The 144,179-nt window shown below is 32.1% G+C and overlaps 7 protein-coding genes, 2 long non-coding RNA genes and 1 pseudogene across 24 annotated transcripts; 6 read left to right on the forward strand and 4 right to left on the reverse strand.

Annotated features, from left to right (window-relative positions):
* Positions 1–18,283: 18,283 nt before the first annotated feature.
* LOC131600538 (uncharacterized) lies at positions 18,284–21,538 on the reverse strand. 5 transcript variants are annotated; one of them, XR_009283181.1, is made up of 7 exons: positions 21,188–21,538; positions 21,026–21,102; positions 20,816–20,885; positions 20,187–20,268; positions 20,034–20,100; positions 19,394–19,569; positions 18,284–18,996 (listed from the first exon to the last, which is right to left on the reverse strand). It is a non-coding gene; the product is annotated as an uncharacterized LOC131600538 (long non-coding RNA). The 5 variants fall into 5 exon arrangements; XR_009283180.1 differs by having other exon boundaries at positions 18,287–18,970; positions 19,331–19,569; XR_009283179.1 differs by having other exon boundaries at positions 18,288–18,990; positions 19,331–19,569.
* A 437-nt stretch (positions 21,539–21,975) lies between these two features.
* LOC131600539 (copper transporter 5.1-like) lies at positions 21,976–22,750 on the forward strand. The gene has a single exon (XM_058872684.1). It carries the CDS (start codon positions 22,178–22,180, stop codon positions 22,604–22,606), a length of 429 nt encoding a protein of 142 aa, XP_058728667.1. The 5' UTR covers positions 21,976–22,177; the 3' UTR covers positions 22,607–22,750.
* Positions 22,751–23,693: 943 nt separating this feature from the next.
* LOC131596365 (G-protein coupled receptor 1-like) lies at positions 23,694–29,993 on the reverse strand. 2 transcript variants are annotated; one of them, XR_009282296.1, is made up of 10 exons: positions 29,656–29,993; positions 28,407–28,438; positions 28,141–28,310; positions 27,764–27,865; positions 26,879–26,976; positions 26,732–26,788; positions 26,027–26,170; positions 25,110–25,180; positions 24,081–24,274; positions 23,694–23,974 (listed from the first exon to the last, which is right to left on the reverse strand). XR_009282296.1 is itself a non-coding variant. In XM_058868993.1 (9 exons), exons 1-9 carry the CDS (start codon positions 29,836–29,838, stop codon positions 24,169–24,171), a joined length of 963 nt encoding a protein of 320 aa, XP_058724976.1. In that variant the 5' UTR covers positions 29,839–29,993; the 3' UTR covers positions 23,694–24,168. The 2 variants fall into 2 exon arrangements, 1 of the variants encoding a protein (XP_058724976.1); XM_058868993.1 differs by having other exon boundaries at positions 23,694–24,274.
* A 1,508-nt stretch (positions 29,994–31,501) lies between these two features.
* Positions 31,502–37,301, reverse strand: LOC131596364 (serine/threonine-protein kinase RIPK-like). 4 transcript variants are annotated; one of them, XR_009282294.1, is made up of 7 exons: positions 37,189–37,301; positions 36,654–37,073; positions 36,235–36,370; positions 35,961–36,097; positions 35,736–35,859; positions 34,981–35,456; positions 31,502–31,757 (listed from the first exon to the last, which is right to left on the reverse strand). XR_009282294.1 is itself a non-coding variant. In XM_058868992.1 (6 exons), the coding sequence occupies exons 2-6, from the start codon at positions 37,041–37,043 to the stop codon at positions 35,077–35,079; spliced, it is 1,167 nt and encodes a 388-aa protein (XP_058724975.1). In that variant the 5' UTR covers positions 37,044–37,073; positions 37,189–37,301; the 3' UTR covers positions 34,923–35,076. The 4 variants fall into 4 exon arrangements, 1 of the variants encoding a protein (XP_058724975.1); XR_009282295.1 differs by having other exon boundaries at positions 31,502–31,728; positions 34,952–35,456; positions 36,654–37,051; positions 37,189–37,253; XR_009282293.1 differs by having other exon boundaries at positions 31,503–31,728; positions 34,952–35,456.
* Positions 37,302–39,954: 2,653 nt separating this feature from the next.
* On the forward strand, positions 39,955–44,972 carry LOC131598520 (glycine-rich RNA-binding protein 8-like). Its single transcript, XM_058871112.1, has 2 exons — positions 39,955–40,029; positions 44,616–44,972. The coding sequence occupies exons 1-2, from the start codon at positions 39,955–39,957 to the stop codon at positions 44,970–44,972; spliced, it is 432 nt and encodes a 143-aa protein (XP_058727095.1).
* Positions 44,973–51,636: 6,664 nt separating this feature from the next.
* LOC131596366 (U-box domain-containing protein 35-like) lies at positions 51,637–55,570 on the forward strand. Of its 4 annotated transcripts, none has more exons than XM_058868997.1 (9): positions 51,637–52,071; positions 52,188–52,205; positions 52,312–52,394; positions 52,484–52,641; positions 52,778–52,927; positions 53,006–53,273; positions 53,561–53,662; positions 53,757–54,182; positions 54,491–55,570. In XM_058868997.1, the coding sequence occupies exons 1-9, from the start codon at positions 51,987–51,989 to the stop codon at positions 55,253–55,255; spliced, it is 2,055 nt and encodes a 684-aa protein (XP_058724980.1). In that variant the 5' UTR covers positions 51,637–51,986; the 3' UTR covers positions 55,256–55,570. The 4 variants fall into 4 exon arrangements, with proteins under 4 accessions (XP_058724980.1, XP_058724978.1, XP_058724979.1 ...); XM_058868995.1 differs by having other exon boundaries at positions 51,637–52,067; XM_058868996.1 differs by having other exon boundaries at positions 51,637–52,067; positions 52,191–52,205.
* A 12,814-nt stretch (positions 55,571–68,384) lies between these two features.
* Positions 68,385–69,011, forward strand: LOC131600540 (uncharacterized). Its single transcript, XR_009283182.1, has 3 exons — positions 68,385–68,493; positions 68,587–68,653; positions 68,837–69,011. It is a non-coding gene; the product is annotated as an uncharacterized LOC131600540 (long non-coding RNA).
* A 24,194-nt stretch (positions 69,012–93,205) lies between these two features.
* On the forward strand, positions 93,206–95,255 carry LOC131600541 (protein ALP1-like). Its single transcript, XM_058872685.1, has one exon. The coding sequence runs from the start codon at positions 93,379–93,381 to the stop codon at positions 94,987–94,989; it is 1,611 nt and encodes a 536-aa protein (XP_058728668.1). The 5' UTR covers positions 93,206–93,378; the 3' UTR covers positions 94,990–95,255.
* Positions 95,256–100,597: 5,342 nt separating this feature from the next.
* LOC131598521 (uncharacterized) lies at positions 100,598–101,443 on the forward strand (annotated as a pseudogene).
* A 34,705-nt stretch (positions 101,444–136,148) lies between these two features.
* LOC131596367 (protein phosphatase 2C 53-like) lies at positions 136,149–139,984 on the reverse strand. 5 transcript variants are annotated; one of them, XM_058868999.1, is made up of 6 exons: positions 139,803–139,984; positions 139,518–139,608; positions 137,860–139,099; positions 137,461–137,778; positions 137,258–137,363; positions 136,149–136,874 (listed from the first exon to the last, which is right to left on the reverse strand). In XM_058868999.1, exons 3-6 carry the CDS (start codon positions 138,748–138,750, stop codon positions 136,540–136,542), a joined length of 1,650 nt encoding a protein of 549 aa, XP_058724982.1. In that variant the 5' UTR covers positions 138,751–139,099; positions 139,518–139,608; positions 139,803–139,984; the 3' UTR covers positions 136,149–136,539. The 5 variants fall into 5 exon arrangements, with proteins under 5 accessions (XP_058724982.1, XP_058724983.1, XP_058724985.1 ...); XM_058869000.1 differs by lacking the exon at positions 139,803–139,984 and adding an exon at positions 139,702–139,758; XM_058869002.1 differs by lacking the exons at positions 139,518–139,608; positions 139,803–139,984 and adding an exon at positions 139,319–139,496.
* Between the last annotated feature and the right edge of the window lie 4,195 nt (positions 139,985–144,179).

Genomic DNA, 144,179 nt, shown 5'->3' on the forward strand with positions numbered 1-144,179 from the left:
GCTTTTAAATGTTCCGCCCAAATAACTTTGTGTATAGGGCTTTGTTTTTAAAAGTTTCCCTCTTTGTCCTGCCCAAGACAAATGAGTTTGTGTTTAGGGCTTTGTTTCAAAAATGAATCATAAATAAAGCGTCATTTTGAATTCCCTACATTATGTGTTTTATTTTTTGCTTTTTTCTGGAAATGGTAATCCTAAAAAAAAAAAAAAAAATAATAAAAAAAAAAACTTTTCAAAAAAAAAATCTGCATACACTCTTGCATTCATAAATTTTCTAAAATAGATATAAATCACATGTGCAGATTAACTATTGATAAACCCATTGAATGCAATAACCCTATGCCCTCTCCCAACTTTGAGTTTCCTGTGTTCGAAGCCGAAGAAGAGGAAGAAGAGGAGATTCCGGACGAGATCTCTCGGTTACTTAAGCACGAGGAAAGAGCCATTCTGCCTCACAAAGAGCCTTTAGAAAAAATCAACTTGGGTTCTGAAGAAGACAAAAAAGAAGTGACCATTGGATCGCTGCTTGATGCTGATATCAAGAGTAAGTTGACAGACCTTCTCAAAGAATATGTTGACGTGTTTGCCTGGTCCTACCAAGACATGCCTGGGTTGGATACCAATATTGTTCAGCATTACTTGCCATTGAAGCCAGAATGTCCGCCGGTTAAGCAGAAATTGCGAAGGACTCACCCTGATATGGCTAACAAGATCAAAGTGGAAGTTCAGAAACAGCTCGACGCAGGTTTTCTTGTCACCTCCGAGTATCCTCAATGGTTGGCCAACATAGTGCCAGTTCCGAAGAAAGATGGCAAAGTCAGAATGTGTGTTGACTACCGTGACTTGAACAAGGCCAGTCCAAAAGATGACTTTCCATTACCACATATCGACATGCTGGTTGATAACACCGCTAAGTTCAACGTCTTTTCCTTCATGGACGGGTTCTCCGGTTATAATCAGATCAAGATGGCTCCTGAAGACATGGAGAAGACATCTTTCATCACCCCATGGGGTACCTTTTGCTACAAAGTGATGCCGTTTGGATTAAAGAATGCAGGCGCAACTTACCAAAGGGCAATGACTACTCTCTTTCATGACATGATGCATAAAGAAATTGAAGTTTATGTGGACGACATGATAGCCAAGTCCAGCACAGAAGAAGAACATATTGAATACCTTTTGAAGTTGTTTCAACGACTAAGGAAATATCAGCTTCGCTTGAATCCTAACAAATGTACTTTTGGGGTTAGATCTGGAAAACTCTTGGGTTTCATTGTCAGCCAAAGAGGAATTGAAGTAGATCCCGACAAAGTCAGAGCTATTCAAGAGATGCCTGCACCAAAAACTGAAAAACAAGTAAGAGGATTTCTCGGACGATTGAACTATATCTCCAGATTTATCTCTCAAATGACTGCTACATGTGGGCCAATTTTCAAGCTTCTCCGCAAAGATCAAGGGGTTGTATGGACTGAAGATTGCCAGAAAGCGTTCGACAGTATCAAGGAATACCTGTTAGAACCACCAATATTGATTCCTCCAGTTGAAGGAAGACCGTTAATCATGTACCTTACTGTGTTAGAAGAATCCATGGGTTGTATGCTTGGACAACAAGATGAAACCGGTAAGAAGGAGCATGCCATCTATTACTTGAGTAAGAAATTCACAGATTGTGAGTCTCGTTACTCCATGCTCGAAAAAACATGTTGTGCTTTGGCTTGGGCTTCAAAACGTCTCCGCCAATACATGATCAACAATACTACTTGGTTAATCTCCAAAATGGATCCGATCAAGTATGTCTTTGAAAAGCCTGCCTTAACAGGAAGGATTGCCCGATGGCAAATGCTGTTATCCGAATATGACATTGAATACCGTGCTCAAAAAGCGGTCAAAGGAAGCATTCTCGCCGATCACTTGGCGCATCAACCAATTAATGAATATCAATCTCTCAAGTTTGACTTTCCTGATGAAGATGTCTTGTACTTGAAGATGAAAGATTGTGACGAACCGTTACCTGAAGAAGGTCCTGAGCCTGGATCAAGATGGGGCCTAATTTTTGATGGAGCAGTAAACGCTTTTGGCAATGGAATTGGGGCAATCATCATCACTCCCAAGGGTACTCATATCCCGTTCTCCGCCAGATTGCTATTTGATTGCACCAACAACATCGCAGAATATGAAGCTTGTATCATGGGTCTCGAAGAAGCCATTGACTTAAGGATCAAGATCCTTGACATATATGGAGATTCCGCTCTCGTGATCAACCAAATCAAAGACAAGTGGGAAACTTACCACCCTGGCTTGATTCCTTACAGAGATTATGCAAGACGTCTGTTGACTTTCTTCAACAAGGTTGAATTGCATCATATACCTCGAGATCAGAATCGAATGGCAGACGCCTTGGCTACTCTATCTTCCATGTTCAAAGTCAATCACTGGAATGATGTGCCTAAAGTCAGAATTACGCGCCTTGAAAGGCCCGCCTATGTGTTTGCAACTGAAGCAGTCATCGATGATAAACCGTGGTTCCACGACATCAAACGCTTCCTTCAAACTCAAGAGTACCCGCTTGGGGCATCAAACAAAGATAAGAAAACTCTAAGGAGACTTTCTGGCAGTTTCTTCCTGAACGGAGATGTGCTATACAAAAGAAATTTCGACATGGTTTTGCTCAGATGCGTGGACAGACACGAAGCAGACATGTTAATGCATGAAGTGCATGAAGGGTCCTTTGGAACTCATTCAAATGGGCATGCAATGTCCAAAAAGATCTTAAGAGCAGGATACTATTGGTTGACAATGGAATCTGATTGTTACAAACACGTGAAGAGATGTCACAAGTGCCAGATCTATGCAGATAAGATCCATGTACCACCAACTCTACTCAACGTTCTCTCATCTCCGTGGCCTTTCTCCATGTGGGGTATCGACATGATTGGAATGATCGAACCGAAAGCTTCAAACGGTCATCGTTTCATCTTAGTAGCAATTGATTACTTCACCAAATGGGTCGAAGCAGCATCTTACGCCAATGTTACAAGACAAGTGGTTGTGAGGTTTATCAAGAATAACATCATTTGCCGATATGGTATTCCCAGCAAGATCATTACTGACAATGGTTCAAACCTGAATAACAAGATGATGAAAGAATTGTGTGAGGAATTCAAGATTGAGCATCATAACTCTTCTCCTTACAGACCAAAAATGAACGGCGCCGTTGAAGCTGCTAACAAGAACATTAAGAAGATCGTCCAGAAAATGGTCGTCACTTACAAAGACTGGCACGAAATGCTGCCATTTGCTTTACATGGGTACCGTACTTCAGTGCGTACTTCAACAGGGGCAACTCCCTTTTCTCTAGTATACGGCATGGAAGCTGTGCTCCCCGTAGAAGTCGAAATCCCATCAATGAGAGTCCTCATGGAGACTAAGTTATCAGAGGCTGAATGGTGTCAAAGCAGATACGATCAGTTGAACTTAATCGAAGAAAAACGTATGACTGCTCTATGCCATGGACAGTTATACCAAGCAAGGATGAAACAAGCTTTCAACAAAAAGGTTCGACCTCGTGAATTTCAAGAAGGCGACCTCGTGCTTAAAAAGATCTTGTCTTTTCAACCAGATTCTAGGGGCAAATGGTCTCCTAATTATGAAGGCCCGTATGTTGTCAAAAGAACATTTTCTGGCGGTGCCATGATTCTTACTACCATGGATGGTGATGAACTCCCACATCCTGTGAATGCAGATGCAGTCAAGAAATACTTTGTCTAAAAAATACAAAAGAACAGCTCGGTAAGTCGAAAACCCGCAAAGGGCGACTTAGGCAAAAATGAGCGTCTCGGTGGACTGAAAACCCGAAAGGGCGGTCCAGGCAAAAATTAGAGACAATAAACAGAAAAAATTCATCCTGGTAGATTGAAAACCTGAAAGGGCAATCTAGGCAAAAATTAGGGATTTATGACAAAGTAACTGCATTAGTCTATACTTCGTCACCTGAAAAGTCTGTACTTCATCAAAGGATCTTCAATCAAATCATTATCAATCTGAAGCGACAAGCACAGTTGGAACTCAAAGTTATTAGAGGGGATAGTGGTTATTGCTTTCAATGTAGCCTTTTCCGCATAATTACCATTTCCAACTTTTGTAAATACTCCATGGAATCACGCCTTTAGCTGATTACCATCCTATTAAATAAATTTGAGCCTTGTGCCCATTTGTTTGCAATCTTTAATTTCTTTCAGCTTGCAAAATGACGCTTTAATTGTGTTATTCGTTTTTGAAAAAAAGAAAAAAATAAGTTTTAAATGAATTTACTTCACTTTTCTTTTTCAAAATAAAAGCGAAACTTTCCTTTGAGTTGTGAACAACAGAAGGAACATCAACAGCTATCTCCATAGGATGAATCAAAGATTATGATAAGAAAAGCTCTTCTATCCCCAGTGAAGAAGGTCTTTTATCCCCAGTGACGAAGATTTTCCATCTCCAGTGAAGAGGTTCTTCCATCTCAATGAGAAAAGATGCTCATCTTCCCCAGAGAAGTTTAAAGCACGCAACACCATTCATCACCGTGTTGAAAAACATTTGCCAAGTATCTGGTTGTATTGCGACGTTGGTCCTTCTCCAGTATATACTTCTTTGTCTGTCAGTATTGTCAGCATGCATGCGACATTCATGACATTCATCATTCATACATATTTGCATCATTTATGCATTCTTGCATTTTTCATGTTTGCTTAAAAAATCACTTGTTCAGGATATATCTATCCTCGAAAAAAAAAGAAAAAAAAGAAAAAAAAAAAGAAGAAAAAGAAACAAATATGGGCGTGTCATCTCTCCAAGTAGGTCGCCACCCATAAGCAGAAAAGAACATATTCTTTCTCCAGTTCCCCACTGAGATCATTCCTCGTGGAAGAAGGTTGCTTTAGTTTCTCCTCTCAAAACAAAGGAGAAAATCCCCAGTTGAGTTCATTCCTCATGGGTACAAAGTCTTGATTGACTGTTTCTTTCCAATTCATTCATGGTTAGAACCTTGTCTTTACCAGAGATTCAAATTCCGATTCCCCAAACAGAGTCGTGAAAAACAGACAATAAGCAATAGCCTTATCATCTGAGCAGCTTATGTCTCTTTCAAAAGTTTTTTTCCTCTCAAGGAAATCAATCATGAAGACCATTTGACAATCAGGGCCTTATTACTGTTCACAAGGCTGAATAACCAGTAATTTCCCTAGCAAAGTCTCCAGAAATCATTTTATCACTTGGCTGATAATTGATCATGTCTTCAAAACCGCTGTCACAAGGCTGGTAGTCGGTAACCTTTTGTTCTGGTTATATTATTTAACATGTCTATCACAAGGCTGATAGTCGGTAATATTAACCAAACCTTTGAAACTTTTTTACCTTGTCAAGTCTATCACCATGCTGATAGTCGGTAATACAGTTTCATACCTTTCACCTTCGCATTATTAAACAAGTCTATCCCCATGCATGATAGTCGATAATGTCGATAGGTAAGCTTTTCTTACAAAGCTATCATTCCCCGGTGAAGCATACACTTGCTTTCCCGAAAAGACAAAACGGATTCTCTTCCTAAAACGGATTGAGACATCCTTCCCAATCTCTTTTCCCCAGCGGAGTCAGTTCTTGATATCCCTCGGTAAAGATATCCTTGCATCATTCGCAATTTTGGTATCTTAGGTCCAAAATTTGCGTCTTCTGATATTTAAGTCTCTTCCACCCTATCAAAACGAAGATTTTCAATCTTCATGTCTCAGGTTGAAGAAACTTAAATAGGGGCATCTGTCATACCCCAATTTTTGACCTAAGATACCACCTCATATCATCTGCATATGCATCATTTGCATCTCTAACAAACTGCATAGCTTGTGTTTGCTACTTGTGACTCAGCAGGATTTAATCAGGAAATCACTCATCAGTACAAGTAACAATCAATTAGGGTTTTGTTCTCCCTTCATCTCAAAAGAACTATCTTCATCAACAATCAACATTTGGTCCTCAGAGATTCATTTCAACAAACTCAAGAGCTTTGAATCGACTGAATTAGGGTTTTGCCTGAAGATAGCATACCCCTGACTTTTGCTCAGAATTTGACCTAATGGCTTGGGACATGACCTCAAGGCCCCAAGTACATCACTTTGACCTAATCCATTGGCTCAGAACATCTCCTACACAAAGATTGATCAGACAAATCCTCAGATCAGGGTTTTGAACTATCAGGGACTGAAATCAGGGATCACATTTGGGAAACCATAAAAACCCCCAGGAAGTCAATCAAAGGTTTCAATCATCCTCAAATAATCCCTATGACAATATCCCATGGAAATTGCATCTCAATTCAAGACCTACAGTCATCAATTTCATCAGGTCGACAATTAGGGTTTTTTGACCTAATTCACTGAACAACTGACTTTTTAATCAGGACATGGTGTCACAACTCAAACCATGGCTCAATATCCTCTAATGCTTCAATGTGATCCATTCATACTATTCATTTGATGAGGATAGCCTGTTTCATTTGAAATCTCCAGAAACGCGATTCGTCTGAAAAAGTCAACTGTACAAGATCACCATTGACTTTTGGGGAATTTTGGTCAACCATGACTTTTGAAGTTTTAAATCATCAATATATGATATGAGAAGTCATTTGATCAAGAAAAATCAAGAAAATCAATCAAGAATCAAAAAGTCAAAAGTTTGACTTTCCATACTTAGAAAAATTTCTAAGTGTTTTTTCATGGTTTTTTCCAAACTTTGAAAGGGAATTTCTCAAAATTTCACCTACAAACTGAAAAAAACTTCCAACATGAAAGTTGTAGATTTTGATCCAATGAACAACTTTGTCACATATAATTTTTTCCATAAGATCAACCATTTAAGAGATATGGAGCTTCAAAGTTGGCATCTTTTGAAAAATTCACTTGAAACTTCATTTTTCTTAAAGTTCATGGATCTTTTTCACCCACTTCCTTAAAGATCTTGAAGAAACTTTCAACTAGAGTTTTGAAGTATGTAACATGAGCTTTCCAAAATGTCCAAGAGCATGAAAAAATATGGAGTGTAGCTATGGTTTTGAATTTTGACATTAGTGACCATTTCACTTGAAATTTCAAGCCATTTTTGCAAAGTTATGAACCAAATTGCCAAATAATGCAAGTAATGATGCATCAAGACAATAATTGAAGATATTTTCTGATTAGAAGATCAGAATGGAAGAGGATAAGAAGCTTGAAGTTTAACCATGGTTTGGTCACTTTAACCATTTTGCATTAAATGTAAAAGATTCCTTTTTATCTCTTAAGCCAAATCATCAAACTTTGATCAAGTTGCAAAGCTCTGAGTTCAGACTCTTTGGCCTATAAATAGAGGTCCAAACTCCATTCAAAATCACACCAAAGTCACACAAATTATAGGCTTTCTCTTTCTTTCTTAGAATGCAAGTTTCTTAAGTTTCAAAGAGGTAAAATGCTCAACCTCTAAACCTTTGAATTTCTGACCAAAGTGATGCTTCCCACAAACCACAAACATCATATGGGATGTGTTTGATCCACTCACACACTCCAAAAACATCTCAAACTCAAAATCACTACCTCACTTCTCAAATATGCATAATCTAAGCCTTATCATGCCAAAATCCATTCAAGATCATTTCTGTCCAAAATAACACTTCTAACACCTTCCATATACTTCATATGAATGATCCAAACACTCACATATGACCTGTAACATCTCCATCTTCAAATTCGATTCATACTTGAAGCAACTGCAGTTCAGGTTCCATAGCTTAGCTCAGGTGAATTCAAACTGTTCCAAGCATTCAAACATGTTCCATAAGGTCCATTGATGCTGTCCAGATCAAGAAACAACATCTGTAACACCTCCAGGCACGATTTCAATTTCCAGTTTGGCCGTTTTTGAAGGTAAGCTACTTGAACTTCAAACTCATACATACATGCATCATAAATGAAAAATTGAGTTGCTATCTTGTTTCTGCACTATCACTGATCATTAACCCTCAATCAATTTCACAATTCATCAATCATACACGATTTCATGATCAATCTCAGAATTAGGGTTCTTCGTGTTCATCAGAAAATTGATCACCTTAGAGCAAAAATAAATGAATTATGAGGGCACCATCATGATCCTTATGAAAAAACGAGTGAGTTAGACCCTTCACTTGATCAATTTGGTTCAGTTTTCAGAAAATTCAAATTCAAAATGGGATTGTGTTCTTGGCGCGTTTTTTGGTTCATGAGTTTTAAAATTCAGTTTGAAAATATATTGTACCCAGCGCGTATTACTAACAAGCCACGAGCGTGGCTCAGTTGGCTTTTGTTTTGGTTGGTGACCTTAGGGTCACGAGTTCAAGTCCCTATGGGACCAAACCCTTCTTTTTATCACCTATTTTCTTTGATTTTTTACACAACTTCAACCATTAATTTAACCATTCAATTTAACTTATTTTTTCTTCATTTTTTACACACTTATTATTTTATATATGTATTTTATGAATATCAAAAAAAATCACAAAAATATATTTGTTTAATACATTTTTAATTAAGTTTAAAATAACATATTTTTAAGTGTTTTCTAATACTTTTAAATATTGTTTTTCACTTAATCTTTAAACTTAAATCACTTGTAAATATTTTTTTGAACAAACCCTAATCATCTAAGTGTTAATTGAGGATGATCTTTTGATTAAATTGACTTCTTTCAAAATTCAAATCGTTTTAAAACGAGCGATCGCGGTTCTTTTCAAAAACAATGAACCATTTCTTTTTGAAACTTTTGATTAAATCTTTTAATTAATCAATTGATTTTCAAAACGATGTGGGGCCTCTCGAATATTAGAGAGTATAAGACCCACTCTTTTTTTCCTTTTACAGTTTTTCTTTGTACAGAAAACTTTTTCAAAACAATACTTTTCAAACTGTTTTTAAAACAATAAATCTCACATCTTTTTTTCAAAACCATCCACCCTGTTTTATGAAAATAAAACAGGGGCCTCTCGAATATTAGAGAGTATAAGACCCACTCCTTTTTCTTTTTACACAGTCTTTTTATTCAAAATAAATAAACTTTCTTTCAGAACAAACTTTCAAACCGTTTTTTCAAACAACGCGACTGTAAAACGATCAACCATGTTTTGTAAATAAAACACGGGCCTCCACGTAGGTATAAGTCCCAAGCCCCTTTTGTACATACCCATTCCAGTACATGAAATTAGGTATTTCATTGTACGCCTTTTGTACATAGCTCGATCTATTCTTTTTAACTTTGAATAACAAACCAAAAACGAAGGTTTCTTTAAATCTTCCCAAAAAAATATACCATGGGCCTCCATGTAGGTATAAGTCCCAAGCCCTTTTGTAAATACCTGTTTACATAGCTTTGAATAAACTCAAATGGACCTCTCCCCGAGTGTGAGTCCCGAGCCCTGTGTATACAAATGGATCATGCTTACAGGTATATTTCCTTCATAAACTCCATTATATACACACACTTTGTCATATATGTATAACTGTTCATAGTTGTTCATGTACTTGTTAATGTTTGTTCATACTTGTTCATACTTGTGATTGTGTTATATGATTATTCAACTTAGTACAACACTAGGTTCCCCATAGCCTCCTATTGGGCTTCGTGCAAAGAATCTCCCTAGTTTAGGTTAGGACATAGAGTATGGTTTCCCGGTGAAATCGCTCTAAGAGCTCAAACCAACTATACCATGCCTCCCCTTGGGCTTTGTACAAACGAGTGACCCTCCCATAGCCTCCTCTTGGGCTTACAATGCAAGGACCCTGGATTGTCCCTCCCATAGCCTCCTCTTGGGCTTACAATGCAAGGACCCTCGGATAGCCTCCTCTTGGGCTTCGTACAAGGACCCACGGGCTTCTTATAAGCATCCCCAATATCCAAAACAAATACCCTAGGAGATTAGACATTTTTCATCTCTATGCTAGGAGTATCTCTTATATATCATCACAAACAATCAATCAATCAAAATCAAACCTTTTTGCCACAAGGCTGGCTAATTAATCAAACTGTTTTACCATCGTACTGGATGATTAATCAAAGTTTTTGTCACAAGGCTGACTTCATTGAAACTTTTGCCACAAGGCTGGCTGATTAATCAAAGTTTTTGTCACAAGGCTGACTTCATTGAAACTTTTGCCACAAGGCTGGTTAAACAAACAAAAACATCTTTATCATTCTAAGCACCCTAAGTGGCATGGCCCCGGGCTTATAATGAAAAGATTTTCAAACAAAATTAAATAGATGTATGTGATGATATAGATTAGATACATCTAGCATTTAGACGACATTTGTCTATTTTCCTTTGCTTCCACTAGCATAAGTGGGAACTACGATTGCTCTGACTTTCTCAACATCCCTTTGAGAATACGTAGGCACAAGGTCGATCCTTGGCGAGCAAAACAAAACAAAAAAAACTATTCAAACCTTAGCACCCGTAGACCCCGAGCTACAGATGCTCTGATTCCCTCTAAGGGATATGTATGTAGAGGATCGCGATGATCTTTGCGAGCATAATCAAACAAACACCTTAGGTCCCACCTCTTTCTCACAAGAACCTCCACCACAACAAGAATGGAATAAACATAACAAAGAAACCTATAGAGTACTATAGATACGTTGGGTGCTAATACCTTCCCTTCGTATAACCAACCCTCTTACCCGGAATCTCTCCCCCACTTTTTAGGTTATTGCAGCTTTTTTCCTTTTCCTACTTTGGAAACAATAAAAAGTTTGGTCGAAACAAAGAAAAATCATTTTTTTTGAGCACTCGAGCCCAAAGAAGGCATCAGGTGTCTCATCCACAAAAAAGAGGAAACAAAACGATTTTTCGCCCGTGACAGTTCTTTACCTCGGAAGGGAGTCTGTATCCTATCTTCACGGACCTGGTTGAATTATCATCTAGCTAGACAACTTAAGAGTCATCATCCAGAATCAATCTAACTTCTACTTTACACTAGTAAAATCCGAACATATTAACTCTCCTAGACCTCTTTCCGGCATCGCCGTAGTGGTGATGAGGTTTTTAAGAGTGGCTTCTCTAATAAGACTTGCTTCTTTCAAGTTAGTGTTAGTTATGAGTGGCTTTCCATCATTACTATGATACAATACATTAAGTTGGATTGGAGAAGCCACAACATCTAGATTTTCCATAAAGGATATGCCAAGGATGCCACTGAAGACACTCTTACACGAAACTACTCGGAAGCAAAGGGTCACCTTTCTCCTACTTTCTCCTTCCTCAAGCGATAATGTCAGATCTATAATTTAGCATGGGGGAATTATAGAATCATTGAAAGCCAAAAGATCTCCTCCACTACGTGGACTAAGATCTGGCTGATGGAGCCCTAGTTGCTCGAGTGTGTCGGCGTAAATGACACTGCACGATCTTTCACCGTCTACCAGAAATCTTGCTATTGAGCGATCATCGACGGCGGCAGTTATAACTAACGGTAACTCAGTGTTTGAGATTCCATTCATCTCATCACAATCTATAAATCCTAACATTGATCGATCCTTAGTTTGCGATATGGTGTAGGTTGTCTCTTGGATGTGGTACTCCGGTAACGAATCTTCGTCAGAAATTGCTTTCGAGCGAATCTCAACGATGATAGAGAATAAAAGTAGTGCAAGATCAGAGAATTCGGTAGAGTTCTTCGATGTGACGTAGGAAGTTATCCCTTCCATCTTACGGTGGCTACGACAAAGATTTGGCTATGGATCTAGAATGATTTGTACGTGGAGTTTGACCGTGGAATTTCATAGGAATTTGATGTCGCTTCACACAGACGGTGCCACTATTCCATTTTGAAACTAGAATTGGTGTTGATTGATGATGTAGGACTCTAGAATCGGTGATATTGATCTCCAATACGGTGAGGCGCGATGGACTTGTAAAGTTAACACTCCAATATCCTAATTAATTTATATAATCTCATATGAGTACAATGAAGAGTAAAGATAAAAAATGTACTTAAAATATTATAAGATATTGTGTATAATGATTATATAATACATGGAATCATCTTTATTAAACTTATGCATAATTAGGCATTCATACTAGGCCTTTTGGCCAAAGCGAGAACACTTCATATATTTTTGTTACCATAATTTTTTTAACAAAAATATATAACATTATAAAAAAAGCCTTACTAACCAGTGCCCTCAAGGTAATGGTCAAGTATTTTTAAAATTTTTTTTTTTTATAAAAAGTTCAATATTTTAATTTTCAAGACATTAAATATAAAGATTATCGAAATAAATTTACTATTTTAGAATGTTTAATCATTGTCCTGAAGACACTGATTAGAATTTTCCTATAAAAAATCATTTAAAAAAAAACTAAAACAAACCTAACTTTTATAAAACATACTCTTAAGTAGAAAACATGTTTTTCCCTTTCATTAAGTTTACATTCCATCGTCATTAAGATTCTTTAATTTTTTTTACTTTTAACATCAAATTTAGTTTTAAGTCTTTTACGATCTTTGTTTCAATTTATTTGTATTCCAACCATTTAAGTTTCACATCATAGTTTTTAATTGGGAAATGCTAACCAGTGTTCTTACGGCAATCGTTAATACTTTAAAATAGTAAATTTATCTTAGAGCTCGTTTGACCCGACTTTTTTAAGTCTTAAAAGTTACTTTAAAGTTAAAGTTAAAAATAAGAGCTTTTAAAATTAAGTTAAAGTCGTTTGGTTATGATTATTTTTTAAACTTTAGAGTTATTTTTAATTTTATTTTTTTCACTAAAGTTATATATATATATATATATATATATATATATATATATATATATATATATATATATATATATATATATATATATATATATATATATATATATATATAAATAATGCGTATTGATTAATTGTTGTATTAACATTTATAATATAGTGTATAGTTTAATAATATTATTATTGAAAATCATTATACAATAAAATAAGATATAATATACAAAACGAATAAAAAGTTGGACAAAACTAGTATCTACAAAAATGATGATGTAAACCGAAGAAGAAAAAAATAAAATAAAACATAACTCTAGATATTATGAACCGTAGAAAAAATTGAAAAATTGCCGTTTACTGCACTAGCGCAATTTTTTTAAAGAAAATGCTTTCGTTGGGATTCGAACCGCAAAATTGCCGTTTACTGCACTAGCGCAATTTTTTAAAAGAAAATGCTTTCGTTGGGATTCGAACCGCGGCCACATGTTTTAAGCTCTGAAAAAGTTGGTTTCAACGCCTTTTTTACAAGCTCATTTTATTTAATTTTTTGCCTTGAAAAAAAAGTTACTTTTTTTCATAAGAGCTTTATAAAAAATGTGTTTGGCCCTCCATCTCCTTATAAGGAGAAGAAAAGTAGATTAAAAGTTGGGCCAAACGAACTCTTAGTAATCTGCATATTTATTGTCTTAGAAATTGAAATATTAAATTTCTTATAAAATATTTTACTTTTTTAGAATGCTTAACCATTACTGTGAGAGCACTGGTTAGTAAGACCTTTTTAGGGCAAGTTTGTTTTAGCTTTAAAAAAATGGATTTTTTCTTTGTATTTTTGAAAATAGATTTTCTAAAACTGTTTTTCAAAATATTACAAATTTTTTTATATTTGTTTTTTCTAAAATGAAACACTTAATTTGACATCCTATAACATAAACATACATAATTGAAGACCAAAACTTAGTCAAAATCATAATTTTTTCAAAAAGTTGTATTTCAAAAATGATTTTTATGAAAATCTATTTGAAATAGCTTCAAAATTAAGTGATTTTTTGAAATTTTGATATTCAAATATTTTTGCCATAAATAGATGAAATACCTAAACTCACATTTTAAGAATAACTATTCAAACAAAATTTTCATTTGAAGTTTTTATAAAAAGTTTCTTTGTAAAAATTTTTTTTACAAAATTTGATAACACTATAAAAATCATTTTTAAAAAAAACCAAAACAAACAAGCCCTTAATTTGACCGTCTTGTCATATTCAATTTGTTTAGTTTAAGTCAGATGGTCATTAAAACCTTTCATTTAATTCCATCCTTAAAAATTAAAATTAAAATTTACTTCGAAGTTATTTTCAAAATTACACCTTCCCAAAAGATAGTCTACCGATTTACTTGTTCAAACTTTTGCAGACACGTAGATAAAATATTTATATGTGATTTAGATCTAATTGATTTTTTTATATTATAAGTCATAATAAATAACACTGTAATAAAAATATTCAAGGAAACCAATCTAATTATCTAAATATGATACCTTTACCTATTTTTTACTTTAACTTCTTTAAATAGTGTTCTCACCGTTCTATATTATTTGTCGCAATTAACTATTTTATATATATATATTAAAAAACATTAATAAAAAATAGAAAGAATAGTGATTTTATCAAATTATCTTAATTAATTATTGATGTATTCAAATTAACATTAATGTTAAATGAAAAATATAATAAATTAAGAGTCTTTATTAAATGATACAATTAGAAGATTAAATAAAAATTTGGATTGATAATCTAAAATGACAAGTATTTTAGGACAATTTTTTTTAGATGTAACAATTATTTTGGAAAAAAAAATAGTAATAAGAAAAATTATGTAACTGCTCACATTTACTCACATTTAGGTAAAAGTGGCGACATTATCTTTTGACTGCATTTTTAGAAAATATATATATTTACATTGACTATGTTCTTCACAAAATTTGCTGAAGAATCTATTTGCTACTCCACCTTGTTTCCACACTCCCACAAACCATGCAAAATTCGAAAATACAAAAAATCCCTTAAGTAAATTAATAAAAATAAATAAATAAATAAATAAAAATCCCTTAAGTAAATTAAAAACTTCTAAAATTATTTGAGTTTTCAATTTCTCAAAAATAAATAAATTAATAAAAATTAGAAAATACAAATTTTAAATAAAAAATGAAAAATATTTAGCTACAGATAAACATAATGGCTTAACCACCGGTCTAATCGTACATGGTTTAACCACCGGTCTAAAAGTACATGGTTTAATAAGCGAGAATAAAATTCATGTTATACTCTTAACTTTAAAATTTTTAATTTTTTGATGAAAAATCTTAAATATATTTTTAGAAACATATATGACAAAAGTGAGATTTAGAGAAAATTTATGGATGTGAGAATTAGCTGGAGAATTCCATTTATATTCTTCAAATATGTTATATGGATTATGTTTGGCCCACTCAGTTTGATAATACCTAGTTGCATTGGTTCAAACTTGTTTCTAAGTGAAATGTATCTAAACTGTTTTTTGTCCAAACACATTTTGTTCTTGTAAAATAAATTTATCCGGACTCTTATTTGTCCAAATTAACTAGTACATTCATTTTCCATATTTTCCATATTTGCATATTTTTCTCCAATTAATAATATGATTCTTCCTAATGTATGAATATATTATTTTATGAAGTTATGTATCTAAAGAATCTTTGTTTTGGTACAATAAAATAAAATAAATGTCGGTATAGCTTTTAGATACAACTAATTTTTCTTATTATGAACAAAATCAAAATAAATAAATAAAGAAAAATTTAAAACCAGTTTTAAAACATAGAACCCACCTCAGTAGTAACATGGTGTTTGATCTAATTTTGAAATCTTGTATGTAAAAATCATTAGGATAAGTGGGACAAAAACACCTCTAAATAGAAATTACACTAAGAAACCGCGGTGTTACCGTACATTTTGTAACTTCTAGAAATCACGGTAAGAAACCAATGTACTTACCAAGATTAGCAATTTTTTTTTACCAGACAACATCAAAAAACCAATGTACTTACCAAGATTAGAAGTATGGTTGAATTGAAGAAAATACTCAAGTTTATGCCTATTAGACCGATACACATTCAAAGATGCCATAAACTTATATTGTGAATGTTAATCTTCATTCTTGAGGGAAAAGAAGTTTTGCAGCACATCGTGAACCAATTTAACTTGAGAACTCTTTGCTTCAGCAAAGAGAAGAAAATTATCAGCAAATAGGAGGTGGGAGAAAGTAGGACCTTCACGAAAAATTTTAATCAGCTTCCAAATATTGTTATTCTTCTGATGTTGTATAATAAGAGATTTTTTTTTAATAAAAAGAACAAATATATAATATGAAAGATGATCATCTTGTCTTAAATCTCTTGTAGGTTTGAAACTATAAAGCTTTTCACTAAAAATGAAGGAATAAGTAATTCAACTCAAACTTCAAAAGGTTGGTTCAGTTGACAAATGAGCTTTCTCCAAATAGGGACGGAACCGGCTAGTACCCGGGTTCGATCCCGGCAAAAAGAAAAAGTAATGCAACTCATAACCAAATTGATAGTTAAAGAAGGAAACCCAAGTTCACTAAGTATTAATACCATAAAGTCCCAATCTACTCTTTCATATGCTTTTTCAAAATCAACCTTAAACAACTAAAGACCTTTCTTACCTTTTTTTTCTTACATATGCGGTGAACAATCTCTTGTGCAATGATGATGTTGTTAGAAGTGTTTCTATTAGGAGTGAAAGAGCTTTGAAGAGGGTCAATAAAGTCATCCAAGAAAGTTTTAATATATCAAACTAGCACTTTGGAAATAGTCTTCATAAGCACATTATGGGATGAAAATCTTCAAGACTCTGAGGGATATCAACTTAAGGAATAGGAGCAATCATGGTATCAATAAGATTATGGTAAATAATTCCGGATGTAAAAGCATTAGACACCATTTTCCTAAGATCATGACCAACAATATGCCAATAAGTTTTGATGAAAATTGATTAAAAACCATCAGATCCTGGAACTTTGTAAGAGTACATAAATTTATTAAAGATAGCACATTAATATTTTTCACTATATATTTAACTTTTATTATAGGTGTATTCCACAGCCTCTTACACCAAACTTTTAACCCACACTTAGTTTGCAACCTTTATACAAATTACGTCAAGAGAACAATTTCTCTCTTGACTTCACAATGTAGATCAGAATGATAACACTAAATTACATAACTCTCTATATAACGGTTTGCAGGTCAATACTAAAATATATTTGAAGTTAGAGAAAACATGAAAATGAGTGAGAGAAGTGATGGTTTATTTAGAATGTGTAATAAATTTGTCATTAAGTAATAATACTTCTAATAAGTTCATTTCCACGTGAATTGTTTAATTACAACATGACAATATTATTATACTAAAATTACTAGTTGGGAGATAAATCACACGGCAATTTCATTGTATCGCGTCCCGATTTGCTACTAAAAAGACGACATCAATCTTCATTAATATTTCGAGTAATTTTCAAATTCATGACTACTTTTATTTATCAAAGTGATCAACTATATAAAATCTATAAAATAAATAATCTCACATTTAATCCTATGATAAACTTGATAAAAGTGGCCGAGCAAAAAACCACATAGTTACAATTTCAGAGATTTTTGTAGTGAGTTTTTTAAGACATTATTTTAGACTAATCTGTGAAAAAAAATCAATTAAATTTTTTAATAAAAACTAGTCAGAGACCCGTGCTGTCGCCCGGGTGCATTATTTGTGGTGTAGTATTTTTTTGAACGATATGAAAAATATGAAGTAAAGTAGTTTGACCAAATTGCATATATAAAATAGAAATTAACCATTTAAAAAAATATTTTACTAATAATATATTAGTAGTATGAAAGTAGGCTGCAAGTTAAAATAATGATTCACAAAAAAGATTTAAGATAGATCAACACAAGTAAGTTAATTTATATCTTAGATCATTTGATAAAGTTTGATTGTTAGTGATATATAATTGTTATTATAAAATTACTAATAACTAAAAATATTTAAGAATAAATATTAATAAATCATCAACCGCCAATAATTATAAATATTTATAAATATTTTGTTGATTAAAATATATTGTAGTGATAGTCTCTCGTGAAAATAATGAATTTCAATGATAAAATTCACATAAGATGGTAAAATTTACAAATATGACGCATTGCTTTCTTAGAATACACTAATAAATTTATTAATAGTTTTAGAGATAAAATTCACATGAATTTTATCCGAAGTGTTTCCTAATATTGCAGTCAAATGTATATGTTCTAAATATAATTTATGCATTTTTTTTTCTGGTTGTGTCCCGTGTAACCTAATGCAATATTCTAATCACAATTTTAACACAAATGAGTGATAGTTCAACACGTACCAAATAACAATAAAAATTAATATTACACCAAATAAAATAGTATTACGCTAATAATGACATGAGTTTATAAAATATTAAATGAAATAAAATACAAAATATTATATATTTTATAAATTATATTAAATAATAATAATATCACAATGTTATGTTTACAGTTTATAATAAAATGGTTAAAATAATTTGTCTTTTGAATGAAATGAAATATTTCAAAAAATATAATTGTAACCCAACAGTATAATCAACTGTATCTATCAACCTCTTTTAATATATTTATAATCAATAAAAATCTTGCACAAAATTAAAAAATATATTTAAATCATGCATATACTGAGTCAATAAACAACTTTTTAATATATTTAATTTATTTAAAATATATTTATAAATAATCCAAAAACAACTTTTTAATATATTATATAGATACTGAGTCAACATTTAAAATTATACAGGTTATAAACAAAAGAGCCTTGAGCATATCATTAGGTCGTAACACTACTTCTATATGGCATCAAATGAGAAATATGTAGCACAAAGGTGAGCCCATCAATTATAAAATTCAAAGGCTTTAAAATTATCTTGAAGACACACTTAAAACACAAACTTTTACATTTCAGAAGTAAATAAAATGGTAAAACAGAAGTAAACATAAGTTTTCTGCAATCTAAGTCAGGTTTGCAGACCAAAAATTTTCTGCAATCAACGTCCATGTTGCAGATTAAGGAAGCCCTGAAAATGTCATCTTCACTCTGTCACTTGAACACCAAAATAGAAAAATAATTAAGTGACAATAAAAATTGTATCAAACCATTTAAAATCTTAGATTCCCATGTCAAGAACTAACAAAAATACATGCTATAGTTCTCTTTATATGACAGAAAACGCATCAAACGGTGATTGACTCTTCCAACCTATTTTGATGAAAACACGGTAATACAAAAGCTAAAGATTCTCTTTCAAATGTAAATCAAATCATATTACAATATAAAGACAATGGAAAAGATGAAAACAGATAGCGGATGAAAAGCAAAATGAGGATTAAAAGCATACATTTTCTGCACATAAATGTATTTGAGCGAAAGGACTTACACACGAGGTGCAGGCTCGTTTGTGAATTCTTGGTGTGAACTTTATAGACAGCGAGCAACTTACAATCTGTTGCCGAAATGATTATCTTGAAGAGATAGATATTTGGCCAAGCAAATTTTAACTTCTCTAAAGAGTCCGAGACCTCATCCAAATGTTTGAAGTCACTGATCATTGAGAATGTGATACACAATCACCAAAAATAGATAGAGGACCTTAAATAAGCCTTAGTTCATACTCTCCTGCCATTTGAACAAAAAGAAGATATCAGTAAACAGAGGCATTTTCATTAGACATATGTGATTCATTAAGATAAGAAGTTGGACTTAAAAACAACTGAAAAGACAAACCCATAGCTTTGTATATAATTCAAACTATTCTGCAGGGAACATGTACCCGTTGTTTTATTCATTTGCTGATGAGGAATAAATTACCTCAATGTAAGGGGAAAAAGCCCAATCAACATCATCAAAATACAAACCTTATGGAGAGTTTAGAAACCATGAAGCAATCACTAATTAATATATTACATATTTTAGATGCACTACAGACATTTAGCAGAAAGGTTAAATAAAAAACCAACAGCATAATTTATCGTCTCATAGAACTATCAAGCAAACCTATTAAAGGAGCAGAAAAAAATAAAAGATAAAACTTCATAAGAAGTCAACATTATAATTTCATAAGCACAAAAGTAAATCCTCACTTGATTGAATATTGGGGGACTGATTTCAACAATCCGATCATGAGTCATGATGAGGAGAGCAAGAACTCTGCAAGTTATGCGAGACAATAATATGTTTTGGAGTATCCAGAAGATGTGTAACATTATGAAAGAAATGAGATATATTATATATACCTGATCAATTGCAGCAACTACATCTGCAACAAATCCTCCAAATAGCATATAGAGTGATTTGTACACAGCAATCCGGAAAAAACTGCATCAAAAGTTTCCAATCAAACAATAATCAATTAGAGTATTATTCAAACTATAAACAATAAACTGATTATGTGCTGGTTGACTGGACTGATAAACAATGAACTGAACTTGATCATTCCTTGAACCTGGTTTGAAAAACATGTATCATAGTATCCTAAATCCCCTTTAACATGAACATGGGAAAAGTAAAAAAACACGGTTGAACAAACCCGACAATGTCTACTAACAAACCCTAAAAAAATTATAACATTACAGGGTTTAAAATGGCGATGAATCATAATATAATAACATCAGAGAAACCCGTGTGATCTTCAACTAAGCATGTGATCTTCAACTAAGCATGTGCCTTCTCACCAAAAGATTCCACAAAATCTTCATATTTCTCATAAAGCACATGTACAATATGGAGCAAAATAAAAGTTGTTTTCACAAAGTCATAAGCCAACACATTACATCTTACAAGAATAATGCATATACGACATTACATTAGACAAAACCCATTATCCATAAAGTAAAGTTGAATGAAAAAAGAGGGATTCCATTACCTATATAGAACAGTTTCAAGAAGTTGGCCCAACTCCCAAAAATAGACAAAACCAACAATCCAGCAATAACCTAATCAATTTAAAACAAAAGAAAGTTGAAATCAGAAGAAAAACAGACAATAAAGATATCAAATTGCAGTGCTAAACATCATGGGATGGAGTAAATGCAACCAATGGCGAAAAAACAATAATAAGAGGAACCCAACATACCGAGAGAAACTTTTTTAAATTCCTTCCAGAAGGAAATCCATCATGGAATATGCACATGTGGGATCTTTGGTGGAGCCCTAACCAAAATCAAAACACAAACTCAATCAACTAACAAAAAATGTAATCCATCAAAACTCCAAAGTAAAATGGGATCTATGATACCTGATCAACACATACAATCTGCAAAACCCGAAGAAATGTTAAAATCTGTTGCAATATATTAAAATCAGAAAAGAACCATAGAAACATGAAACCATTTGGAAGAGTAATACACACTACACAGAGAAAGCAAAACACCAGTCATTAACATCAATATTGAACATGAACATTGAAGAAAGAAAAACAAAAAAGCAAAAAAGAGGAGAAAGGGGCGGCGGCGTGCTAGGGTTTGACGGAAATGAGAAAGAAGAACCGAAAAACTTGGAGAGAGAAGTGTGAAGATGTGAAAAGAATGACAGAGAATGAAAAAAACGGGGTCGGACAGTAAACTGTTGGACAATGTTTAAAAATTGGAAACAAAGTGTTAGTACGATAGGGGGGTCAGACAAGTTGGATGGAAATTGAAATAAAAAAGTTGGACCAATCAGATAGGAACACTTGCACAAAGAATGGAAAAAGTAGTAGAAAAAGGTGATAACTTTTTGTTGTATTTAGTTGATTACAAAAATGCCCTTTTTCCTTTGTAAATGTAAAATGTGCAAAGGACAAATTGGTAAGTTTGGTCAATTGATTAGTAAATGTTAGATAGTAGATAGTAGATAGTAGATAGATAGTAGATAGTAGATAGAATAGTAGATATTATTTTTACCTAGAAAAAAAGCCACAGAATTCTACGGAGAAATCGAAGTATTTTCTGCACCGGTTTTAACAATTGGAATTCCTAATATAGCCCTGGAAGCATTGAATTAATTGAACCGTAACAAAGGCAAGGTGCATTGAGTAAAGAAAGGCAAAACCGTAATAAATGACAGATCGAACATCGATCGTAACAACGTATCGATTCAACTAAACGTCATAACAACGAAAGACACTTCATCGAACACCCTACAAAAACACCCACAAAAGAAAATTCTAAACCCTGAAATTTTCAAAACATACCTTGCGTTGTTTTTCCGACACTGATCGGAAATTTCTGAAGAACTTTATTCGAAGATGATGCACATGACTCTGTACTGGGGGAAAAACGTGACACTTCTATTCGATTCGTGGAAGACCGATTCATGGACGAGTTATCTAGTGAGTTTGTTCGCGTGTTTTTTGATTGCTTCTTTCTATCAGTATCTGGAGAATATTCGGATTCGGTTGAAGTTTTTCTCCGGTGGGAAGGGGGAATCTCCGGTGCCGGAGAATCAGGCTCCTCTTCTGGGGTTGAATAAGGTTTCTAGAAATAAGGTTGCGGAATCGGTTTTGTTTGGTGTGAATTCTGCGATTGGGTATTTGTTGATGTTGGCTATAATGTCGTTTAATGGAGGGGTTTTTGTGGCTATTGTTGTTGGTTTAACGATTGGTTACTTCTTGTTTAGGATTCAGGGTGAAGAAGATGCTTCTCTTGTAGTTGATAATTCTTGTGCATGTGCTTAGTTTGTGGATTTTGGTGGTGCGAATTTATTTCATGTAATAGTGTTTGTGAATCGATAAATTTTTCTTCTATTTTTTGTGATTTCACTGTTGTATTTTACTCTGTATCATCAAAATTAAATACTAGTAATAATTGTTGGAACTTCATGTTCTTGGTTCTTATCAAAGTAGCAATTGTCTTTTCTTTTCAATTATCAATGTAGTGGCGTTGCTAGAATCGTAAGCAGAAAATGAGTGTCAAAAATCTGTGCTTAATTAGGGTGCCAGTGTGGTTTTCCTTTAATCTGTGTACAGATGATTTGAAGAAGATTCTTCAAATGTTTGCTCCTCCAAGGAAAAAGTGTAATTATCATAAAAAACAAATGGCCAAGACAATTTTATTTTAGGACAGATTTGGCCAGCCGAAGCCAGGAACAGACAGGCAGGGGAAGGACACAATGCTTCCGGTTGTATCAAGCATGTCTTTTGTTTTGGTCGCCAAATGGATATGGATATAACCACAAAGTAACCCTCAAATCATATGATAGCTGTGGGAGAACAGAGAAGGAGAATGAATGACGGAAAAACGCTACAGGCGCAACTAATTTCAGGGATTTAACATGCCACCCCTTGAATTGATTGTATCCGACACCCCCAATTTTAACTTAATTATCAAATTTGCTTATGGGAATGCGAAAACGAAATTTCAGATAAATTTTCAAAATTTCTGGTATGAATTTTTTTAAAAATAAAAATAAATATTTTTTATACAACTGGAAATTTCAAAATTTCCAATAATTTTAAAAAAGTACTGTAATTTACCGAAAATTTCTGATAGTGTAAAAAAAAAAAAATTAATTTTGTCGAAAATGAACTACTAGATTTTTCAAAAAATCCCATAATTTTTTCCAGTACTTTTTTGAAATATATGGCAAAAATAAATGTCAAATTTTTTTTATAAGGACATAAAGTAATAGGAGGGTGCCAAATATAATTTTGAGGGTAGCATGTTAAATCCTATCTATTTTCACACTGATGTATGTTTCTATCGTTGGCAGTTAACCAAATAAACGACCCATCAAATTTAGTTGTTTAGCAGTTCATAACAATCTGAAATTAAACCAAACCTCTATAAACACGAATACAATCAAGGAAATGTTCTATGGTAGAAATTATAAGATACAAGAACATATACACTAAAGCATGAGGTTAATAGTTGTTAAAAGATGAATCATGACATGAGAAGTTGTTGAGCATGAGGTTAATAGTTGTTAAAAGATGAATCATGACATGAGAAGTTGTTGAGCCTTTCCGGAAAATATAAAAGCGCTGCAGTCACAATGGTCTTCAGTTTGAGGATATTAAAAGCATCCACACGAACAGGTCCATACTCTGATTAGTTCGATAAAAATCATCATCAGTATAAATTCATAGTGTGAAAGTCATTTTTCATGTAATTGAAGCATCTGAGCAACAAATAACCCAGAACTGATATTGCCTGCAGATCCAGTGATGTCTAAAAACAGCCAGCAACTCTGAAAACATGAAAACTGCCAAAATAAGATATGGAATATCATGTTAACACACTATGGTTGATCTTCAGTTTTGAACATGGTGAGTTCACTTTCTTGTGATAAGCTCTTGTACTTAAAACTGTTAGGGAGCCATCTGTGCAGTCTCTCGGGCCATAACCTGACACCCAAGACAGAGAGAAGCAAATTTGGTCATTTATTTTAATTAAATGTGTAAGGAAAAAGCAAAAACAACAACTGCAAGTAAGCCTTATCCAATTAAATAGAGTTGCCAAAATCAATAATAACAAAGCCTTATCCACCCCTTCAAACTCAACACAATGAAGGTGTTGGAGGCTGCAATTAAGGCAAGCCAAATGCCGCAATTAAGGCGACTAGGGGCGGAACCAGAGCGTGGACGATGCAAGAAGCCCAACAGGTGATCTAGGATAGGCTCTAATATCATCTTAGAATTCGGGTTGGGTCTAACTCATCCCAACAAAACCGGCTTGTACGATGGGGATTACCTCCACTTATAAGCACAACACAGGTCATATCTCTAAGCAATGTGGGACTAAATCCACCCTTCAAACCCAACACAATGAAGATGTTGGAGGCTGCAATTAAGGCAAGCCAAATGGCGCAATGAAGGCGGCTTGGGGCGGATCGCAATGAAGGCGGAAATTCCAACAGAGATGAAAAAGAAGGCGTATCTGAGTGTTTTACATCACAATCAATATCCGACACTAGTATAACACATGTAGAACACAAGTCGGACAATGATCCAATGGTCGAAATACAATTATTTCTTGGCTCTGACACATTTGAAGTCAAGACTTTGACATCTAGTCGACAATTTCATTCAGCTAGACATGAAAAGGAACAAAAATGACATCTATAGTTTGGAACATGTAATTAATGAGGATGTTGACTGACCCAGAGAACTACAGGCACAAAGAAGAGATGATAGATTCACTTGGAAATTTCTTTGAAAATAGAATAAAATCAGGACTCACTTATCCAGTCTTTCACAAATTGCCCGACGAACAGAAGAATTGAGGCCATAAGCAATTGAGTTAAAGAGGCCCTGCAATAAATAGACAAAAATGAGAAAGTTTATCAAGATGCCACAATAGTATTTTTCACAAGGTAGCAATTGATGTTCACTCTTGGCACAAATTTGAACCAAAGGGATACCAAGTACATTAACTGAAAAACCATTGAACAATTCCGTAAAATGGAAAGCAATTATCTGCAGCTATGCCATGGAATTACCTTGTGTATAAGTTTAAAAAGTTTTCAAGTGCTAGTGCAACTGGAGAAGTTTCTATAATAATTACGAACTCAAAATCATGCTATGGATGACGCGGGGTTGAAAACTAAAATTTCTTAACTTGCCATATCCTCTAAAACCATTGTGATTTTATCCTGGTCTACTAGTGTTTAAATTGCAAGAATTAAGCTCCTTAAGTTCAAATGCAACGAAAAAACAATGACCCATGATAAGATGCTGTAAGCTTTTTACATTGAATTATATAAAACCACTACAAAACTAAGACACACTTTAACTTTTTTCACTTACACAAACACTGGGAAATGCCCCTTATGAGTCAGTAGAATGCCAGCAAGGCACACATTGTTTAAATTTTTATCTTTTTTTTAAAGGGAAATGCTAAGCACTCTTTAAGTGCTTAAAATGGTAAGGTTTTTTGGAAATGTGTGTAAATATATCAAATATCAACTATTTCAAATGCACCTGGATAACAAATCAATGCATTTGAATATATTATTAAGATATTGCTAAGGAAGATCTGATATTCCTGATTATTGGAGAAAGTAAAATGTTAATAAATGCGCTTTAAAAGATGAGCAGAACTGACAATAGATTAGTAAGGAAGATAAAGCTGAAAACAAAATGGATATTTGTAGTTACCATAAGGGCGGCCGTTCCAACATCAAGAAATGAGAGCCAAAATATCTTGTGGTTAGGTTCAAGAAAATCATGAATTCGGTTAATAGTGCCAAAAGCCCATGATCCTATTAGAATTAGTGGATAGTACCCCCATCGGTTCAAAGCCTGCAAAGCAAAATCCAAACTCAAGTATTGATCAATTACAACAGAGATGCTACAGGCAAACAACACATATTGGTTCAAGCATGGATGTAAATATACTCATGAAAATCCAAACAAATAAATGTAAGAGTTGGGCCTCTCTAAACAGCATTAGAAACCATAGAAAAGTGTTAAATGTTAATTTTTTTTCAGTGAAATAATGTGAGGAATACATTATGACAGAAACATTTGTGAAAATATCCTTTCATTCCCAAAGTAGTCAAATAAGGCATTTGAACAAAATACACATATTACAATGGGCACGCCACAAGATAAAATGTAACAGGTCAAATATGAAGTAGCTAGATATAACAGAAAACTTATCTAGTGATTTTCTTTTATTTTTGGTTGTACTAGACTCACAATTTAAAATTAAATCCAGAAAAAAATATGAAATATTGGGAAAGAAGAAAAGCAATCCCAAGAGATCTTCTAATATACTCTAAAAATGTTTATATGATATTATTTCACGAGGTATTTTATATAGTCTAACAAAAACATTAAAAAAAAAAAAAGTATATATACCCTCATGTTGTCTCTTGAATCTGAGACATAAGATTGGCCTGACATGCCAACTGCCATCTGAAATTTTACAAGAAACAGTCTCAGAAAGTGACTGAACAAGCTATTTGTTCTTAGTTTGAAAATAAAACAGCAAAATCAGCTACATACACGGGTTGCATTATTCAGCATGCGTATAACTTGCATGTATGTAAGCCCATTATATAGAATTGCACCCCAAAGTGGCAAGTAAAATGTAATAAAATGAACTGCCTGCATAGATAAAGGAACTTATTTTTAGATGACACAGGTAAAGGAAAAATTACTAGAGTATTTTGATTAGCAAAATACACATACAAATGCAGTAGATATGCAATCCAAATTTTCAGAAACATTGGCAGTGTCTGTTGTTAGTCTGCTATCTTTAATATTCATCAACATTGCAACCTTTTCTTGGATATTGACATAATGGGGACCATCCTAAGCACTTCACAAAAATGCCGATTGAATGTTGATAGAACTTTTAAATAACAGAAAAATTTGCTCGAGTGAATTTTTAGCAGTTGTTAATTTTAGCTGCTTTGCATGTTAATCAACATAATTTTTTTTTTTAAATTTGAAGGTTAAAGTAAAGAATTGCAACATGGAAACCATTCCTATCATGGTTAAACAGGAACTTACTTTAATTTCCATCAGTGAAAGGAAATTCCTGACTTGTTGTTTATTTTGATTTTCCTCAAAAGTTTAATGTTTTATTTTCTCCATGACAGCATAGCTTAATACGGAGGTCAAATTGTTGTTACAAATCAATCAGAGGCCAATAACACTTAAACCCCACTAAAGTTATGCAACAAAAGTTTCATTTTTCAGAGAAGTCAATTTACATTTAATTTTCAGATTTTAAAGAATGAAAACTGCCCCATTGCAGGAGGCCAAGCCTCTCTTAATGAATTAACTGCTTCAAATATCATGAGTAAAACCATATTAATGAGGCAAAAAATGAATTTATAAAAATAATGGGGCGGGAAATGAATTTTAAAAAATTCCTATTACAACTTGCCTTCCCTGTGCGACCTGTTTGAGTCCAACACACTGTACCAAAATGATGTCTGTGGTCATTACCGAAGGAGCGCATGACTGTCATAACCAGCGAAGTACCTGTCAAAAGTTATGAATAAGAACGTCAAACGTGCTCTCTTCAATGCATGTTGTGAATGGAATTGTACAAAATCAAGACTGTAGTTGAAGGTCGTCCTACTATTTATCTATAGCCATAGGCCAAAGCTATTCCATCAGCATCAATTCGTACAAGAAATTCATTTTCAAATTAAATGTCATGAGATTGGGATGTAACATGACATGGAGATTATCGTAAAAAGGGGCCATTTCTCCAAGCTACACTATTAAAGGCTGATTCATTGATAGATGCATACCCCAGACATATAAATGGAACATGCCCTCCAAATCTTCAACATCTGTTTTGTGTTTTACAACAGTGCGGTGCAAGGTAAAAGCAATTGTTGTTGTCCAAAGGAAAGATGCCACGCAAAAGAAATGTGAACTGTATCCTTGAGCATAACAAAAGAAACTTTTGGATGGGTCCCTGTATAAAAATGAAACTTCTATCAATCACATGACGAACAGCTTCAGTTGATACATACATTTGAAGAATGTTGCACTTTTGATCTAGCAAGTATACCCTATTATGCTGAAGAAACTGCAAAGCATATCCTGCAACAGGCGAAAGTGTCATCAAAGAGCATTATCGCATAGAATAAGAGGACATGACAAGACCAATGCAATAGCTGATCATCTAATGCAAATGAACATACATATATGATTCCTAAAGAAACTACTTCTCAATTGTAAAACAACATATAAATTCAAATTAAAGTAGCTAAAGGGAGCAAATAACAAGAAACAACAAGTCAACAACCAAGCCTTATCCCACTAAGTGGGGTCGGTTACATGGATCAACTTGAGTCATACTGTTCTATTCAGGACCATGCTTCTATCCAAATTGTTAAACTCGAGATCTTTCTTAATAACTTCTCTTATGGTCTTTCTAGGTCTTCCTCTCCCTCTACTTATTTGACTTCTCTCCATCTGATCCACCCTCCTTACAACAGAATCTACAGGAAAGATTACAAAAATTGGTATCTCCTTGACTCAAAAATGTTTACTTAAAACCTAATAGTTTTCATCAACCATATGTAGGTTTTATAAGTTACCATCGCCATTGAAATCAATAACAAGGTAACAGCTGATAAGTTTTACGACATATTGAATATAGAATCTTACTCTAATCACTGGCATCTGGCAGTTGACATAACTAATATGCCTAAAAATATGAAAAAAATATTTTCGGGCTTCTAATTATTGCAATAACAAAGTAAAACCCGGTACAACGGAAACTAGGCTAAAATGGAGGTAAAACAGTCTACCCGAGATCCAATCTTAGGATTAAGCAGTTCTTAAATAAACTCAGTGTAAGTAAAGCTAATATTCTTGACCATTAGAAACCTAAATAGTTCTAAATTGCAGTCTGCAACCGCAAAAAAAAAAAGTATTAGAGATTTCTGCAACGAAAAATGCACTTGCATCGGTCGCATTCCTAGCATATTGCTACAATTTAGAACCATACTCCTAACCGAATTCGAGCTCTAGTTAGAATTACATTTGAAGTTTAGTGAATTTACTTAAACCTATCTTCAGTGCAGTGAAAACCTAACTGATAAATCTCCAAATACTCGTTTCTGTTGTCATTCGTTCCAAAATCTAACTGATTCATTGCGTCAATAAGAAGCAACAACTAGTTTCTAAGTACAAAATTAAGTAACTAGATTGAAAATAACATAACCTAACAAAACATTAATTCAAAGCAAAATTTGAATATATAAAGAGGAAACACAGTGTTATAGATCTGAGAGGAGGAAAAGGATGCATACTGCGAGTGCGAGATAGAAAACAAGCTTGAAGGAAAACTTGCGGAGCTCCTTGAAGAGAAGGTAGCATAGTACAATGAAGGTGGAACCAGCCAAAGAGAGGCTCGACGCGCCGACGTTCACTGCTGTAAGAATCTCGCGATTGTACGCCGTTAGAGTGCTGCCGACGGCGACGGAGGTCGCCATTGAGCGGGAGGAGTTCGCGATCGCCGATCAACTTGTTCGTTCTCAGTTCCAGTTGAGTGATTCACTCTGATTATTGGAAATGAAAAACAAAGGTGAAATTGAAATTTCTGTTTTCTCTTTCTTTTTTGGTTTTGTGAAAATAGAATAATCAGAAGAATCAAATTTGTATTGGTGATTACTTATTATTTAGCATTATGTTACGGTTTCCGGTAGAAGAATCATAAAAAATCATACAAGGTATTCAAAAATTATTATTTTTAATTATTTATTAATTTTAAAGATTATTAATTACCACTGCGTCTCTAAATATATAAATTTTGTGAGAGTTTTTTTGGTTTATTTAAAAAATATTTTTAAATTTTAAACAAAATAAATTTTTTCAAACGTATTTTTATTCATTATGTATATCTTGCAATAAATAATAAATACATTTAAGAGAAAATTAATTAGTTTTCCTCTATGAAGAATAAATTTATAGAAAAAATATCACTTACAATTTAGTCAAAAGATTATTATATTTAAGAAAAGTATGAGTCACAAATAATTCTTTCATTCAAAAGACAGTTAATTAATAATAGAGAGGGATTGGTCCCTCTTGAATTAGTCGGTCGTAAAGTTGGATACTAAGATTTAAAAAAAATAGAGAAAAAAGGGTGATGCAACAATTAAAAAAGTTAAATTTTTTAAACCGTCAGTGCACTACCTTTTAACTCTTAATAATATGTGTGATACCTACCTTGGTTTTTTTTTCAAGAGGCCATGGATAAGTGAGTTGTGGTGTGGTTGCCATTGCATGTTTCGAAATTTCCTTAGTATTTTTATAAGATTGTAAACGGTTGACTTGTAGTGTGGTTGTCATTCCGTGTTTTAGAATTTTCTTAATATTTTTTGAGAGTTTGTGAAAGGTGACTTATGGTGTGGTCGTCATTGTGGATTCCAAAATTTCCTCAATATTTTAGTGAAATCTTATAGGAGTGACTTTTGGTGTGGTCGCCATTGTGAATTTCATAATTTCTTAAATATTTTTGAGAGATTATGGAAGAGTGACTTTTGGTGTGGTCGCCATTGCGAATTTCAGAATTTCCTCAATATTTTCTAGAGGATATAGAAGAGTGACTTTTGGTGTGGTCGTCATTGCGAATTTTAGAATTTCCTCAATACTTTCGAGAGGTTATGGAAGAGTGACTTGTGGTGTAGTCGCCATTGTGGGCTCAAATTTTTTTTCAATATTTTCAAAAGGTTATGGAAAAGTAACTTGTTATGGGGTTGTCATTCTTGGTTCTGAAATTTCCTCATTACTTTCGAGAGATTATGGAAGAGTGACTTGTGGTGTGGTCTCTATTATGAGCTCTAAAATTTTCTTAATATTTTTGAGAGATTGTGGAAGAGTGACTTATGATGTGATTATGAAGTTTTCTCATTCATTATGACATATTAACAAAATAAGCTTTAAGAATATTTTTCATTCATTACTTTTTTTTGTTTTTTTATTTTAAGAAATCACTTCTTTTTTTTAATCTAGAGTCTAATGGATAAAAATCATCCTTTTCAACTTTTAAAATAAATAAATGAAATAAAGTGAATTCAAATTCATGAATGTATCCGGCTTTTACAGCAAATATTATTGAGCAAACAACATATACCAAAAAGAAACTCATAATCTTAAACTATCCTACTAATATGCCTAATGAGAAAAAGAAAAATAACTATTCACATTTATCAAACTGATTTGAAATCCCAAATCACCAACACAATCCAACAATAATTTTGTCAAATATATCACTTGTGAATAAAACTGATAAGTTTGTATATTCTGTACTAGAGCTTCAAGTCTCCAAACTATAACAATCCAAACATGTGTAATAACAATTATAACATCCATACAAAAACCTGTTTCAAGCCCTTGTACATCATCAAACCTTTATCACTTGTATACCCACTTCACATCAATTGCCTTCTTGCCTTGAGGCAATTCGACAAGTGACCAAGTATTGTTGTCTTCGATGGACTTCAATTCTTCATTCATAGCTTTCACCCACTTCGAATCCTTCAATGCCTCAGTTGCATTGACAGGTTCGACATCTGCATAGAAAGCGTAATGTACCAGCTCACCTTCATCATTGACTACATCATCTGATGTAATTACACATTCTTGCAACCTTGCAGGCATGTGTCTTGTTCTCTGAGGTCTGCCTGGGCCTGCATCACCTCTGACTTCTTCTTGCCGAACTTCTTCTCTTTCGACTTCAATAGCTGGTTCTTCATAAAGAATTCTCACTGAATCCTTCTTGACATTTTCAGTCCAATCCCATTCTTTAAGCTCATCTATGATCACGTCCCTGCTGATCACTACTTGCTTGTTCACTGGGTCGAACAACTTGTATCCTCCAGTCGAATGATATCCTATAAGTATCATTTGACTCGACTTGTCATCAAGTTTTCTTCTCAACTGATCTGGTACATGTCTATGTGCTATAGATCCAAATACCTTCAGATGACTCAAGCTAGGCTTCACACCAGACCAACATTCTTCTGGAGTAATTCCTTCTAGCTTCTTTGTCGGACATCTGTTTAGAATGTATGTTGCAGTCGACACTGCTTCTCCCCAAAATTCTTTAGGTAAATGCTTGCCTTTTAACATACTTCTTACCATATTCATGATGGTTCGATTCTTCCTTTCTGCAGTTCCATTCTGCTGTGGAGTGTAGGGTGGCACCACCTCATGCACAATCCCTTCTTTCTCACATAACATGTCGAAGTCTTTCGACACATATTCTCCACCACCGTCAGTTCTCAAAACCTTGAGCTTTCGACCACTTTGTCTTTCGACCATAGATTTGAACTTGACAAATACCTCGATCACTTCACTTTTCTTCTTGATCAGGTAAGTCCATAGTTTTCGACTGAAATCATCTATGAATGTAACAAAGTATTTGTTACCTCCATTCGAATCCACCTGGATTGGTCCACATACATCAGAGTATATGACATCAAGGATTGCCTTCGACTTGCTTCCTGCATCCTTGCTGAAGCTATTCTTGTGCTGCTTAGCCTGCACACATTCCTCACATACCTCGTTTGGAATGTCGATTTCTGGCAGTCCTGAAACCATATTCTTTCTTTTCAAGTCTCTGATGTCATTGAAGTTGAGATGGCCTAGTCGATAGTGCCATATCCATTCATCTCTGCTAGCTGCAGTTGCAAGGCACTCGTGCTCCATCACATTGAGTTCGATCTTGAAGGTTCTATTCTGTGACATAGGAGCCTTCAAGATTAACCTCCCACTTGCATCGACAACTCTCATCATCTTGTCTTCGATCGAAACTTTGTAATTCTTTTCGACCAACTGCCCAATGCTGAGTAAGTTGCTCTTCATGCCTGGTATGTACAACACATTGGAAATTACTGACCTCTTTCCATCTTTCCTCGTAATCATTACATCACCAATACCTTCAGCTGCTAAAGTATTGTCATTTGCAAATTTCACCATGTTCTTCATTGAGGGTTTTATGTTGACAAACCAATCTTTTCTTCCAGACATATGTGATGAGCATCCTGAATCCAAGTACCACTGGTCCTTGAATTTATCTTCATCTTTTGTTGTGACCATCAGCAACATCTCTTCTTCTTCTTCTTGTTTTGCAAGCTTTGCATCACTTTCTTGACTTTTATTCTTTTCTGGACAAGCTGTCGAATAGTGACCATACTTCTGACAGTTGAAACATTGAATGTGACTCTTGTCAGGCTTTCGACCACCACCTCTTCCTCTACCTGCAGCACCACCTCTCTGGTTGCCTTGATATGAGGGTTTTCTCCGATTCGACCAATTTCCTTCTTGCTGATTTCGACTAGTCGAATTGTTGTAGCCACCTCTACCTTTATTTCCAGTCCAACTTCCTTTACCTTTCTTTTCGTTTGCTGACTGAGCCTGCAAGGCCACATCGCTCTTCGACTTGCCCGCAGCTCTTTCAGCCATTCTTTGTTCATGAGATTCAAGCGTCCCTTGAAGCTCTTCTTTTGTCAACTTCGACAAGTCCTTCGACTCTTCTATGGCTACCACGATGTGGTCGAACTTAGGGGCCAAAGATCTCAAAATCTTTGAGACAACAGCTCTTGTTGTTAATACTTCTCCACATATCTTGATTTGATTCACTAGTTTCGTAATCCTAGTGAAGAAATCAGTTATGCTTTCGCTATCTTCCATCTGAAGCAATTCATATGTTCTCTTGTGAGTTTGTAACCTCACCTCTTTCACTTTTTCTGCACCTCCAAAAGATTTTTCAAGAATCTCCCAAGCTTCTTTTGAAGATTCTATATCACTAACCTTTTCAAAATTATCTGGACTCAGACATTGATGGATTATAAAGAGAGCTTTATAATCTTTCTTCTTCAATTCTTTATAAGCAGCCTTTTCTTCCTCCTTCGCACCTTCTGCAAGCGGTTCTACTCCTTCTTTTACAAGATCCCAAAGATCTTGACAACAGAATACAACCTTCATCTGCTTGCACCAATTCTCATAGTTATCTCCTTTCAGAATTGGTAGTGTTGCTGGAAAATGCCCATTCGGATGATTCATTGCCATCGCCATTCTTCTTGCCTTGAATCGATTAACCGGAGCTCTAGATACCAGATGTTGGAATTAGACTCTCAAACCTTTGAGTAATTCCTTATCGTTAAAGATGACAATGAAGAAAATAGGAACAAAACTAGGATTAGGGTTTGCGGAAATTAAAAGAGAAGAAGGAAGTATTTTCTGCAGAGTTTCTCTCTGCCCACAAACTGTGGAAATTCTGTTATTCACTTGCAACTGCAACTTCTGTGAATACAAGATTAATGACTTGATTACAAATAATGAGGGTTACTCCCTATTTATAGATTTAGGTTAGCCTTCTCCCTAAGCCAAAGCCCAAAACTATAAAAGCCCAAAATACCTATTTTGGAGCTAAATCAAATCTAATCTATTTTAAATCTAAAACAAACTATCTAAATTTAAAACAAACTTATGTGTAACAAACTGTTACACACTTCGACACACCTTGTGTTCGAGTAACAAACTGCCTCGACACAAGGAATTACAAATTAACAATAACAATTATAACATCCATACAAAAACTTGTTTCAAGCCCTTGTACATCATCAAACCTTTACCACTTGAGTTTCATTTCATCTACTAGTACTTATTCCATCTCAAACATCTTAGCTAACCTCTAATTCGATCTCAACCATTGATCAAAATGATCAAATGGCTGAGACTTTGTCACCATTTTCATTTACAGCAACATATACAAATGGACCTACAAAAACATCATCAAAATCTTGAAGTGGTTCCAAGACCTTAACAACATCACTCATACAAGGTCTTGGATTTGGGTGATGACTCAAACATTTAAAAGCCAACATAGCAACTTTCAAAGCTCCTTTCATAGGAAACTGTCCTTCAAGTCTACGGTCTATGATTCTGTCAAGTTTCTTTTGATCTCTCAACATAGGTCTTGCCCATTCTACCAAGCTCTTACCTCTTTTTGATTCTAAGGACTTGTCCACTACCCTTCTTCCGGTAAGCAATTCCAATAGAACGACGCCATAGCTATACACATCACTCTTTGTTGTAAGGTGACCTATATATAATCAATCATGCAATAGTCACTCTTCCGATAACCTTGAATTCGGCCAGAAGATTAGTATAAGTTTTAGGCGCATTTTGTTATAAAAATTCTACGACGGTAATTTTGGCCTATACATCATCGTTTTGATATCTTTAGTTCATGGTTGCGACTATATCAACCACATTTGATTTGGTCGCTTCCTGATTTTTAATATTGCAGAGAATCGAACCAGTCAAATGTGGCTGATGTACGAGGAACTAGGTTAGCATTTTGTATATGTGGTATAAATACCTGTCATGATGTACTCAGGAGCAGCATAACCATGTGTTCCCATTACACGCGTCGTGACATGTGTTTCTTCTCCTTCAGGGCCATCCTTCGCTAGTCCAAAATCCGAGAGTTTAGCTGTATAATCCTGAATTTTAAGGGAGATATAAAAAAATTAATTTCCTAATATGATCATTCATCTGAAAAGAAAATATGAAGAAAACATAAAGGGAAAATAGAAGAACATACAGAGTCTAGTAAGATATTTGAAGCTTTGAAATCTCTATATATCACAGGCTTATCTGCTTCATGAAGGAAAGCCAAACCCTTAGCAGCTCCTAATGCAATCTTCATCCTTGTTGACCATGGCATAGCAGCAGCATATCCTGCTTGTAACATGTTAGAACATCAACCTCAGACTCAAAAAAACATATACTAAGAATCAAACATAAAACACACAAAATTCGTCGCAGCTACAATACTTTTCTATTATTCAAACTCAAGATTTAGAAAAACAACGTACTTCTGAATAGTTGACTCTCCAAGCTACCTCTTGGCATGTATTCATACACCAAAAGCCGGTGTTCATCTTCGCAACAATATCCAATTAGCTTCACAAGATGGTGATGCCTTAGTTGTCCAAGAAATATAATCTCTGCCTAGAAAATAAAAATATGTTCAAAATTGATTCCACGACTAAACAATTTTGATTTTTTTTTTTTTAAATCTTAGCATATGTTTGATTTAACTAAGAAATTCATGAAATTACTATGAACCACTGTGATTCTAATAGAAGTTGTACTTCATAGCTTCAACAAAGCTTCTATCAGAATCACAGTGTCTGTGATTGCGTATGTGATTCTGTCAAATTCACTGTCAATTCAAACATACACTTAATAACATACACTTAATAAGCTAACACGGTATTTTGAGAAAACTAACCAGCCACTCTCTATGACCTTGCAAACCATCCAAATCCAAACATTTAACAGCAACAGTTTGAGCCTTTAAACCTTGTCTAACTTTATCATCAACAAAACCTTTATAAACCGGTCCAAAACCGCCTTCACCCAACATACTACTCCAAGAAAAACCATGTGTTGCTTCTTTAAGCTCCTCAAGTGTGAATGCATGAAGCTTAGAGCCAGCAAAAGAAACTGAAATATCTTCAATAGCTTGAGTTGAACTTGAATTGCTTATATCTGATAAACATAGTCTTTGAAAAGAACCTTGTTTCAAAACATGTTCCTTTGATTCCTCCAAAGGGTTTTCACTCTTGTAACAATTTAAGATCAAGATCATAGATTTCCATGTTATCTTTTTTGTAGTCATCTATCTATCTAGAATTTGTATAAAATGTACCTAAGAAGTGAGAAAAATGACATAAAAAAATGTTAATGATTGATGCTATAGGGAAAAAAACAAGTGAAAGATGAGAAATTTTATAGTATGTGGAGTTTCTTTCTTCACCTACTACCTTATTAGAGAACTTGTTTGAGATTCCTTGACTTCTTGATCACTTGAATGTAGATGGTAGTGTAGAGTTATATGAAATATGTATGAATATTGATTTTTTATTTTATAGTGAATACTCAAATTCTTTGTAAGCCACCATAAAGTTAATCTATAGAATTAATTAAGAAACTTAAGTTTTTTTTTTTTTGACAAAAATGTCTCTAAAATTGTTAGTTGTTGATTATTTAACACATGTTTTTTTAGCCAATACTAGTATTTTAATTTAACCTTTAAAATGGAGTACCTCAAATGAATTTATCTCTAATATTACTTATGAATGTCAAATTAGTCTCCATATTATCATTTAATCTACATACTTAAATATTACTTAAAAAACATTATTAATATTATTATTTTAAATAAGAAGACTATTGAATCATAAAGATATTATTGTAGAGAGAAAAGACATATCAACTATATTGGTACCACTTGCCTAAAAGAAACTATATTGGTACCCTAATATGTAATAATGATTTGAGTACCACCACAAAATATATTAAAATAGAAATAAAAAATGACTAATGATAATTTAAATAAAAAATGACTAATAATTTCTTATAATTAAGTTAGTGAACATAAAAAATGTGTCATCCACTCAAGAGTACTTAGTTGAAATGGTAAGAGTCTTTTTCAATTTTTAGTTTAATCAGAGATCTTGAATTTAAATTCAATTTTAATCGTTTAAAGTTTTTATTCAACTCATAAAAAATGATGGACTAAACGATTAATTCTAACATGTCTCATTTGTAACTTCCGACAAACATATGAAATCTTGAATTAACCTAAAAAAATTGAAGTTATATTATATGTTTTCGTCCCGTTTTGCTACTCCTAAATTCTAGAAGCAAATCAACTCTTCCCTCTTTTATTTGTAGTGATTTGTTATATTTTAAAAAAGCTTTGATCATTGTCGTATATGTTTTCATTTAATTATAGCTCAAGTAACTTGCCTACCTATTGACTTTCAATTTCAATCCTAAACAAAACATTCTCTCCCTAACCAACCTCTTCAAACATGTATGCATCTCCATCCTCCACCTTGCTGTCTATTGCCATCCACATATTCTCCGGAATGATCGCAAAATGGAAACCTCTAACATAATTCCATTACTACCAAACAACAATTCCATCATATACTCTAATGGGGGTGTATTTAGCACATACTACTATGTCTAATATTAACAATAGAAATGACATGATTTGATATTTCCCATTATTCGGTAGGTAAAGATATTAGGATTATTGTTTGTTAGAATGTCATGATCACACGTTAGCAAATAGACAACTACACGTTTCTTTTATATTCTTACATGACTACAGTTTCTAGAACTTTGAACTTCAAGCTTCAAGCAAGGCATGTTCATTTATAATACTAATAGGTTTTCATGTTGGAATATTTAGTTTTATTAGATGATATTTGTTTGTAGAGTCGTATGTATAAAAGCAACCCAATGTGCCTACCTCAATACAACCAAGGACTTTAGAAAAGTTTTTGGATATTACTATTTTATTTTGAATCTATCGTAAAAAAAATAATTTTGAATTAGTAACACGATTGGAAGGTCAAAGAAAAAGTTTAAAGGGTTGAACAAATTAAACTAACTCACAACCACTTTCATCCCTCATGGAAAATGGATTATGCAAATTACTTATAAGGGGAATCACTTTATTAATTTGTGTTTCACAATTGCATGCACTACCCTTTCAAGTTTCAAAATGATTAATTGCTACAAATAATCGGTTTAAGAGATGAAATTTTAAGGGGTATATTATAAGACTAAAAGCTTTTGGATGAGATGATTTAGATTTTTATTTTTATAATCAACTGTCTCTATTTGAAAACAAAGAAAGTAACATTGTCAAAAAAAAAAAAATTAGGCAGAGTTTTGTCGTGATCATTTGGAGTTTAAATAAAATTAATTAGTTTGTAGTTGAAGATGGAACTATACGATTTGTATAGTCATGTTTATGCAATTTTAATGGGGACTATTGCATTGATTATGAGGTCAACGATTTATATATTTTACAATTTGTCTTTATTAAATTAGTGTAATTTTTACATAATTGAATATATAGATTTCTTTTAAGTGGATGAAGTAACTCAACCGGTAGTTTGGTATCTATTAGTTGAGTTAAATGACTTAAAACTTTTTATAGATAAATCTTTTGAAAATAATTGATATCTATTTAAAATATTAACATTTTTTAAAGGTATAATTAGTTTATAGATCTCTTAATTTTATTCGAAGTTTCATTTTGGTCCTCTAACTAAAAAAATATTATGTAGTGGTTCCTTAACTTCACTTCCGTTAAACTATTTGGTCCATTCCGTTAGTTTGGGTGAAAAAATGTTAACTATGGTTGAGATGGCATGACAGGAATGCAAATAGTATAGTGAACACTCAGTTGCTGTGTTATAAGCTGTTCTAGGGTTCGTGGCTTCCTATTCTTCATCTTCCTTATTTGTTTTTCACTATTCATCCATCTTTTATTAGTTCATGGATTCCTATTCTCCCATCTTCCATCGTGTTCCATCTTCTTCCCCAAGTTACGCTTAAATCACCATTTTCCATCTCCCATCAGTGCTTCAATGTCAAAAAATGCAAGCAGTGCTTCAATGTCAAACAATCAAAGCTTTGGTACATCTGGATATGTACTTCGTAGAAACAAGAGAATGAAGTGTTTTAGCCAAGATGAAGTATTATTAGTGATGTGAACAGTGTCAACTATGGGAGAAAATTTTGGGGTTGTAGAAATTACAGAAACCACATGGATAAGGGATGCAATTTCTTCAAGTGGTAAGGTGATGAATTTGTTGGTGAAAGTGACTTAAAGATTAAAAGGCAGAAGAAGAAAATTTAGAAATTGAATATGAGGTTGTCTACACAAGAGGATGGTTGAAAATATCCACTAAGGTTGGGATGTTGAGCTTAAGGTTGAATCTTATGTTTGTAACAATGTATTTCAATTAGAATTAGGATAATTAGTATCCTGTTATCACATTATGAATGTACTCTTCTGTTGGTTTAATGAAGAATATTATTGTCTGTTTTAACATGGTAGCAATGTTTGTTCATTATTGTCTATTTTAACACTGATACATTACTGATATAAATGTTGGAACAGAATGTAACCTGTAAAACATGCAGTTAAATGAACCTTATTGTGACGAATCAAAATAGTTAATAGACCAATGTGCAACAAATTATAAAGTTAAGGGACTTAATGGAAATCTTATAGAAAGATAAGAGACAAAATTGTAGTGTATCAGAACAGAACAAAGTATACTATCAGTAGAGAATTTCACATAACTTGGCATTATGAGCCATTTCAACATTCATTAATAGATCAAATGATAATTAAATAGGAATGGGCATTAGAAGCCTAAACAATATTCAATAACAAAAGGTCATTATAAGGCATATCTATAATATTCTAAAAATTGATACAAAAAGACATTATAATCAATTGTCAGTAAGTCATTATAAGGCATATCAATAACATTACAACAAGACACTATAAGCCATGTTAGTAAGCCATTATAAGGCATAACAATAACATTATAAAAATGCATTATAAGCTATGTCAGTAACCCATTATAAGGAATATCAAAATGATATTACAAAATGTGACCAACACCAAAACAAACATCATAACAAACATCAGGGTTGACACGCTTCCCACCATTTTGAGGTTTTTTTTTCTTTTTGGGTGATGGCTGACTTAAAACAGTTGGTTGTGGTGGTTGACTTGAAACTGTTGGTTGGAGTGGATGACTTGAAACTGTTGGTTCCTTCTGGTACCTGAATTGGAGGTACTTGTGGTTGTGGTAGTTTAGAGGTGGCATTGTTATGACCATCCTTTATGGCAAAGACTGCACTTAATTCCATGTTTTTCCTTTTTCAAGTGTATCTCATCCCTCACCATTTCTCCAGCTTCTTTATTCCTCTTTTTCTTAGGCCTTCTAGGTTGTCTCTTTATTGGTGGTGGTTGGAGATCAACAACATCATATTTTATCCACAAAGCTCCCACATTAACTGAGTAAATAACTGGTGCATGGCAAGCTTGATAGAGCTCCTTCTTATAACAGTCAGTATAAAATCATCAATTTGTAAATGTTGATCCTTCATGTATGACATTTCATGATAGCATGGCAGCCTTGTCAACATCCACATTATACATGATCATTCTTTCTTGGAAAGATTGACAGCATATTTTTCTCCATCGAGTGATATATGCCTAACCTCATAGTCATATATACCTGCACGCCTGTAAAACCCGATGAATATTCAACATAAGCCAATTTAATGTTAGACATATAATAGAGTAAAAGGACAACAAATTAATCATATTACCTCACAATCCAATGTTTTGTTTTCTGTGACTCCCTTGCCATCCTCTTTTTGATGTTTTGTAGTATTGTGCCTTCACATTTTCCAACAATCAAGACATAATAAAAGTAATATCAGATTTAATACATTTCTCCATGGTTGTAATTATGAACCGTGGTGAAAAGTTATCCTAAACATCTATCAACCCGGTTACTATTTCAACCATGGTGAAAAGCACGTATTATAAATTCCAAAATGCTGTTGCCAAGATTCAAACTCAGGACCAAGCACTTTTTGTTAGAACATAGTTTGGTTCTACATCCTTTTAATAGTTTTGATGATAACAAATACATAATTTTCAATAAGAACAAATATGCACTCTAATCATTTGATTCAATATACAGAAGTTCTGAAGCACTCTATGAAGAAAACAAAGTTATAAAAGTGATCTCTCAAAAGTAGAAGGCTGCATTATGAGAAGTTTACAAGAATAAGAAGTTCTAATGATTGAGAGAAGCTTACAAGAACAAGAAGATTCTAAAGCCTAAATGAGAAGTGTACAAGGACAAGAAGTTCTAATACTTTGAAAGGGAAGTTTACAAGAACAAGAAGTTCTGATACTGAAACGCTTCAAGCACCAACAAAGTTGCAACGAATACTCTGATGATCAAAAGATTGAATTACGTTAATCTATTTAATGCAAGATCAATTAGTAACGGTTGGAACTTAATTATGATAGACAGAATCTTTATTTTTGGAAATAGCTTTAATTAACATTTTTTCAACCTTCCAAAACAAGAGAACGTGTCTCTCAACGGATCAAAGCTCCACCCTATATAAAGAACATCATTGAAGAATTGGAGTAGAACTCTCACGCACGCACGAATTCAAAGAGTGCTCATAATTTTCATAATCATTCTCTTATTTTTATATTGTGCTAAATATCGTGTACACATCACAGTTGTGATATAGCTTTTTAGAAGCAATTAGTTAACACACCCAAGATATAAATTTGTAATTGTAATACCTTGAGAAAACCGGATTGTGGTTGTTTTTTAGAAGACTTAGACAGTTGTTTAAATTTAATTATAATCAAATTTGATTAGTGGATCAAGATCTCGTAAGAGAGAGGCGAAATCACCTTAACAAGGTGGACTGGAGTAGTTTGAGTTCAAACAAACCAAGATAACCGAACGTGTCTTTATTTGTTTTATTTTTTAAGAATCCAATCCAACTCCCCTTATTGTGTTTTTTCGTTTCTTCAATTTTCACCTCGGTCAATATTCAAACCATGGTGAAAAGTGACACATTTTCTATGACATCATTCATTTTAATAAATTCCCAACTGTGGTGAAACCCTTATAACAATCATGGTGATAGATATTATTTGTAGTAGCTTAGAAATTATACAACTTTATCTGGTTCATCCCATACATTGGCTATGGTTAAAATAAAAGGGATAAAACAACAATTGTAAATGAGAAAGATATATGTGGTATTTGAAAAAAATTGGAAGTTTGGGCGGAAGAATACATTGAAAGTTTGCTTTGGAGATGCGATGAACCAAGAGTGCGCAAAATCCAAAGAAAGAAAGGAACATATAAGATAGGATTTGTTGAGACTCTGAGAAGAAGAATTGGAATTTGAAAAGAGAAGAGAGAAGTCATAATTTGCACGAAGAATGGAAACGTCCACTGAAAGGTGAAATAACCTTTATATAGTGAAGTGGAACAGGTAGATCAATGATACAAAATGAAAAAAAACATGAAGATGAAAAACAATGGGTAGATTTGTCTCGAAAGTACCACAATACTCTAGTACACTTGAGTACCATATAGAGGAGAGCCACAACCTACCTAAGGAACCTAAGGTCACGCGTAAGGGAAATCATGCGTAGCATCACGATGATGAGACTAGCATTTGATGCGCCTATTTCCATGGTCATTCAATCTGTTTATTTGAATCTTTTCCACTTCTACAAAACAAAGGAACTGCCTTGAGGATCCCATCATAATGCAACGACGAATCGATATTCTAGAAGACTTCCTATTACTACCTTATGGCAAGCCTCAGGGGCAACTATTGTGGACCGGTAAAATACCCAATAATAGAAAGGCCTAATCACCAACTATTCTAACCATAGTTTACTCCCCCACTACTTTTCACTCAACAACTGACTAAAACGTTAGAATTCAAACATTTTAGGTCAGTTCTCTCTCCTCCACATCGAAAGCTTGTTCCACCGTATCAAGATTTTATTAGACATTTCTGATTCCACCACGAGACAAATATTATTCTATAAAACTTATGAAACTTAATTTTGAGCTTCATGGTACTCTAATTCATTAAAAGGAAATTATGATTTTAAATATTAAAATCTAAGTTTTACAATATATACATTTATTTTGTATAATTTTTTCGGTGTAATAATCATATTCAAGTTCGTGGACAGTAAATTGTATTATTGAGGTTTTAGAAAAGTGTGGGGACGTATTGTGAAAGATCTTTTCAGGCCCATGATACGCTTTTCTTCATACTTTACAATTTTGTTATTCGGCTATTTCCTTTCAAATTTTATCATGAAATTTAGTTTGTCATTGTAATTAATGGACAATTTATCAGGAAAATTGTATACTTGTATCTGCACATTTTCCATATTCAAATTTAGACTACATTAAATATTCAGAAAAAAAAAAAGATTCTAGCAATTTTACAATTTAAAAAAAATTCTAAATTCCGATTTTTTTTGCTTTTGGCTTCTCAGATAATTTTAAGATACATAAAAATTATAATAATTCTATTAAAAAATGTTCTTAAAAAATAAACCAATCAATAAGGCAAAATATATGATATTGTATATTATTTTCCTCAGACATAGCTCTATGTTTCTAAAAATTCTGTACACTATACATACAAGTTAATTTCAACAACTTGTTATATCACTTAACAAGCAAAGAATATCTTATGAAGGAACAAAAGTACAATAAAAAAAGGCACAGCATTATTAGTAAAATGAGATGCACTTGAAGCATAATAATAGTAATATGGATATGGATAGTTATGTGGTGATCCACCAATAACTGTAGGTTGTGGTTGTGCTGAACCCGATGAACCCGAAGAAGGCGAGGATTTCAAAGGCGGCGGAGGCGTTGGAGAAGATTGTGTTGAAGGAGTTGGTGGAGACGGCGGTGACTCTGTCAGCAATGGTGGTGGAAGACTTAGTGTTGGTGGAGGATATGATTTTAGAGGTGGAGAAGGAGGAGGTGAATATAATGTTAATAATGGAGGAGGTGGAGGGGTTTGTGTAAGTAATGGAGAAGATGGAGGGTGGGGTGTAATTAGTGGAAAAGGGGGTGCATTTGTTAATAAAGGAGGGGGTGGAGGATTTTGTGTTGGGGGTGAAAGTGGAGGATGATTTGAATTTGATGGAACAAGTTTAGGAGGTGGTGATGAACATATTGTAGGACATGTAACACATTCACTAATGCATAATAAACCACTTGAAGGCTCTTCTTCAACTTGGAACTCAATCTCTAATGTTTGTGTCACAAACAAAACTAGTAACATGAATACAACTTTTTTGATGTATCCTAGGTTCTTGTTATGTGCCATTTGAGCTAAAGTGTCCTAGGTTCTTGTTGTGGCAAGGTGAATTGTGAGATAGAAAGTGATAAGGTTTGGTTTGGTGATTATATAGATTGAAATTATTATGTGGGAGAATATGGTGACATTTCTTTTGGTTTGTATTTGGCATTTTGGAAGATAGAAGTTTGAGTTATATTCTTTGATGCTTGCTTAGTAATGGAGTGTTGTGTTTGGAAGAAAAGTATCAATTCCCCTACTTTATTTTGAGTTTAATATAAATTTATTTTGGAGTAATTATAAAATGGATCTAAAAGTCTTCACAAATACTGCGATCATGTGTTAATCTTTTAGAATAAAGGATATATTATACAACTACTTGGTATCACTGATCCACAGAAAAATACATTTTTTTTTCTTTCTAAAATGCAAAATTAATTAGAGTACAAAGTACTCAAAAGCCAATACAACATATAATTTCAAATACATCGGGTACTCAAATTTTTTTTCTAAAATGTAACATCAGTTTTTGAATTTTTTTATTTTACATCAAAAATGGAGGTGAATCACTTTTTTTTTAATCAACTCTTTTATCAATTTAGATAATATTAATTTACTGTCTATCTTCATTTTAAAACCGTTTTAAAAAAAGAAGTGATTAGACGACTCAACTTGTATAATTAAGAAAATCTTTAATACACAAATACAAATTATATCCGGATCGTTCATTTTAAGACATAACAATCCATTTTTTTCAAAAATTTAATTTTATAAGTAGGATTTGTGATTCAGTTACAACTAGGAGAAATCTACCTGTCATCCTTAAAATTAAACCTACCACTCGTTCAAAACTATGCTTTTACCATTATACTCTTGTTTAAAGTTACTAATTTTAAAAAAAATATGTTTCTACTAAATTTGGGAGGCGTACCGGAAATTTCAAAAAAATACCAAATTTTTAAAAAATTTCCGTGAGTTTTTACCGGATTTTTTAAAATTTTCAGTATTTTTTGCAAAAAAAAAAAACGGTGATACCATAAATTTGAAATTTCCGGTATGTACCAAAAATTTGAAATTTCTGGTATACCGAAAATTTCAAATTAACTAAAATTTTCGATATGATGTACCCGAAATTTCCTTATAACTTAAATTTCCGGTATTTAAAAAAAAAACTGTGATGCCATAAATTTCAAATTTTTGATATACCAAAAATTCTTTGTATTTCAATATTTTTCAACAAAGATAAAATTGGATTAGAAAAATAAAGGGGGTGGCAGGTAGATTTCTCTACAATTAGGCTTCTACAACACTAAAAAAGATGATTTATTTTATCACCCCTATAGTTTGACTTGACACCCCCACATATTTTCATAACGCTCGTATTATTTTTGTCAAAATTTTATCAAAAAGTCCAAATGCAAAATCTAGTAGAACAAGTCTGGTACAAATAAAAAAATACGGTATTTTATATAGAAAATTCGCTATATTGGATATTTAAAAAATCTATATCGGAGTTTTTAAAAGCACCTACATATACCGAATTTTTTGGAAAACGATGAAAAATTCGGTAGTTTAAAAGGCACCTCCTGTTGAGTTTTGGTTTCCAAAGGACACCACATTTCTTGCCTTATGAGATACAAGTTGAATAATATGTTGCCTCATACCAGAACATAAAGGTCAATAAGTTCAAGTTTCTTGCACCATCAATTGATACTAATAAAAGAGAGAAATACAATTGTATTGAGTTTAAGAGTGATAAGTACTTGAAGGTTATGTGGAGAACATATCAGTGTAGGCTAACTAAGGGACCGATTGAGTTTGATGCGTCAATTACTAGATTTGTCGATGATATAATCAAGATGTTGAAACGTCTAGAATCATCTAGCAGTGTTTATGTTTTCTTATTTATTTTTGTTTTGTTAAGTTATGTAATCTTCTAGCTAAGTTATGTAATCGTTTGTCAAATGTTAAACTATGTTCATCATGCAAATATGGAAATGCCAAAATATTATCTAATAAACTATATTGTGCAAATGTTTAAGTAATACCTCACATAAAATACAAATAATAGAAAAATAATAATAAGTTCTAAATCGGTCCCTCACGAGCTACGTGTGCTGCCTGTGATACCAAAGTATAAACCTCACCATATGGGTTCACCAAATTCACGAAGTCATCAATAATGATTGCAATCATCTACAGACGTTGAGCGTCATCGCACCATGTGGATGCGACAACACATAATCAAAAGGTCCCTTAACATGAGAAGGTCCAACATGAGAAAGCCTAACATCATCTCCATGTTGCCTAAGTGAGATGTTGATGCACAAGATGAAAATATTATACTGAACACCTTGTGCACCACAGTGTCTTGATTTGATGTTAGAAAATTTGAGGAAGAAGATTCCAGTTCACGGTGTTACTTGGAGAAAAAATTGTACTAGACACCTTGTGCAACACTATTTCTCATTCCTATTTTGCATTAACCCAAAAAAAAACGATTTAGTGATACCCGATGTTACTCGTTCTTTCAAAACCTTATCTTACCTTACTTTAAGTTGTTCTAATCTTTTTACTATTGCGACATGCTACTTTTCACATCCTTGTACCTTGTTTATTATTGCTTAACAGTCTCTCAAATTTGAAATATTAACATTGAGAGGGAATACATCTAAGTTATTCTCTAGAGAATAAACTCGAGGAATCTTTACTAATGGTCAGTGAACTAACTCAACAGAGGATGTCGACTTGATCTTCTAATAGAAGATCAAACCATTGACTTCAAAACATTAAGTATGACTAGGATGCTTCAAAATATTAGTGATGATTACTTTTAGTATTCATGTCTAGAAGTAGGGGTGCTCAAAACCAAACCAACCCAATAGAAAACCGCAAACCAAACCAAACCAAACCGAAACCGCAAAAAACCGCATTTGGTTTGGATTAGTTTGGGTCATTTTTTAACAAAACCGCACGGTTCGGTTCGGTTTGCAGTTTGTATTTTCTAAACCGAACCAAACCGAATCAAACCGCATTATGTTACAACCTAAATTTTACTTAACTCACATCCAACCCAAAATTAAACCTATTATACATTAGCCTTATGATTACGAACAATTTTCTCATCCTTACACATATAATTTCAGTCCCGATCTTCTCAAATCTCTAATAACATTATTTCACCTTCTTTGCCACATACATCTTCCCTCTTCTTCTATAATCTTTACTCTCCTATATTCTTTCTTTTTCACCTTCTCATTTTTATGTAAATGTTCCGTATTTCAGTTTCATTTTTATCGCACATCTTCTTCTCTAATCTCTCAACACTTTTTCTTTTTCTTTTTCACCTTCACTAATCTTTCGTCTCTTCTATTTTTTTGTTTCATTATAATAATTTTTATATTGTTTTATGCTATTATTTTATGTTTAATATTCCACTTTTATCTAATTTAATTTTTACATATTAAATGGAAAATTATTGTCAAAATATGACGAGTTTTGTTGTTATTTGTTAGTGTATGAATGTCTAAATATAAAATTATGTTGTCATATATATATATATATATATATATATATATATATATATATATATATATATATATATATATATATATATATATATATATATATATATATATATATATATATATATATATATATATGTGTGTATGTATGGCTCAATAAAATATTTGTAAAAAACCGAACCAACCGAACCGAACCAAACCGCATTAGTTTGGTTTGGTTTGGTTCGGATTTTTTTTAAAAGCCAACCGAACCAAACCAAACCGCACTATTTTTTCTCTTGCGGTTCGGATGATTTTTTCGTCAAAACCGCCCAAACCGCACCGCGAGCACCCCTATCTAGAAGATAACATCCACATCATGTACTTGAAGATAATAGATCGAAGTCTTGAAGAGGCGCGTCCAAAGGATGCTTCAACAAATACAGTATCAAAATGCTTAATGATCAAAGCGTTAGATGATATATTTCAAATTTATCTTTAGATTAGACGATCATTTAATAGAACTTTCTCTTTTCACAAAATTGATTATATTGAATATATTTAGATACATTCTACACATGTATCAATTTTTTTTATTATATTGTGTTATTATCCAATGGTATGATTGTATGATGTAATATATGTTTTATTACAAGGATTTATTGTTTGTATTATAAATATTTTAACAGAAAATATATATATCTATAATATAAGGTAAATATATTATAAATGTTATTATTTTTATAAACTTGTCTAACTTTTATAATTATATTAGAAAAAAAAGAAATTATTTAGAAAATAAAGTCCCAATAGCATTAATTAGTAGAAGAGTGATGATTCTAACATGAGGTTCCACAAGAGACCAGTACGCCACATCAATACCATCCCAATATTTTCCTAAGAGTAAGAAATATTTAAACTCGTCATTTCCTATAGAGAAACTCTTTAATAATGTAAAGAATCAAGACATAGTGATGTCAAATATTAACAGACTCTAAGATAATCTTGATAGCAGAGTTTAAGTCAAAATAACTCGTCAGGTCTTTGATGCAAATTTCTCAAGCCATACACAAACCATGATATAACGCCACAAGTTTAACACGAAGGATTTTGCAATAACCAATATTACCCGCAAAACCGTGAACCCAAGAACTATTAGTATTTCAAATTAATCCACCAAAATGAGACGCTGAGATTACCAAGGCTACTGCTTTCATCATTCAAAATTATATTACTACATTTGTGTGCATTCCATGTGATCATTCTCGCTGAATGAAATCGATTATGCTTGAGAAAATATTTAGCTAACAGATTAGAATAATTCAGTGTGATGATTTTCAAAGTATAGGAAGATATCACTTCATTCGCAAGACACATTTTGTTCCTAGCACGCCACAACCACCAACAAGCAGCCAAAAAGATATAGTCACCATCAATGTCATGTCTAATCCAATCATATAAACTATTTGAAATAATAGTGGGTCCAAGAAGCTAATAGATTTCCAAAAGTGAGTAAAAAATTCATAGTCTCTTAGGTAGTGTAAAGTCGTCTTAGCTTCTTGATTGCATCCCGGACAGAGATTCGTCGAAAGTATACCATGATGACACAATATTGATCTCATAGAAATAGACTTATGTAAAGTTGTCCAAATGAAGAATTTCACATTCCTAGGAGCAGGAATGTGTCACACCCACTTCCAAGAGTTATTGTTAGTTGTATTCTGAACAAATTCAAGCATATTAAGATAGTTATAACTATCTTGAGTAGTATAGGTATCATCTAAATTTTCTTTCCAAGTTAATCCAACAGCCACCAGAGAATTCAAGAAATAAGAAACGCTTTTAGGTTGTCACAAGAAACCATAGGAATATTAGTATATAATAAATAGAAGTTCCAATTTTCATCCAAGTAAACATCATTCACTCGTATTTTCATATCGTGGATATCCACATAGAGAATCTTCTCCACTAATTTCCCTACCCCTGACTAATTGAAAAAACCAGAAAGAGGAGTTTTCATCCCCTAATCTAAATTCAAATCCATCTTTAAGAGCAATGAGAGTTTTTATAATTTCATTCCAAGTGTATGATCCTGGTTTCTTTTTCATACTAAGGATGTTTCTTCACTGATGTACTTATGATTTGAAATTGGACCATATGGAATCACAATCCTAGTGGAGACCCCAAACTAGCTTATACAACATTGAAGTATTAGTCTCTTTTGCTTTTCGAATCCCAAGACCACCTAGTTTTTTTGGGCTTGGTGATTTTATTCCAACCAACGAGATGCACATCCGAGTTTGAATTATCATTCCATAAAAAATCCCTAATCCTATCAATAAAATCACATGTTGGATGAGGTAGGCAAGCCACTTGCATATAATAATTTGGGATGCAGTTCAAAAACATGCCTAACCAGAGTTAAACGACCAACCTTATTTAATAATTTATGTTATCAAAATGCTAACCTCTGACTAATTTTCTCCTCTAGTAACTCAAAGTCACATTGTGGTTAAGGCGGCCATACAACTTAAGAAAACCCAAATAATTCTTTAGAGTAAAAGTTTACTTATACCTGTGTTAGAGACAATTAAATCAATTTTACTTCTCTAGCTGATAACGGAGAAGAACACGTTTAATTTAGCACCATTCACTTTAAAACATGAAATATAATAAAAAGATTCAAGATATCAAAAATATTCATTAGGAGTAGAAATCTTCACAAAAAGAATTGTAGCATATAGTAAAAAAAATTAGTATATGTCATAAAGGAAAGGATATACCATAACTATTTCCACATACCCTATGCATATAAAAGTTATATAATTATAATTTACGATAAAATATAATTGTAAAAATGGATAATGTGAGAGGAAAAAAACAAATAATTTCCCTATCAAAACAAAGACTTGGTCAAGGAAAAGATAGGATGACAATGAAACATTATTTCTGTCCATAGGTTTGAATTCTCCTCCATGACAGGTTCCATTCTCATCTTCAATCTGCAAGAGGATCAAAAAAAGGAACCAATCAAGCTTCTCCCTCCTTTTTACGGTGGAGGCGAAGAGGCGGTGGTGGCGGTGATTATACCTGATAGCGGCGGCCGTTGCAACCAAGGTTGAAAGAAGTTCACGGTTGCGATCAGAGATTTGATATCTTTGTTTTGTGGCCGCCGTAGAGGCCACAATAATTTCAAATTTATTGAAATTTACAATATCAAGAATCTGAACGCAACCGCAATCTTAGTGACAACAATCATATGAAAATGCCTACCAGTGGTAGCCTTAATAGACCGAACACAAACCTCGTAATGGTGGCTGTAGGCAAAGACAAGAACAGTGGCCATGCTTTTCGTTGGACAACTAATAATATTGATAACCCTATCATCATTGCAGTTCATGTTAAACATAAAGATATTCCTCATCGTAGGTACCTTCTAATATTTATACAATATGTAACATTTAACTATATATTCATCATGTGATAAACATTTTTGGATTTGATATTGTTTTGATGTCACATTCTCAACAATCCTGCATGTTCAGAAGAAGGTCAAGATCGCGGTGAGTCATGTTGATTTTGTTATACGTTACATTACACTTTTGTTACTAAGATTTTGTCAAACCCTAACATTCTTCCTTCGATACGTTGTTGCATGCATGCATGCAGAAGGCGCCAATGTTTTTCCTCCTGACGAAGATGATGTAGCCAATGTTTTCGAACCCTTACGGGAAATGTGTAATGATAAAGTGGTAAGTTGTGATATTTTATAGGAACTAAAAACATATTTAATAAAACGATTTCGGAGAAAGTTGAAACAATTGAAGGCGCGTTGATTCAGGTAAAGATGAAAGAAGCCGTAATCAATGATAGTGACATTGCTAGAGGAATTTCGGAATATGCAAAGAGGAATCATGTCCAACATATCATTGTTGGTGCTCCCTCTAGCTACACCAAGAATGTTTTGTCAAGGTCTCTAAACATGAGAACCATAAGCAAGTTAAGTTTCAAAACTTATATCATCCTTAAAAAAGAACTTCGTCTTCGTATTATTATCTCACACATTCAGTATATCAGTGATCGTTCGATCAAGATGACAGTTTAGGTTTTAATCTAAGTATTGTGATCATCTCAGAAAATTTAAAGGCCACGACGATGTACCGACAGCAATTATGAAATCAGCTCCGGATTATAGTTCTGTCTACGTAATCGCGAAAGAAAAGATAGTAGAAACTCGACCAGCAACAGCGCAGTTGGAAAATGCAGTTTCAACAAATGACCTAAGGTACTAGCCAAATATATAGTAACATTTACATGTTCTAAGTTTTGCTTAATAATATTATGATTTGATATAATGGAACAGGTCAAGCACATTTAAAAGAGGAGGAAGCACTAATAGTAGTAGATCAGGAAAATCACCAGGATTATCACCCCTACATGATAAACTAAAGAGTTCTTCATCTACTCATAAATCATTGGAGAGTATCGATTTATCGAATCGTGGCCATAGATCATCCTTTAATCACACTTCAAGCTTAAATGAAAATGAATCATCTCGCTTACATAAATATGGGCTGGATGCGCCGAAATTAGAGAGGGGTTCGAGCATGGCATCAGATTCTCAAGTATTAGTAAGTATAAAAAGCAAGACCATCTCTTTAAGGACGTACGAAGCGGGTGACCGCACAAGATTTAAAAGTTGACACGGATAAACTGTATAGCTTAAATGGGCCTCATTAAATATTTGTCCAATTAAACCGTGGTAAAATATGGCCCCAATTTTTATGTCACGTTAAATTTGTGACTAACTTATACACTGCCTCCGAAAACTTAACACTGCTTGCATAAAGAAAATATTAAATAGTTGGCTTCTAATGTTTTACATTGTAAAAAATAATCTAATTTTTAATTATTATAGGGAGACATGGCAGCTGAGATGAAAGAATTGAGACTCCAACTTAGGCAAACTATGGAAATGTATAACTCAGCTTGCAAAGAAGCAATTTTAGCAAAAAATAAGGTGATGTAAATTATGCTATAAGTGACCAATTTGTGATTGGTATTAGATTTTTATAAAATCGGCTTGTAAAGTGAGAAGTGACACTTTTTTTCAGGCTAAAGAGATTAATAAATGGAAACTAGAGGAGCGAACGGTTGAGGAAGTTATGATGTCTCGAGAAGCAGCATTAGCAATGGCGGAAATAGAGAAAGCTAAAGCAGTGGCTGCATTGAAATCAGTAGATGAAGCTATGAAAATGGCTGAAAAAGAAACTCAAAAAAGATTACATGCAGAGAGAAAGGCTAGGAGAGAAATAGAAGAGCGAGATCAAGCACTAAACGTGATAGCTCGTACAGATATTCGATATAGACAATACACCTTAGAGGAGATTGAAAATGCTACTAAAAATTTCTCATTATCAATGAAAATAGGTGAAGGTGGATATGGACCTGTGTTTAAAGGTCAACTTGATCATACACATGTTGCTATCAAGATTTTGAGACCTGATGCTCACCAGGGTAGAAAACAGTTCCTGCAAGAGGTATGACATTGATATCAATTTGCAAGTGTTCAAATGCATTCTAGAACAATTTATACGATTTGGATAGACTTCGGTTACAGTATGACACAGCCACACAGTCAGCATATCGATATTGTTGGATTGAGATCAGACGGTTTAGGTATTAGTACCAAGCATAAAATCTGAACCGTCTAATTTCATACCAACAGTCATTGATATGCTGACTGCGTGAATGCAAGAGATTCCTATCGCCGCAAGAAATCCAAAGAGAATATTTTATTAGGAATGTGTATATGAAAATTGTGACTAAACATGTTATATATGTGTAGGTTGAGGTATTATGCAACATAAGACATCCAAATATGGTTCTCCTCCTAGGTGCTTGTCAAGATTATGGATGTTTGGTATATGAATACATGGACAATGGTAGTTTAGAAGACAGATTATTTAGAAAACATAATAGCCCTCCAATTCCATGGCAAAAACGTTTAGAAATATGTTACGAAATCGCGACTGCGCTTCTTTTCCTTCACCAAACAAAACCAGAATCCATTGTTCATAGAGACCTTAAACCAGCCAACATTCTCCTAGACAAAAATTTTGTTAGCAAAATAAGTGATGTTGGTTTATCAAGATTAGTGCCACCTTCTGTAGCTGATTCTGTCACACAATATCACATGACTTCAGCAGCTGGAACATTATGTTACATTGATCCTGAATATCAACAAACAGGAAAGTTGACGGCGAAATCTGATATTTATTCTTTAGGTATCATGTTTCTACAAATTATCACTGCTAGGCCTCCAATGGGACTTTCTCATCAAGTTAAAAAGGCTATTGAGAATGGAAATTTTGTCGATATGCTTGATCCCGTTGTTATGGATTGGCCTACTGATGAAGCTTTGGCGTTTGCTAAACTTGCATTGAGTTGTGCTGAGCTTAGTAAGAAAGATAGACCTGATCTTGCATTAGAAGTGATTCCGGAGCTTAGTCGATTAAGAGACTTGGGATGTAAGTTACAGAACTGTCAACAGAATTGGAGCCATGCGCCGCGTCCTCCTACGCCTCCTCGTCCAAGAAGTCCTCCACTTTGAAAGAGATATATGAAATAGATTATGTTTTTTTTTATTGTGTCAAATGATTGTGTTTTGAGTACTTGGTTATTTCATATTTTGTAATGTGCTTCTTTGCAACACACATTATTGTGTTTGTTGTGAATGGAAGTTTCCAATAGTTTATTCAAGATAAAAAAATTCAGCCTATAGGAGAGAAATATCAAGAAAAAAACTAGAGCAATATCAAGAAATGATTCTTGAGAGTAAAAGATCAGAAATTGAATGATAGAAACCCTCTTGCAGAAGAAGAAATGTGAGACATACTTGTTTTAGACCATACAAATTCTTCTTTAATTTGTATATTTAAGGTTTGTCACAAATTACACATTTAGAACTAACATATAGATATTTTCTTGAAGGTGTTCACTATGCAAAAGAAGGTATTGTTAACAACAGAGGGAGAGGGTATTCGCGGTGCAGTTTAAGCAGTTTTTACGTTAAAAATTATCTAAATCACAAGAAAAAACGCGTGGTTCGGTTTTATTCGATTGACTTTTAAAAAGAAACTCCCTTCTCACAAAACCCATCTTCATAAGAAATTCATAAAATTGAAGATACTATATTTCATTTGATTTTGTTTCAATTTTGTACACAAATTTCTTTGAACAACACCCCCTTATACTTTTCCTCTACAAAACTTTATGAAACAAGTTTTACCCCCTGCTAAAAAATATCATTGTAATCAATTCCCTTAACTTAAATAAAACTTTTTGCCACAAGTCTTGTGTTATGAGTCTTATAAAAAGTATTTTCCTATTTTTTATGAATTTAGGTCATCCCATTTCCATTTTCCAAAGTTTGTATTCACACCTTTCAGGAGAACGTGGTCATTTGGCCATTTGACAATTCCAGAATTTTTACGGTAAATTCCTGTTATAGTACATTTATGCAGGCTCAAGGTGAGGATGTTTTGGAAGACAGGATTAAACAGGGGCTCAAAATTATATGGGGATCTCGAGTTCCTGTTAAAATTAAGATTTTTGGGTGGAGACTTGTGTTGGATAAACTACCCACAAGGAAGCAATTATTTCGAAGAGGAATTATCACCCAAGTCGAGGATGCTGAATGTGTTTTTGCCATTAGTCTTTGGAAGACATAGACCATATTTTACAGCACTGTACTAGATTGAAGTTGTTATGTGTGGTTGGATGTGGTGCTGCCTGCTGCTGATTGTGGCAGCCATTTACTTATAGTGTTGAGATTCTAAATTGCAAGATGCTAAGCAATAGATCCGGAGTGGTGTGGTTGATAGCGTGTTGGTGTATATGGAATCATATAAATGACATTGTTTTTAATAGAGCTGAATATGGCACTAACGATTTTTTCTTCAAAATTATGTGGTTTTCATGGTGGTGGCTTGCTATAGGATTCAAGGATAGAATTTTGTGTAATTTTTATGAGTGGTTTGAAAACTCTTCTCTTTGTACTTGAATCTTTGGTTGATTTGGGTCTCTCACCTTTTCTTATAAGGGTTGGAGTACTACTTCTTTCTTTATTTAAGAGTTGCTTATCAAAAAAATATATCAAATAAATATACATTTTTAGTGTCTAATAAGTTAGACTTGATTGATAAGCACAAAAGCGAGTGTTTTGAAAATTTTCAAAGATGAGAAGTTTTTTCGATTTTTCACTCTAAATTTTTATAGGTGTCTTTAAAGTTATAAATGTTGATGAATATATATTGGTCAAATAAGTTGCAGCAATCACAACTCCTCTATTAAAACTTTTAGGCAACCTAGCTCCCAAAAGCATGCATTGGACATGCTTCAAGATTGTCTTATTTATGTGTTCAACAACGACATTTTGTTGTGGTCTTTCTATCACCGTTTATGTTTCTTAATACCTAATTTCATACAAAACTTCGTAAGCTGCTTTGAAATAAACTTCATGACATTGACAATTCTTAAAAGTCACATTTTAGTTTCTATTTGATTTTCTATAAGAGTGTGTTATTCCATGAACTTTTCAAATGTGATCTTTTATTTCTTTAAAACGTGAAATCATGTTTTTCTGGAAAAGTCATTAACCATAGTATAAAAAATAGGAACCACCCACATAACAAGTTATTCTAGATAAATCCTAAAGATTTGGGTGAACATTTCACAGGGTTTGCTAGAATGATGCATGTTACTCCCACACTTAATTCCATGTAGTTTATTTGGTATGTAACCGTCACAAAAGTTTAGTTTATCCAATATATCACTGCCTAGGAAACCTTATTTAGCTATTTCAACTAAACTCGTCTCACTAACATGAATCAATCTTAAATTTCATATTTTGGTTTTATCATACAAAATTTGACTAAGCAATAATGCATGAACAATAATAGTTTAACCATCTAATTTGTACAAACTACATATTTTGATACCTTTGGCTATTATAAATGTACCATGCACATTTCTCATCATATCATGCTCAATTCTATTGCAAAGTCCTATTCTATAAAAAAATATTTGTGGATAAATAGTAAATTCATTTCCCAATCAACCAATTGTTCCAGGCCGGAAAATAGCGTTTCCAGAACAAGCTTTCGCCGCCCCTAACTCTTAGCTATTTCCTTTTAGTCATAGGTCAATAAACTTGAATTCGACATCAATAGATAAGAAAGCAGACTTGTTCGCTCACTCTTCTTGCCAAAGTGATTGATCTGTCTTTATTTTCGAACTGGTTGGTATTCCCGCCCCGACCTTGATTAGCTCACTCTTTTTTTAGCCGATGGAGTGCATCTTTAAAAAGCTCAAAATATCTAATAACAAACTCAATAAGAATTAAACTTTATCCTCATCAACTAACTCCACTTTATTATGTTGTAAATCATCAACAATCTTGTTGAAAGTTCAGTCCAAGAATATATTTATTTCTATGAGATTCTTAAAATCTCTTCCAACTTTTAAATCTATCCTTTAAAATATTAGTGTTATAAATCTTGAAAGAAAGTTGCACACGCACGAGGTATTTAAATTATGGGTAATGTTAACGAGTGCCTCCGGAACACTGATTAAGAGATTAAAAAGGTAAGTTGAACATTGTTTATTAAAGTAAAAAATATCTTTTTATCTAAAATATATGTATTAAATGCATTGAAAACATAAATAATTAACTTTTAAGAAAAATATTGTATGTTTGACGTAATGAATCTAGAATATTTTCTTTATCTAAAATGCTTAGGGAAATGCTTAACATCGCGAAAATTAGTCTCACGAAAGTATCCCGAACCACGTGGCACAAAAACTTACCTGTTTTATTTGGTTCTCTATCCTATGATTTTATTTTCAATTAGTATTCAGTTATTTATTTCTTTTTATTTCTTTGTTTTCAACACTATTTATCACCCCTTCAAATTCAGTCTGTTCCACCACATGTTTATGTCAACAACCTGAAGGCAAAATCCAAGCATCTCTCCTTCTTCCTTCATGAAGTTATTATATCATTTCCTTCCATTTAAGTTCACATCATATGAAATAAAACCAACAACGACTTAAAACAGTGGATCATACACTATCATGGCGAACCACAGATGTCACTCTGCTTAAAAACCTACTATTTCAGCTTCTTCGCTGAATCATTTGTCTTATTCATAGATTTTTTACACTTTTAGTGACGGCCAATTTTATAAATCAGTTTTCTCTTTCAATTTAGAATAAGGGTCTTTTTGGATAAGGAATGAGATTTTTTTGTTGTTGTGGGAGTGATGAACAAAAAAAATTGTGATTTAATTTCTCAAATATAGTGTTTTCGGGAAATTCGTGAAAAACCCTCTTCGTGACATATAGCAATTCTCAAATGCTTAACCAGTGGTCTGGAGTCACTCGTTGTCATGACCTTTAAATTATTTATAAATAGAAAAACACCAAAATTAGCCATGAGTTAAATATGATATTAATTAGTTTACCTAAAATATATAGCAATTAATGATAGGCTAATATAATATGTGTATGTCGATACTAAGATAACACATGTGTGTTGTTTCTATTAAATTTTTAATCAATGTTACTAAGCCACGTGTTAGAAAGACTACAAAAGAAAATGACCATGGAATAAGAATTTAGGAGGTTAGTTTGTCTTTGTCTGTCCTCAATCTTTCAATTGCTTTCACACCTGACCCCAAAAAAATCTTCAAAGACCTCTTTTGTGTTTATAACCCAAAAAAATCTTCAAAGACCTCTTTTGTGTTTATAACTAAGTGTTTATGATGAGACTTTTTATTTTTGTGTCATTTTTCTATAAAAAATAAATTCAACATGCATGCACATTGTAATCTTTGGCTTTTGCAGAGTGCTTATTGGGTTGCTTAATGAGAATTTGTACACCACAAATATACGCTTTCGGCTGCTCACCACTTTTAGTTGGCTTATCTGTTACACTAGCTATGATATGGCTGGATAGACAAAAAGTCAAAAGCTGCGTATATTGTTGAATGTGTTCAATGCAATTTTGAAATATGAATATGCAGCATGTTCAATGTCAAAATAATAATAATTTTTTTCTTTCTCTAGATCCTTTCTCATATATTAAAAAAATATATAATAAAAATAATCCAATTTTATCTCACTAAATAAAATTGATTAGGTAGATCAAATTCTATCATAATATTCTATTAAAAATCACAACCAACTTTATGGGTGTGCAATCAAACTCACCTCATAGAACCTCGAATATTTTGGACCTCAAATTTAATGGTAGTTGTAATAGAGATAGAAAGCTTATACATTAACTATTATAGTTTGCATTCTTACCATTCAAGAGGTTAAGGATTCAATTCATGCAAAACTGTATTTATTATAAATTTTAATAATTTTTTTTAATTAAGAGGGCTAAAGTAAAAAAAAAAAATACACAGAAACGACTCTAGCAGTCAAGAGACCTCTAACGTTTTCATTTAGGAGACAAAATAAACTAATAGGGGGAGAAACACGAAACAAATAAAATCCTCCTGAGCTTTGTAGCCAATATCAGCCAACGCATCCGCACACCAATTGATTTCTCTAAAAGAATGAGTTTTAATAGTCTTATGATTCTTATAAATTAGCGTATTTTTTATTTTCGTTCAAGTTTTCTTTAAATGATCCCTCAATGATAAAGACATTTAGAAATTTATGGTCTTACAATTAAATAAATGTCTTTTATTTTAGTTTTTTCTAAAAGAAATATAAAGTATCACATTTATTTTTATGCTAAACAAAAATTTATATAAAAAATTCTTTTGAATAATTTTTTTATAAATTGTTTTAAAAGTTTTTATTTTTTATCATGATTTTTTTTTTTAATTATTTGAATTTGAAATTATTTTAATTATTTTATAATAAATATTTAAATTATTATATATCATTTGAACTTTTAATTGATAAATAATAATTTAAAACAACTTAATTTTAAAAAGTCATTAATTATAATATTCTTTTAACGAACGTTATAATAAATTATTTAAAAATCTTCCGTACTAATAATTGAATGAGAGTTGATTTAATGTTTTTTATGAAAGAAATTATTTTATAATATTATATTTAAAATATTATTATTATTATTATTTAAGTTCTTATTTTATGATAAGAATAGGGTTCTAAATTATGTGTGACGGTCTTGTCAAGAACCACGCTTTTATCCAAATTGTTAATCTTGATATCTTTCTCAATGATTTTTCTTATAGGCTTTCTAGGTCTTCCTTTTCCTCTAACTATTTGACTTCTCACAATTCGGTATACTCTCCTTACCACATAATCTACAGATCTTCGCTCTACATACTCAAACTACATAAGTTTAGTTTTCACCATCTTTTCTACTATAGGGGATACTCCAACACTCTCTATAATATTTTAATTTATAATCCTATCATTTCTAGTTTTACCACAAATCCAACGTAAAATTTTCATCTTTGTTACATCTACTTTATACGCGTGTTGATTCTCAAGCGTTCAACAATATGTCCTGTACAAAATCGCAGGTCTTGCTGCAGTCCGATAAAATTTGCCCTTCAGCTTGAGTGGTACCTTCGCGTCTAATTAAACTCATGAAGTCCTTCTTCATTTTAGCTGCCCAATTTAAATTTGATAGTTTGCATCCCCTTCTATTTCTCCATCAACTTTTATTATAGACCCAAGATATTTAAACCTATAATTTGAGGGATGATATGGTCTTCAACTTTCACTTACATGTAAGAAACTTTTATTCTTTTGTTGAAGTTACATTCCAAATATTATGTCTTACACGTGTGTGTTCCTCCTTTCTTAGTAGGTATATTACGATGTATGGTGATTATGGCTTACCCACGATGGCGAGAAGCCATGTATGATAGTGTTTTAAGTTGATTTTAAGAGTCCTGCTCACGTAAGGTATATTGTTTGACTCAACCACCTTATTGTTACTAATCCCTTTCAACTCTTCCATTACCTATTCTTTCTTAATCTGAAGATAATAATTATAGTTTCGGTCATCTTCTCTAATATCGAAGATGCTAGAGTCTAGTAAAATATTTTATCCTTTATTAAATAAATTGTAGAAACTAAGAAAAATATCTTCTTAAATAATATCGAGTTTGAGTCTGCTAAGAAAAATATATAAATTAAAAAATAATATTTTTATCAAAATACTCAATATTAAATATTGAAAGAGGTGAAAATAATATTAATTAAAGGGTATGATTAAAGCTTAAAAAAAAGGGTATGATTAAAAAAGTAATTAATTTGTATTATAAATTAAAATGGATTATTTATTTTAGATTTTTTTTTTCTTTTACAGATGGATTACATGAGAGTATTGCTTTTTCTTTTTTTTTAAGTTTAATATTGTATTTTAATTTATCTAGTTACTTTATTAATGAATATATTTTAATAGATAAAATTTACTTTATTATTAGAATCAATACAACTAATCATTTTTATCAAGTTCTAGAGTTACATGCTACTGAAAAATTAGTGAAAAATTATAGTTGCTTAGTCATAGCCCTTATTCCTAAAGTACCATGTCTTTAAATTTGTTGAAAATTTGGCATATATATATTTAGTGGGATGTATGTATGTATAAAATTTTAGCACACGTGTTGGCGAATAGGTAAAAAAAATTCATCAATTTTGTTATCTAATGATCTTAAACAGATTTTATTTATGGTTAACGAATCCTTGAGATAAAGTTTGGGAGTTTGAAGGAGACAAAAATGAGGACTTTAAAAAACGAAAATGATTGAGTAAAAAAATCCTCAGACTTTATTTTATTCATAAAATAAAATTTCTCTAATTTGAAAAACTAAAAAATCGTATTGAAGGAGGTGTTTGAAAGACTTAGATAAATTGTTCAAGGGAAATGCTAACGAGTGTCCATGGAGCACTGGTTAAGAATCTAAAAAAAGAATGTTTTGTTAAATATACTTGTATTTAATACATTAAAAATAGAAATAATTGACTTCTTTTAATAAGCAAAAATACATGTTTCATTAAAAAACTTGTATTTAGTGCATTGAAAATTGAATTGATTAATCTATTTAGAGAATATTTTCTTTATATGAAAACCTTAAAGAGTGCTCCTGGAGCACTCGTTAGCATGACCCATTGTTCAAATATAATATATGTTGTTATAGTATTCCAAAAATAAAAAAATATTTTAATGATAAACATTCTTTTGTCATTCTATAGAAAATCAATCAAACATGTTAAAAAATTCTTTATAATTTTTTAAATATTCTTTTTTCGAACGTGGCCAATAATAACATAAACAGTCAGCATGTGTGGTAAAGAGGTGTGGTGAATCCATGAATTGAGTTTTATAAGGGGCCTTATGTAAAAAAAAAATTCAAGGGGCGCAAACCAAAACTCGCTATAGACAGGGGGTGTAGTTTATTTAACCCGTCAAATAATGATATACTCTGATAGAGAATCAAATAGCAATGAAAAATTAAAATTTTTAATAAGAGACGGTGGCCCATAGTTTGTTTCTAAGCATTTTAATGAGTTTTGTAAAAAAATAAGATACTAAATGACATAGGATTGTGGCATAAACAACGCAACAAAATGGTCCAAAAAACACATGAATATGACCTTCTCGGAGTGTGTTAAATGCTTGATTTTAGGAGCAAGATTTTCTATGGGTTTATGGAAAGAAGCTAGAGTTTTACAGCATCCTTGATCAACATATGTTTGTCAACAAGAATAAGTTTCAAGACAAATATAGAGGTTTAAAGTGGGAAACGAGTAGACTACTTTAATTTAATGGTTTTTTATTTTTGCACATATTAAGCAAGACAAGTTTTATGCTAGAGTTATTCTTTGGTCTAGTCTTTTGTTGAATTATATGGATTTGTAGGAATGATGTTATTTTCAATAGCTTGGATGTGAACTCCTTTGATGGTTTATTTCTCATAAAAATCCTCTCTTGGGATTGGTTTAGTGTTTTCTTTAAGAACTCTTGTAATAGGTCTCAGGAGGAGTGGTTCCTAGACCCGGAATCTTTTTTGTTGTGATTTTGGTCGGATTCTTTGTTGTTGAGTGGGGTTGTGTGTGTTACACCGACCGAATTTTTTCTCTCTTTGTATTTGAGTTAAGCACCCCTAGTGCTTTTTAATTCCAATTTGCTTATAAAAAAAATGTCTAGATTAATTATATAAAAGGTGTGAAGGGATACAAGTAAAAGATGGAATCTGTCATATCAAGATTAATAATCTGCAAGTATGTTACTTTTGATTAGGAGTAGCAAACGAGCATGTCCGCCCCTTTTAGACTTGTCCTGCAAAAGTCGCAAAAAATAGGGTGGGACGAGGCGGACATGATTAAGAATGCGAGTCTAAAATCTTGGTCGTCCCGCACTAAAAGTGAGGGTGGAGCGGGGCGGACGGCCCGCGGGTATTGCATATTTTAAACCTAAAATTTTAAATTTATGTTAATGTTTGTGCTTGCAAAAGCCCGAATAAAAAATTGGACAGGACGTAATGAACACATTAGAGTATGATAGCCTAAACCTTTGATGTGTCCCGCACTAAATACAAAGAAAGTAGACTGGATCCGTTTTGCCGCCCCTATTTTTGATAAAATCTGCCTAAGAATGGAGTGGAAATACCTAAATAATAGATATTCTATAACAAGATGGAGAAAACTTTTCTTGTAGGTGGAGCCTTCTGTTAGTAAGGCCAAAGATGAAGAAGAGGAGGATTCTTTAGCCTATAATTTTTAGATGAAGACAAGTAATTATGGCTCCTGATTAAAAATTGACTAGAGATATAAAAATAAGAGACATTGTTGCATCAAAGAGAAACGGAACAAGGATATTTTATGTTATGTAATATATTTGTGTCTAAAGAGATGCGAGACTCAGAACAAAAGTCTTCAAGGAAGTAGTTGAGAGCAACGGAAGTAAAAAAGTTTGGAGAAGGTGGATGATGAAGAAAAGAATTCATTGAAAAATAAACAAATTGTGAAATTTGTGGGACTACCTAAATAAAACATGGTAAATCAAAGTTCAAAGATGGTTGGAATTAATCAATTTTATTGAAAAATAATTCCAACATTCAAGAAAGAATAAAGCTAAGCATAGACATTGATTTCAAGTCAAGATGGAAAATTGTGTTCAATATGCCTTCAAATGTGTGTTTTTCCCCTGAAAATGATGATTTGAATTGTTTGATTTACTCTATACATAATTTTAATTTTATTATAATTTACATATTTATTTTTGAGCTATTTAGTTTTAGCTGTAATTATTATTTATTCTATTTTGTCTTATTGAATTCATACATAAATATTTTTTATAAATAAAATATATGTGAATAAGGCTTTGAGATTAATTTTTTTAGTTTTTAAAAATTATTTTATAAACTAATTCTAAAAATAGTTTTAAAAAAATAAATAAAATAAAAGATATTGGATATTCTTACTTTTAAGAATTATTTTAAAATTGTTTGATAATCTTACTTTTAAATTTACCATTAATGACCTTTTTTTTCTATTACCAATTTTCAATATTTAAAATCAAAAACTCTAAAATCTATTTTAATTTTTATTACTTTTAAATAGAGAATAATTTTCAAAAATAGTTTTGTAAATTAGTCTATTAAATAAATTTATTATTTTTAAATTTTAAAAGTCACAAAATAATTTTACAAAACTAATTTAAATAGGCCCTAAAATTAGAGGCGTTTGTGGGTCAATTTAGTTCGATTTTGTGAAAATCAGATATCTAAACCGATTAAAAATATACAAATTGATTTGGATTTGATTTGCAAATTCTTCTAATAAAATTTAAACTGAATTAAACCAAAAAAACAACAAACTGATTTGATTTGAATTAATCGAATACATTAAAAAAAAATGTAAAAGTATTTAAATGAAATAATTTACGATAATTAATTTTTTTTATTACTATTAAAATAATAGTACTAGTGTTTCGTTATAAATACTAAACTAGTCATTTTTTCATAATAAAAAAAATCTAACATAAAGAATTTTGGATATGCAATTAATCACTTTAGTACATTTGCAATTTTCTAATAATAAATTAAAATCAAATTAAATAGCATAGCATGTCCACAATCTTTTTTCTTAAAAATTGAATGCTTACCATTAGTTTTCATGATAATGATAATGCTGGGTCAGGTTGATGTGCATAAGATATATCCTTATGTATGGTGCATAAGTCTCGTACGAGTAATATTTAAATTGTTCCGAGTAACATTTTAGTTAGAAACGAGTAATAATATCATAATTCATGAATAATATATGCATTATTTGTACACATCTATTAATTATGAGTAATTATTAATTGTGAGTAATGAGTACACTATTCTAAGTAATATATACACCATTTTGAGTAATATCGAATTTTAACTATTTTGAGTAATATATTCATTGTTCTGAGTAATATTTATACTATTTTAAATAATCTGTATATTATTTAGAGTAATAAATATAATACTTTGAGTAATATAAACAATATTTGAGTATTTATGCACTGTGCATAAAAATATACCTTATGCACATCAACACATCTCGATAATGCTTATATGAGTCATGAGAAATAATTATGAGTTTGAATATTAAAAATCGAATATCCTAACCACTTATCATTGTGTTTCATTGATTTAGTTCCATGTTTGCTCGAACTAAAAAAATCTTAATCCAAACTCTATAATTTAGTTTATGATTTAATTCATATAAGGCCGAAACATTAAACACCCCCTACTCTCATATTATATTTCATATTATATATATATATATATATATATATATATATATATATATATATATATATATATATATATATATATATATATATATATATATATATATATATTCTCTTAAAGTTATTAGTATTATTTAGAATAAAATTTGCAACCTTGAAATCATTACCCCTTACAATTATTTAAGGTTTTGAGACTTTCACGAATCAAATTTCTTTTGAAAATTTTTTTAGCCACCTTTCCATGGGGTCACCCCAGCGAAAATCTCAAAATACCCCTGCTTCGGAAATGAACTTCCGAAGCGCTTTTTTTTAAAAAAAAATTTCACAATTCAAAAGTGCATCTCCGAAAACACCTCATGGGCACTAGTACAGAAATAACATTAGAATTATTAATATGATACCTATTTTATTAAAAATAGGTATAAATCATATATGCAGTGGCAATTTTGTAATTAAAATGAAAAGTTTCATTTTAGGGTTAACCAATGACACCAAATATTTTAAAAAACTGATAACTAAAGTGATTACTTTTAAAATAAATAAACTTGATTAACATTAAATACTTGATTTTAATATAAATAGGTATAAAATGAAGAAATGACGAAAACATATAAATATAAATTCATACCTGATTTAAAGTAAAACAAATGTGATAACTATATTACTGTATATATTTTTCTTTTGGCTCTCTTGAAAATACACTTGATTTTATAACCAGCTCTTCAAACCAAAAAACCTCAGCTCAAAACATAACAACCATTCTCTCAATTTTTCACTCAATGAATAAAATACAAAAACCTTCTCGTCTCTCAAAATGTTTTAGAATCAAAAATCCCTTTTGGAACCTATTTTGAATCACAAACCTGTTCATAATCTATGTTACGAATCAATCTTTCTCTAAAGCGGAATCGTCCCTCTCAATTCATCTCTCGATTTGTTTGCTCTCAAAATCGGTGACCCTTCCTATTGCAAAGCACAATGTCGTGTTCATCGAAACAAGCTGTCGAGATCCTCATCCGCTACAGTGTCTTGTTGGTCAAAACAAACCGTCGAGATCCTCAGGGTATAAGCTTTTAATTTTTATTTTATTATTATTATTATTATTATTATTATTATTATTATTATTATTATTATTATTATTATTATCTCACTTTAATTTCGTGAATTTTGTTTATCTTGTATTCTTTTAGAGATGAAATTGTGTATCAATTTGATTCAAGTTTATAGGCCGGCAATTATGATTATATACTTTGATGGGTATGAAATTTGATTGGTTGATTCGTTAGGTTTTAGTAGTCTCAATTGAATTTGATTATTTGATTTGAGGGTTATGAAATTTAATTGTTTATTTGGTAAGGTTTTGTGAATCATTGTGGTTTATATTTTGATTTTGACATAGATGTCTGCAAAGCTAGTAGCATATGAAAATGACAAAATATTTGTATATGCTATTACTTACTTTATGGTGTGTTAAGGCATGACTATCAAACTAGGTTGTCTTTGATTCCATTCACGCTAACTGCCATGTTTTGAATTTTTATTTTCCATTTGTTTAATCGCTTGAGTGAGGAGTATAAAAAAAGGAATATTGGAATTATAATCTTAACAATGTTGATCTAAGAAACTACTTCAACATTAATGGATATATATAATCATTAAAGTTACTCGTCTCTTTTCTCTTATGTGTCTACGTCAGTGTTTCATGTAGTATATTTAGGGAGTCATGGCTCATTTTATCATGTTGGCATTCACATCAATTTCATTTTTTGGTGTTTCATCTTAGTGGTTATCACTGCCCTCATCTTCATTATTATCACTGCTCTCAGTACATTTTGAGTTATACTGTTGCTAGCAAAGTTAAACTATATACTAATATACTAGACCTGCGCCTATCATTTCATCTTAATCTTGTATCATGTTTTGCTTCCTTGTATTTTGTCTTAGGCCACATAAATGGTTTAAGTAAGGCTAGAATGGTTCTACTTGAAGTGCTTAATGAAAAGAGCTCAACAAAAGATGCACCATTCATTAAAAAGGGTTTAAATATTGTTGGTTAGGTATGTCCTGCTTCTAAATATAAATCTTATAGCAGTATATTTTTAGTAATTTTATTTAATTGCAATTGTAATTTTGACTGAGAATCTTTGCAGCTAAGAGAATGTGGTTTGATAATATTGATGGACATTGATAAAGTTTCTAAGAGCTCAAATTAATTGGGTATGTCTCACCTATTTGATAAGGTTGAAGATCACTCGGAAATTATGATTCATATATTGTGTTTCTCACTTTGAATATTTTTAGTTTTTTTGTTACTCAACTACCTTATTTTGTGCGTCTTTCTATTGATCTTTTGTCAACTCATCCGTCTAGACACCTAATTTTTTCATGTTTATGTTGCAGAAAATGGACCATCATTTATAGTAGTGTGGGAAGATGCATTGGCCTATTTCCTAATTGCTACTGTCCATCGGAGCATAATAATAAAAAATATTTTATGTGTGAGTCTAAGTGTGTATTGTGTTTAGCTTAAAGATAGCTTTAACCTGTTTAAAGAGTTTTTTCTGATATGTGTTCATTGTTGTTCCAGTATGTTTATACTAGGATTAGCTAGAAACTATGAATTGTACTTTGTCTAATATTTTTCAATTGAGAATCAAATATTTTAATATTAACATATATGTATTGCTTGTATTATTATTCATATTGTTTAATATGTATAATTATTTTATTATCTAAGATGTAAATTTATTGGCACATTTGGTGCTAATGGTCAAAATATGATTTTCCTCATAAGGAACTGTAGGAAAAAAAATTAATTAAAAAGTGATTTGTAACACCGGTTTTGTAATAAAGTTAGGTGTTAAATAAAAACATTTGACACCTGATATACTATTAACCGGGATCAAATATTGACTTATAATTATAATTTACTGTTAAATAAAAATATTGACACCTGAAATGAACTTCCGAATTATGCAGAAACTGTGTTTTTTTTTTATGTTTTTTCTTAAACAGTCTCGCATTTTAATTAAACACAAACGCCAAATAAAATAAGCAACAGATAAACTGAAAATACTAATATGATAAATCCAATCCAAATAATATATACAAACCGAAAATAATAATAATACTGTGCGAAAGATACAATCCGAACATCAAAAAATAAATAAACCCGACCACTACTGGGTGTGCCTAACCCTCTCACCCTGGGCCCTCCTCTGCCGCCTGTACCCCGCCGCACGGCCCGCATCAGTGACGATCATCTCCATCACGGCGACTGCCTCTGAACCGCCCTGATGAACGACACCTCGATCCAATGCGTCCCGCCCAAGCATCTCTATCCGCTGGCAGATCGGCATGAGATCAATGGCGTGGTCATCCTCGGCCTGCTGGTTCTCCAGGATCTCCTCATGTGCTGGCCTAGGAGCGCCGGGAACGTCGGGTCTCACACTACAAGAAATCTTTGAAATAGCCAGGGGATTTAGCCAAGGGTATACCTTCACGCAAAAAAATAACGTTGCTTGGGGTTAAGCCCCTCGCAAAACACAATTTAAAAACAAATACGCATACCTAGGGGAGACCCCTCGCAAATAGGAGAAGAGGGAAATTTTGATTTTGAAAATTTGCATTGCGAGGGGATACCCCAAGCAAAGTAAAGTGGCGCCAAAAATAAAATTCATTCTGCAACTAGTACAACATTTAGCGAGGGGATAACCCCAAGGAAAAAAAGTACAGATTTTAGCGAGGGGTAGCCCCTCGGAAAAAAGACAGTACTGTCTCATTAACTGGCGCAAACAGACTGCGCGTGCAGTCTCTATTTTCAAGGTGAAATTTGCGAGGGGTCCCCCCACGCCCCCTTTGACCGTTTCATTTCCGTGGGGCAGCCCCTCGCTGATGTCTGACCCCATGTGCACGCATTTACTTCATCTTCTCTGTTTCCGAACGTTACCCATTTCAAACCTACATATTTATCTTCTTCTTCCTTTAACCAAAATACCCATTCATCTCAACTTCCTCACAACCCCATTCATCTCAAATCTCATTCATCTCAACCAACAACACCATAATTTGAAGGTAAATTTTCTCCTCTACTTCCTCTAAGTAATATTATACATTCTTTTTTATTTAAAATATAATCTAATTTTGTTTTTTTTATACAACAATTGATTTATAGAAGACAAAATCTTGGAAGAAAGATCTTATAATTTGAAGGGAATCTTCAGGCTATAGGTTATCTTCAATTAAGGTACACATATAAAATTTTTGAAATTTTTTTATATGTGTTTATGATGGAAGTGTTTATATATATATGTGTTTAGATTTTTTTATATGTGTTTATATTTTTTTATATGTGTTTATGATGTTGTTATATATAAATTTTATATATGTGTTTAGATTATAGTTTATATTTTTTTTATGTGTTTAGATTTTTTTATTTAATTTTTTCGAATTTAATATCATAATTACAGTTTATTTCTTTTAAAAATAACAGATTTATTGATGTGAACAATAATATATTTGCTGATTTTTTAAATTAGTAGTTTAAATGTAGTATAATAAAATTTATGTTTAGTATTAAAAATAAGATTATGTTTGGTATATTTTTATATGTGTTAATAAATATTATAATCTTTATTTACAAAACAGTATTTATATATTAAATAAAAAAATACCATTTTTATATATTATACAAATATTATTTAAAAACAGTATATTTTATAAAACCAGTATATTTAAAAAAAAGATTTTTATATATTATAAAAATATTATTTAAAAACAATATATTTTATAAAACCAGTATATTTAAAAAAACGATTTTTATATATTATAATTTAAAAACAGTATATTTAAAATGGTATATAATAGTTTAAAAACTGTATGTATTAAAAAATCAGTATAATAATATAAAAATAGTATGTATTTGGAAATAGTATGCATTAAAAACAATAAGTATTTAAAAAAACAGTATAAAAAATTTGTATAGTTAGTATTATTATATCAAAAAAACAGTTTGTAAATTTTGTACTTTTGAAATTAAAATTATATTTGATAGTTTATTATATTTAATATATATTTGATAATTTATTGTATGTTTTAAAATGAGATATGCTGATGGAGAAGGATCATCCACTCCACCTATATTAACCGCCGAAATGCTTGAAACTGTGAGAAACTTGGCAAATACTGAGGCAGCACAACAAGTAGCAGCAAGAAATTTGGAAATTGAAGAGATGAAGAGAAAACAATTAGAGATGCAGGAGGAAATGCAAAGAAGAGAAAGAGAATTACGGGAAGAAATGAGGAGAGAATTTCAGGAAGAAATGAGGAGGCAGACACAGGAATATCAAGAAGCAATGCGAATTGCAAATGAGCGGTCACAAAGGTTTGATCAATTTTTTGCTTCACAAAATATGAGTGGTGGTGGATTTGGAGGAACTAGTGGATATGGAGGAGCTGATGAAGAAGAGGAGGAACAAGATGGGGGGAATAATTAAATTTACATATTTAAGTTTATTTTAATTTGTATTGAACAATTTGTGTTAATTATTTTGAACTTATTTTTAAATATTATTGTAATTTTGTATGGAGTTTAATTTTTAATATATTTGCTTAAATATTAATTATTATATGTATTATAATAATTTTGTTTTAATTTAAATTATTATTATATATATATTTTAATTTAAATTATATTATAATTATATATATATATATATATATTATGTACGACGTTGAAAACTATTTTTTTTTTAAATATAAACAATTTGCGAGGGGCTAGTCCCCAAGCAAAAAAATTTATCCTGCATTTTGCGAGGGGCTAATCCCCAAGCAAAATATCTGAGGCAGTCTGCCCATGTGCAGACTGCTAGCTGGTGCCTATTGCTGTAGCCTGCAGAGCAGATTTTTGAGTTTGCATTTAGCGAGGGGGGTAACCCCTGGCAAATTAGCGAAGTGTTTATCCCCTCGGTAATGGATTTGCGACCCCCTGTTTTGCTAGGGAAGCTGTCCCCTCGCAAATTGTGCATTTGTGAGGGGTTTTTGCCTTTAGTGAGGAATTTAACCCCTGGCAAAATGCAGTATTTCTTGTAGTGTCAGCAGAGGATGGGACACCCGGTAGAACCATGTGACGTACCCCTCCTCACTGTGCCAGTCCTGTGTGACCCGAGTGAGACGGTACTCCTGCGGTACCACATGCTGCTGCCACTCCGCCCATATGGCAGTGAGCTGCACTCGGGTCACTCTGTCGGGAGCAGCCTCAAAGGGTGACCTGGGTATCCGCTGCACGAATCCGAACTGACGCATGCACCGCTCAGGGAGATACCGGACCATGATGCCGGTCCCGCATGCCAACCAGCCTGAATATAAAGCAATGCCGTCAAAGGGGACAATCTGAGCGTAGTCGGCGAACGACATCCAGGTGACGTCGTCGTGCATCGTGCGGTCCAAGTACAAACGGTATGGTCCCACCGCATCGTTCCCCCTCTGGAGAGCGTATCTGGCGGTTCTGGGCATGGCGTCAACGTACGCAGGATCGATGTGGAAGCCGTGGATGCGGGAGAAGTAGGAGATGATCCAGCTCTGAAACACAAACACGATAATGTATTAAAAAAAATACGAAACATAAATAAATAAATAAATAAATAAATACGATAATGTGTTAAAATAAAACGTACCGTAAGTAGTGTGCAGGATCCGACCAACTGCCTCGTCCTTCAGTTGGAGGTCTCATTCAGCTTCTGGTAGAGGTATGCCAGAGTAGCTGCCCCCCAGTTCCACTGGTGAACGGTATCCAGGTCCATGAAGTAGCGGAGGTAGGTCACGTCGACGTACCTGGAACTCTTGTCCACAAAGCATGCAGCGCCTACCACATGCATGTACCAGCACCGGAGAGCGCAGCCGCGGTGATAGTGTGTGAACAGCTCGTCACCCGCATCCTCGGATTCGGCCGCCGACACCAAGTGGTGCTCGAAATAGGCGCTCAGTGTGGTGAACCGGATATGAGGCCCAGAAGTCGTGGCGCACTCAAAGTGAGCAACCTCGTGCTCCATGCCCAAATAGAGCGTCATCCACTCAATGGCCTCGACCCTCTGGATCTTGGAGTGGTGCAACAGCGGCCCCCTAATCGGCAGGTGGAGAAGACACTGCACGTCATGCAAGGTGATCGTCATCTCCCCAACCGGCAAGTGGAAAAAGGACGTCTCCTTGTGCCAGCGCTCCACAAACGCCCCCTGCATGCCGGTGCTGATGGTGGTGTACCCCGTCATGCAGAGCCCGCTGAGCCCTGAACCTCGCACATGGTCGTTAAACCACTCAGCTGCTGGTTTAAACAGACTGAAAATCTTGCGGGCGTGGTTGACCATTTTCAGCGGCTCTCTCACCTGTTACAAAAAAAAAAACAAATAAGCGACATATATTAAATAAGCGACATATATTAAATAAGCGACATATATTAAATAAGCGACAAATAAACGGTTAAATTATAAAAAATGGTGACAAATAAACGGTTAAATTAAAAAAAATACCTCTCCCTCCCAGATCCGCCGAGCGACGTGATCGTGGTAGTGAATCAGCACGGAAGTGTCAAAGGGCCTTCCCGGATAGCCGTCCTCCTGCTCATCCTCCTCCCCGGCTGGAGGGTCAACATCCGGTACACCCTCCGGCTCGTGGTATGGCACTGGCACCTCCTCCTCCTGCTGCTCCTCCTCCTCCTCCTCTCGCTGGCGGGAAGAAGATACCCGAGCCAGCCGACTCCTAGATCCAGATGAAGAGGTACCCTCTCCCACGTCCTCGGGTACTCGCACACGGCGTCCCCGGCCACGCCCCCGTCCCTGTGTCGACGCCAGCTGCGCCGCCGCCCGCTTGCGTCTAGCCGACGCTGTCTGGGTCTCCCTACCCTGTCTGATGCGTGCTGGTTGGTTGCCTGACATGTTCCTGTAAACAATCGAAATCGATTAATATGCGAGACAAAATAAAAAACAAAAAAAAAATGCACTTCTGATACAGTTCGGAAGTTTATTTCCGAAAACTGGGATGGAGGTGTTTTCGGAAATGAACTTCCGAAACACCCCTGCGCAGAGCTTCTCTGCAACCTCCAATGACAGACCCAAAAAACCTACACCAAAATTATTTTTATGCCTACTAAACATCCTAATATCAGTATTAACCTATCTTAATGTGATTATTTCAGTTTCTAAACACCTTAATAGAGTTTATTCAAATAGATCTAAAACTTGAAAAAACAATTATAAACTTACCAATTAGTGTTTGATGATGAGTTTGGTTGAGATTGGAAGAAGACTTGGGCAATCTCTTTGATCTTACACTTGCTTTTTGTAAAAAATTTGAAGAGGGGTTGTGTTTTGATTTGAATTAGGGTAAAATGTTTGGGGAGGGGGAGTGTTTTGATAAATCTGCAAAACGCGCAGTATTTCAGAAGTTCATTTCCAAAATGCTGTTTTCGGAAATGAACTTCCGAAATAAGACAATTTTTTAAAAAAAAAGGCGTTTTCAGAGATGCATCTCCGAAACCACCTTTTTCCTTGCATTTCGGAAGTTCATTTCCGAAGTCAGGGATAGTATGAAGTTTTCACCAGAAGTGGACTAGAAGGTATGGAGGTTGGCAAAGAAATTTTCTTTCTTTTAAGTTTTATCAATAAATAAATAAAGCAAAACTAAACTATATATCAAGCTAATTGTTGCTAAATTAAGTTTGAAACTTTATTCTAGAATTATTATACAGCAGGTTTGTCACAATTTTGGCGTGTGCTTGGATCTCCATAGTCTTTACATTCCACCGGCAACGCAACACCGGGCCCACAATATTCTTGATGTAAGCAAAGAAAAAGAAGAGAAATATCTTACTTGTATAAGTAGTTATAAACCCAACGATTTTTAGACATATTTCGAGATAAAGTATATAGGTATCCTGTTGGTCAAGAATAATAATCTATCTAATTAAAATTAGAAAGTTCTTAAGCACTTCCTAATCTATTCTTTAAGTATTTTTAAATTTATATATAAAATATTCTTTTTGGCAATTGATTAAATAAAATGGTCCTCTTCAATCAAATGTATTCATTCTTTTAAGTGACACTTAATATTTTCAAATTTTATTGGATCCTCTTTTTTTGTCCGGATAAATTTTTTGTCTAATTGCTATCTTTTCATTTCCTTTCAATTCCCTGATATCATTATCACATTCTCCATCATCAACCCATTAAACCCATCTCCGCTCGGGTAAGAAAACAAATCTTTAACCATGACATTGAGGGATGATCGATAATGAAGGTGTTAATGTCGTGTGTTTCACTTTGATCACATCGGGTTTTTCTTTTCAATCTTTTATAATGACGCACAACCTTGCACTTTGTTAACTTTGCAATAATGATGTTGTTGTTTTGTGTTTCATGTTGTTAATAATGTTGGTGGAAGATGTTAACTTGGAATGGTTTCTTTGTGTTGTTTTTTTCGATAGTGTTGTTGTTGTTTTGTGTTTCATGTTGTTAATTATGGTGATGGAAGATGTTAACATGTGATGAAGTTGACATATGATTTCAAAATCTGCAAAGTTTTTAACTAGCTTTGACTTTTCAGAGTCAAGCTTATCATCAAACTTAACATGAATTGATTCTTCAACAATTCGTGTTTCTGTATTATATACTTTGCAGCCTTTAGAGCGTTCAGAGTATCCTAACATGATACACTTATGTGTCTTAAAATCAAACTTGTTTAAGAGATTCTTTAGTGTTGAGTATAAAACAGACACACCCAAAAGGATGAAAATAAGAAATGTGGGCTTTCTATTCTTCCATAATTTATATGGAGTCCTATTTAGAATTGGTCTAATAGAGATTATATCTTGAATATAAGATGTTGTGTTACTGTCTCTTCCTAGAAGTGCTTAGCTACATTAGTCTCGTAGATCGTGGTTCTGGCCATTTCTTGTAAAGATCAATTTTCCTTTCTACAACTCCATTTTATTGAGGAATTATATGATAAGAGAAATCATGAAAAATGTTGTGTTCACTAAAAAGTTTTTCAAAATCTTTGTTTTCAAATTCACCACCATGATCACTTCTAACTTTGATAATTTTGAAATCTTTTTTGTTTTGCACTTGGGAGTAGAAGGTAGTAAATACAGAATTTAACTCATCCTTGTGTCTCAAGAATTTTACTCATGTCCATCTGCTATAGTCATCAACGAGATCCATACTTCTTACCACTGATAGAGGTTGTTTTCACAGGCCCAAACAAGTTAATATGTAAAAGTTCCAGAGGCCTAGAGGTGGAAACAAGATTTTTGGCTTTGAAAGAAGTTTTTGAAAACTTTCCCTTCTAACATGCTTCACAAAGAGCACCTGAAGCAAACTTCAGATTTGGGAGACCTCTGACAAGATTTAGCTTGCTTAGCTTAAAGATTCTTCTCATGCTAACATGGCCTAATCTTCTATGCCAAGTCCATTGCTCTTCATTTACAGACATAAGACATTTAACATTTTGATTTTTTAAATCAGAATTATTGATTTTCTAAATGTTGTTTTTCCTCTTGCCTCTGAATAGTACAGAGCCATCCTTCTGACTGACAGCTTTGTTGGACTCTTAATTGAAGATAATATCATAATCATTGTCATTTAATTGACTTATGGAGAAGAGTTTATGCATTAATCTTTCAACTAATAAAACATTAAAAATAAAAGACAAAAATTCATTACCAATAGTTTCGGAGCCAGTGATTTATTCTTGTTGATTTCCTCTAAAACCTACGGAACCTCTAGGCTTAGGTTCCAGGTCTTGTAACATACACCTTCTTCCCGTCAATATGTCGTGAGCATCCAAATTCCATGTCCCATGACTGGTGTCTTGAATTTGTTGTATTTTCAATGAAGATTATCTTTTCTTTAGGTACCCATATATTTTTGGGTCCTTTAAGGTTAGTTTTCCCAAAGGTTTTATCGACGAAGGGTTTATGAGCATAATATGTGTCATGTGTGTGACCATAGATGAAGTGGGAGTATAGAGATGTCTATTTAATCACCATATCATCTACGTTTTTTGAATGAAACTTCTCGTCTCTAGGTTTGATGTATCTCATGCCTCTTCTTCCATTTCTACTAACACTATAGATCATGGAAGCCATAATGCTTCTATCTATGTGTTTAGCCAAAAATATTTGAATAGGAACTTCTTACTTCTTTGAAACACATTCTGAGTTCATAGGAGCATTTAAGAGATCTTCTTTTTCTAAAAGTTTATTTTTTATTTTGAGAGGAGAGATTTCATCTTCAGGACAATTAATTTCTTTCTTTTAAAATAATATTTTCTCTCATTAGCTCACTATGTGCATCAAAACGAGTTACAAGTATCTTTTTCATAGACTTGAGATTTCTTTAAAGGTTCTGATTCTTTTCAAGAGTTTCAGCTAAGGTAGTTTCAAGTTCATAGCGAGTTAAAAAAGAAAATACCTCTTCGGAGTCTGATTTTTATCCTGGCTCGGGGTTGCTAGCTTTTGTCCTTGCCATTAACACCATGTTTGGTTGCTTGTCTTCAGATTTGTCTTTTGAGCAATCAAAGTCATCTCATGTTTCCATCAGACCTTTCTTTTTATCTTTGAAGAACTTCTTCTCTAGATTTTTGTTGTTGAGTTTGGGAAATTCGTTTCTGAAGTAGTCAAGTTTTTTTTATTCAATGCAAGCGACCTCTCTTTCTCTGTCTCTCTCTCTCTATCTGCTCCCTTCTTCTGCCCATATGTTGATTCTTGATGACCATCAAATCTTTTGTAGCCTATGAACCTTCGTTTTCTTTGCTTATAGAGTTGATTAATTCTTTTGGATAAAATATACACTTCTTCTTCATCATCAGAATCTTATTTTGATTGTTCTTCTTCTACCGCCTTAAAGACTTTAGCCTTCTCATACTTGCTTTTCAATTTTGGAGAAATTGATTTAACGTTCTTCATAGGCTCATCTTCTTCAAGATCTATTTCATGACTCCTTAAATAACTTATAAGTTCTTCCAGAGTTATACTATTGAGGTTCTTTGACACCTTTAGAGCAGTCACCATAGGTCTCCATTTCTTTGGAAGACTTCTGATGATTTTATTTATATGATCTACATTGGTGTAGCCTTTGTCAAGGACTTTCAGTCTTGCTACTAGAGTTTTAAACCTTGAGAACATACTCTAAATAGTTTCACCATCTTCCATCTTGAAGGATTTATATTTCTGAATCAAGCTAATGCCTTTGTTTCTTTGACTTGTTCATTTTCTTCATGAGTCATTCTGAGAGAATCAAGTATAGACTTCGCAGAGTCTCGATTTGTTATCTTTACATACTCAGTGTATGAGATGACATTCAACAAAATGGTTCTTGATTTGTGATGATTTTTGCTATCCCTTTTTTGTTGATCATTCATAACACGTCTATTAAGTTTGACAACATTGGCATTTACAGGATATATGTAACCATCTGTTACTAAATCCTATAGGTCAACATCAAAATCAAGGAAGAAAATTTTGATTCTATCCTTCAAATAATCAAATCTTTCATCATCAAAGACTGGTGGTTTATCAGTAATATGCTTTTTGCCACTGTTGGTATTTGCTGGAGGAACTTTTGCCATTGTGTTTCAAGGACTATATCTTTATCTGACATGGTTAAGTGTTTTGATAAATATCACTACCAGAACCTGAGCTCTGATACCAATTGAAGATTCAATGAAACACGAGAAAGGGGGGTTTGAATTGGGTTTCAAGATTTAAATCTTTTTAGAACATCCAAAAGACAAACTAAATGATAGCAGAAAGGTTAACGAACACATATTTTTTATCCTTGTTCATTGTTAACTAAGCTACCTTTAGTCCCCCGACCCAGGTGATTTTCATTATAAACAAGGATTTAATCCACTAATAAAAAACCTTTGATTACAACCACAAAGACAACCGATCTAAGTCTTCTCGAGGCTTATGACTAAACCTTTAGTCCCCCAAGGAAAATTAATCACCCTGGTTAAATATTACAAAGAGTTGTGTTTAGAAAGTGCTTCTTAACAAGCAGATACATGCAATAACTATACAATGAGATTTAGAAAGAATGAAAGTTATGAAGCTTTCAAAAATTATAATAACTTTATTTTTTGAGTTGATTCTCTAATTTATGTGTTTCTCTCTTTTAAATGAATTTGTCTTATTGTAACTGATTTCTTCATTATGCCCTCTTTCTTCATTTTTCCATAGCTTCAAACACTTCTTTAAATAGATGAAAAATAGATTCATTGGAGGGTGAAGTTGGAATTTCAAAATCTATAGCTTGCATGGAGACGTTGAGTATATTAGTAGTAGAGTGGTGGTAGAAGCATCATGGAAGGTGAGTATGCGACATTTAACAAAAGTTGGTACTGACACATTCCTTTTATCCTCTTTTACAAGTAAGTGGAATGATGATGATTTGAACTTATTTTAGTATATCCACACTAACTTGCTTTGTAGTAATTTATTTCAAATATAGGCTTCAGATAGAATTGAGATGAAGCTTGTTTAGAGTTCAGAGTTACTAACTTTTTAACTTAAAACTGTTTGAGTCAGAGGCTTCTGATAGATTTGAGATGAAGCTTGATCAGATTAGTCTTTCGTGCTTAGAGAAACATTGAGTCTTTAGATTCTTGATTTATCAGAGTCTATCTGGATAAATTTCGTTCGATAGATGACTTGATACTTTGTAGAAGTATATTTATCATTGTAAACACTTATTTCTTCAACGGTTCAGAGTACGTTGGGATAACCCATAGTTCATAGTTACTTCAGTTTAGAATCCAGATCTACACTTGTCTATAGTCTACAACTTGCATACTCAGAATCCAAAATCTATGAAAAAACACATGCACACTTAAACAAATCATTAGAGTACAAAATTTTTCTCCATACTAAAGTACTTGTTGTCATCAAAACTCCAAGGATTAGTTGACGAACCAAACTTATTCCAATAGTCTCTTAGGTCGGATATATATTGCGCATCTCAGGGCGTGATTCTTGAGTCTGGTCCTGCCCAAGGAGACACTAAGTCCCTCAGGCGACAGTTTAGATAGCCAAGGGAGTCTAAGTCCCTTGGGCGGAATTATGTGTAACCTGGGTGATGAGACTATTAGTCCCTCAAGCAAGGAATTTTAACTTATCGGGTGGGACTTCCATCGAGCTCTCAGGTAAAACTTGTAATTAAATATCTTAGGCTGGATATCTTTCATGCCTCTCAAGCATGATTATTGAGTTTGGTCTCACCCGAGAAGACACTAAGTCCCTCATGCGGGAGTTTAGATAGCCTAGGGAGTCTAATTCCCTCATGTAAAATTATATATAACTCGACTGGTGAGACTATAAGTCCTTCAGACGAGGTATTTAAACCTATTGGACGAGACTTCCATCGAGTCCTCAAGCAAGACTTGTGATCTAGTCTCTAAGACCATATAGCTGTCGCGCCTCTCAAGTGTGATTCTTGAGTCTAGTTCCGCCTAAGGAGACACTAAGTTCCTCATGCGAGAGTTTAAATAGACTAGGGAGTCCAAGTCCCTCTAAAAGAAATATATGTAACTTGGCTAATGAGACTATAATCCCTTAGGTGAGGTGTTGAATAGCTTACTTGTGTTGCCCTGGGGAGTGGCAAGGAGCTTCATCATGAAGTCCATCATAAAGACATTGCCTCAAATGGTGGCAAGGACCTTTGTTATGAAGTCTAGCATGAAACATTGCCTCAGAGAGCGGCAAGTACCTTCGTCATGAAGTCTATCAATAAGCATTGCCCCAGAAGGCAAAAAGTACCTTTTCATGAAGTCCAACATAAAACATTGCCTCAAAGGGTGGCAAAGACCTTTGTCATGAATTCTAGCATAAAGGCACTGCCTCAATGGGCGGTAAGGACCCTCGTTATGAAGTTCAACATGAAACATTGCCTCAAAGGGTGGTAAGGATCTTCATCATGAATTCCAACATAAATACCATAGGGGAAAACATCTCTCTATGGAATAAATCTCTCAAGAATTGAGTGCAAGTACATAATAAAGATGTTTATTTGGTAGTTACAAATAATTTTAACTATAATAATATATAAGATGGAAAGCATTTTAGGTTCTAGGCAGAAGTGGTCCTTCCCGTTCCTGCAACTTGTACGCCCCATGAGGGAGCTTTTAAAATATACGATATCATTTCTCCTAGTTAGGTTATAGTTTTCTACAAGACGGAGGATTCAAGAGCCTAATCACAACACCAAAGAGGACGATCTTAAATTATCTAGAACAAATCAAAGCATAGTGAAGCACCCATATAATAGAATTAGGATAACTGACAAAGTTCCTAATACTCAAGATTACAATAATAGTATTATAGATTTTATCAGCAACAAGGTACATAAGTAGAATATTTCGACATCGCCTCAACATAGAGGGAACAATTTTCATACTCAAAGAAAGCAGAAGGGCAGGAGAAAAAATCAGTACCTGAACAAGAAAGGGCTGATAAACTTTCATAAGCTCAACTTGGATTATACCATTAATTTGTAAAATAGATTGCATCACAAAAGGGACAACATCATAATCACAGCCAAACCTCAAGTATCATTCAAAGGAACAATAATAGAAACTAGAGGTGCGAGGATAGACATTACCATGAAATTAAGCTTCGGCATAACACAAATCACCATCTTCAAAACAATAATTTTTTGAACAACGACAAAGATGTTAGTACGTGGGAAGACGAAAACATTGTGATAAATACATATGAAAATTTTGAAAACGAGGGAGAATGGCACATGGGAGCAATTTTCTAGCTACCGGTATTTAGAAGCAGATCGGTTATCCAAATCCCATTTATTTTAAAGGTCCAATGGTGATTAATGTTCTTAACACTATCATCCATATGAAGACAAATAGAGTCACGATTTGCACTGACTATAAAGTGTTGGTAGACATAGTTAACAAGCTCATAAATATGAGTATGGAGAACAATCACAATGAGCTTTGGCTCATACTTTGTGAAGGAGGGGGAACAAATTCTCAGATGAGAAAGGATTATGTGATTGCGAAAGGGAAAAAGGACCTGAAGAATCGTAGAAGGGAGGAAGCTAAGGGTTCCGAGGAAGAAGATTGTAACAACGCCCAGCACGACAGAACCACCACGGGTTGGATGACACCTAAATCCTAACGGGCTTCCACAAGGAAAAAGTTTGATATGTCTCTAGATCTAAAAATAGAGAAGTCCACAATCTGGCAAAGTTTGTGATACAAAACCATACCCAAGAGTTCTTTTATGGGCCTAAGAACTTAAAGTCTATGTAATTTTTGTACTCCATCTTTATGTTTTTAAATAAAAAGCAAATAATTAAATATTCGTTAATTTTACTTGTTTCAGAAAAACCACCGGACCGCGCTTGTGATTTGTTTTATTCATACATACTTACAGTGCAATTTTTTTCACCCCTATTGGCCACTAATGATCACCTACACTCTAACCATCATATCTATTGTTGATGCTGTAAAGCGGCAAGCAAAAAGTAATAGGTATTATTTATTACCAGGTGATATAGGTTATATCGTATCATAGTCCACAGAGATTGGTTGAGAAAAACTGCCGTTCGATTATCTCGCGTTCTAAGTTTCATGATTGGGTGCGGAAAATAAAATGCGGGAAAAGTAAATAAAAGCAAATAAACAATCTTAATAGTCTAAGAGAAATAGTTATGGAATTGCATTTCGTTCTACCCGTCGAATACTTAAATCTGAAAATCTATCGCTCAACACTCACACTACGCATCAAAATCATCGGGCATCATGTGAGACGCCACATCAGTGTCCATTTCTGCAACACCGACGAAAGCTCAACCGTACTATTCACATAAGTGATTTCCTAACCGACACAAACAACATGAAGGCATTAAACTCGACACCCCTTTACGATTGTTAGCCCTAAATCCATGTCTGAAATCTAGAAACTAACAGTTATCATTCCTAATAAAGATCTATGATGTCTATTTCTACAACAACACAAATCCAGAGCATTTAAGCAAAAATATCAAGAACAACAACAATGATGATTTGTAAAGTGAATATATAAACGTTCCCAAGATCAACAAATGTACATACAATAAGAGTATAAATATACATACAAACCCACCATTGGAATGAAACATAAGGAAGAAAGAAGATGAACCGAAAACTATCACCGTGTCAAGGCAATCGAGACAAATCCATAGCCAATCCACATGATGTAGCACCCAATGGTGTTTCCTAAGCCTATAAACTATCAAAAATGGATCAGAGCCACTCCAAGGAGGAAATGGGTGATAAAAAACCCTAAAAAATCTTCGCACAGCGCGCGCTCTCACTTAGTGTACCAAACCGCCCTAGAGCGCGCGATGCGCCCTAAGTCTGCGCGACGCGCACAAGCTTCTGCCAGAATTATTTCTTTTGCTCCTCCAGCGCGCGTAGCGCGCTACACCAGAACATCAACTTTATTTCTTCACAAACGCTCTCGCAGCCGTGTCTTCGAGACTTTATTCCTCGAGTCTTCGACAATGCAATAAAACCTACAAAGATACAACAAAACTATCAACCGGTACATATTTACACGAACACGTAACAAAACTCAAAGTATACGAAATTACACAAAAACGGAGAATTATCAAACGGTATTAACAAAAAGTATCGATAAGTGTCACTATTTACAAACACAAAATAACTATATTTTGGCACTTATCATCTACCACCATCGATCAACACTCGAACTAACGCTAATCACCACTTAGATCACCTATTTATCATTACTTCAGAATTAAAAATTGATTTTGCTGTTTGAAAATTTTAAAACTTAAATAAAAAATTGATTTTAATTTTTTACAATTTTAATATAGAAAACAAAAAACTACCATGAACAGAATCTTAATAAAAAAATTTAATTACTATTTTTTAACTTTTTATATTTATCCATTCAACTAATAATTTTTTTAAAATTCTTAATATTAAAATTATCTTTTATATGATACTAAAGTAAGCTTATTATTATTGATACAGGAGTAGCTATGTGAATTAAAATATAATTAATAGGTTAATTGGATGAAAAGAAATACTTTAAGATAGATGAAAATAGAAAAGAAAATACTACATATTATAATGAAAAATGCTTATTTGTAAGAAAAAGTAAATACAAGAAAAGCAAGAATAAATCTCCATCATTCTTTTATCATAATTATTCCATAATTTTTATTAAAAAGGAAATTTAATTTATAATAAATTATAAATTATCCACTAAATTAAAATATATGTACATTCTTGTATTTCTTGTTCAAATTCCTTCGTACTAAATAGCATTACTATATTATAGTACCCTAGAAATTTCTGACTGTAAAATGTTTCTTTGAATATCACCTACACTTTTCCAAATCATGCTAAGATTTAGATTCAACTCATTTCAATACTATTTATATTTATGTGCAAGAAAAACGATTCCTTCATTGCGAAATTAAGCAAGAAAGAGGAAGACAAGTTGGGATTAATTCCAATACTGCGTCCGTCCCGTACCTGACAAACTGACAGTGACACATGCAGATGAATTCTGAAAATTTAAAATGAGAATCTAAAGTGTGTTCACACTATTACCATTTGCTCACTTATTGTCTTATCCTATCCTACTCCTACCTACGTCATCTGTCTCCTCTTTTTTAACCAAATCTCATATTCCACGTCACATTTAAATATACGATTAGATTTGTCTCTAATAAATTAGAGCGATTGAATAAAAGTTTATAGGATAATATATCCAAAAATTATCATTTTGAGAATTGAATATGTAGTTTTTCATATTATAAGTAAATTTTATCTTTTAATTTTATTTAATAATTAATATATTTGACTTAGATATAAATTTATATATTAATTATTTAATGATTTTAAAAAAATGAAATTTTATAATATAATACAGAGAGAGTATTTTGTTTTATTATGATAACTTATTAGTTTAATTTATTTTTTTCATATGAATAGTTGAAATAATTTTATAAAAAAAATATAATTTTTATTTTCATAGAAATTAATTGCATATTTTAATGTATGTAAAGATGAAAAATAAAAGAAATAAGAGGGTATTTCTTTATTTCATGTTATTTATAATTTTAGGATTTCAATAAAACATTTTATTATTTTTGTTAAAAATTACATTTATTTAGATTTTATTTGCTAAAATATGATTATAACTGATGATTAATAGCTTATAATCGACGACAGTGACTAATAAATTAATGGTTCTAGTAATTGATAAATATAAAGTAACATAAAAATTATTATTTTTAATTAATAATTTAATGGTTTTATTATTTTATATAATATTAAATTAATTTTTATTTAATAAAATTAAATATAACAATAATAAAAAAAAACACACACAAATATATATATATATATATATATATATATATATATATATATATATATATATATATCATCATTTTCCGTCCTGTATTTTATTTGGATTCATAGTAGTTCCTTAACTTAAAATACATCCATTTTGATTTCCCAATTATTCAAATAGGCTCATGTTTGTCCTTGACGTCAAAGGCATTAGTAGAAACTATCAAAATGGGCTCAGCCAATCGGGCCAACCCACTAGCCTTATATATATTAGCATGGGTCGGACCGCAAAAAACCTTCAAAAAATACGACCCGATCTTTTTGGCTTGGCTCACCAAACCTATGTTTTTCTTAGGTCAGACCGGGCTGACCAATTAAAAATATTATTTTTTGTTAATTTTGGAGAAAAAATATTGAGCTACGTTATGATTACATAAGTGAGTTTTCATATGTAAAGAAAAGTTAAAGTGGATGAAAATATGTATCAAGATGATGTGATCAAAGAAATGATTATGAGATGAAGATAAAGTTTGATGAATATTAGAGATAATATTCAGTTAATCTCTACTTTTACATAGATGTTATTATGATATTCATATATATGGATGTTGGTTTGATGAATATTTTAAAGATCACTTAATTAAGCTTATGATTACCCTCTACTTATGTTATGTAGTTTTTGGCCATTATATTTTTTTATAAAATTAAAACTACAATATTAAAATATGGGTCGGCTGGTCCATCGGGCCACATGGCCAATAGAAATTGGGTCTGGCTCATTTTTAGTAGCCCATGAAATAATCGGGTCAGCCCATTTTAGCCAATTTATATGTTTTAGCTCCCAGGGCGAAGCGGGCTAGGTTGGGCCGACCTATTTGACAACTCTAGATATTAGTCAAAGTTAATGGAAGAGGCCAAATGTCACATATGTAGATTAGTATTTGCTTAGGCGGATAAATATTGTTAAGTTGGAATATTTAAAGAGATTTAGGGTTTGATTTACTTCATTTTTTGTATTTTCTCTAAGTGAAGTGAAGGAATGTTGGAGAGTTGGAAATGTGAAAGCGAACAATTAAGTATGTAGGAGTGAAGCCTGAGAACAAAGAAACGAAGGCTGAGAACAAATGAGCTAAGACTTAAATTAAAAGAGAAAGACAAGTATACTAGTAAGTCCAGGGGTGTCCCTGAGCATGGGCTCGCGGGGCAGGAGCCTAGAGCCCCATAATTTTAGGGGCACCAAAATTATTTTTACCCCTATATATACAGGGCCGGCCCTGTGGGTGTGCGAGGAGTGCTACTGCACAGGGCCTCCGACTTTAAAGGGCCTCAGATTCGATAAATGGGCTTAATATAAATAAAACAATAAATATTATATATTTGTAACGCCATCTATAATCATGTACTACAAGGTAGCCGAGCGGTATGGGTTGAATTCCTTGTTTTTTTTCATTTAAAGCATATTTGCTATTTAAAAAAAAACGCTGTAATCGTTTTTAAATTTTAATGTAATCAATTTATTTCTTTGTTACGATATTGAAATATATATCTTCATATTTTATTTTAAATAATGACACGTTTTTGACAAAAAAAAATAATGACATTTTAAATAGCATTATTATTAAATAATTAAACTTTTTTTTTTTGGAAATAATGGACTTTATTAACCAAAAACAGTTAATACAAAAGCGATCCCATGGATCCAGCATCAAAGGAGACAAACTAACTAGAACCAACCTAACTAATCATAAGACTAGCAATATGGGGTTTTAAAGCCTTACAGTTCCAGCCCCTATACACAATCTTATCAATAATTTCCTTTATAGTATGTGTAGTATCATTAGGAGTACCAAAAACCATTATGTTTCTATGAATCCATGTGCCATACACTGCTTCAACAGCAGCCATCTTGAGTAAGCTAGCCCTCCATCCTTTGCCTTTGGTCTTGTTCAAGAGCCACGAGATCTCTTCATCCCAATGTTTAGGACTATGGTCAAGCTGAAGCCATTGAAGAATAGCAATCCATATCTTGCGAAATTCAACACATTCAAAAAATATATGACTACCCGTTTCTATCATATCACAATAGCTACATCCAGTGGAGTTTATGAATCCAAGATGACATAGTCTACTTTTGGTGGCCAATCTCCGATGACATAGAAGCCACAAAATAACAATAGCACATGGTCTTGCTGGGTTTTTCAGACATAGATTACTCCAAGGCACAGTAGGGTTCATATTAAACGCCCGATATATTACACCAGAGCAAAATTTCCCCTTTTGGCTCATCTCTTCCCATTGTGTTTGACAGGATTGGAGAAACCCTCTAGTATGCATAACTTCTTTAATGATCCATGTGCTAGCTGAGTTAGGATTAAAGTCCAAAACAGTATGATGTATAAATTATTAAATATTTATTATACAATTAATTTATTTATTAGTTTTTCATGATGAAATATTGTATAATATTATTTGTAAATAATACTTTAAAATTTTAGTAAGTTTTTATTTAAATTATTATTAATAGATAGTAAAATAATTTATTTCGATGAGTCAAATTTCTACATAATATTTCTATAGTATCATTTTTGTCTCTATATATTTAATTTTATTTATAATTTAAATGAAATATAATTTTTTTATTAATTTGTTGTATTATTTATCAAAGGCCTAATTTTAAAATAGAACAGAGCCTGCAGATTTTCCTGCGGATTTTGACTTTAGGGGCTAAAAAGTTAGCTTTTTGAAATGAAAAGGTTGTTTTTCAAAAAAAAAAATTTACAGGGGGCAAACCAGAAAAGACCTATATGGCAGGGGGGTAAAATGGTAATAACCCAATCAATTAATATATTCATAATTTTAGTAAGTAAAGAATTTAATTGATGCACTAAAATTAAAACAATGATATAGATAATATTTTATATTATTGATAAGGTTATTTGATAGGTTAGAGATCTTCCTACCATGTCTAATTTGGATTAAGCTGTTGATCTTGAAGGTGAAATTTTGTTTGAAGAAATGATTGTTATTAGAGAAGTTTTAACAGTTGAATCAAAATCAAGCTATATGATACTGAGTTCTTTAAAGACTTTTAATTATTTTCCTAATGCATGCATAACTTATAGAATAATATTGACTATTCCTATCAGTGTTGCATTTGTTGAAAGAATTTTTTTAAATTAAAATATTAAAATCTTTTTTTAGATGTCTTGCATTGATTTCAATTGAAAATAATTTTTTGAATAACCTTGATTATGACCAAATTATTAATGATTTTGCAAAAAAAAATGCTAAGAGGATGATTTTTAAATAATTATAAAGGTTTGGTCAATTTTTTTATAGGAAAAAAGATCAGATCAAGAAGAAGAATAACTCTCTTTATAATGGTTTATGTTTTGATGTAATATAAACATTGATTCAAAGATCCATACTTGTATTCTTTTTGCACAATGTCAAATGAAAATGTGTTTTTTATCCAATTATTTCTTTTATCCTTATGTATGTATTGTTAAAAAAATTATAGGGACACCAGTCTTTTGATTCGCCCAAGGCACCCAAATTCAAAGGACCGGCCCTGAGTAAGTCCAATGTTTCGCCTAGTAAGTCAACCGGGCTGGGGGCCCTAACCGGGTAGAAGGTCCATGCCGAGTTGAAGGTCCATGCTGAGCTGAGCTAATAGTTTCTTAAGATTAGTCCTAACTCTTATCCATCTTATCTTGTGTCTACCTCCTTCTTTTAGTGCCGGCTTGCCTGACCGGCCTAAAGATTCCAAATATGTACAAGCCCCCGATCTAGAATTTCGTAAAGATGAATAGATTGTTTTAACGTGTGTCAATGAGTGTTGAAAATCATTTATGGGCCCATCTTTTTAGCACGTGTGAGTAATGATGACTTTTATGAGAAACGTGCACTAACCCCATGTCCCCATTAATACCAAGGATAAGTCTAGACTCTCGTTTTCTCCCATGGATTCTAATAGCGCCAGCATGTACAATGCTTGTGGTAAAAACATGCGAAACGTACTTTCTCTAGGAGGAACTGGATTCTCTCCCTTTGGCAAAACCTCGAGTGATGATGCTGACGGCGATCTTGGAGCTTTGCTTAAAATCTTTGTGAGAAGATGATTAAAGCAAATATGAGTAACAATGAGTGTGTCCTGGGTAAATGTTATTGGGCCCCACGGTGGGCACCGATTCTACTTACTAAAAGTATATTATGTGGCAACCCCTTATTGATTAAGGACAGTTAGAGACTTTTAGGGTTTGTTGTAGGGTTTAGAGTTAGCTCAAATATGGAGGTGAGAAGTTCTATGTATCTAGTATTTGTGTGAATATCCGATTTGTCCTCTCTTAATAGGATTTCTCCTAGGCCCCTTGAAAATAGCAACTACCACTAAGAGGGTGTGAGAATGGATAGTTAAACCCCTATTATTTAGGAAAGCGTAGTTAACTTCTCCATGTCTTCTTCTACATCGTAGAGGACCATAGACACGTCACTTTTGCATTTCCCCATGTTAGACCGACCATTCCAAAAATATGCAATATATTTAATAATGGGGCGACATATGCAATAAACAGTCGATCGATCTCGTAAATGGACGTTGCATAAAGGCTTTATGGCACAAAGATGCATCAGTCCCGTCGCCTCTCAGGGACCCCTTATATATATATATATATATATATATATATATATATATATATATATATATATATATATATATATATATATATATATGTGGAGCATATCAAGTGAGAGCATTTTTTAAATGAGAGATGAGAGGAAAAAATATCAACCATTGGATTCATCAAGAGAGATAAATTAATAGACTCATTAATGTATTAACATTCTCTCTCTTGATGAATCCAATGGTTGATATTTCTTCCTCTCATCTCTCATTTAAAAGTATATATATATATATATATATATATATATATATATATATATATATATATATATATATATATATATATATATATATATATATTTATATATATATATGAGTAAACCTCAACATGAGCTAACATCAAATGAGAATATGAGTGAACCTCAATAAAAATTAATATTGTTGGAATCAGTGGAGTGGAAACCATACCAAAAAAATAAAGAGGAAAGTTACAATATGAGATTCATGATTTTTTTTAAATAAAATTTGACTTTTTCTATTAATGTGCATTTAAAATATATATATTTTTATTTAAAATTATTATTGATGGTAAAAAATAAAAATAATAAATAAAAAAGAACAAATTAAAAGTTATAAAAGCTACAAATTTTAAATAATATTCCAAAAAGTTATAAATTAGTAAAATAATTATATACTTTTGTTAAAATATTGTTCCAAACAATTTTTTTTATTCATATGAACTTAAAAGCTAAAATTTAAAAGTTAACATTTATTCTTATCAAACATACTCTTATTAGAAATCGACATCTAAATTTAAGAACACATATTCTAATTTACAATATTTAATTTATTCATTTGGAAAAGTGAAATTTTAGGCATTAACTATTACATAAAGATATTAAAAATAAGTTTAATTATTCATAAGCATTTGCATTTTTTATTATACAACTGGTTATTTATTATCTTATTTCACTCATCTATCTTTATATATGTAATATATTATCATGATAAATTTGATAAAATAATAATTAACGAATTTCAAACATTGAAAATGGAACATTAAAAAATTATTAAAAATGAATGGAAGTAGTAATTAAATGTTAAAAAATAAAAATTAGCACTAAAATGGACTTTTATCATTTAATTAATTTATTATATTCTTTTAATTATTAAATTATCTTAATGCTTAAATATAAAATATCTCGAATGGATGATAAAAAAAGTTCACTACTTTTTACATAAAAAATTTTAATTCAAAATAAAATAACATTCGTATAAAATATTGGTAATTTTTTTTTCTAAATAATAGTAATAATTATTGGTCAAATATATAAACTAAAAAAAAATAAAATTCTTATAAATTATAAACTCATAAACAGTTTCATAAATACATCTCATAAGGACCATTTGAGAAAATAAAATATCCTTAAATATTAATTTCTAGAATGTATCATCAATTAAGTAAAAAACAACAAGTAATACATTTAATTTATTTTAAAAGATAAAAAATTAATATTAATAATACTCTAGGCTCTTCAAAACTGTATTTTTATTAAATACTCTAATATGATACTAGGCTCTCTAATTAATTTAAATAAGTGTAAATAATTGATTTATGATTTAATTTTTTTTCGGCATCATTTATTTATTATTTTAATAAATAATTATTTTTTTTTAAATTAAATAGATTAGAAGATTTTTTTTCAAACTCATTGTTCAACCTATCAAATACTTATCAACTATCAATTGATGCAAAGGTGGATGAAGTAGCTCATGTAATAGTACCTGATAATTAAGTTAGATTATATTTAAGTTATTTATTCAAGTTCAATAAAAGTTATAAAGATATATAATATAAAAATTTATTTCTAGAAAAAAATAAGAAAGAATTAAAAATCAATGACTTTGAGTTAGAAACTCATAAAATATTACATAAATATATCCCATAAGGACCAATTGAAAAAATAAAATATTCCTAAATATTATTTTCTAGAATGTATAAGCAATTTTAAGTAAAAACTTATATTAATACTTCTAATTTATTCTAAAAGAAAAATTTCATATTAAAAAGGAATCTAGGCTTTTCAAAACTATAAAGTTGTATTTTTATTAAATAATCTACTAAAGTAATTGAGATAATTCAACTAATATGTCTAATTTAATTAAATAAATGTAAATTATTGATCTAGAGTTCAATTCTTATAAACATAATCAATTATTTATTTATAATAATGTATTGTAATAACAAATTAACTAGTAATATTTATAAACTAATAATAACTATTTTTTTAAAAAATTAAATAGGCTAGTAAAAAAATCACAGATTCAAACTCATCGTTCCATCTATCAAATATTTCCACAATTACCAATTGAAAGGAAGATAAGCAAAGGTGGATGAAGTAGTTCATATGACACATGGTAGATGATGTGTTAGATTATATTAAGTTATTGATTCAAGTTCAATAATATTTTTTATATATATTTTTTAGAATGTTTTAATACTTTAATAATTTTTTCAAAAAATTATAAAAAATATATACTTTAAAATAATAAAAAAATTATTTCTAGAAAAAATATAGTAATTTTTAATAAAAAAGAATGATTACCCATGACAGTTTTGTATGACCTGTCAATTAAACAAAACCAAAATAAAATATCCAAAGCAAAGTTCTAGATCCCTTTCACATACACTGAATTTACGTTAATTAATATCAAGACTTTGTTCCACATTATTTAATCTCATGCCGCATCTTTCTATTTATTCATTATTTTCTCCAAATTTTCAACTCCGCGTTCACACCTCACCTTGCGTTCACACACATAAACCTTACCTTAAAAAACATCTTCAAAATTCAACCAACACACAAACAATTTTTTTGTGTCTTCTCAACTCTCTCTTGTTCCCAACACAATCTATAGATAACGGTTTCAATCTTCTCTTATGAAACTCCCAACTTTCGCTGACCCTGAATCACTCTCTCACGTTTACAATTTACTTCAAAATTCGTTTTATCAAATGAATAATCCGAACAATAACAGTGGTAGCTCCACAAATATCAGAAAAAGACGCAGAAAAAATGAACATGGTGGTGGTGATGATGGTGATGAAGAAGATGATAAAGGTTCAGTTTCAATCAACAATGGAGAAAACAAGAAGAACAAGAAAGAAGAACTGAAAGGAATTCTCACATCAATTCTCTTACTGGACGAGCAAGAGAAACAAGAGGTTGACAACAGCAGAAGAGTTTCGGAGGATGAGAAATTCTCGTTAGAGACGAATCATAAGAAGAAAACTAAAGCTATGTCTGAGTATTTCTCAAATCTCGATGATTGCTTTAGCCAGGTCGAAGAATCGGAGAGAGTCAAGAGGAAGAATTCGCGAAACATGTCGAATTCTGTAGCGATTGCTGCTGCATGTAGTGAGAGTTTCGAAGAAGAGAGTGGCGAACGTGGTAACGAAACAAACGGTTCCAAATCGGGTGGCTCGCAGAGAAGGCTCTGGGTGAAGGATCGGTCGAAGGCATGGTGGGATGAATGTAACAAGGATGATTTTCCTGAAGATGAGTTTAAGAAAGCTTTCAGAATGGGAAAATCGACTTTTGATTTGATCTGCGAAGAATTGAATTCTGCAATTGTGAAGGAAGACACAACATTGAGGAATGCTATTCCGGTTAGACAAAGGGTTGCTGTTTGTTTATGGAGATTGGCAACAGGTGATCCTCTTCGAATTGTTTCGAAGCGATTCGGATTAGGTATATCCACTTGTCATAAACTTGTTCTTGAAGTTTGCACTGCTATTAAAACTGTTCTTATGCCTAAGTATCTGCAATGGCCTAATGAGGCTTCTTTGCGAAAAATTAAGACCGAATTCGAGGGAATTTCGGGGATTCCGAATGTAGTAGGATCGATGTATACATCACATGTTCCTATCATAGCTCCTAAGATTAGTGTTGCTGCTTATTTTAACAAGAGACATACTGAGAGGAACCAGAAAACTTCGTATTCGATTACCGTTCAAGGCGTTGTTGATACGAACGGTGTTTTTACCGATGTTTGTATCGGTTGGCCTGGTTCAATGCCTGATGATCAAGTATTGGAAAAATCAGCACTTTTTCAAAGGGCTAACAATGGAGGACTTCTGAAAGGAAATTGGATTGTGGGAAGTTCAGGCTATCCTCTAATGGACTGGATTTTGGTGCCTTATACTCAACAGAATCTCACTTGGACACAACATGGTTTCAACGAGAAAATCGGCGAGATACAGAAAGTTTCTAAGGACGCGTTCGCTAGATTGAAAGGTAGGTGGAGTTGTTTACAGAAAAGGACTGAAGTTAAGCTGCAGGACTTGCCTGTTGTGCTTGGTGCCTGTTGTGTTTTGCATAATATCTGTGAAATGAAAGGCGAGACGATGGATCCGGAACTTAATGTCGATGTTGTTGACGATGAAATGGTTCCGGAAGTTGGTATGAGATCGGTTAATTCTTTCAAAGCTAGAGATGCTATTGCTCATAATCTTCTGCATCATGGTTTAGCAGGAACTTCATTTCTTTAAACTTTATAGTTTGTGTAATTTCTTGGATTTTGATCATTGTTATGTTTCTTTGAGAACATTGATACTTTTTTTTCTTGTTTATTTACATAAAGTTGAAATTATTCATATCATAATTTGTTGAAATGGCTTTGTATAAGGTAAGATATTGTATTAGGCCCTTTCACAAATATGTATGATAAAGTTTACATATGGTTAGAACTTAGAACCAGATATGTAACTCATTTTATATACATTTTCATAGCAGAATAAGAGGTTAGTTAATGAAATTAGTACAATACTATTTTGTTTCATTTCTATATTTTAGTTTATCTAAATACAATCAATTTTGATACAGTTGTTGTATCAGAATTTTAAGGCACGTGTTTTTGCAGAGAAATTGAATTTTGTATTGAAGGTTGGTTTGACTAATGAGGTAAAGAAAGAGAGGTTTGAATGCTGCATTTACCACCATATAAGTTGTTTTGCTTTTGTGCATTATTATCCCTTGAAAGATGCAGGCTTTTAAAAGAATTTATCAGTCAAATGATTTGGTTTATCTTTAGCTTTTTAATGTCACACTAAAGGTCTATTTGAATTGAGTTATTTGAGATTATTTTTTTATATAAATTTTGTGATAATTGTTGGGAGTTAAATGTGAGTAGTTAAGTCGCGCATGAACAAAAATGAAATATATATTAAATATATAAAAAAGATGATTCATTTGTCATAAGATCTCGAGTGAATATATTAAGATCTTAGATAAATATATGATTTTGAAGTTTCTTATATTATGATTATTTAGTCCATTCAAATATCTAATATTCAATATTTTGTTACTTGTAATTTTTTTAAGATACAAAATTAATAAAATATTATTTTTTTAATCTTTTTAATACTTTCTTAATTCTGTTTTAATATTGGTTATATATATTTTTTATTTTAATAACTCAAGAAAAATTATATTTAATACTGTTTTTGATAATTTAAGTAATTCAAGTGCCGTTTTTACTTCTTACTTCAGAGTAATCACGTAGAAAATGTAGATAAAATGTTTAATAAAAATGATGTAAATGTAAAAAATTGTAATATGATATGAGAAAAAAAGGAAATGCACTGTCAGTGTAAAATATTTTCATTATTAACCAATGAGAGACATGTATCACAATAGATCATATTTTAAGTTTAAAATACTAAAATAAGATAGCAAATATAAGAATTTTGATTGGTTGTATGTGTAAAATTGTTTTACCTAGATAATGCACTATCTTCAAACTCATATGATATTGTACAAATCTTTAATAAGAATGATATAAATGTTATAATTTGAGTTACAAAATTGATTTATAAAGTAAGATCTGTCATTTTTTATAATATTTTTAGGTTTTATTTTTAAGAGTTAAATAAATTTTTAGTCCTTATAAATATCTCAAATTTTATTTTTAGTCTATATTAAAAAAACAACATATTTTAGTCTCCACAAAATTTTTAGTCTCTGTTATTTTTTTAAAACTGAAAAAATATTTAATTATCCTTTACTTTTTAAATTTTTGAATAATTTTTTTCATACATGTTTGTTTAAAATACTGTAAAATATTTATTTACCAAACTTTTTAGAATTTTTTAAAATGAGAAGAATAAAATATATATTTTTTTAATTTCAAAAGATATTGATAAAAGTAATGAAAATTTCGACGTAAAAATTAAATTTTGAATTCCTTTTATATTCAAGGAACTTTTTTAAAATTTTCTAAACATGTATGCAAAATAATCATTGATTTAACAATAAATTAATACTAAAATTATGTTCATAATAATTTTATAAGAAACAAACCATGTCATTTTTGCTTATAGAAACCAAAAACAAAATTTGATATTTTATAAAGATAAAAAATATATTTAACTCTATCTTTAATTAATATTAATGTGGGATTTGAGTTTTCTCTAATATTAAAATTTCGGGTAGAGATAAACTGTGGGTAATCCAAATGATAGACTTTGTTATCATATTAACATTTGAGTTGAGTTTAAGTCATTCTACAAAATCAATAATTGTATGATATGTGTCACACTTTGATAAACTCTTCTAATATTTTATCTTTAATTAATATGTGATTTGAGCTTTTTCCTAAGCAAGATAAATGTGAATCAAATTATCAATCGTTAGTTGATCCAGTGGTGATTGATCTGAATTTGGTAAGGAGGACTACAGTTCGATCTTCTACAACTGCGAACGGGAGGAAATTGGAACCACTTGATGTTAGAACTGACCCCCGAACCGGACTATATCGATGGTGATAAGAAAAAGAAAAAAAAGTGAACCAAATTATCGAACAAACCCTTAAAAAGTTTGGTCTAGGTAACGACCACACTAATCAACAATATTTTACACCACCTTTCTCATATTGGATTTTCTGAGCTAAAATTTCAAGAGGGGTTAAAATCCCAAAAATCAATAATTTTTTTGGTCCTTATTTTTTTTAAACTAATGTTTTAAAAATCGGACTGGTCATCAAACCCGTTATAATACTAGGTCACTAGTTCATTGGTCGAATCACAAAATCAGTGGTCGAATTGCATGAAAAAATCGGATAAAATCATATAAATCGGTTGAATAAACCGACCTCTATAGTAGTCATGAAATCTTACTCTCACGGGGAGCTTGCAAACCTAACTCTGAAGTAGTCATGAAAATTTTCAATAATATTCTTAGGGGGAGCTTGCTAACCTCATTCTGTTGAAGTTGGAAATTTTAATAAGTTTTAAACTAAGGGGGAACTTACAAAACTAATGTGCATATTATCAAAGAAAAATTCTTCATCAAAATACATGGTATTGTCATCATCAAAAAGGAGGAGATTGGTTGAACAAGTTTGGTTTGTCAACTAATTCTTGAAGTTTTGATGATAATAAGTACACTAGTATGGAGAATAATTTTATACTCAAACTGTTTGTTAAAGTGTGCATATTTTATTCATAGATTTTGGACTCTAAGCATGCAAGTTGTAGACACTAGATAAGTGTAGTTATGGACTCTGAACAAGTAACTCTGGACTATGGGAAATCAAATGCACTATGAACCGATGAAGAATGTAAATAAGTGTTTACAACAAACTATCTACTTCTACAAGTGTTGAGTCAACAATTGAAAGAACTTTATCCAGATTGACTCTGATTATTCAAGAATCCGAAGACTCGGAATTTCTCAACGAACTGAAGACTTACTCTGATCAAGCTTCATCTAACTCTATTAGAAGCCTCTGACTCAAGTAGTTAGAAACGAAAAAAGATAGTAACTTTGGACTCTGATCAGGCTTCACCATATTCTATCAGAAGCCTCTAACTCAAGGAGATAGTATGAAAATATTAAAATAGTATAAATAAACATCATTTCCACTACCCTGCGATATTGAACAAAGGACTGTATGTCAGTACCAACTTTTTCAATACCTCACATCCTCACCTTCCACTATGTTGCTACCGCTACTCTACTACCGTATTACTCAACATATTCATGCAAGTTGTGGATTATGAAATTTCAACTTCACCCTCGAACGGATCTATTTTTCATTTATATAAAGGAGTGTTTGAAGCCATGGAAAATAAGAACGACTAATAGAAGAACGACAAACTTATATTAAAAAAAACAATTTGAAACAAGACAAAAACACTAAGCCGAGAATCAACACTAAGAAGAAAATTGTTATTATTTTGAAAGCTTCATAACTTTCATTCTTTGTAAATATTGTTGTATTGAAACTGTGTGTATCATCTTTTTAAAAATTACTTTGTTAACACAAAACCTTATAACTTAACCAGGTTGATTAATACTACCTCCGGTCCCATTTATAAGAAAAGATTCCTTTTTTAGATACATTGAATAAATAATGTATCTGAACAATATATTGTCCAGATACATTATTTATTCAATGTATCTAAAAAAGGAATCTTTTCTTATAAATGGGACCAGAGGGAGTATCCTTGAAGGACTAAAGGTTTAGTCAGGATCCTCGAGAATTCTTTGACTGGTGTGTCATTGGGGTTGTAATCAAAAGTTATTTGATTAGTGGATTAATTCTTTTTTGATAAGGCAAAGTCACCTGGATAGGATGGACTGGAGGTAGCCTAGTTAACAGCAAACCAAGATAAAATCTTGTGTTGTTTATCTTTGTTGTTATTGTGCTATTTGAAATTGAGTGTTCGATAAAGCTTTAAATTTAAAAATCCAATTCAAACCCCTCTTTCTTGTGTTTTTTTAGCCTTCAGAATTAAAGGTGATTAACATTGTTGTTTTGGTGTTACAGGGTGGGTTGCACCTGGAAGTAGATGGAAATGAAGTACTATTTGAAGAAGTGATCAAGGTGTGCAATGTTGCAGGGCTTTCTGTTGATAAAATGCTATTTGATTTCCCTCACCACTAAAAAATTGATCACAAAAACTCCTAAGATTACTTTCCAGCACAATGTTTGTGATGCCTCGTTATATAAGGATTCTGGTTTAGTCTTACAGTTTTATATACGATGTTTAGTTTACATACCTGCTAGTTTTATTTTACTGAACTTTCTATCTAGTTGACATGTTTCTTAATGAACTGTATGAGTTTTTGATAAACTATATATGAGTTTTTAATAATGTTTGTGATGAATGTACTTTTCTGTTACTAAACTATCATCATAATGAAGAATCAAGCCTAAAATTAAAATCAGATTCCAGAATTAGAGTAACATCACCACTTTTTCTAAACAACAATAGAATTATATTTACAGTCCTCACTTTTCAGCTATACAAATAGATAGTTCTAATGCTCATCGATAATTTTCGACCGACGCGACTGTTTGGTTTAGACACTAGCACATAACTAAAAGTCTTTAAGAAAAATGAGTACATGTTTTTCAAATGTAGTGAAGAGCATGTGATTATCCAACCAAAGCATTGTTTAGTGAACATTTTCCAGAACATTGTGTTTCATCTTGTGACAGTGCTAGCTAGTTGTGTATACATTTACTAGGATATGTTCTTTTTCTCTTACAAGTAGATCTTGTTGTATTTATTATTCAAAAGCAAGTAAATCTTTGAGGTTGATGCTAAGTATTGTACTAGCTATGCTAGTGTTTATTGGAGAGAAGTTGGTATTTCTCAGCCTTAGACCATGTGCAATGGTAGAGTTATTTAAAGTCAACACCACAAAATCATGTGCAATGGGGTGTGTAATGTAGTGTTGAGTGTGTGTTGGAGGAGAGAGATGTTGAGAAAACTCAACACCATTTAATCTGACCGAGGGCATGACGTGGCAGCGCCTCATTGGTCTGGGCCAGGCGCGTGTAGCCCACTCGCTGGGTGTGAGAGTGGGTCTTAATCCACGCGGAGAGAGAAAGAGAAAAGGGATAAGTGCAGCCACGTGGCTGTGCTTGATTGGCTGACCAGATTTTTATCCATTTAATACTTTGAACTCAATTATTTCGTTGCAAATTAATTTATTTATTTTTTTTTTACCAAAATTCATGATTTTTTTTTTCTCTATAAATAGAGACTTGGTTCATTTGATTTGGACACAGAAAAAAAACCAAGTTTTTCACTATCTTAATTTTATTATTAGTGTTTATTTTGAAGTTAAGTGTCTTTTTTTAGTGAAATGGATCCCAATAATCATTTTAACACTCAAAATTCTGCTAATTTTCCATTTAACCAAAATCCCAACAATTTTCCAAATCCCAACAATTATCAAAATCCCAACTATTATCAAAATCCAAATCAATTTTCCAACCAACATCCTCAAAACATACCTAATTTTGGTTTTCCACCAAATTTCAACCAGTCATCCTCTGTTCTAAACTTTCAAACATATTATGGATCTATGCCGAGAAATCCATCTCAAACACCCCCGTTTAATGGTTATGTGACAATGGCGAATGCAAATTTTCCAAGTGGTGGTGTACCTGAATTTCCCGAGTTTTCAACACAACTAACTATTGGTGGCATGATAGTTTCTAATGAAGTCGGTCCGAATTCAGAGGATTCAACTCCTAAGAGCAGGAAAACTTAGCAACCAGCATGGAACACTGAACAAAATTTGGTGCTAATTAGTGGGTGGATTAAATTTGGAACAAGCAGTGTTGTCGGGAGAAACCAGAAAGGTGAAACATATTGGGGTAAAATTGCTGAGTATTGTAATGAGCATTGCTCATTCGATCCTCCGCGTGATGGACCTGCATGCCGAAACCGTTTTAATTATATGAACAAAGTGTTGGGTAAATGGATTGGCGCTTATGATGGCGCTAAGTGTATGCAAGGAAGTGGTTGGTCGGAGAATGATGTTTTGGCAAAAGCGCATGAATTATATGCATGTGGGAAGAATGTTAGATTCACTTTAATGGAAGAATGGAATTATATGGATGTCGGAAGGACATCGAACGTGCATTTGGAGTGCTCCAAGTTCGATTTAAAATCATCCGTGAACCAGCTCGCTTGTGGGACATAGCTGATTTGGGTATCATCATGAGGTCATGCATCATATTACATAATATGATTGTTGAGGATGAACGAGATTCATATTCTCAACGTTGGACCGATTTTGAGCAATCTGGGGAAAGTGGATCTAGTGCACCACAACCATACTCGACCGAGGTGTTACCCGCTTTTGCAAATCATGTGCGTGCTAGATCAGAGTTCCGTGATCCAAATGTTCATCAAGAATTGCAAGCCGATCTAGTGAAGCACATATGGACAAAGTTTGGAATGTTCCGTGATTGAATTATTTGTGTGTTGTATTGCATTTTAAATTATTTGTATCGTACTAATTACGTTACTTGTGTGTTGTATTGCATTTTAAATTATTTGTAACATACTAATTACGTTAATTGTGTGTTGTATTTTAAATTAATTTAAGATGATTTGTATCGTATCCAATTATTTAAATAAATTTTGTTTTTATTACAAAAAATTAAAAAATAAATTATTAAGTATTTATTATTTTAATTTAATTTTAATCGATAATTGTAATTTTATGTAATCATAAAAATAAAAATAAAATTTAAATAAGAATATGAAAATAAAAAGTGGTGGGGTAGGGTGTTGAGTGAAAAACCATTGGAAAGGGTAAAAGTTGAATGGGTGTTGAGTTATTAGGTGGAAGAAAGAGAAAATAATATGGAGTGTTGGGAGTTGAAAAAGTGGGTGTTGAGTTTTTCAACCATTGTAAATGGTCTTATGATCAAATGCCTGAATATGGTACTAGAGTTGATTTTGCTTGTTATAGTCGTCAGTAGGGGTGGACAAAAATCCACCGTCCGTGACTATCCGACCGACCCATGCAATCCGAATCTTCTCGGTCGGGTCAGAGTCGGGTCTTCGGGTTAAACGGGTGACACATCCGGTTTGCTGTGGATAACAACGGTTCGGTTCGGTTGATAAAATTGAATCCTAAAGTAACCGAAACCGACCGCATAGTAATAGTAATCTTAATTTTATTATGTATTTTATTTGATATTTATATGGGCTGGACTGTATTGTTTCACAAGCCCAAAAGTTTATCCTATATAAACGTAACATTGAAGAAGTGAAGCATAAAAACCCTAGCCGCTGCACAGGCAAATCTATTCTTCTTCCTTTCTCTCCCAACTTCACAAACTCAACCTTTCACAAAATCCCTTTCTTAAAATTGAATCTCTTTCACAAAATCAAGGAGTGGCACACGATTTAATCCAAAATATTCACAAAGTTCTCTTTTTTTCAATCGTATCAGTTGATATTTTTTGTTTTGTCATTTTTGTTTTCTGCATTTCATTTATTGTCTTCGTTATTGTAATTTATCTCCAATATATTTTCTGGTTTTTCAACTCAGTTTTAGTTGTTCAAGAGTTGGAAGGAAATTGGAGTGGAGATATTTTTCTAATGTTATTTTATGGTTTTCATTCTTCTCTCAATTTGTCTTTTAATTTTATTTACTACTATGATATTTCTTATATTTTGATTTATTATTGAGATTAAATTGTTCTTGCCTTTCTTTTTTTTAATATTAATATATTTGTTGCTAACTTTTTATTTATTTATTTAATAGGTATATGTTTGCAAGAGGTTCTTCAAGACTGTGATGCGGTGCTCTATTTAGATTAAGATTATTTAATTGTATTTGTAAAGGTTGAGCTTGTAGAAGTTTGATTTTATTATGGCCTCTATATATACTTTTGTTGCTGGATGTATTTTAATTCAATACATTCCCTATTAAAATTTGTAGATCTGCCTTCCATATATAACAACCATAATCTTATAAACTGTGTTTTTAAAGTAAAAAATGACTTTTTAAAGGAAAAAATGACTACTGGCAATTTAAATAAAAAAATAAAAAAATATATGTGTATATATTGAACCGCTGATTATAAAATTTGTCATTTTTTAAATGAGTCTATTTATTATAAAATTTGTCATTTTTAAATGAGGCCATTTAATATAAAATTTGTCATTTTATAAATGAGCCCATTTATTAACCCGAAAAAACCGAGTTAGATAACCGAACCCGAAAAAAACCGAACCCGAAATAACCGATTTATAAATTGGGCGGAAGTGGGCCTCTAATCCTAAACCGAGAGTTGGGCCGGTTTGAGATTTTGGGCCCGAAACCGAACCGGCCCGACCGGTTGTCCACCCCTAGTCGTCAGTCATGAGTGGGAATCAATCAAAGTTTATTGCTTAACAGATTGATTTTGTTTTTTTTTTAAGTCTTATAAATAGTTGTCTAGCACATTTTCTTGTTCTACTCATCGGTCATGACTGAGAATTAATTAAAGTTTATCGCTTTAAGAGATTGATCTTTTTTTTTGTACGTTGAAATTTAATAATTATTATAAGACATTAGGAGTATCATAGTTTATAAATTTGCAAAGAAAGTATTTGATATACATCTTAATCTTAATCTTAATCTTATCTTAATATATATAAATCCAAGGTTGTCATGATGGCAACCCTAGCCACATGTCACCTTGGTAGTATCTCTAAACCAAACTTGCCACATGTCACATCGATAATAAATCTACACAAAAATTATAATTTTGACTTTTACTAATTTTACTCTATATAAAAAATAAAATATAAAATATAATAATCGTAATAATAATATAATATGAAACCACAAATAATAATAACAATCATATAAATATGTAATATATAATATCTAAATATATAAAACCAATATATAAAACATTTGAGAAATAACTTATTTATGTAAAAATAAATTTTTCTTAATTATATTAAAAACTGTAAATAACTTTTATATAATTAATTTATAATAGAGAAAAAATAAAAATATATATAAATACGATTTTAATTTATTTCCAGCAAATAAATATATTAAATAAATTTTTCTTAAATTATATTAAAAACTGTAAATAACTTTCATAATTTTTTTTCTATTATGACCACACTAATTTTCTAATTTTTCTGTTTTAATAATTTGAATAATGTTATTTTTTTAGGTATTGCATAAAATAATTTAAATAATTTGAATAATTTTTTAATTTTTTCTGTTTTGGTTTTAATTTAAAAAATAAAAAATAAATTTTATTTTAATAATCACTAAAATTATAACTAATAATGATATGTAAGTATAAAATAAAATAAAATATCATTTTAATAATTATTAAATTTTAACTAATACACTTTAATGATGAGTTTATCTTTAATATTTTTTATATTATTAGTTTATAAAAAAATCAAATTATTTTTATGAATTTCTAAATTTGAATATTTTATTTTACGAAAACTTGCCTTAATTGAAAATTAAAAAATTCAGCGGTTAGATTATATAATATTGTATTTTTAATTTAAATTCTTTTTTTTTGTTTCTATAGTGTATATTAGTTATATATATTTTTTGTTTTTAAAAGTTTATTATTTATATTTATACAAATTAATATTATAATATAAACTAAAATGTATTCATGTAATATTAAAAAATATATAATAATAATTATTTAAATTATTTGAAATTAAAAAAATAAAAAACAATTTATATCTATGAGTTTCTACAAAAATGTTTTAAGTTAATTAGATTATAAAGAGTATGTAATAAGTATTCAATTACGTTTTTTATCAAAATTGATTACATTCATGTAGCATAAATAAATAATAATAAATAGAATAATGAGTAAATGGACAAAATAAATAACAATTAATAAATAAATAGTGATTAATACAATAATCATTGTTATTTATTTTATGTAACGTAAAAGAGTTAAAATTTTAAATTTTTCTAATTTTTATGGAATGTTTTAATGAAATGGTGTTAATATTATTAATAGTATTAATAATAATCTATGAAAACGGTTATAAAATAGTGTCTTTTTGTATTTTTACACACCTTTATAACCACTCTGATACTACCTTCATCATTTACCAATTTCATTTTGTATCATTTTTCACCTATTTGTTCTTGGATTTTCATATCTCATAACAACGATTTTTTTTCAATTTCATTTGCTAACATTTTCTACCTATTTATTCTTTTCTAGGATTTGCATGTCTCATAACTATTTCAATCAGTAAGAATATTTTTTTTCTAATAACTATTTATAAATTTGTTTATCTAATTATTAAATTTCATACACATTTATTTTATTTTCGTATAAAATATAATATATATTTTGCAAGCTTAGCGAAGATAAAATATTGCAAGGAAAATCATATTTACTTTGGAAAACCTCTGTCAAAAGTGATTCAATGGAGGCACTATTGTGGGTGAAATATAATTAATTCATGTATTAAATTATATTAAAAAATATTTAGTTTTTAAGTTTATTGTATTGTAATATTGATTATATTCTTTAACTTATGTATATGTTGTGTTTATTTCTTTAAGAAATTGGATTAAAATATCTCACTAAAATATTATATTGTATAGGATTAAAAAAATTTGAAAAAAATGATTTTGTTTTATTGCTTTATTTATTTTATTTTTGCTTTCATTTGTTAATTAAGTGGGGAAGGTCATGCCCTCCCACTATAGAAATTTTCTTTTTTTTATTAATTATATTTGATTTATAATAAACCAAACAAAATTATAATTTTTGTTGATAAGATGTTTTGAGTTTATTATTAATTTAAATAGAAATTATTCATGAAAATATTGATATGGTGTAATCAATTTAATAAATAAAAAGTTTTATTACTATAATTAATTCATAGTATTGAAGATGTTTATATTAAATTACATTAAAAAATTATTCATATTTTTGAGAAATTTTTACAACAAATATTTGAGATCTATAAATATTATTTATTTCGTTAAATAAAATTTATATTCTATGTTCTTTTATTTTATTTTTAAATTTAACTTTTATCAAATTTGTCATTAAATTTTTTTATAACTTATTACTTTTATAAATAAGACATTATTATTCATTCGTTTTAAGAAATAAACATTATTATTGTTAATTAAGATGGGTCACTTACTTATTAATAATAATAATTATAATTGATAATCATATAAACAAGTTATATTATTTATTATTACAAAAATTTAGTTATTCTAAATAGACAAAAATAAATATCAATAGTAGAAAATAAAAATACATTTTATACTTTCAGTTTTGTTGGTGGAAATACAAATTTTGGTTAAATCCTTATCTAACTAAATTCTAGAGAAAACAATTATGATCATACTCGTGCAACGCACGGGCTATATATCTAGTAAAGAGAAATGCTATATATACACCAGAATTGTTACACCGTAAATATGAGAAAAGCTATTTTTACACTATTTTGTAACACTACACCGTACTTTGATACACAAAATATACTATTTTTATTTTTTAATAATTTATTTTTAAATTGACTTCTGTGCCAAGTCATTTTACTTTGTTGAAGCATACGGTGTATGTACCATATGGTGTACAACTAGCACAGCTCCGTTAATATACATTGCAGTTACTGTTAAAGATGGACCTCCAAAAAGTGTGGTTCAAATTTGTCTTCTAGTTAACAAAGACTAATGTCAACATCACAAAGGTAATTTTCTTTGAATATATTGTCGGTGCTAATTTTAATTTTTTAGATGCTCTTATATTTTAAATTTTTAATGTGAAGCAAGCTATTGATATAGAATTTGCTCTATTTAAATAAATAAATTATTCTATTGCAATTGCAACTTTAAATATAATGATATTTTGTAAGGATGTTTATTATTTTGTATAGAATGTTTATTATTAAGAAATCATGAAAACAAGCAAGCTATCGATATTCTTCAAATTTTCATTTTTTTCAGAAGCTTATTTATCACTCGAGCTCAAGTGTTTGGTTTGTTGCTTATGTGTGTTGATCATTGTATAGAAAGTGTGGTTTTGACTCTATTCATTATAAAAAGATTATTATGAAAGGGATATTTGAGTGGAGTCATACTCATGCATCTCTTTTGAAAGGGAATATACAAATTTTTTATTATATTCATTTTATATTATTTAAGAATTTTAAATTCTTAACTATTGTGAGCATGTAATTTATGGGGACACATTGATTAGTTGAATTGTAGTTGAAATTATGTTGTTCTAACCATAAATGGATAGCATGATATGTTAGATCAATGTTTGTCTATGTATGAATATGTAAAAATAGGTTTTAAAATCGGATTTATAAATGACTTCTGAAACATTAGAAGCATTGATCATTTTTTTTACATCTAGCATCGGCCAATGTCATCACTAAATAAACACGTGTAACAAGTTAGCCTCGGAGCCGATCAACGTTTTATAAACATGTGTAACAATCTAGCGTCGCTCGTATTGACGCTACATGATTATATATAGTTCTGAGCGTCGCAAGAGGCCAATGCTAACTAAATACACATAACACAACACTGTTGATCCAGGCCGACGCTAAAGCAGAACATGTTTGTATTCTAGCGTTGAATTTTATGTATTAGCGTCCCTTTAGTGCTTCGTTGAGTTGACGCTAAAGTTAGTGTCGACTGGAAGCTATTTTTTACTTCCAGTTTTGAGGTGTGTGCCTCGATCCCGAAGCTAGGCCAACAGTAATACACTTTAGCGTTGATTTCTTCTCCTTTTAGCGAGGGTTTTTATTCAACGCTAAGTTGCAGTTTTCTTGTAGGGACTCCTAAAACGTTGGAATTGGTTGATCACCCAATACTCTATTATTTAGATAAGAACTTCTTCTAATTATATCTTATACAACTTCCAAGATGGTATGATGGATAACTCTTTATTATAAGAGAATTTCTTTACCCATCTCCTAACATTCTTAGTCACCTCTGGCGAATTTACCAAAATACCCCTTGTTTCGGAAATACATTTCCGAAAACGTACTTTTATTGAAAAAAAAAAGGTGTTTTCGGAAATGCACTTCCGAAAACACGAAAAAAAAAGGTGTTTTCGGAGATGCATTTCCGAAAACACCCCCTTTTTTGAGTTTTCGGAGATGCATTTTTGAAAACACCCCTTTTGGGAGAGGGGGTGTTTTCGGAGATGCATATCCGAAATATTCCAAGACCAAATTGGTCTTGGAATGTTTCGGATATACACTTCCGAAAAAATTCAATAATTATTAAAAAATTAAAATTAAGGTGAATCAATACAATTAATAGGTATAAAATGAAAGTGAATCAATAAAATGAAGGTGAATCAATAAAATCAAGGTGAATCAAAATTTCCTAAACAATTTTAAAGTTAAAAATTATTTTACTAACTTATATAAATCAAAAACATCTTAATTTCATAAGTAAATTTTGAATTATATAAAATTAAATATAAAATTTATTCATTAAATAAAATTAAGACAAAATCTTTTTTTAATTTTTTTTAAACTAAATAAAAAATTATAACTCATTTTTAATTATGAATCAGAATAGAAATATATAAATATATAATCATAATTATTAATTTTGTAAGTGAAATATATAAATATATAATATATAAATATATAATAATTATTATATAAATATATAAATATATAATAATTATTATAAATTAAAACACTCATTTATATAATTTTTATAATTATTATATAAATATATAATAATTTTTATAAATATATAATAATTATTATAATTATTATATAAATATATAAATTAAAACACTCATTTTTTTTAATTTTTTTATAAATATATAACAATTATTATAAATATATAAATAAAAAATTATAACTTATTTTGTAAATGAAATTATTTTAATTTTTTTAATTAAAATTCTTTTAAATTTTAAAATATGAATCAGGGTAGAAATATATAATAACTATTATTCATAATTCATAAATTATGTCAAAATATATAATTATTATTAATTACTCATAAATTATATCAAATTTATGATATGTGAATTAATTAATATCCTAAAATTAATTTTTGGGATTTTTTTAGATTTTTTTTGTTGTTTCGGAGATGCATCTCATAATTAGTCAAAATCCCAATTTTTGGGATTTTTTCAAAAATGCACTTCCGAAGTCTGGAAAAATTTAGAAAAAAAATATTTTAGAAATGCATTTTCGAAACGGGGTAAAATGAGATTTTCGCTGGGGTGAGTCCATAGAGAGGTGGGTAAAAAAATTCTCTTATTATAATTCATCATAAGAATTGTTTTATGCTCTTACTTCTAAACCTTTAAATCTTATTGAGTTTAGTTAAGTTAAAACCAAAAGACAACAATTTAATATTAGTTGTATTTCATCGCATATTTTATAAAATATACTATGCGTTGAAAATTTTAAATTACGATATTAGTCTTTATGAGTACTAACTTTTGGAAAGTAATTAATTTAATATTTAATAAAATATTTTAATTAAGATAAATCTCGATGGTTTTAGTATCTCATATAAAACGTCTCTAACAATAATTACATATCATTCATTTACATACACATATATAAAAAATTAAAATGATATGGTTATGATAACTAACAATTGTTCTCTCAAAGCCAATGAGAGAACTTTAGCTAAACCTGCAAACGATTGTGATTCTCCAAGCTTTGACTTTCAAGGAAAATTTCGGTAGTTTATTGGCTAGGTCGCACACTTTAAAGTCCTTCATATTTAATTAATATTTTATTGTATGATATTTTTTAAACATAAAATGACCATGTATAACTGTTTGTCTTAACTCATAAACACCTTGTGGTATAACTATTTAGGAATAACAAATCCATGTCAAGCATAAATAATGCAAACTATATATATTTTATTCTTTTGTTCATAACACCCGGACAAATTGTGATACACGTATTAATTATGAAATTGTGTAAAAAATTTATAAATTATGAAGTATTTCATATTAGTTATAAAAAACATATGTGTAATTTATACTATATAAATATTTCCTCACATTTAGAGCTTTTTATTGAGTTTTTTTGTTAACACTTTATAAAACTTTTTATATTATCTTACTTTCTATTTCAATTATGTTATTTAGCTTATATTACTATATTGTATGCTATAAATAGAAAATGTATGTATGATTTACAGACTAAGTTTTTTTCTTACTTTTTCATTTTATTTTTCTATTCAATTTTATATATTTTGTATTGGGGTGAATAGAATGTTTTCGGTTTGAATTAATGTATGATCCAATCAAAAAAGAAAAAGAATGACCGTGGATAAAATTGTAACATATTTTCTTTTTGTTTTCTAAACTAGGTTAGAAAAGAGAATGATAAAGAATATAAGATTTTTAAAGTTCTAATTTATAATAATTTATTTGTGTCAAATATTTTAAGATAAGTGTGAAATAAATATTTTAAAAATCTTAAATTATAAGACGCTAAAAACTCTTATGATAGATTTTTCAACAAAATTATTTTAAAATTAATTATATTTACAAATAGAATTCAAAACTATCAAAGCTTTTGAGAATATTAGAAAAATACTTTAACATAAAATTTCTTAAATTAACTTTGAAGTCAGAGGAAAAGAGAATTATAAAGTTGTCTCTAAAAAAATTGTAGGTTCAATTCTCTGTCATCACAAACAATGTGTAATATTTTGTATTATGGGTCTTCTCTACTGTCTTAATTAGGTTTAAGACTCTTCTTATACCCATAGCCATATTGCACACCTCTTTGCTAGACGATTGAACAAAATTGACATTCATATTCATATGTGTAAAAAGTTAAACATTAAATTACCTATAAAATTCAATAATATTATCTCAATTGAGAAGATTTCAAAAGCAAAGTGTATATATTGATATACACCACAATTTGCAACTATGATGTAAGACAAATATAATACAATTGTGGCAGTGATAAATAATTTTTTCTAAAACTTATACTCTAACTAGAATTTTTCTTTGTGTTTTATACATTTTATTCGCACAGTAATTTGAAAAGCAAAGAATAAGAAGTAAAAGAAAATAATAAAATGACGAGTTATTAAAAATTAAATGTTAAAATTTTATGGTAATAAAAAATTAAAAAAGAATATAATTTGTCTTATCTTCTTGTTTCACTTTGAAAAAATCGAAAAAATAATTAAATAATTACCAAAATAAGTATAAAGAGTCATCGCCATTTTCATTATTTTTAGTTAGAAAATAATTTTTATTATCACATCTTGGATGCATGGAATTTGTGGAGAAAAACTAATTTTTTTAATATTTTAATTTACATTCTTGTGTTATATTTATTTAAATTTGATTCTTTAATTTATGAATATCAAGATACATAACTTCCATATAATATAAAATCCCAATGTCAAATATTTATAAATTAAAGGTAACCTAATAGTGCAAATTTCTTAATATTATCAAATCAATTTTGGTGTTAAATGTTTCTTATATTTTTCTACCAAATCAAATATCTAATCATTAAAATGTAATGACATTGACCAAAATACATAACAATTTTAAGTTAACAATAGAATGATAAAAAAACTTACATGACCAAAGTGTTTAATATTTGTAATATAAGAGATTAAAATAAATATTAGTTATGTTCAACACATCAGTCCAATAAAATATAAGTTTTATGGTGGAAGTATTTTTGGATACATTGCAGATACACTTTAATTCACTTGGGGATATACACCATTTAATAATTTTGGAGTTTTTATATTCAAAGGAGAGCCTAGAGCTTATCATATCTTGATCATAGCCTTTTGGTTGAAGTATTTCTTAATATATTATAGATATGCTTGGATTCACTATGGGACATACACCATTTAACAATCTTCACGTTCCTACATTAAAAAGTAAGCCTAAAACTTATTATCTCAAGATCATATTAGATAGAGTATTAGACAAGTGTAATACGGTGAACTGACTTTTTATAATTGAAAATGTCGCGGTAAGCAAGAGTCGCCACCGACTTTTATTTTATCCAATTGGAAAGGCTAAAAGAACGGGAAAAGACCTTTTTAAAAAGATTTTGAGTTCGGGGGGTAAGTTATACAAAGGGAAGGTGTAAGGCACCCTTTGCATCCATGGTTATCCATGGGCTCTTAATTGCTTGGCTCACTTTTGTATTGTTTGAAAAGTTTGAAAAGTAGTGGCGAATAGTAAAAGATTTTGTTAAGGACTTTAGCTTGTAAATAAGCGTGGCCTTGTTTTGAAATTGTTTTGAAATAGAAGGTGTGAAAAGTAAAAACTTTGAAGAAGAACTTTAGCTTGTAAATAAGCGTAGTCTTTTGAAAAGTATTTGAAAATTAGCGGGAAAAGAAGTTTGAATTTGAATTTTGAATTGAGCAAGCAATTAATAGCAACTTCCCTAAGTTTAAAAATTTGTTCTTTTAGCTTTTCAGGCGAAAGGATCTATCCATACCATAAAGGGTAGGAAGTCTTTCAATTGGATGTTAAGGGTCATCGAGGTTTATCGTTCGCCACAAGACTGTCCCTTGCCATAAAGAGGGCAGGTAGTCTAAGGGAAGGATATAATAGTCATTAATCTTTTTAGGCATCAGGCGAGGATACCTTAGCAATTGGGACAATCATCATGTTTTTACCGAGGCAACTTCGAGGAATAGAATTGATGATAATGAACTGAGGGCAACGTTTGTTTGCTTTAGGTATCCTCGGAATCGAGGGACTTGACTATTTAATACAATTAAAGGCAACAGGCAACAGTAATAAGGCAACGAGAAGGGTTACCCTAAAAGTGTGTGGGTGCAACAATCACGTGGTTGTATTCGAATATTTTATCTTGTAATGTTAGTGATCTAACGTTTGATTAATTATTCTTGTCACTCCCTATATATTACTAACCACGCAGTAAAATAATGTAATAGTTTTAAGTGCCTTTAAGGCCACACAATACAACCAGGAAACAGTTACATAATAATATGGGGAAGGGAATAAGAAACCAGCGGATCCCTTAATAGGGTTTGACATAAGTAATAATGAACAAAGAAAAACATCAAGGTTTAGGGTTACCAAACTCGTAGCTTTGGCAACTTGACAAACCTTTAGCTTCGGTTGAAGAAGGTTGATGGGCAGAGGTTTGCCCTGAAGCATGAAGCATTGACCCTGACCATTAAGGAATTGACAAAAGAAAAAGAAAGCAGTGAGTGTACGGCTAATTCATTAACATTTGAAAATACATTCTAACTTATATTACAAGGCAAAATAACAATTAAAATAATATTTAAAAATAAGTAAAAAATTTAGAAACTTAGCTTCTTGATTGGCATGACACGTAGTAGGAGGAACTCTGAAGCGTGCACAAGCTATGAATTCTGCGAAGCAATCTAATGCTCACGAGGATGGTACCTCATAAAAACAAGAAAGTGTTAATACGGATATGATACCGAGAAATGATAAAAACTATTAACAACTTAATTAAAGATAAGCATATTAAAATCCTAGAAGAAATTAAACGTAGACAAACTATTTTTATATATTTTTAATATGGGAAATTAAATTAGTTATAAGTAAACAAGAAAAAGAAATATATAAACAAATAAGGGTTAAAAACAATAGAAATAAGGTGTAGTCTAACAACAAAATGCTGGGCCTTAAAGTCCTTGGCCCAAATGAATTATCAACCGACAAGGGGGTGTATATGTGAGGCGGATGGTGATGGCATTGAGAAGGAGATGGGGTCAGAATGAAGTAGAAATCTAATTGGGCTCGGAAGATCCAGTTTAAACCCAATAACAATTTAACACAAAAAACCTAGAAGACCAACAAAGCCACTCGGTCCCACTTTCCCTCTTCTCCCTCACCTCAATCTCACGGCTAATCTCTCTCAAACTCCTCTGTTATGGTTTCAATTAATTCTCTAATATCTCTTCCTCACTTAAATGAATCAAGAACAATAAACAGGGCATTGGTTCAATCACAAACAACAATCATTTTGTTTCTATCCTATCAAAACATAACAACCAAAAGTTCATGAATCAAATCTCTCAACATTCTATTCAAACACAACAAATTAACAATACCATCAAATAATGAAAGATTGATGATCAGAAAGGTGTTACCGGTCGAAATACGCAAGGCACACGATGGAAACGAACAAGGCGCCTGAATCTGAGATCTTTGCGGCGATGCAGTTTGATGTTACGCTGAAGACGCAGGCCTCAAATCGATGAAAGTGGTGTGTTGATTGCTGAGTTTCGATCGATGTTGTTGCGTGGATGATGAAATTGTTTCTCAGCTATTGCGTTGAAGGAGACTCGATGAATCGTTGCGGTGGTTGAGATTCTGCAAGATGAAGGTACGTTGACCAATCGACTCCGTCGCGTGAAATTGTTGTTCGCGAAATACAAGCTTCGTGAGTCAAGGTCTCGGCTTGGTGTAGCTGCGAATGAGTGATGAATATGTCGGATCGTGGCGGTGATGAAAGATTGATGTTGTTGGTGCCGGTTCAAAATTTCTTCCTCTTTATGATTATTCTGCTTTGTATTTCCAAAGTGAAGGGAATGGATGAAAAGTTGTTGATGTTTTGTGTCTTTTGTTCACAGTTACGTGAAGAGGAATTGGGTAGGAGAATGTAAGGGTTTGGAATTTGTATATCGTCGGTTAGGATTCCTCCTCACATAGAGCAAATGTTTGTTATATATATACAAGAAAAATAGGTTAACAAAATAGGAAAAAGTTAATTGAGATTCAAATAATTACTTAGAACATAATCGATCAAATTAATTCTTTCTAAAAGTAATTTGCTAGTTCCTCAATATGTTAGAAATAGAAATCACAACTTCTCTTCTTTTTTTTTTTGGATTTTTGAATACGTTATAATATTTTGACTAAAAATAAACAAAAAAATGAAAATTTGACTATTAAAATAAATATTTAATTAATTACAAAAATTATAATAAAAATGAATAAAAAATGAAATATTTTGTGATTTTTAATTAAATGAAAATAAAATTAAAACAAAAGTTAGGAGCAAAATAAAAGGGAAACTGTCAGAAGTGGGATTCGAACCCAGGACATCGTATTCATAAGCCTTACCGTCTTACCGACTAGCCCATGTCACTTATTCGAAACAAAATGGCATTCGCAAATGTATGAGGGCAAATTTTGGGGTATGACAGCTGCCCCTGTTCAATTATCTTAAACCTGAAGATGTAGAGTGGTTTATATGCCAGTCGGTATCTGAAGGTGGAAGGTGATTGAACACTAGAATACCAAGAAATTTGCCCTAGCTGAAGTAGGGGCTTTTGTCGGAGATGGGCTTGAAGATGCCGTCCAGTAGTTGTTGGAGTATGGATTGTTGCAAAATTTCTGCTTTTGTTGTCTTCCCTTTTTTTTGAATGTTAAGGAACCGTCAAAGGTATCGACTCAAATCTGTGTTGGGTTATTTAAGGAACCGTCAAAGGTATCGGCTTAAATTTGAAGCATATTGTTGAGGCACCGTCAAAGGTATCGACTCAGGTATGCAGGTAGGTTGTATAAGGAACCGTCAAAGGTGTCGACTTATATCTGAGGTGTGTTGTTAAGGAACCGTCAAAGGTGTCGACTTAACTCTTGATGTGGGTTGTTAAGGAACCGTCAAAGGTGTCGACTTAACTTTGAAGCATATCATTGAGGCACCGTCAAAGGTATCGACTCAGATATGTAGATAGATTGTATAAGGAACCGTCAAAGGTATCGACTTATATCTGAAGTGTGTTGTTAAGGAACCGTCAAAGGTGTCGACTTAACTCTTGATGTATTAAGGAACCGTCAAAGGTGTCGACTTAATACTTGAGAATAGATTGTTAAGGAACCGTCAAAGGTGTCGACTTAACTCCTGAAAAGTAGAGGTTAGTTTTCTTATGTCATGATGCATGTAATGTGTTTATGTGACGGGATTCTCAAAATAAATGAGAACCTCGCATGTTATGTACGCACTTGTCGCGATGCATTATGTATTATGTATGAATATGTATGCACTTGTATGAGTATGTTTATGAAATGTGATATGTGAGTATGATTTATGTTGTCCTGATTGAGAAAATAAATCTCTATATCCTTGTGATTTTATTGTCGGATCTTGTCTTGAAGATGCTCAGCTGGTGATTTATGGTTTCTGCTTGGGGATGATTAGTAGTTTGATGTACCCTGATTTTAGAGATAAACCATGTTGGAGAAGAGCAACATATTGGATGACCGATAATGCTGAAGATGTAAACTCTGTTGGGGAGTCATATCTTTGTTGAGACGAATATGTTTGAAGATATCTTCTTGAGAATTGCTCTGTGGGGATATGATCTTACGAACGTGGTTTTGTGGGGAGATGTGGGTGTCTGGAGAGTTGTCCCCAGTATTATAGCACTTGTCATTCCTGGATCTGTGTTGATTAGAACGTGCCAATGAGTGTTGATCGAAGATGTCAAACTGGACTTGCATAGATTTGCCCCAGTTAGCAGGAACTTTGGTAAGATTCGCCTCGCAAGGACTTTATGAAAGGTACACTATGGGTGATATGCTCCCAGCGCTCATAGGCTCAAGACAATGTCCCATGTTGATTGGGGGGTATCTTTAGGTATACTTGGATGCGTGCCCCTGATTGCTCGAGTATCCATAAGAGATTCTCGGAATCTTGACTTGATTGCCCCAGATTTGATCGTGACATAGTTCGAAACCCTCTTGCGATGTATGCCTCTTGACTTTTTGGCATTTGAGAGATTCTTCTCTTCGACTCTTGACTTGATTGCCCCAGATTGATTGGGCAAAACGGGCCATGCCCCTTGTATACGTAGAGACATCGCTTCTCGGAGTAATTTTGTCTATCGGGATAACTTTCAGTCATTAGTTGTACCCTGTGCAAGTTTTTTCTGATGCTAACTTTTGAAATTATGTAGCAGAATATGTTTAATAATGAATTCATGAGATGTCATGCATACGTTTGTCTTGAGTTTTTTTTGAAACATTTAAAACAGGATGTAATAAAGCATGACATTTGTAAAAGCATGATATTTGTAACAATGTGATGTTTGTAAAAGCGTGATATCACTTAGCATTTTTGGTAACCTTAAGGAGTCAGGATACCTTTTTGGTGACAGTATGCTTTCGAACTAACCATGCTTCAATTAGGACTTTCAAGGGTTGTAACGTGGCTTGGTTCACGGTTTAAGAAACAAAGGATAATGGCTCAAAGTTTATTTATACCCATCCCCTTCATCGTGATATTCTTCAGTCCTAAGCTCAGTTAATTTAACTTATGCATTCAGGTTCCAAGAGACTTTCGGATTTGCACCTTTGATCTTGATGATGGTTTACAAGCAAAGAGAACCTTTGAGATGGCAGTCACTTCTTCTTTTTGGTAGTCACAATATTGTGTTGTTCAGGAGTTTATTGACTTCCTTTTTTCCATCTTTTTGATATCCCTAACTTTTGCCTGAACTGTCTATTTTGAGCTTACAGTCAGCGGGATGCCTTGATTTTTGCCTAAGTCTTCTTTTTGATTTTTGACTTAGCAGGTTTTTCTTTGTATATATGTTTTTTTTTCATTTTTCTCATTTTTTTTTGAAAGATATTGACTGCCTTGCTTAATGTTTGATGAACCATCGTTGGCTTTTGATTAACACTTCTTTGATGGGTGCGGATGAACGCTTGTGATTACAACCTTTGTTGAAAGGTGTACTGAATGATTCTCTTGAAATAGAATGCTCAGCCAGATTAACTGAGAACTACCCTGCCCCAGGTTTTGATCAAGGGTTTTGATTAATACAAAAAAGAAACTTCTACTTCTTAGGCTCAAAAAGGGTTGACGAGGGATTATCATCCTTATATCTCCACTGTTTAGGAATTGAAACAATGCCTGTACATCGTCAGCATGGTCCGCTCAAAAGCATACTGTGTGAGGTTGCGGTATCGTTTTCGTCATTCTCCCTCAAAAGGCTTACAGCTTAGCAGGAGTTGAATATCACAAAACATATGCAGAATAAAGACATAATTTAAAATGAGTGATAACGAAATGATTTATTCAAGACAAACATATGCAATGCACTGATGATGATTATTAAAACAGATAATGTCTATCATAATTTGAATGTTTAAACAAACAGAAAAGAAACATGCAAATGAAAGTAGATCTAATGATCCAAAAGTTCGTCCGTCTAGACGTCAATCCGTCTTGTCATGACTAGGCATAGGAGCGGTGATCACCACAGGAGTTTTAGGAGAGTTGGATTTGATTTCTCCGTCATTGATCAGATCTTGAATTTTTATTCCTTAATGTCCAGCAATTGTTTGTGTAATGTCCAAGACTGTTGGAATGGTACGCGCACCTCGCATTGAGTTTATAGTCAGGAGTGGAAATGTTAGCATTTTAGGAGGGTCCCTCAGAGTAATCAATTCGATCTTCAATGGATGTTGTAATGCTTGAGCCAATGACATATTTATCTCGGTGAATTGACGCTTAGGTATGTCTGGCTTTCTTCGTTGTTGTGGGACTTGGTGTAGAGATTCAGAGTATCCGGGGTTCGAGCTTCCGGAATGTGTATCTGATTGAGAAGACCAGAACGGGTCATGCTTTAGACCATATCTGTAGAGGAGTGTCAGAACGAGTCATACATTAGACCATATCTGAGGAGGAATATCAGAACGAGCCATACATTAGACTATATCTGTTGAGGAATAGCAGAACGAGTCGTACGTTAGACCATATCTGTTGGAGTAATAGCAGAACGAGTCGTACGTTAGACCATATCTGTTGGAATGTCAGAACGAGTCATACATTGGACTATATCTGTTGAAGGATATCAGAACGAGTTATTCATTAAACCATATCTGAAGGGGAATGTCAGAACGAATCATACATTAGACCATATCTGATGAATAATGCCAGAACGAGTCATACATTAGACCATATCTGACTTAAGATACCGGAACGGGTCATACATTGGACCATATCTGATAGGGAATACCGGAACGGGTCGCGCATTAGACCATATCTGATAGAGAATGCTTGCTCGTTAGAGTCGATGAGTGATTTGACGAAGTTTTGGAATGTAAAAAGGCTTGTCAGGATGAATCTCCAGCTCAATTATATCTGAGAGGAATGATTGTTATGGCGGAACCAGAAAACAAAGTTAGAAATATGCAATGTCATGAATGCAAATGAAATATTTTCAAGGATCTATAGGAAATTTAGTTAGCAACATTTAGAAAATGATTTGGTTGCGTCTTTGTCTGAAGAATCCTGGACTTGGTTTTGGAACGTCCTTCTTTGAGAATCGAGCTCACCATATCGAGTGGGTCATCGCCTCTGATTCGGGATACTTCTGAATTTGAAGATACATGGCCAGAGGAAAGTAAATCCTCTTGCCCCTTGCTAGGTACTGAGTCTTTGAATTGGAAGGTATGCGGCCAAAGGAAAGTAAATCCTCTTGCCACTCGATAGGAATTCAGTCTTTGATAAGGGCACCTGAAAATGTGCGCCCTAAATTCCTAAGATCCTTGAAAGGGTTAGTTAAATCGTGTTATGCTTATGATGTCATGATGTCATGAATGTTATGCGGATGCAGTTCATTAGGCATAGTGTGAGGTAGTAAGGACAAACAAGTCCTTTTAACAAAACCTGCAAAGAACGAAGGTTAGTAGCAAACGCAAACAAGTCACATAAGTCACGCAAGTCACACAATTTTGCCTTAAGGTTAGGCTTGCACGTGGTCCAGAGGTATGTACCCTCCCCCTGAAGTTTAGTTGGTTCAAACCTGTCCTATATAAAGATCGGGTTCTAGGGAGCTCATATCATTGACCTTTCTCGAAGGCGCTTATCTCAGTTCGGCAATCGAATCGCCAACCGAAAAGGTCCTGAAAGTCCAGTCCATGTGAGTGTAGCTTCGAGTATCAACCAACTTCGGTCGGAACCAAAGCCAGCCATCTCGCTACTTTCTAATAGGCCAAAGTCAAGTTCGACTAAGGTTCTAAGGGCAAATTAGTGCTTAATGACACCACGCGGCAGCCAAGCATTTCCTCAGGTCGGATCCCAAGGAACACCAGGACAAACCAATGTGCCACACTAACGATGGCCATCAGATCAACCACATCAGTATACGCTGTGCAGTCTCCTTGATCTCATGCCATATACCTAAGGTACTCAGATCCGGGTTAGGATCTTTCACACAACAGAATACCCAAAACAGCCCTGCAAAATTAAATCAAACAAAGCAAACAATAGAAAACATTTAAATGAATCCTAAACTTTTAAGGTAACCCCTCTTTTATCGAAATTTATCCCCAGCAGAGTCGCCAGTTCTGTAATACGGTGAACTGACTTTTTATAATTGAAAATGTCGCGGTAAGCAAGAGTCGCCACCGACTTTTATTTTATCCAATTGGAAAGGCTAAAAGAACAGGAAAAGACCTTTTTAAAAAGATTTTGAGTTCGGGGGGTAAGTTATACAAAGGGAAGGTGTAAGGCACCCTTTGCATCCATGGTTATCCATGGGCTCTTAATTGCTTGGCTCACTTTTGTATTGTTTGAAAAGTTTGAAAAGTAGTGGCGAATAGTAAAAGATTTTGTTAAGGACTTTAGCTTGTAAATAAGCGTGGCCTTGTTTTGAAATTGTTTTGAAATAGAAGGTGTGAAAAGTAAAAACTTTGAAGAAGAACTTTAGCTTGTAAATAAGCGTAGTCTTTTGAAAAGTATTTGAAAATTAGCAGGAAAAGAAGTTTGAATTTGAATTTTGAATTGAGCAAGCAATTAATAGCAACTTCCCTAAGTTTAAAAATTTGTTCTTTTAGCTTTTCAGGCGAAAGGATCTATCCATACCATAAAGGGTAGGAAGTCTTTCAATTGGATGTTAAGGGTCATCGAGGTTTATCGTTCGCCACAAGACTGTCCCTTGCCATAAAGAGGGCAGGTAGTCTAAGGGAAGGATATAATAGTCATTAATCTTTTTAGGCATCAGGCGAGGATACCTTAGCAATTGGGACAATCATCATGTTTTTACCGAGGCAACTTCGAGGAATAGAATTGATGATAATGAACTGAGGGCAACGTTTGTTTGCTTTAGGTATCCTCGGAATCGAGGGACTTGACTATTTAATACAATTAAAGGCAACAGGCAACAGTAATAAGGCAACGAGAAGGGTTACCCTAAAAGTGTGTGGGTGCAACAATCACGTGGTTGTATTCGAATATTTTATCTTGTAATGTTAGTGATCTAACGTTTGATTAATTATTCTTGTCACTCCCTATATATTACTAACCACGCAGTAAAATAATGTAACAGTTTTAAGTGCCTTTAAGGCCACACAATACAACCAGGAAACAGTTAATAATGAACAAAGAAAAACATCAAGGTTTAGGGTTACCAAACTCGTAGCTTTGGCAACTTGACAAACCTTTAGCTTCGGTTGAAGAAGGTTGATGGGCAGAGGTTTGCCCTGAAGCATGAAGCATTGACCCTGACCATTAAGGAATTGACAAAAGAAAAAGAAAGCAGTGAGTGTACGGCTAATTCATTAACATTTGAAAATACATTCTAACTTATATTACAAGGCAAAATAACAATTAAAATAATATTTAAAAATAAGTAAAAAATTTAGAAACTTAGCTTCTTGATTGGCATGACACGTAGTAGGAGGAACTCTGAAGCGTGCACAAGCTATGAATTCTGCGAAGCAATCTAATGCTCACGAGGATGGTACCTCATAAAAACAAGAAAGTGTTAATACGGATATGATACCGAGAAATGATAAAAACTATTAACAACTTAATTAAAGATAAGCATATTAAAATCCTAGAAGAAATTAAACGTAGACAAACTATTTTTATATATTTTTAATATGGGAAATTAAATTAGTTATAAGTAAACAAGAAAAAGAAATATATAAACAAATAAGGGTTAAAAACAATAGAAATAAGGTGTAGTCTAACAACAAAATGCTGGGCCTTAAAGTCCTTGGCCCAAATGAATTATCAACCGACAAGGGGGTGTATATGTGAGGCGGATGGTGATGGCATTGAGAAGGAGATGGGGTCAGAATGAAGTAGAAATCTAATTGGGCTCGGAAGATCCAGTTTAAACCCAATAACAATTTAACACAAAAAACCTAGAAGACCAACAAAGCCACTCGGTCCCACTTTCCCTCTTCTCCCTCACCTCAATCTCACGGCTAATCTCTCTCAAACTCCTCTGTTATGGTTTCAATTAATTCTCTAATATCTCTTCCTCACTTAAATGAATCAAGAACAATAAACAGGGCATTGGTTCAATCACAAACAACAATCATTTTGTTTCTATCCTATCAAAACATAACAACCAAAAGTTCATGAATCAAATCTCTCAACATTCTATTCAAACACAACAAATTAACAATACCATCAAATAATGAAAGATTGATGATCAGAAAGGTGTTACCGGTCGGAATACGCAAGGCACACGATGGAAACGAACAAGGCGCCTGAATCTGAGATCTTTGCGGCGATGCAGTTTGATGTTACGCTGAAGACGCAGGCCTCAAATCGATGAAAGTGGTGTGTTGATTGCTGAGTTTCGATCGATGTTGTTGCGTGGATGATGAAATTGTTTCTCAGCTATTGCGTTGAAGGAGACTCGATGAATCGTTGCGGTGGTTGAGATTCTGCAAGATGAAGGTACGTTGACCAATCGACTCCGTCGCGTGAAATTGTTGTTCGCGAAATACAGGCTTCGTGAGTCAAGGTCTCGGCTTGGTGTAGCTGCGAATGAGTGATGAATATGTCGGATCGTGGCAGTGATGAAAGATTGATGTTGTTGGTGCCGGTTCAAAATTTCTTCCTCTTTATGATTATTCTGCTTTGTATTTCCAAAGTGAAGGGAATGGATGAAAAGTTGTTGATGTTTTGTGTCTTTTGTTCACAGTTACGTGAAGAGGAATTGGGTAGGAGAATGTAAGGGTTTGGAATTTGTATATCGTCGGTTAGGATTCCTCCTCACATAGAGCAAATGTTTGTTATATATATACAAGAAAAATAGGTTAACAAAATAGGAAAAAGTTAATTGAGATTCAAATAATTACTTAGAACATAATCGATCAAATTAATTCTTTCTAAAAGTAATTTGCTAGTTCCTCAATATGTTAGAAATAGAAATCACAACTTCTCTTCTTTTTTTTTTTGGATTTTTGAATACGTTATAATATTTTGACTAAAAATAAACAAAAAAATGAAAATTTGACTATTAAAATAAATATTTAATTAATTACAAAAATTATAATAAAAATGAATAAAAAATGAAATATTTTGTGATTTTTAATTAAATGAAAATAAAATTAAAACAAAAGTTAGGAGCAAAATAAAAGGGAAACTGTCAGAAGTGGGATTCGAACCCAGGACATCGTATTCATAAGCCTTACCGTCTTACCGACTAGCCCATGTCACTTATTCGAAACAAAATGGCATTCGCAAATGTATGAGGGCAAATTTTGGGGTATGACAACAAGCTATCTATTTAAAAATGACACCTTCTTTCTATGATGGATGGAATTCAATTGGTTTATCATGTCATTCAAGACATGCTTCTATATAGGCTTAGTGAAATTTCATTGTAGTATGTATCGTTTATTTTGATATTTTGTCCATATTTGATATATGTATGTGTAATTTATTTGTAATTTGATTGTAATTTAATTACTTCATATGTTTAGACATAAACCTTTAGTTACCTCTTCATTAATTGAGTTACCTCTCTATTAATTGATTGAAATTGTGCCCATAAGATTGTGTTTTCAGCCTTTCCAATTTGGTATAAGTCAAAATATTGAGTGTAACTTGAATCACAAGTTAGAAGTCTTAAATCAAGGTTTTTGTGAGTTTTGATTCAAATCATACAAATTATGATTCGAATCAAACATTTGTTTGGAAGTTTAAAATTTTTCTCTACCATCTTTATTCAAATAATTAGAGTGTGTGATTCAAATAACAACACTTATGGACTCAATTCATAGGTAGTTTAGAAACATGGAAATTATTTTTTTTCCAAAATGAACTATGATTCGAATCATGCTTTCTGTGACTCGAATCATAGACTAAGAAACATGATTCAAGTTAAACCAACAAACTATTAACTTTAATACCTTCGATTCAAATCTTTCTTTCTTTGACTCAAATCACAAACTCATGAATTGATTCAAATCACATTGTATTTTCCCTACCTTTTAGTGCCTCATCTCAAGCACCTATTTAATCCTTTTTGTTTGTCACTTTTAATGACGTTAAATAATAACAAGTGATATCATTTGAAATCATGAAACATCAAGTGATTGTCAAGAAAAGAGAAATTATTTTGATAAGTTAAGTTGTTGAATATTCAGGGAAAGAGAACACAAAAAATTCTTCCAGATCCCAATAATTCTTTGACAATAACCTTGAGAGAAAGTGTGAAAGTTTTCTTCATTGACAAATACAATATATCCTTGATTCAATCTTGTGAAAAAACTTCCTAGAATGTTAACATTCTGAGAATTTAATAGTTGTGTTGTGTGATCCTTTAGATATTATACATCATCTTCAACATTATACCAAGAACCCATTATTGTGGTGCTCATCTCTAAAGTTTGAGCGTGAGAGGTAGATCAAAGGTGCATTAGAGAATATGATATTTTTTCTATGAAGTTTTGTTGTATGTATCAAGAGAAAATATCATTTTTTTTTAAATTATTGATTGATGCTTATCAAGAAAGAGAAGAGTTTTCTTCATACTCCAAGGAAGACTTTGGTGGATCCAAGTAAAGGTTGTCACATGACAAAGTTGGTAGTTGCCAAATATTTGTTGTTACAACAATTGCTCGGACAAGTCTTCATCATATCCAAGTAAATGGTGTTGCAAAATTGAAGCTTAGAGCAAAATTATTGTGTCTATCAACTTTGTTTGATATATCATTAAAGATGTTGAGTATAGCAGTTTAGTAATCTGCATCAACGTAATGGTATATTGTTTTAGATCATTGTTGGCTAAATCATTAAGTTGTTAGTGTTTAGTCTGACGATAATTCGTTGTACCAAAATACTTGTATCTTAAACTTTAAAAATGTAGGTAGACGTTTCCATTTCTGATTTTCGGTCTATATTTTTTATCTCTCTCTTTTACTTTTCTGTATATTATCATGTATGTTAGGTATTGTTTTTCATTATAATATCATCTAGAATTAAATCTTGCTTGTAGTGTTTGATCATGTAAATGTAGCTCTGAGATGCATCAGATTCATTGAACATTTACTTAAATTAAGATTGTACTATATCTAAGTTGTTGGATTTAAATTGTTTGTCAAAGAAACTCCAATTTATTTAATTGTTTATAATATTGATCGAATATTTCTTCATATAAAGATAATGAAACATGTAGATTTTGAATCCATTTGCTGTGTTATTGCTTCCACTTACCATGTTTGGCTTTCGCGCTTTCAACTCAGATTTTGTAAAAAATTGTTTATGACCTTTAGATTTAAGAAAAACACTATTGGTCGATGTATATCTAAAGGTTAGTGGGAGTAAAGTTTTTGTTCTAGTTTTATACGTTGATGATATTTTTATTGCAACTAATGATCCTGGTTTGTTATATGAGATTCAGAAATGTCTCTCTAACAACTTTTGAACGAAAGACATGGGTGAGGAAGTTATGTGATTGGAATAGAAGTATTTGTTATACATATCACAAATTGTTAAGCTTGTCTTTGAAACACTAGTGCAGAAAGAGGAATTTACACCCATTTTTTAATACATTTTACACTCGTTATTAAAGGGTGTAGACTCAAATGTGGAAAAGGTCTGACGAATTTACATTCGTTTTAAATCGGGTGTAAATATAGGGTATGTTACACCGTCTTTTAGAAAAAACGGGTGTAAATTGTTACACGTACATTTAAATCAAACGAATTTACACCCCATTAGATTAAATGACTAATGCTTATTATGAATGCCAACAAATTTACACCTATTTTCTTTAAATAGGGTTTTAAAATATGGTATATTACACCCTATTTTAGTTATAACGAGTGTAAAATATTTTGATAATTATATTGTATTTATTTTCATTTACACCCTATTTCGCTCAACCAAATATTTTTATATACCGCTGGGCATTCAGTAAACAAATACCATATAATGTATGTTAAAAAACTTGATTAATTTTTAATGCTATTTTAAAAAAATCAATAAACCAAATATTTTTATATAACATTCATTCAATATTTCTTACTTTTTTTTCTCATATAACAACTACAAAATATTAATGGATACAATTTATATCTATAGAAAAACATGGTCTACTTCTACCAATGTATATATTGCAGCTTTTAGAGCACTTGAATTTTGAAAGAGACAATGTGTCTACAAGATAAAAAAAAGTGAGACAATAGTAGAATATCAATAAGAAATATGTAGTGCCAAGAAAACAATATAAAGTTAAATATTAGAGAGATATTATATTAGAATAATTATCTATCATGTAATAATTATGTGTTCTTAAAAACCCCTAGTTATCCTTATTGTTCTATAATCATCCACGTGGATGAGTTTAGCATTAAGCAACGTGTTTTGTGTTGTTTCAAAACTCATTAATTACAATTTATAATAAAAAAATTAAAACTTAATAAAACTAATCCTCCTTTCTTTTAGGGTCTATTTGGTTCAAATGAGAGGGAGGGGAGGGGAGGGATTTTAAAATAGGAAAGGGGAGGGGAGGGGAGGTGAGGGATTTTTTTTAATCAGATAAGTATTTGGTTCAAAATAAGAGAGGGGAGGGGAAGGGATGAATTTTAATTAAAAATATGTTGGTCCAGGAGGGGAGGGGTTTTATTCATAAATTAAATTTTTACCTTTATGATCTTATATAAGTGATATAATATTCAAATATGAAAAGTTCATAAATATTTTTTTGGTAATAAATTTTTTAATATTGAGGGACTAAAACGTTATAATTTATCATAACGTTAATAAACTGAGTACACTTGATTCAGATTATAACTCTCCGACACAAATGAAACTATATGCTAATAACAATTTTTAAATAGTGATGAATCATCTAACAAAACAAATACATCAAATAAGTTATTGTTAAAACTAATAATTTACATTTTTTAATAAAATAAATAAACAAAAAATAAAATAAAGTGAATGATTTAAAATTTGATATAAAAGAAAATATAATAGGATAAATAACAAAATTAGAAGAAAAAATGAACATAAATAAACATTAAAATAATTATAAAAATAATGCAATGATTATGATTTGTATTAAGTAAAAAAATTTGAAAAAAAATTTGAAGGTGGATAATAGTTATAATAAGTTGATGGAAATAATCGAGAAAAATCACATAGAAGAGAAGCATTAACACAAAAGAAAATAAATAATTTTGAAATATTAAAATTAAACTGAGGATATTTTAGTAAATATAATATTTTTTACGTATTAAAATTCATATTCCCTCCCCTCTCCTCCAAATCCCCCCAATTCGGAGGAACGCAAAAAGTGGGGTTTGGAGGGATTTTGCTCCCCTCCCCTCCCTCCCCCTCCTTAAATTTGAACCAAACATAATTAATTAAAAATTTTCCCTCCCCTCCCCTCCCCTCCCCATCCATTTACCTCGAACCAAACACACCCTTAGGCTAAACGATTTCACTTTTTCTTCACAAAACACTCTCTCATTCATCAACCACAATCCATCCAGTTTCATGTTTTCAAAAACTTCCTCTCTCTCTTCCGTCTTCTCCCTGTCTCTTCCATCGATTGCAATTCTTCAAGAATATCTTCATCTTTAACAATTACTTCTCTTTCTCTACTACATCATCGCCTTCTTGTTTTCAATATTTCGTTCTTCACTCTGTATCTTGCTTTGCCTTCTTAACGACATTAACAGCCGATCTATAACGTTCTTCCTCTTCATAACAAATAAGGACATTCTTTGTTCCATCTGCTCATAATTTTGGTATGTACTGATGCTGGCAGTAGTGGATTAAAGCGAGTAGGATCTGAACTTATGAAATCTGAAATCCAGGATGTTATGGATGCAATAAGATAAATCATTAGTTCATAATTTGTGATGCTTTTCCCTAATTCTAAACTTAATTTTTCATAATTTGTTGATAGGCTTACTGAACCTTTCGATGATACTGAAGAGAAGTTATGTCCCTATTAGAAACTCTAATGTATTGTTTCTGTAAAAAAATTAACTCATCATGTTGCTCAATTACAAAGTAAAAATGTTAGTTTAAGGTTGTATTTATTAACATGAATCCTCTGCTTTATTTATTGTTTTTAGTTGTTCAAATCATCGTCCTAGAGATGTGCCAAATGCATTGGGAAAAATTTATTTGCAACTTGAATACCTTGACCTCTATATGGTAAGGATTAAGTTTCCGCATAAATTGATAATGAATCTCATATACGATACCAACACAAATATATATATATATATATATATATATATATATATATATATATATATATATATATATATATATATATATATACACATGAGTATCAATTTGAGGAAATATAAGTGATTGAATATACTTGATATGTCAGTGTCGGATACTGAAACATGTCGCATACCAACAATAGAGGATTCAGAAACGTGACTACAATGGATATGTGTTTGAAGTGTGTCTTGTAACTTATGTGATATTTCTTGATGTTGAATGATAATTTGTATCAATTGGCATCCTTAATGAAAATTTTCAGGTTATGTTTGTGTTGCTGAATGATAATATTATAAATTTGTATTATTGTGCAAAGGACAATACAGTGTCGAGTTACACGTCATTCGTGCGGCTTTAAGGACAAGTTAATGATTCCAAAATCAAGTATAGTAGTGTGGTTCAGCTATTTTTACTTCCCAGGGTTTATTTTCTAATTTGTTGCTTCATTTTTTCATTGGTATTAGTTTTCATATTAGTTATTAATATAGTTTATCTGCCAACCATGTCTCAAGATTGATGTCTTTCTTTGGACTTGCTAAGAATACTGACTTCTCATGTCAACCTGATGTATGTATCTGTAGTCTAATCATCTGTATACCTTCGTTGTTATTAGTCTTGACCCCATATTCGGAAAGGACAAACTTTGTACCCTTATATTGGGATTCAGGTAATTGCTCATTGGTTTATGGTTGATCAATTTAGGTGATAAATACTTTGCGTTCTTCTGAAGCTAACATTGATTTTCACATTTATAATGCAAGTTGTAGCAATCCATGTGATAATTATCTTTTCATTGATATCTTTCATTGCAGGAGCAGAACTACAATTGTGGTTGAGGTATTACAATAATTATGATATCGATATTACAATTGTGATTGTCGCCGTTGCAACTGCAGCGTTACAAACATTGCGAATGCAGCATTACAACTCTTGTATTACCAAACTTAGTTATTTCCTAGGAGGTTATAGAAGTTGTATATACCTATTGGATGAGGAAATGGAAGCAAAAATGCACTTTGCTAATTAGGATTTTTTAGGTAAATTTATCATCATGAATTTGTCATAATGTGTACGTGAAGCATGTTAATTTATGTTTTATTATCTATGCAGAGTTTTTATATCTTCTCAAGCCCCAAATGTTTCTTGGTTGTCTTTTCCAAGAAACCTCGAAATGGTGAGGAGTGGTCGGCACATCAAAATGAGAGGGATCTTGAGGCTGTGCAGGGAAGACACCGCATGGTTGAAAGATGTATTATAAGGATTGATATGTATTACCTATACCAACAAGATGCATTTTCTTTTCAGTAGCCTGTTCCATTAGAACTCCATAGTTAAGCATGCTTGACTTGAAGCAATTCTAGGATGGGCGACCTTCTGGGAAGTTTCCCGGAAAGAGTATGAGTGAGGAAAAATCATGCTGAAAAGACTCGTGTTTGAAAGCAGTATGGGGCGTTACATTCGGCTTGGATAGAGATCAACAGGTATTCCACTAACTATCTCAAGTGGAAAAAGTCAACATTTTTCAAATCAATACTATAAGGATAAAAGAATTACATCTCAATTATGAAGATGACTCGTGTCTAATCGTTTTGAGAAAAGGTTTAAAGTGAAAAGCCAAATGGAAAAAGAATTTGAATGAGTTTTTTGTATGATTGTTGAAAGGGTTTGAAGTATGCTTAAGTATTTTGTATCATTTATTAAAAAAAAGGTTCTTACGATCACTTGACAAAGTCAAAGTTTATTGCAAAAGGTTTTAAGTTTAGAAAAACAACAATGTTTTGAAAAAGGGAGAAGATTTTGAAAATGGAAGAAGATGGGAAAGAGATGAATGGACTATCCTAAAGCATAAAGTAAAATCTAAGGAATAGAGAGATCTAACCAAACAAGAAACAAATATTTGACAATAAGTCAAAATGAGCATTCCCTTTCCTTTGATTGTGTTGGCTGAACTTATACCAATACCATATCTTCGAGACTATATAATCCAACTTTTATGTGAATAGTAGTATAATTATGTTTTTGTGTTGATATTGTATCGATAATATTTTTATCCCATTTTTTGTAGGATTTATCGCATGGTTGAAGCATAGAGCATTCAGATCAAATAAAGCTTCAAAGATGCGATTTTGGAAGAACAAAAGTGTTACGGATTTGGCTAAGTGTGGTCTGTGCGTGCTTAGTGCACCCTGGAAGTTGAGGAACCAATTTTGGTAGATATTTTTGCGCTTAGCACACTCTAGGTTAGTTTGATAAATAAAGAGCAGCACACTTAGCACGCTTGAGCGGGATTAGCGTGGTATGTGTTTTTTAGTTTTGTATAAATAGATTCAGTCAGATTTTTAGGTTATGGTTTTGGGGTTTTTTTTCTCCCAACTCCATCAATTTATTTCTTTGGTAGATTAGCTTAGAAAATAACATTTTGAATGATTGGAGGTGGATTAAGGAAGACAACCTGCAAGATGTTTGGTTTATCTCTCTTCCTCTTTGTGTATTTTTCTTGTGTTGGGTTTGTTTGTATATTTTCTCTAAACTTATGTATATTTATCGCTCATGGCGTTGTATAAAACTTGCTTTACAAATCGTTATTGTTGTCTTCCTTAATCTTTTTGCATTTAAGTTAGGATTTATGTTGCTGTAGAGATATACCTAACAGATTCTGATAAGGGATAGGCTTTTGTTAGTTTATGGATTCTAGAGATAGATTCAGAGCTGATAGTCACTTGTGTGTCTAAATTTAATGCTTCCGTAATCGAGTTGTGCGCGAGAGATCGCCGACTCGAGAATATAAATGTTCTCGCAACTTTGCATTAGAGATAACCTTAGTTGTGATTTGTCTCGTAGGTGTTTCAGAAATGGACATTGACGTGAGAGATGATGATAATGACGAGTTTTGTAGGTTGAGTGCAACTGATCGATAGGTTTAAGTTTGTGACGAGTTAGTGTATATTTATGCTTGATAGGTTAATCTCTTCGAAGAATGTATTTATTTTCCTATTTATATGTCTTATTTTTATTTCATTTTAACCCAAGGTCAGAAACACGGAAAATGTTGAACGACATTCTTTCCCTCGCACTGATCCCTGTGGATACGATAAAATCTGAAATACTTCCAATATTTTGCTTGCCGCTCTATCGCTCCAACAACACACTAACAGATTTTGAACCTGGCTCTTATATCATCTCAGAATTGTGATTTGAACATAATTCAACTTTAGAAAACAGACTTATAAGGTGAAGATTATGAAAATTTTATAAACACTGCACATGTCATATCTCTAAATTATGTGCAACTAAATACACCCCCTTTATACTCAACACATTGAAAGTATTGGAAACTGCCACGAATGCTACCCAAATGCCATAATTTAACAAGGACAGATCACACTTAAGATGTAATTTCCTATAATCATTTTTGTATCTATTTATAATATATTAAATCTGAAGCGCGCATTCTTATGTTAATATTTTAGCTTCATTTGTGGCATATCACAAATATTCATATATGACACCTCTCAAAACTCGTCTTCACTTTTCAATAGTATAAACCACAATGTCATCAGTTCGAATCTTAACAAGGGCGGAAACAATTTCACACACACACACACACACACACACACACACACACACACACACACACACACACACACACACACACACACACACACACACACACACACACACACACACACACACACACACACACACACACACACACACACACACACACACACACACACACACACACACACATATATATATATATATATATAGCAGACGTATTATATTAGAATGACATTTTTGTATGATAACATGAGAATGAATCTGAACCATTAAATTTTAAAATAAATGATAGAGATTATGTGTCAATCTTTTTTTCCCTCTCCTCCATTATTAAAATAAATTATGGAGGAGAGAGAAAAAACAATGACACATAATCTCCACCATTTATTTTAAAATCTAATAGTTCTGATTTATTCTCACATTCTCATATAACTTACTCATTTTCATAAGATATGCCCTTATATATAGAGCATATCATATGAGAATGCCTTCTTTATATGAGAATGTGAGAATGAATCTGAACAATTAGATTTTAAAATAAATGGTGGAGATTATGTGTGAATCTTGTTTTCTCCCTCCTACATCATTTATTTGAATAATGGAGAAGAGAGAAAAAAAAGATTCGCACATAATATCCACCATTTATTTTAAAATATGCTAAAGATTTTTTATTATTATTGTATTACATTTAGTATCACCGTTTGATCAATTATTTTTACGGTTGAGATTTGGTGTCAAATTAAACTTTGACACCTTGGTGTTATTTGATCGTATCCATATATATATATATATATATATATATATATATATATATATATATATATATATATATATATATATATATATATATATATATATATATATATATATATATATATATATATATATATATATATATATATATATTATTCTATTTAATTTAATGGTTGCCTAAAGATATTAGCCAATATAGTAAAAACGTTGCCTAAGGTGATTCTTTTCAAATACAGTACGGTTGCCTAAGGTGATTCTTTTCAAATACACTACGGTTTTATTTTATTTGTCATTCACTTTAGGCGACGGTTTTAACTTGTTGCATAAAGTTTAGAATTAAAAAAAAAACCACCTGAACACTTAAAATAAGTGTTTCAGTATGCAATTTCTAACCCTACTTTTAATAACTTGAAAATTACCGGAACTCTTTTTTTAAGTGTTTCGATATGTTTTTTTTAAATCGGAAGACTTTGAAAAAGTGTTCCGAGTGTTTCAATTTTTTTTTTAAATGTGAGGAAAAAAATGAAAAATTTAAAATATGTACTATTTATACGAGGATATTTCGGTCTAAATTTTTTCATATAGGAATATAGATATAATTGCAGGAATACAAAATAAATTTTCTTCATCTTACATAGAACTGTCAAATAGGTCGGTCCGGCCCAACTCGCTTCGTTCTGGTGGATTAAAGTGTTTAAATGAGTTGGTCCTGCTCTACCCGATTATTTAATGAACTACAGAAAATGAGTCCGACATGTTTTCCCAAAGGCACGTGCAGTCCAATGGACTAGGTCGGTCCGTATTTCAATATTATAGTTTTAATTTTATTAAAAAGGATGTAATAGATAAAAGCTACTAACATAAGTAAAGAGTCACCGTAAACTTAGTTAAGTGATGTTTAAAATATTCATCAAATCAACATTCATATATATATATATATATATATATATATATATATATATATATATATATATATATATATATATATATATATATATATATATATATATATATATATATATATATATATATATATATGGAGCATATCAAGTGAGAGCATTTTATAATGAGAGATGAGAGGAATAAATATAAACTATTGGATTCATCAAGAGAGAGAATGTCAATGCATTAATGTGACTATTAATTTCTCACTCTTGATGAATTCAATGGTTGATATTTGTTCCTCTCATCTCTCATTTAAAAATGCTCTCACTTGATATGCTCCCTATATATATATATATATATATATATATATATATATATATATATATATATATATACCAGAAAAATATTCATGTAAAAGTACAAAGTAACTTAATATTATCATCTATATTTATCAAATTCTCTCTTCATCTCACAACCATTTCCTTGATCACATCATCTTGAAAATATATCTTCATCATCTTTTACTTATCTTTATCACTTGAAAACCCCAATCATATCTTTATTTTTAATGGAACAACTCGAAGTCCGCTTGATCCGACCCGCGCTAAATTATTAGACTTATGAGTCAGCTCGATAGACCAGACCATTTTGACAACTCTAATCATATAACTAAAAATTGACAATTTAAGCATACATTTAAATTATTACAAAATAAATAAAAATTAATTTAACCGCGCACAACACGTGTTTTAATGTTGCCCAGGTTTTATTCTAGTTGTCTACTCCCTCCATCTTACATTAAGTGTCTAATTTGAGCTTTGCGCAGTTCGTTTTAATGTTGCCCAGGTTTTATTCTAGTTGTCTACTCCCTCCATCTCATATTAAGTGTCTAATTTGAGCTCTGTGCAGTTCGTTTTAATGTTGTCCGGGTTTTATTCTAGTTGTCTACTGAAAAATTTACTTTGCACCCCTATAATTAGCATTATACCCCTACAATTTAAAAAAAATACTATTTTTACCCTTTGATATTTTTAACTACTTTATTATTTTAGTTTTTAAAATTTATATACAAAATCATAAAATTGCAGCCCTACGCATGCAAACCGGAACTCTTTTGCAAAGTGTTCCGGTATGTAAAATAAAAGTTAAAAATACATATAAAAACTCTTTGGCAAAGTCTCCCGGACACAAAATAAAACTTGAAAAACCTAAAAAAAAAGCATACCGAAATTCTTTTGTAAAGTCTTCCGGTATGCAAAATAAAAGTTAAAAATAACTACCCGAACTCTTTTCAAAAGTCTTCCGGTACACAAAATAAAACTTGAAAAATCTAAAAAAAAATGCATACGAAACTCTTTTGCAAAGTCTTCCGGTATGCAAAATAAAAGTTAAAAATGACTTCTGAAACTCTTTTGCAAAGTCTTCCGGTATGCAAAATAAAAGTTAAAAATGACTTCTGAAACTCTTTTGCAAAGTCTTCCGGAACACAAAATAAAACTTAAAAAATCTAAAAAAAATACACACCGGAACTCTTTTGTAAAGTCTCCCGGTATGCAAAATAAAAGTTAAAACAATAAAATGATAAATTAATTAAAAATACACAAGGACAAAATTGACATTTTTCGTAAAATGTAGGGGTATGAGGATAAATGTAGGGGTACAATGTAAAATTTTCTTGTCTACTCCCTCCATCTCATATTAAGTGTCTAATCAGGTTTTAAGAAAATGATTAAATGTATTGGTTTTAATGATAAAATTAACCTCATTTACTAAAATATCTCTTATTTATTATAGGTAGTACTAGTAGGGTGGTTGAAAAACATGAAAGTTAACGAATAGGGATATAGTTGTGAAAAAAAATATAAATGTTATATTAATATTCTAAAGAGACATTTATTTTAAAACATTGAAAAAGTGCAAATAGGACACTTATTATTAATATTCTAAAGAGACATTTATTTTAAAACGAAAAAGTGCAAATAGGACCCTTATTATTATGAGACGGAAGAAGTATTATTTTATAAACTAGTTCGTAAATAAAATGTTGAGTTTTGCTGAGGATTTGTATGGGTCTCGTCTCAAATTTTGCTTTTAAGACTTAAGATTTTTTGTTCCTCCGGCTCAACATTGGCCATTGTCATTGATAGTGATACAAATCCACCACAAAAAAAAACATACATAGACCAAGCTCCTCTCTCCAACAAAATTAAAAGTGAGATGAATTGGTAATAAACAAACACGCTACAGTTTAATATAAAACTAAAAACCACTTACAAATTGGTTACTGCTTTATAAACACACATGCTACAATAATATTCAAGTAAATGCCTCACAAAGCCTTTGTACTTGGAGGCACAATAATGAATACAATAAGCTAAAAAGATGTCAAAGGAATTGGATATCATCCCTACAATAAGCAGCTAAATTTACATAGCTCCAATCCAATGCATTGGATATGTAGACTCTTAATTAGTTGAGTTCTATGTAAGATGTATTATAGTACAGATCAGAAGATGAATGCCCTTGTGAAAAATTAATGGGCGAAAAACTATATTGGACGATTATATTATGCTTCTATAGTACAATAATAATCTTCCCACAACCTTGGAATCATCATGTCTTGTTCTTATACTTTCGTTGAGGTTTCAGATCCACGACTATCACGGTTATGTTGTCTTTGCTTCCTTTCTGAAGAGCACGATTTGAGAGGAACTCTGCTGCAGCTTGAGCTGCGGGGTCACTCGTCTCCCCCCTTTCTGATGGTAGTTCTGAGCTGTTTTTCTTGTACCAAAGAAGTATTCGTTTTCGAGCCAAGTCACAGATCTCTTCATTTGTCATCACATCCCATAGACCGTCGCTGGCTAGAATGAGACATTCGTCTTCTTTTGCACGTGGAATGAATTGAACTTCTGGTTCTGGGATAATCCACGGTTTCAAATATCTGTCACCTGAAAATCACAGCCAAATTAAGCCGAAATTGTTACATCATCTATTCAGTATGACTATAAAGTTTCCATCATCAAAAATATTTAGATAGCATTGGTAACCAATGAGATGTTCTAAATCTTCTCAACTCACACCCTCTAACTAATTGCCCAAAGGACTACCAATCAAAGATACAACCTATGAAGCACAACATATGAAGAACAGACACATCTATCACTCGGCGTGTCCCTGTGTCAGACATGTGTTGTTGTCCATATTCTGTGTTTTTTGTGTCAGCAATGTTGACATGCCCATGCATGTGTGTGTCGGAGTCGGAGTTTGTACTTCATAGGAACTAGCCAGATAAAACCCAAATAAAGTAAAGTTTATGATTACAAAGACATACCGATAGACCTTGACATTGCAAGAACACCGAATACACGATGACCATTCCATTGTATCACTTTTCCTCCGGCTGCTTCAATTCTAGCATATTCATCTTCTCGGTTTGGCTAGCATTTCAAAACAAAAACAAAAAAAAGTAATAAAAACACCAATTATTAGTTTAAATTTCTAAACGAGATCAAAAACATTATAGAAGCAGCTTACTTTATGGTCCACTGATAACGCCATTGGTTCTTTGCCCCGACAAAGAACGGCTCTTGAATCACCACAATTTGCAACTATGATATGAGATGAACATATTAGAGCAACTACTGCAGTGGAACCAACCGTTTCTGGCGCAACAGCTTCATTATTGGCCGTTCCTCCAATTTCAGCATCAACCTTTAAGAAACAGTTGGTGAATGCTTTGTTCCACTGATCTTGGCAACTATCCACGGTACTTCCATTGATTAAACCTTCCTTGACAAGTTCTATTTCCTCAGCCAATGCCAAATGAAGGCGTTCACGACAATAATTTGCCACCTGAATCAGGAAAAACAAGCTCTACTTGAAGGGAAACTGATAAAAAGCTAAAATCAACCAACACAAGATAACTAATTTTACCTGAGAGCCTCCATGGCCATCATATACTCCAAAGAAATGAGTCATCTGCGGCCTAAAACATCGGTTTATTCCGTCAGGTACTCGATCACCAATCAACATCTGAATAGGAATTTTCAAGAATTGAGGAACAGTTGCAAATGCGTCTTCCATTTCAGGTCTTCTTCCACATAGCGATATGAATCCCCATAATGGGGTATAATCCAATTCAAAAACACTCCGGACAACGGTTACACTCGTTCCCTCTTCCTGAGGCATCTGATGATCAACAACAACCGTAGTAGGTTTTAGGTCCGACTCAACTCCAATCTCTTGGTCAAGACTCACAGCCACGGTAAGGGATTCACTCACAATATCCGTGTCAACATTCGACTCCCCCAAATCAGCGGCGTGAGCAACAATATTGACAGGACCGACAATCTTCTCTACATATACCGAACGTGGTGTTCCAACTTCTGAAGTAGCATCAGAAGCAACAAACTCTTCTCCACCTATACTACTATTCTCACTGACAACCGATAGAGAACACGAGCTATCAATAAACTGTTCACCTTCCAATGATAACGAATCATCCTCCTCGCTTTCTGGAACCAACGCTACATCACTAGAAACCAAATCACTTTTATTTTGGGATATCATTTCCACCAAAGGAACTTCTCCTTCCCTATCCAATTCTGGTGCCGTGACTTCTGTGACACCTATTTCAACATTACGGCTATAGTCCGAACCTACAACTGTCTCGGTGGAAACCTTACTTACAGAATTAGACAACGACCCTGCATCTTCCATTACTTTAAATCTGGATACATCCATGTGTATAACTATGACCGAGTTATCGCAGACGAAGTTACCTACTCTCAATGGCACTGTAACCACATACAACAATTCTTCCATTGAAATCCCTATCTAGATAAAACAAAAAGTTAACCTCCCACCCCTTCGATATCGCAAAACCCTTCATGTTTCAACTAATTGATCACATCTTTTTCTCATTGAAAAGGATTCTAAAATCTGAAAAGTAACATATTCCATTCCTAAGGAGACCCTATATAACAAAATACGAACCGAAATTCAACCAATATACGAAGTATGAACCAGCTACAAGATTGAATTGAAGTAATCAGATCTGGTCAACAACAATGGATCCAAACTTCCATTTCAAGAAATTTTCACCATAAAAAGCTATTGCCACAACCCTCTTCTGTCTACCTTTGTCACCTATAGGAAGAACAATGGAAACAACCTGAAAACATGCAAAAATACAAACTTTATATACATGAAAACAAATTGCACTAAAGAAAACTAAACCCACCAATTAAAAAGAGAGAAATTTAAAAAGGGATGAAAAAAACCACAACAACAATAACAAACAACAACCCTTATCTGCAAACACAAGAAAGAACAGACAAGTCATGAGAAAAAACCATAAAAAGTACAAAAATCTCAAGAATCACAAGAAAACCTTAAAAAGATAACACCTTTTTTCCACTGTAACTTGCCTGGATCTGAGGCAACACATCACAGACTAGCAATCTCAATAGTCATCATTATTATTAATATTACAAAATCAAATCAATCAATGAATGAAAGAAAGTATAAGAAAAAGAGAAAAACCAAAACAAACAAGTAACAAAAAAAGTGTCACTAGTGACTACTACTACCTAATTTTGTCAACGGTGTAGGGTCTGGTTCCTTCACTTCTCCAACTATCTTTTCCCTTCTCTCTCTTGTTGCTTCTTCTCACATTGACACCTGAAACCCATGAAATGGGAAAAAGTAACATAGCATCATTAATTAACCTTAAAATAAAATAAAAAAGACATAGTTGTTTGTTTTTTTGCTTACTTTTATAATCTTGACCCATTAAATGGTAACAGCTCAGTTATGTTGTTTTCTTTGATTGAATAATATATGAATATAATATAGGGTGATTATGATATGCATACCTGAGTGAAGTGTGGATGGCTAAAGGATGAGAAAGATGACATAAAAAAATTGTATTTTTGTAATTAATTAAAGAATATGAAAGTGTTAATGTTATTTATAGGTGAGAATGTGAAAATGGTTTGAAAAGAGATAGTGACAATAATTTAAGGGAAAGTTTTTTTTAGGTGAGTTTTGGAGTAGTAGAGAGTGTTTGTGTAGTGAGAGAGAAGGAAGACAGTGGACACATGTCAAATCTTGAAGAGCATATTAAAGCTTCTCCACTCATCAATCCATTACAATGTTACATTATGATGTGCTGGCTTTTTTATCCTTCCATCTCTATATTGATATATTGTGGAATGTTTTTTTTGGGGTATACTTATATACGCATTTGATGCATCAATGATGTTCAATTTGAGATTTGATGAATTAAAAATATGATTTTTAATTTTTGAACTATATTTTAAAATATAAGATTTAAGTTTAAACTCTTTAATATTCGAATGGGTGAATGTGTCCATGTAAACGAAGAGAATCTGTGTGATATATTTTTTTAAGTATAAATTATATATTTTTTGCGTGCAATTGAAGACACAAAACTCTCGAGTCGAGAAGAACTACAACAAACGATAAGTTCTCTTTTAAAAAATTTAACATTGCTAATGCATATTCAAGATTGAGTTTAAAACTAATGTCTCTAATCTACAAGAAACTCTTACCCTATCTTTTGAGTGCTATTGAATTCAACAAATTGTGTGCTTTAAAAAGAATTATGTCATTACCATGTAGGCTAACCATGACTCCATTGTTGAACAAATTTTCAATACTCTTGAAATATTGTGTTTATGTTTAGTCTATTTTCTCATAATAACATTTGTTAAACAACAATAAAAATAAAAAAAAGATTAAAAAAAATTAAAAAATAAAAAATATTAACATAAAACAATATAAAAATATTATAATCAAAAAATATATAGGAACGAAAGATCAGAGAAGATTAAAAAGTAAGAGGAGAAGAAATGTGAGATTATAAAAGAAAAAGTGCATTAAAAATGTAATTAGAAGAGCGAACAATAAAATAAAAATAAGATAAAAAAGAAATAACATAAAAGATGAGAGACTAGAGAAGAAGATGCGGTATGTTCATGAAAAAGGAGATGAAAAGAATGCGTGATACCGCTAGAAAAAATTTGAAAAGACTTAAACTGAAATTTTAAGTGTGAGAAAGAAAAAATCATTTGTAATCGTAAGGTTAAGATATAATAAGTTTGAGTTTTGGTTGGATGTGAGTTACGTGAACTTTGAGTTGTATCATAATGCGGTTTGGTTCGATTTGATTCGATCTGTAAAATACAAACCGTAAACTAAACCAAATCGTATGGTTTGGTTAAAAAATTGTTCAAACACGTCTAAACCAAATGTTAATTTTTACGATTTCAATTTGATTTGATTTAATCAGTAGTTTTTTTATTAGGCCGAAATGATTTTATACGCCCTTATTCAACATGTACCCCTAATTTAAATTTTCTTTATGTCAAACTTCTCTGTTTTTTTAATCTTTGTCGATATGTTTTTGCTTCAAAGCTTCTATGTTGAGTTGCTTATTTCTTACCTTTTTTTTTTATGTTTAGATAACATGTTGAGCTTGTACTAAAGTTTTTTAAGCTTACCCAAAAGAGTGGTAACATTAATTGTTTCATATTTTTTTCTCAATTATAAATTGGGACTATAAGTTTCCATTTTCTAGTTACACATTTGTTAATATTTAAATATTTAATAAATAATATATGAATAGTGTGTAAATATACTCTAAGCATATTATTTATTGTATTTTTTTATTATCGAATTTTAATTTTGAAATCCAATTCAAACTCTCTTTCTTGTGTTTCCTTAACATTCAAAAAACACATTTTGGATAACCTCCTTGATGCTAGTCAGGTGAAGTTGCAAATGTAAGAAAGTGTGTTTATTATCAGTGTATTTTGTATTTTGTTTTTCAGATACCTTCCTATTTGCTTGGTTGTCTTTTATATATTATGTGTTTTAACCCTCTGACCATAATGAGACGCCTCTTCATCTCTCATTCTTAAATGCGTGAGATAACGTCTGCTGTTATTGATGCTCTTTAACGGCTCCACAATCACTTTCATAACCTCTATGCGATCTTAGGATTGTCTCTTAACCGTTACGTTGGGCTACCAACTCGGCTACCAGAAGTCTACCAAGGGCTGAGCTATATATGCGCGACTCTGAGCACATGATATCCAATCTCTATCAGGGACTGAGCTAGGTGTTATACTTCAGTATCCTGCACAACTATGGCACACGGGAAACAACTCGACCCTTTGTTGGTTAAGGATATTCTTGCATCTCCGATTTCACCATCTAGACTAACACTGTGTGTGTGTGTGTGTGTGTGAGAGAGAGAGAGAGAGAGAGGTATCTCGACTGAACTAAAAATTTTGGGATGTACATAATCCCCCCGAGCATGAAGCCTGGAAGGATGAAATGTTCAGACCGAGAATTCCGGAATACACTTTGTCTTAGAGATTATGTCCTAGCTCGTTTTTGATCCGTCCAGGGATCGTCCATAGTCCCCGGCTTGATGACGTATGATGGTGTGGTAAGCAATGATTATGAATATCTTACAAAATTTTATCTCTCGCTTCGCAATGATGACTTTTTATAGGTAAACTAATGTCATTATGACTGTGAACCGATACAACTTTGCGTAGCCATTTCAAACTTTTGATTGGATAAAAACCTAACACTTCCTTCCCTGTTTTTCATTCCTAAAATTTAATTTTCTCTTCAAAGTTACCTTTGAAGTCGTACGATTTCACTAGTTATTCACAAAATTTAGGTATTCTTGTTATTATCTTACTTTCTTTTTGCTAAATTTTTTAGAATGGTTATAATACGTGAGTGTGAGAAATTGGGAAATGTACCGATTATTTGAAACGCCCAAGAGTGGAGAGAAATTTGGGATTCATGCCTGAGAGAATGCATAGATCATTTGGGGGAAAGTAGAATTTGATCAAATAATTAAGGAAGTTTATGGTGATATTTTTGCATCTTTTAGCAAAACTGATTCAGAATCTTCATCATCAGTTTCTGTAAAAATAGTGATGGAAATGACTGGATCTTCCATTGACCCAGAAGTTTTAAGCTATGATTAAAGTTCAATCAACGCCAAGTACATTTCCAAACTCCGATCAGAGAAGAAGATCTCTTCTACGGGAAATGAAAAAGCTGTTATTTTAGAACCTTATATTAAAGGCGAACGAGTTTGCATAACTCGACTGCAATGAGTACTAGATGAATACTTCCATTTTTACTCTGGGTGATTGAGGATTTCAAAATTTGTATTCCCTTTACTGATTTCGAGTCTGACCTTCTCAAAACTCTAAACATTGCACCGTCTCAACTTCGCCCTAATAGTTGGGGTTTTATAAAAGCTTTTGAAATAGTGTGTGAGGCAGTGAACATAGTCCCCAACTTAGGTTTTTTCTTTTCCTTTTTTTGAGGTAAAAAGAGACGGTAAGGGAGAGTGGATCTCTCTTAACGGCCTTCCAGGAAAAAGTTTTCTACAAGTTTTATCAACTAACTATAAAGAGTTTAAGGATAAGTTTCTTCGTATTAGAGGTGGGAACAAAAGTCCCCGGGTTATCTATGCATTGGACAGGAATATATATCAGAGATAGGTAGGAATTTATTCCACTGAGGTCATGGTTCAGAGAGGGACTAATGACAGTCTCAGGTTCAGAGAGGAACCAGAGACTTGGATAATTAAGTAACATAACTCTAACATCCAAACCTTGGTACCAAATATATTTTTGAGGAGAAATACATTGCATTAAATTTGCATTGATGATTATCTAATTGTCGTGAATAATTTTACGTGATTGTGAATGTTGTTGTTAAACTATCTTGACTGCTTACATACACCATTAACACTATGAACGTATTTCTCACCATCTTTAGTTTTGTTGTGTTGCTTGTTATGATAATGATACAGATACCTAGGTAGAGGAGCACTAGATGCTTCTTGTTCATAGGATTGGTGTAGATGCCTAGTTCGTTATGCTTATCATTTTAAGTTTTTAGTTTTCCATGGTGTCCTTATGATAGTGTAACATCGGGATGAGTTTCATTTAACTGATGTTTTCTGAGGATTGTTAACTTATTTTTCTATGTTGAATTAAGTCATTTCTTTTAGTATAAGATACTTCAGTTGAAATAATATGATTTGAATTTCACTGCGTTGTTATAAAGTTTTTGAGAAGCATGATTTTTGAGAGAGATGTGACACTTTATTATTAAAATATTTTGTTATTGGATAATTTCATTTTAAAAATGTAAGATGGGGTTTTAGGGTGTTACAGTCATAACCTCTT

The sequence above is a fragment of the Vicia villosa genome, linkage group LG4 (assembly GCF_029867415.1).
Source record: "Vicia villosa cultivar HV-30 ecotype Madison, WI linkage group LG4, Vvil1.0, whole genome shotgun sequence".
In the NCBI taxonomy this organism is placed as follows: domain Eukaryota; kingdom Viridiplantae; phylum Streptophyta; class Magnoliopsida; order Fabales; family Fabaceae; genus Vicia; species Vicia villosa.

Excerpts from the sequence above, each read along its gene's own strand:
- LOC131600539 (XM_058872684.1), top strand. The coding sequence starts at position 22,178 with ATGATGCACATGACTCTGTACTGGGGGAAAAACGTGACACTTCTATTC.
- LOC131596365 (XM_058868993.1), bottom strand. The coding sequence starts at position 29,838 with ATGGCGACCTCCGTCGCCGTCGGCAGCACTCTAACGGCGTACAATCGC. Across the intron at positions 26,977-27,763 it reads AGGTCGCACAGGGAAGGCAA|TTCATTTTATTACATTTTAC; the intron begins GTTGTAATAGGA and ends CTATGCAGGCAG. Across the intron at positions 24,275-25,109 it reads ATTTGTGAAAGACTGGATAA|GTTATGGCCCGAGAGACTGC; the intron begins GTGAGTCCTGAT and ends CTTGGGTGTCAG.
- LOC131596364 (XM_058868992.1), bottom strand. The coding sequence starts at position 37,043 with ATGACTACAAAAAAGATAACATGGAAATCTATGATCTTGATCTTAAAT. Across the intron at positions 36,098-36,234 it reads GGAGAGTCAACTATTCAGAA|GATATGCTGCTGCTATGCCA; the intron begins GTACGTTGTTTT and ends TGTTACAAGCAG. Across the intron at positions 35,457-35,735 it reads TCCTGAGTACATCATGACAG|GTCACCTTACAACAAAGAGT; the intron begins GTATTTATACCA and ends GATTATATATAG.
- LOC131598520 (XM_058871112.1), top strand. The coding sequence starts at position 39,955 with ATGGGAGAAAATTTTGGGGTTGTAGAAATTACAGAAACCACATGGATA. Across the intron at positions 40,030-44,615 it reads CAATTTCTTCAAGTGGTAAG|TTATGTGGTGATCCACCAAT; the intron begins GTGATGAATTTG and ends GGATATGGATAG.
- LOC131596366 (XM_058868995.1), top strand. The coding sequence starts at position 51,902 with ATGAAAATGCCTACCAGTGGTAGCCTTAATAGACCGAACACAAACCTC. Across the intron at positions 52,642-52,777 it reads AACATGAGAACCATAAGCAA|AAAATTTAAAGGCCACGACG; the intron begins GTTAAGTTTCAA and ends TGATCATCTCAG. Across the intron at positions 54,183-54,490 it reads GAAAACAGTTCCTGCAAGAG|GTTGAGGTATTATGCAACAT; the intron begins GTATGACATTGA and ends ATATATGTGTAG.
- LOC131600541 (XM_058872685.1), top strand. The coding sequence starts at position 93,379 with ATGAAACTCCCAACTTTCGCTGACCCTGAATCACTCTCTCACGTTTAC.
- LOC131596367 (XM_058868999.1), bottom strand. The coding sequence starts at position 138,750 with ATGGAAGAATTGTTGTATGTGGTTACAGTGCCATTGAGAGTAGGTAAC. Across the intron at positions 137,779-137,859 it reads ATGGCCATGGAGGCTCTCAG|GTGGCAAATTATTGTCGTGA; the intron begins GTAAAATTAGTT and ends TTCCTGATTCAG. Across the intron at positions 137,364-137,460 it reads CGTTATCAGTGGACCATAAA|CCAAACCGAGAAGATGAATA; the intron begins GTAAGCTGCTTC and ends TTGAAATGCTAG.